We start from the raw sequence: 143,265 nt of genomic DNA on the forward strand, positions 1-143,265 counted from the left end.
CCTGTTATCTGTTGGTTGCTCTTGGCTGTCCTCAATATTTGTCAGCCTCTCTTACACTCATTTGTCTTTCTTCATTTTTTTTAAATTTATAAAGATTTTCTCCTTTTCACTTTCCATTTCTCTTAAGGTGCTGTTTGTTAAGTTCCTTTCATTCCTTTAGTTCAGTCTTTATTTCTTAATTTTTTCTTTTATTTCTAATTTCTCCTGATTCTGATTTACATTGTCTCTCATTCTCTGAATGTCTTTAGTTTGTTCTGAAATAGTAGGTGACAGTTTTGGTCTGTTTTGTGGGTATGTTTCTGTGGCATGCTTTCATCGTCTTCAGGAATGTTATACTATTTGTTGTTCTCTTTTTTCTGATGATAACTTTGCTAACTTTTGACCTCACTTCTTCCCTAATGCTCATTCCTGAATTTACTTCTGAACATCCAAAAGGAGCAGCGTTCAGAGAGCTTTCGCAACACCTTCTGTTGCTGTCATCGGCGGGCTAACGTGTGAGAGCTTGCCTTCTGCAATTCCCTCTTTCCCAGTTTTATCTGCACTTCTTTCCTCCATGTCTCTCGTCCATGTCCTGAAAATTCTCATCCCACCCTGGGAGTCCCCCTCCATGTGGGGTCTTCTTCCAGAAGAAGAATTTCTCCAGCCCCTCAGGCCCATCCGTGGGCCCCTTGCTGCTGGACGAAGAAAAATCCTTCCTGTTTTCAGCTGCTCTCCTCTCCATGCTTCCTGCGGAACCTGATGCTATTTGGGGTTCCCTGTCATCAGGTCCATTAGATTCTTTACTGTTCCTGTTTCTACCTGCATCTACACTGATGTCACCCGGTCTTGTAGTGATCTCTGGTTCATCCTCACTCCCCTGACATTTGGGGGGTTTGTGGGAATAACTCGTCAGATCGTTTTGCCCTAAGCATCGTCTATGGGTTTTGGATCTGGTACCTACTCACTCAGTTCACAGCACCTAATGGATAAATGGCCCTTTAACCTTCAACACATCTGTGAAGTCTCTTTTGCCACGTAAGGAAACCTGTTCACAGGTTGGGAGACGTGGAACGGACATCTTTGGGGGCCATTATTCTGCCAAACACTGTGCCATACACCCATCTCCTTGCTTCAGCATTAGCAACATTTTGCCAATAGCGGTTATTCTCCTATTTCCCTACCGTAAAATTTTTTTCTGGAGTATTAAAGAAAATTCCAGAAATCATATAATTTACCTATAAGTATTTTAGTATGATTCTCTAATCTTAAAAAACTATAGGGGAATTCCCTGGTGGTCCAGTAGTTAGGACTCCAAGCTTCCACTGCAGGGGGCATGGGTTTGATCCCTGGTTGGGGAATTAAGATCCCACATGCCACGTGGGGCAGCCAAACAAAACAAAAAACCCAAAACCAACCAACCCACCAACCAAACAAAAAACCCCAAGAGCATTATCATAGCAAAATTACCAATAACTCTTTAGTAACACCTAACATTCATTCCATGTCCAAGTTTCCCAATCTTTTAAAAAGTGTTTTTGGTGTTTTTTTTGAAGTTAGTTTGTCCCAATCATGACCCAACCCAGGCCAGGAACTGCATTTGGCTGCCTTGTTTCCCGTCTGATTTGCAACAACAGATCCTCCTCCTGCCCTCCTCCCTTTTGTCGTGATGCTACTTGTTGAATAAATAAATTGGGTCATTTGGTCTGTAGACTCCCCACATTCTGGGTTCGGCTGACCGCCTCCTGCTGGTGTAGCATAACATGTTCCTTTGGTCCCTGTATTTCCTTAAGCTTGTAGTTCTAGGCGTAACCGGATTTCATTTTTTTTCCTTTACTTTTCCGGTTAGTGAGAATACTTTGGAGGTGATGCTTACCTCCTGTTGCATCATATCACTGTTCATACAGAGTCCAGTTGTGCCGGTTTTGGTGATGTTAAAATTGTTTATCTGGGCATATTTGAAAATATTCAAATATTTTAATTAATAATAATAATTACCACTTACTGCTTACTTACATATACCAGGAATTTTGCTAATTGTTTTCTATGCGACTTCTTATATTACATCTCAGTACATTCACTGTACTCATAGATTTGAAAAACGGACCGGACTTGGTTGTTTGGAAGACTCTGAACCACTGCTCCGAGCTTCAGTTTGTTTTTTTGACATAGTGATTCTTGCTTTTGATATACGTGGTTATTTTGAGGATTATTTGAAGCAATGATATGAAAGCATATTGAAAAGTAGAACACGCCCTGCTATAGTGTTATAAAAAATTTTTTTAAAGAAAATCCAAAATAAACAGTTACTGTGATGTCTGTCTCACTTATTCCGCACCCGTTTCTTGAAGGCGCTAAGCCAGGCCCCGCAGAAGAGGATGAAAGCGGCCCGGTGCCGGCGCGCAGCAGCCGGAGAGGCGGGGACGCAGGTGAGCGGCCGCACAGCCACCCTCCGCGGGAGCCCGGGGAAGGGCCCAGAGCCGGCCCGGCGCCGTGCGCCTCGCCGTGCGCGCCCCTGCCCAGCGCCCCTACCGTCTCCAGCCACAGGCGCCCCCGCCCAGCACCCCGTGTGCGTCCCCTCCCCGCGCCCCACCCAGGCCCGCGCCCTGCCCCAGTACCCCGGCCCCCGCCTCCAGTGCGCCGGCCCCCGCCTCCAGTGCACCCCGCCCCTCCGCCTGCGCGCCCCGCCCCTCCGCCTGCGCGCCCCGCCCCTCCGCCTGCGCGCCCCGCCCCCAGCCCCTGCACCTCTACGCCCCACTCCCCGCCCCCAGTGCGCCCCGCCCCTGCGCTTCCACTCCGGAGCCTCTACGCCCCGCCCCCCGCGCCCCAACGGCGCTCGGGCCCCGACCCACGCGCTCGTCGCCCGCAGCCCGCTGGGTCCGCTGCGGAGCAAGCGTCGCGCCGCTGGCAGGTTCGGGACGTCCGGCGCACTGAGACTGGTGCGGGAACGCACGGGGCGCGCCTTGCGGACCGGCGGTGGGAGTCCGCGGCCAGAGGCCGGCGCGGGTCTGGGCCTCCGGGACAGGAGCAGGCGGCTGCGCAGGCAGGTGGGGGCCAGGCAGCTGGGCTCCGTGTCACCTTCGCGCTGAGGCGTCGGTGCTTCCGTTCGTTGCTGTTACCGGCCCTGCGAGCTGCAGCCCCCTTGCCCTTTTAGGAACGCAGGTTTACCTCTTGAGAAAACCGTATACTGGAAATTATTTATTTGCTGGAAAATTACCATTACCTAAGGCCCATGTATTAAATCGTAGGGGCTGCTCCCTTCCTAGTTTGCTGCTGTAGATTTTTAAAAACCCGTCTTAATTTAAAATGTAATTTAAGATGGAAAATTTAACATGCAAACAGCCACTGATGACATTGTGGTAATAATGAATTTAACATTAGTGGACAAGTATTAAACATGTTTTAATGCTAATTTTTGGGGGGAGGGAAGTTAGCTATTCAGTGATAGCTTTGAAGTTAAAAATCAGTCAATGGATGAAATATTTTGCTCCCAGTGATGGACTGCAGCTGCTATTGTTGTGTGTTGGGCCATACAGAGCGATCTTGTATACGTGTTTTATGTGTAAGTATTTATACTACAACTTAAAAGAACTGTTCTTGGCCAGTAACTAATGTCGGTCGTTAGGTCGTTAGCTCTGTGGTGCTCGCTGTCTTTTACTTTCAGCGTGGCTCGGGTTCCTTGTGGGCAGGAGGCAGCAGCCACTGTGCCGTCTAGGAGGTGATGCATTTTCCGCTTTAACGATAGTTAATGAATGAAAGATTATTCTGCCGCAAAGCACACAGTTTGTCTTTTATTTCAGGTAGAGGCGCTCTGATTTTGGGGAGCACAAGCCAACCTTCATACCGGTCTCTGTCATTAAAAGGTGAGAAGATGACCCAGTGATATTCCCCTGAATCCAAGCTCCCAACACTTTTTCTTCTTTTTTTAAATATAAAAGTAGTGAATTTAAATCTAAAAGGAAGCCCTTGTTATAGGACATTGTTAACTTATAGGGTCTTCTGTGTGCGTGTCTTCTTTTTTAAAAAAATTGTGGCAAAACCTACATAACATAAATTTTACCGTTTTTAAATGCACAGTGCAGTGGCATTAAGTACATTGACATTGTTCTGCAACCATCACCACCATCCATTTTCAGAGCTGTTTCCTCTTCCCAAATGGAAACTCAACATCCATTAAATAATAACTCTCCATTACCCCCACCCCAGGCCTTGGCACCCACCATCCCACTTCTGTCTCTATGGAATTGACTTCTGTAGGGCCCTCATATATAAATTTATTTATTTTTGGCTGCGTTGGGTCTTTGTTGCTGCGCACAGGCTTTCTCTAATTGCGTTGAGCGGGGGCTACTCTTCGCTGCGGTGGGTGGGCTTCTTATTGCAGTGGCTTCTTTTTTGCGGAGCCTGGGCTCTAGGCACGTGGGCTTCAGTAGTTGTGGCATGTGAGCTCAGTAGTTGTGCCTCGTGGGCTCCAGAGCCCAGGCTCAGTAGTTGTGGTACACGGGCTTAGTTGCTCCATGGCATGTGGGATCTTCCCGGACCAGGGCTCAAACCCATGTCCCTTGCACTGGCAGGCAGATTCTTAACCACTGAGCCAGCCACCAGGGAAGTCCAAGGGCCCTCATATAAGTGAGATCGTACAGTATTTGTTGTTGTGTGTCTGGCTTATTTCACTCAGCATACTGTCCTCAGGGTTCATCCATGTTGTGGCCTGTATCAGAATTTCTTTCCTTTTTTAAGGGTTGAATAATATTCCATTGTAATTAGATGTTCATGCAACATTTTGTTTATTCATGATTCATCCATCAGTGGACACTTGGGTTGCTTCCACCTTTTGGCCGTTGTGAAACGTACTGCAGTGAAATTAGTGTACAAATATCTGAGTCTGTTCTTTCAATACGTTTGGGTATGTACCCAGAAGTGGGATTGCTGGATCATATAGTTCTATGTGTAATTTGGGGGGGGAACCACTGTACTGTTTTCCACATTGGCTGCACCATTTTACATTCCCACCAATAGTGCACAAGGATTCCAATTGCTCCACATCCTTGTCAGCACTTGTTATTTTCTGTTTGTTTTGTTTTTGATAATAACCATCCTGTTCCTTTTTTATTTGTTTTGTTTTGAGTGACTTGCGTGAGATCACTTGCTGGGAAATAACACACTGGGGTGTGGGCTTCCCCGGCTGTTGGGATCACCCGGGCCCCAGACTTTAGGGGAGACCCCAGGAGCTCCAAGCACTTCTGTGTCCTTCCCTTTTAGAAGAAAGTGTTTACTCCAAAGAGGCTGGGGAAGACTGTCATCACTTCCTACCAACCAGAGAGCTGCCCGGGCTCTTCCTCTGTTTGAGTCCCACACTGGGGCTGGTGAGAGGATGGTTCTGGGCACGCATTTGCCAGTCTTTACGTTCCTGCCTGGCTCCCACTCAGAGGAGCAGGAACAGCCTCTGTCCTTTTCCCTCTTGTGTCTGTGATGAGGGTAGACTGTTGTGCATTTAAAGAGAGATGATGGACTGAAACAGCCATGCTGTGTGTTTGTAATTCTAAAATGCCCGGGAAAATAAATAAAACTAAATGTAAGCCATTAAGTCCACACACATTAATTGAGCACCTACTGTTTGCAGGCACCAAGTGGGCGTGAGAGGGGGGGACATGAAGATAAATGGGCTGGGTTCCTGTGCAGGGAGCCGAGAGCCTAGTGCAGTAGGAAGTATTGTTGATGTCATGGCCAGTGCACACAGGCACGTGTACAGAAAAACGGAGCTCAAAGCTTTACTCTGCCTTTCCTCCACAGTGTGCCCTACAGGCTTGTCTTTTCTGTGTTGTTTTATTCTATTTTATTTTTAAAAATTTGGGTCAGAAACCACCAAACTGATTTTATAAACCAGTGATGAGTCTCTTCTAGCTTTTTGAAAAATTCTGGGATAGTAGTGTTATCGAACCAAACTTGGGTCTAATCTACTGACACCAGATTGTGGTGAAGGAAAATGGGGTATTTATTGGAAAGGCGCCAGTACAAGGAGGACAAGTGGCTCCTGCTCTACAACCCCAAACTCCCCATGGTTCTTCAGAGAAAAGTTTTTATAGGCAACATTTGGGGGGAGGGTGCAGGGTGTGTGGCTTTCTTCTGTTTGGTGGGTGGGGAGGTAGCAGGGTGGGGCTCCAGGGATCTTGTGCTCAGCCTGAAGTTGCCTTCCTCCACCTGTGTGGGAGCCTTAGTTCTGCAAAAGAGCTCAAAGTCATTATTGCGTCTTGAGGACCCTGCCCCAAGGCTGCACTATTGTTTCTAGACTGTTACTTCCTTGTCTCTGCATTCCTTCCCTTTCCTGATTAGTAACTGTTTGAATCTGCCCTTTGGGACTCAGGAAAGGTCAAGGAGGTTGAGTGAAGCCTGTTTCCTACAAACGAGAAACGGGGCACACAGAAAGGCCTTGTACCGGAGTGGGCCCCATAGGGTCCTGCTCCATTTCAGTAGATGTTACTGAGCTGTTTTTATACTGTTGTCGTCTGTGTTGTCAGGAATAAGAAGTGTGTGTGTAGTAGAAATCAAAATACCAAGATTCAGCCCTGTAGGGGTCAGCAGGGCCTCTTACATGTAGATAAGCCAGGAGGGGTCCTAGACCTGTGAGTCTGCCCCTTCATCCGAGGCCACACTGAGCTGTGTCGGGAGCCTGTATGGCTTTCCTGCTGGGTTAAATTTTTTTTTTTTTTTTTTTGCGGTACGCAGGCCTCTCACTGCTGTGGCCTCTCCCTTTGCGGAGCACAGGCTCTGGACGCGCAGGCTCAGCGGCCATGGCTCACGCGCCCAGCCGCTCCGCGGCACGTGGGATCTTCCCGGACCGGGGCACAAACCCGTGTCCCAAACCCGTGTCCCCTGCATCGGCAGGCGGACTCTCAACCACTGCACCACCAGGGAAGCCCTGATGGGTTAAATTTGTTGAGCTTAATAAAACTGACAAATTGAACTTGGGGAGTGAAAACAATAACATTTTATTAATTTTGCCTTTTGAGCCCAAACCGCTAACGCAGAGGAAAGCTTCTAATATGGACAGAATTATTCATCATTAATCCCAAGAAGACAACACACAGAATATAGTCTTTATCATAACCTCCCACTTCCTCCTCTTACAGGCTGGTGATACAGATGGATAAACACATCTTTTTCGTGTGTTTATTGATCAGGCAGGAGGGGACAGTGGCATCTGCGCCTGGGAGGGACCAGACCCCCTGTCGCTTAGTCTAGGAAAGGACACGTTTTCTCTCCATTCACTTGTGAGAGCCTGGACATGAAAGGGACAGTAGCATTTGGTGGTTCAAGCTGTGGCTGTGTTACCGGAAGGGGAACCCCTTCCAGGGCCCAAGGGTGGGGTCTTTAATACTCAGAAATGAATTGTCCAAGGAGACACATGTACTGATGAAGCAGAAGACTTGACTTTAGTGGGAAGGGGCACCCAGGTGGAGAGCAGCAGGGTAAGGGAACCCAGGAGACCTGCTCTGCCACATGCTTGTAGTCTCAGGGTTTATGGTAATGGGTTTAGCTCCCCAGGTCCTCTATGGCCAGTCATTTTGCTTGTGCTTGTATTTGGTCCAATTCCTGGCAGTGCAGGCATCTCAGTCAAGATGGTTTCCAGCGTGAGGGTTTCTGAGAGGTTGGCAGGACATATTGTACACTGGCGTCTCCTGCCTTCTTTTGGGCTCTCCCTAATTCTTCTGGCTGTTGGTAGCTTGTTTGTCAGTCTGTGTTCCTTATCAGGACCTCCTGTTGTAAGATAAATCATGCAAGCGGTCATTATCCTCCCTGGGCAAGGTGGGCGGTTTCAGTCAGTGGTTCCCTAACAGCTGTGGGGATCTTAAGTCACTGGTTTTTATTATGGTTGAGATAAAACATAAGGTTTACTTTTAGTGAGGCAAGGGTCTGGGGGCTTCAGGTGTGAAGCGTTAGAAGCACCACGTAGTGAATGAATGGAGAAGCAGGGTCAGCCTGGCGGCCATGGCTCCCAGACCCTCCGGTCACTGGCCCTCCTTCCCTGGACCTGCTGGGTTCCACTGACCGAGCCTGCGGGAATCCCTCAGGGTGTGAGCTTGACGCTAATCTTGTCCTGAGTAGCCTGCCTCATAGGGATGAAATATAATTCATATTTTATGGTAAGGCGAGAAAACCTTAGATACAAAATTTTTCTCTGCCCATTTGGGCCTCATCCCCCATTTAGTGTGTGCTGTGCACCTGCACTGACCAGCCCTCCTAACTTAGAGAGGGCCTTCCTTCTTCATCTCATCAAGGGTCACAGCTCCTTATGGGGTGACCTTCCTTCTTCAACTTGTAAGGGACCGTGACGGCCCACCACTCACTGCTTGTACATGCAGGTCTGGATTGTGTAAACTGTCAGTGATACATTTGATGTGTGACTCTTTGTCTCAGAAACAAAAGAGCATCTCCCAGGTTGGCTTGAATAAAATTTTCCATTTTTTCCTTAGATCGACTGTTGGTTAATTTTACTGTCAACAATAGAAAGACTTACTTTAAAAAAAAAAAAAAGCACTTTTGTGAACATTTCTGTTAATCTCCACGGGTGCAGTGGGGGCAGGTGCTGTGACCCCGTGAGGCCCAGGGAGGGTCGGGGACTTGCTGAGGTCCCCCAGCAGAGCTGCGGTCGATTCTCACAGATCTGACGGAGGATGCAACACCGGAAGAAGAGCCAGGGCTGCTCCGTCTCGCTCTTCCCTGCCCCGCCGGCCGCAGGGTAGTGATTGGTTGCCCATGGCTGCAGGTTCCCTCGAGCCGGGCCCGGAAGTGAGCAGCAGCCAGGTCCCTGAGGCCGGCCGCAGGCTAGGAGCCAGCAGAGGGCCGTAGAAAGCAGCCGTGGTGGAAGTGACGTCTGGGCCCCTGGCGTGGGGCTCAGAGCCACGCCTGGCCTGGTTCCCCCACCGTGTCAGCCCTAAACACTGCCTTCACTTCAGAAGGTCAAGGGGGTGGGCTGTGGCCATGACGTTGCAGACAGCGTTAGGAACACGACTTTGATGGATGGTACAGTGAGTTTTGGAAAGAGGAAGAAAAGCAGTTTCCAAGCTTTGAGAAAAAGGAACTCTGTTTGAAAGATTTGGTGTAAGAAGCTGTCAAATATGGTTTTCACTCTGATGGTGAGTTCTATTTTTTTTAATGATCACATTATACCAGGTTCACGTGGTATTGGGGTTTTCTCCAGAAAATGTGTCTCAACAGCCTCTGGCTGGCCTGCTGCCCCCCTTCTTTCCTTTCTTCCCCTTCCCCCCCCTTCCTTCTAAGTCCTGTGGTTTGTTTGTTTATGGCAGAAAGAACACGGAAGCCTGAGGAAGGGCCAGGGCTCGGCTTGTGCCCTCTGACCCGTTTGCCTGGGCCCTTATCTAAGCTGACAGCTGTGGGGCATAGGGCGGGCTGGGAGGGGTCCCCCGTGCCCACGGTGCAAACCCACCGTGTCTCTTCTTGTCCTCGTGCTCTTGTGTCCTCCCCCCGGGGTGTGACCTCCCTGTGCTCCCAGGTCTCTGTCACCATGCCGTGGGGAACAAGGTTCTCTGACGGAGCAGTGGGTGTGGAGGAGCCATTTAACTTTGTCCTTAGGGTTTTCTCTTGGGAAACTGGGACCCACAGAGCAAAGGCTGCTGACGGAAGGCTCCAGACCAGCCCCAGGGCTGGGGCTCCCTCCCTCTCATCCTCGTGGTTGGGGACATTAGGGTCTAGCAAGTTTCAGCTGCTGTTTTGGCCTTGGCTTTTAGGATTTTAGGAGATTCTAGGACTTTGAAAGGAAATGGGACAGTGAGAGCAAGTGGTTTTGGTCCATTTGAATGAGTCCAGGCTGAGGCTGATGGTGTTGAGAGGGTTCGTTACTCCTTCGAGTCCCTTCGCTTTTCCCTCTTTTATCAGCGAGCAGAGAGTCCGTGCCCCGAGTCACACTGACGGTTGTCCACACCCGAGGTGTGACCGTGACGAGTGCATGGCAGCAAAAAGGACTTGCTCCTCCTCCTCGTGCCATCCGAGGAAGCGCTGGCCATGTGGGCAGAGGTTCACGTCGGGTGACCACACGTCACGAGGCGGCGCTACCACCCTCAGAGCCACTCTGCACTCTCCTTAGAGAAAACAGGTGGGGAGGACAGTCCAGGTCAGAGGGGAAGGGCTGGCTCCCATCACTGACGGCCCAGACCTGGGGGTAAAGCTGTCGTGTGTCGTGCGTTGTGCATCTTCCGTGATCCCAGGTCACATGCGCGGCTGCCTGTGACCTCTGTGTCCCAAGGGACGTGTTTAAAATCTAGCCTTTGAGCCCTGCTCCCTCTCCCATCGGGTACTTACTATAAACAATGCGGTTCGCGGGCAGACACGGGACAGGATGGGGAGGTGGGAAGCACCTGCCCGTCATTTCCTCGTTTCTAAAAAGCCGCCTGTGGAGGTGAGTCCTGAGCAGTGCAGCCCCACAGCCGTCAGCATGATTTCAGTCGTCGCAAGCCGGCTTCCTCATTGATTTGTTTCTGGTATTTTCAACACTGGGTTGTGTTTTAAGCTTTTGTTTAATGGCTCAGCATACACGTTTGCCCGTGTTTGTTTTTAGGTGAGGTTTTGCTGTTTTTCCACGTCTTAGGAGTTGCGTGTTATAAACCCCACTGTGGAGTAGGCTGGGCTTGTACAGGTGCAGGTGCGAACATTCTGGAAGCCGGACTTTGCGGCGATTGTTTTAAGCTCTAAAAGAATGAGTGTCCTTGTCCCTTTGGTTGTCAACCATATGAAGGTTCCTAGATCCATCCTAGAAAATCACCCCCCTGGAAAGGACTCTGTATTTATTGGCTCAGTTAAGATCCATGGTGGGTGTCTCCACAGCTCCCCCTGCCTTCTGGGGCTTCTCCCGAGTCTGAGCTCTCTGTGGCCTCCAGGTCACCGCCTGTTGTAGAATCCTGGTCTTGAGCACTAGTGGAGGAACCTAAAGTGGAAGGCCACCTCTCAAAACCCACCTCAGGCCACTCTTTCATCAACATTCTCGTCAGATGTGTCAAAAATGGATGCAAAGTTCATCTATGATTCAGATGAACCCGTGAACATTTGAAAGGTTCCCGAAGAGAGACAACCGCACATAAATGTCTTATAAAGGAAGGCCATCTAGAGTTTAAGGCTGATGTGCAGGTGAAAACCCATGTTTGTGGGAATGTGTGTAACCCAACGCGGTGTTCATGGCTGTGGCTGCATCAGACCCCAACCCTGAGCCAGCGAGGAAACACCTTGTCTGTGAATGTCTACTTCTTCTGTGGAAGAGCCGTGTAGAAAAGTGGAGAATTCACACCAAAGGCAACACTGTTACATGGGGCTACGGCCTGTTGATTTTTGAGGAGGTAGGTGGGCATCCTTTTGGGAACCAACTGGCACCTGTTTGCTAATTGTTGACTTTTCCTGTTATGTCTTGCACCTTAAACATCCTTCCCTAGACTCCCTCCATCTCATGATTTCTAAAGTAGTAAAAAAACTTTGTCATCTTGGTGGGAAGATCATTCTAGTAGCGCTATCCTGTCATGTGGAGGTGTAGAGACCGCCTAGGAAGCCACTGTTTTCCCTTATCTGTAAGTCCTGTGGTGGGTCGTCCTGGTGAAAGTACAGGACAGTCCTGTTTATCTGGGAAGGTGATAGGGTTCTGGAACTTGCTAGTTCTTAATGGAGGGCTAGTGACAGTGGCTTGTTAAGGGACACACATCACCCGGTCCTCTTCCTTTCCCTGCAGGTACTCGGCTAAGACACCAGCGCCAGCTGCCCCTGGCCAGGAGTCTAGTTTCCTTGGGGGAAGTCTCGTGGATTTGACATGGCTGCAGAGGACATGGCCTCGACCCGGCTGGGGGCCGGGAGGCAGCACCTCCGTCCACTGAAGAGGAGGGGCTTGGTGCTGCTGAGACTCACGGCCATCGTCTTTGCTGTGCTTGTCTTTTGTGAATTTCTAATCTATTACCTAGTGATCTTCCGGTGCAGTTGGCCTGCGGTGAAAACTCCCGCGGATGCCGGTGGACTCGGGACCCCTGAGCCTGTGCTCAGGGCCATGTTCTTGGCTGACACCCACCTGCTCGGGGCTGTGAGAGGCCACTGGCTGGACAAATTACGGAGGTAGGGGCTGGACAAATTACGGAGGGTTTTCTGTGGGTCCGTAGGCTGGAGGCTTGTCGGCCTCTCCCCACGGGTTGGGCCTCACGGCTTCACGGACGCGTTCGTTATTTTCTCCTCAAAGAAGGACGTTTGGGGCATTTGGCTTTTCCTTTAACTTACTATTCACTGAGTGTCTGTTACGTACAAGGACCCAGGATTGTGAGTCGGGTGTGGGTCTGGGTCCTGTGGCTCTGAAATAGTTATCAGGCCTCTGAGCTCCTTTGTCTCCCTGTCTGCAAGTGGATTCATACGGGAAACCTCACAGGCCATGTGGACGAGGTCCGCGGAGGGGTCTTCCTCTCCCCCTCACCTCTCTGGTGTGAAATTTTGAGCCCTTGGGTTTGCCCCTCTGGGAGACTGGAGGAGGAGCAGATTGTGGTTGTTTCCCTGGGGACAGCTTAGACCTGCTTGGCTTAGTTTGTTTTCTCATTGGAAGGCTTTTTAAAATGTTATTTAAAAAATTTTTTAAAAAATTAATTATTTTTGGTTGCGCTGGGTCTTAGTTGTGGCAGGTGGGTTCCTTAGTTGCAGCTCGTGGGCTCCTTTAGTTGCAACATGTGTGCTCCTTAGTTGCGGCTCGTGGCCTCCTTAGTTGTGGCTCACCAGCTCCTTAGTTGCAGCTCACAGGCTCCTTAGTTGTGGCATGTGAACTCTTAGTTGCGGCATGCATGTGGGATCTAGTTCCCTGACCAGGGATCAAACCCGCGTCCCCTGCATTGGGAGGCAGATTCTTAACCATTGCGCCACCAGAGAAGTTCCTAAAAATGTTATTTTTAACTGTGGTAAAATGCAAATAATGTAAAACTTACCATCTTAACCATTTTTAAGTGCACAGCTTGGTGGCATTAAGCACATTCACAGCACTGTCCACCTGTCACCCCATCCATGCCCAGAACCTCATCATCTTCCCCAGCTGAGACACTGTCCCCACTGAACACTGACTTCCCCTTCCCTCCCCCAGGCCCTGATCCCCCACCATCTACTTCTGTCTCCAGCAACTTGACTGCTCTGTGTCCCTCAGTAAGTGGGTCCCACAGTGAGTGTTTGTCCTTTTGTGTCTGACTTGATTCACTGAGTGGAACGTCCTCCAGGTCCATCTGTGTGGTGGCAGGTAGCAGGATCTCCTTCCTTTTTGAGGCTGAGTTTTACTCTGCTGTCTAGACGGACCACATTCTGTTTATTTGTCATCTGTTCCTGGACACTGGGTTGCTTCCACCCTTTGGCCTTTGTGCTTGATGGCATGAAGGCAATTCCTGGCTTGGTGGCCCTGTCCCTGGCACCTTTTCGTCACCATGGCTTCATTTGTGCCTCCTTGGACAGGCCTTTACTCCTGTAGGTGGGAATGTCCTCCAGTGCTTGGGATGTCCCCAGGGTGGGCGAAGGAGGCGGGATGGACGGCGGGGCTGCTGTACCTTCTTCCTCAGAGTTTTAAACCCCAGGAGGCATGAGCTAGACCAGGGCTAGGGTGAGGCCCAGGTTCTCTGTTTGGGCCTCACCTAGGGAGGCTTGTTTATGAGCAGTCCCACGAGCAGCCTGCCGTGTCCTCCTTCTGCTGCTTCTACACGCTTTCCTCGCCAGGGTGAATAACAGTAAATCAGGGCAAACCAAGGTGTGTATTTGTGAGGCGTTCTGGATGAAGCAGTGGCCACGCAGAGAGGTTTCTTGGCCTCAGTCTCCCCTGACGGACAGTTACCGTCCCCTCTATTGTGCACCAGACGTAACGCCCGCTTTGGGAGGGGAGAGGAGCTGGGATCACAGGACAGTGGTGGAGTCGGAGTTGGCCAGGGAGCTGGAGGCGGGGCAGGCGCTGCCGATTTGAAGCCCCACCAGTGTGGGCACCGTGCCCGCTCGCTTCATCCAGTGACTATCCGTGAAAGCAGGTTTCACTGTCTCGTTGACCACAGAGAAACCAGGAATCAAAGGCAGTACGCAGCGTTGGCGAGGCGACCACGGGTTGCTGGGGGGCGCTGTGTTGGGCTGTGGCCTGATGGGCTGCAGACCCGAGGCTCTGAGCGATCATCTTCCTCCGGGAGTTCTGATGCTGGGCTGTGTCTCTCGTCTCCCCCAATAAGCCCTGTGCTGCATCTCCTCTGTGTGTCCGTTGGCATTGGCATCTTTGGAAGCTGCATCCAGGCCTCCCAGGCCCCTGGGCTCTGGTGAAGGAGGGACAGCTTCACGTGCAGGGTGGGGCTGGTCTGAGGGTCCCATCCAGGGAGGCAGTCCCTGCGGTGGTGGGAGGGGCAGCCTGATGGTCCCCTGGTGCCTTTGCCCCCTCAGTGAAGCAGGTGGGGACCCTGGCTCTTCCAAGCAAGGGGGGCCATGGAAGAAGGAGCGGGGACCTTTTAGTTCACATTTTAAATGGCCTGTCAGACCGTCCGCTGGATGTAGCTCTGCCCGAGAAGTGGATTGACCCTTCTTTTTCTCTTGGCCTCCAGGGAGTGGCAGATGGAGCGAGCCTTCCAGACGGCACTGTGGCTGCTGCAGCCTGAAGTCGTCTTCATCCTGGGAGACGTCTTTGACGAAGGGAAGTGGAGCTCCTCCCAGGTGGGACCCTGCAACCCTGGCACCCTGGTCCTGTGCTGAGGTCCAGCATAGGAAGCCCAGGGAGTCGTGGAGCCCTGGCCGTGGGTCGGAGGTTCCAGCATGAACAGTGTGTGGCCTGTCCTGAGGTCTTTGGGCTCTGTGTCAATGACAGTTGTGAGTTAGGTCGGCTTATCTTAGGTTTGCCTGTGTAGGAGACACCTGGGTTAGCCAGACGCTTCCCACGAAGCTCTCGGAAGGGGAAAAGTAAGCAAGAGGGAAGCGTTTCAGTTGTCCCCGGAGTTACAGAGTACATGCTGAAACGTAGCTTGACTTTAGGCTCTTAAAATAGAATGGCTACATCATGAGATTGTGCTATGTACAGGTTACTTGCTTTCCTCTCATTTTCCTTCCTCTGAGGAAGGTGGGGAGAGCCAGGCCCTGGTGGGAGTTTCCTTTGCCCTCGGGCCCGAGACCGGGTGATGTGAACCTTTCCACAAACCAGAGAGAAAGGCCCTTCTCACCTTGGCTGTCAGAATGCTTTGCCTACTACATTCCTGGGATTAATGGGGAAAAAAAAAAAAAGCTGTTCTCGCTGCTTAGTTAAAAATGTTCTGTCACTAATGGTTTTGGAAGATTTTTTTTTTTTGGCTGCGCCGTGCAGCATGTGGGATCTTAGTTCCCCAACCAGAGATCGAACCCGTGCCCCCTGCATTGGGAGTGCAGTCTTAACCAACTGGACCACCAGGGAAGTCCCCTGGAAGGTATTTTAAAAAATTCATTGAAATTTCGCAGGACGGTCCTAAGCTGTACAAAGAAAGTCTTGATCCAGGTATGACAGAAACCTAGTGTTCATAGGGTTGCAGTGTTTGTTGTGATCTAGTGCAGAACTAATTATGAAACAATGGAAATGCTGTATGTAAAAAGCAGCTAGTTATAAAATGAGGTTGGATATAGATGTTGGTTTTGCAAGTCAAAGGGAACATTTTATCTTTTTCTAATTTTATGTTATTCTAACCTTAAGTATTATTTGTTAAAGTCTTTGTAAATGTATTGAAGGAATCTCTATCCAGCTTATTTCCCTTGGTTGGGCCAAATTTAAAACTTTTAGGATAAAGTTGACTACTATTCAACTAGGTATTGTCCAGCCTGGAGTGTTTGTCCAGTTTATGTTTTTAGGCTTAATAAAAATAAGAACTAAACAAGCATCATTCTCAAGCTTTAACAGTTAAAGTCAGAGAAGTCTCGAGAGAGAGGTCCTCATCCTGGGGGGACACACAGTGTACTTGACGTTTCTGCAGAGCCCGTTCTTAGGACATGCTCAGATCTGCGGGCATCCTCACTCAGCCTGGGGTCTGTGCGTGGCCGTCAGGTGACCTTGAAGTGGTGTATGAAGCAGGTGGTTTGGGGAGATAACACCATTTCATTAAAATTTGGCATCAAATTAAATAGTTAAAATATTAAGTTAGTTTTGGGAAAAGAATGTTAGAAATTCCACACGATGGCTTTATGAACGTCTGATCTGGGCGGGAGTGACCTCCTCACCCTCAAAACAGGGCAGGGAAGGCTCCCGGGCCACAGCGGTGGTGCTTCTCCCCACAGGCCTGGGCGGACGACGTGGGGCGCTTCTGGAAGATCTTCCGACACCCGCCCCATGTGCAGTTGAGGGCCGTGGCCGGTAACCATGACATCGGCTTCCACTACCAGTGAGTGGTCAGAGGAGGCCCCTGCGCACGGCTGTGCCTTCCTGCCTGCCCAGCCTGGGGGGCCTTACCTGTGCGGTCAGGTGGCAGGGCTCCACATGGGCGGGACTGCTGTCCTGCACATCATACGCTTGCCCCACGGCTGATCTGTATGTGCCTTGGAGTGATTCTAACTTGAAACTTACATTTCGTGGCCAGTTTTCTTCCGGGACTCAGAAAACGACGATTTGGGCTTTACTAGCTAATGTTCACACGGTGCTTCTGATGCGCCAGCCTGTTAGAAGCACTGTACTTCTGTACATTTAATCTCTTACTTTACCTAGTATTTTTTATTACTGTACCCACTGTACCAGTGAGGAAGCTGGGGCCCTGGGGACGAAGCCGCTAGCCCCAGGCTCCAGGCCCTGGGCTGGTCAGTGGTGGGGCAGTGGGGGTGGCACCTCGCCCACCTGGGGCCCATGGGAGCTCAGAACGAAGGGTGCTGGTCAGGCCCTCAGGTCCCGGAAGTTACTTTCTGTGTTCATGATCTTCTTAAGATGTCTTAAAATGGCTCGTTCTGAAAACTGTTTCTTTTTACAATTGAACATAGGATGAACACATACAAAATAAAACGATTTGAGAAAGTTTTCAACCCTGAAAGGCTGTTTTCTTGGAAAGGAATTAAGTGAGTATCATCTGGGAATTCTTATGAAGACCCCTAGAACTTGAATTTCCTTAAGAAAGTTTAAACACGATGGTCATGTCCCAGATCATTGGATTAATCGGCTTCTTATCTCTAAATTCTTTAAGTGTCAGGCATCTTCTTCGTGCCCGGTGGACGTGCATGTGGGAGAGGAAGGCATATGTAGTGGGCGTCTCTGACAGTGCACTAGAGGGAAGGGGGCCCAGGGAACCACAGCTGGCCTTGTTGTCAATCCCAGTTTGGGCTCCTCTGGCCCAGCTAGCTCTGCAGCACCCCTACCCGCGCCGGATTTTAGGCTTTGCTCTGTTGTCTTATTTCACGTCATCTCCAAAGGGAGCCAGGGTGTGTGGGTGGGTCTTCGTCTCCCCATTTTACAGCCGAGATCCAGGCATACAAGGTCAGACGCTCAGCATGGCGGTCACCTGGGACCTTTCACACGTTCAGGGTGGAAAAGCCTTTACCGCGTCTTGGACTCGCCCAGAGATGCTGTTTTGTCCTCTTAGCATCGTCTGCACCTGCAGACACAGCACAGCCAGGCTGAGACTTACAGCTGTGCTGGGGTTTCTTCCCCGTGGGTGTGTAGCTTCTGTGTCCCAGGGACACAGTCGCCAGTGGACAGCACAGGTGGCCCATGGCTGATCTCCTGCCCTTGCCTCAGTTTCGTGATGGTTAACAGCGTTGCACTGGAAGGGGACAGCTGTGATATCTGCTCTGGAGCAGAGGCTGAGCTCCTGGAAATCTCTCACCGGCTGAACTGCTCCCGGGAGGTAGGACCCCACACCCTCCCACCCCCAGGGCATGGCCTCCCTGCCTTCCCTCCCCACTGTCCACCGTCCAGTGAAGGCGGGGGTGTGAGTTAAGGGCCTGACCTCTGACCAGCAGGAGCATCGCCCCCAAGAGTGTGGAGACAGGCAGCGGCTGCCGACCTCGGCCCCCATCCTCCTGCAGGTGAGGGGGTCCCCGCCCGTGTTTGGAGGAAGCGTCCAGGGTCTTATGGTCCCCTGACTCCTCTCTGACCCTGAACAGCACTTCCCGCTTTACCGGAGAAATGACGCCAACTGCTCCGGGGAGGACGCGGCATCCCCCGACGAGAAGTACACCCCCTTCAAGGAGCGCTATGACGCGCTCTCCCAGGAGGCCTCGAGGAAGGTTTGCTGCCTCTGGGACGCAGGGACGTTGGGGACACAGGGACGCGGGGTGGGACAGGCAGTGCCTGCACAGCTGTTTCATCCTCCCGCCCCCCCGCCCCCTCCCCAGGAAACCCACTTCTGTTCCCTAAGATCTAGTTAATAACGTTCTCAGCTATTCTTTATTCTGTTTTCCTATCACCACGTATTTGGGAAGGTGAATGACACTTAGAGTTAAGTTTTTAGGGACTTAATTAGAATGTGCTTTCTTAAGTGTGTGTATCTGTATGTATATATTCACACGAATATTGATATACTATATGGTGTATGTAATATGCAAAGCAAGTACATTTATGAAGTAGATTTATAAAAATATTTATAAAGAGAAAATATAATTGAAAATATGAAATCTGGGATGAGAAGAATAGATTCTCCCTAAGAGCCTGAGCTCAACTTTTGGTGGAGTCTAAACAGCCCAAAGGGTTTTCAGGGCCGAGGGAAGCGGGCCCGCCCACCTGCGGGGGCTTCATGGTAGCCACGGGGCAGTGGCCGCGGGGTGGTGTCTGTGGCGGTGGCCCTGGGCCCTGGCTGCACTCTCCCCACCTCTGCTGTCACTGCAGCTGCTGTGGTGGCTCCGGCCGCGCCTGGTCCTCAGTGGCCACACGCACAGCGCCTGCGAGGTCCTGCACGGGGCCGACGTCCTGGAGGTCAGCGTGCCATCTTTCAGTTGGAGGAACAGAAACAACCCCAGTTTCATCATGGTACGTGAACCTTTATTTTCGTCTCAAAGCTTTCATACGTATTTAAATCAACACAGTGATCAACTACTGAATTGCTGCAATCTGTGAAAATACACAGAAGCTGTAAACACCACCCCCCAGGCGTACCAGCAGGAACACCTCTCAGGGGACAGTTGCGGCTGCGCAGGGACACCTCGAGGCGTCTCATCCTGCGTCCCTGCAGTGCCCTTGGGTACCAGCTCTGCCTATTCCGTTTTCTAAGGAAGCAGGGTCATCTTGTGTTATTTTCCAAACACGCCCATTTGTTCTGACAGAAAAATGCTACAGCTCTTGCACGTTTATTAAAGATGTTAATTAGTGATGACCTGAAGCTTCAGCTCCTCTCTTTGACCCATGAGTCCAGCATCCAGGTCACAGTGCTTTCATGTCAGGGGCTTTTACTTCATAACAAGATGGGGAAAACCTCCTGTTTTCAAATTCAAAGTAAATGAACGTTCCCCACTGTCATTCCACATAGCAAAAACATCTACCAAAAAAAAAAAAAGAAAACAAAAGCCCACTGAGATGCCCCCAGCACACGTATTTCTGGTAACAGTTGCTTATTTCAGCATCAAGTGGCGTGAACAACAGCCGTGTCCTGCTTGTTCCTGGATGACCACTGATGCTAAGTCTCCAGGCCTCTCTGAACCCCTCTGCCATGTGCCCCCCCGGGTTTTAGAGGAACCCCCCGTGCCAGGGGCTAGATTCAGTGGAGGTCAGCTCCAGGTCGTGTGCACTCGGCACACTGGGACCCAGTGCTTGGGGGCGGGGGGTGGCTAAAGGCTGTGCCCTCGGTCTCAGGTGCCTCACGCCCAGCGGCTGCCTTTCCTCGGTTGGGTCTGTGGGTTGGCGCTGTCACGGCAGCTAACGGTCTCGCTTACTCTCCAGGGCAGCGTCACGGCCACAGAGTACGCCCTTGCCAAGTGCTACCTGCCCTGCGAGGACATGGTTCTGACCACGTACTGCACGGCGGCCGGGGGCCTTGTGCTCCTCACGTTAGTCCACGCTGGGCTTGTAGCCTCACCTTTTCATTTCGGTTGGAACATGCTCAGAAAATTTAAGACCACGTGAGTAGCAGGAGACGTTCTGCACTTAGTAGTAAGTCCCGAAGCCAACGAAACTGAACTTCGGGCAGTGCTTACGGAGGGCGAGACCAAAGTGGGCCATGGGCACAGCTCGTAGGATCTGGGTTGCTGGTGCAGAGTACTGCAGAATCAATAGTTGATTGTGCTGTTCTCACGCTGTGAAAATGGGACTTGTCTCTACAGCTGGTCTGTCTTCTCGTTTTATCAAATATATGTGTAATCAAAGATTGTGTCTGTACAGTGTGTAAAAGCTATGAATGTCATCACTTGCATGCACTAGACAGCCTTCCTTCCCCAAGACGGAGGGTTAGCTGTTCACAAATGCTGGGTTTGCTTCTGTCCTCCTATGAGTAGTTCTCAAGTTCTTATATTTTATAAAGCTGTATACTTAAAATAAAATACAGATGCTACAAGCAGGAATACATTGTTCTCAAGGCTTTTGTATTTCTGTGCTAAATTAATGGAGTCAGATTTTTATTAATTAATTAATTTTTTTTGGCTGCACCACGCGGCATGCAGGATCTTAGTTCCCTGACCAGGGATCAAACCTGTGCCCCCTGCAGTGGAAGCACAGTCTTGACCACTGTACCGCCAGGGAAGTCCCTGGAATCAGATTTTTAGATGAGTGTAATTTTCTCTCCAGCAGACCAAGTTGTTAAATTTGAATTGAATGCCTGTCAGTGATCAAAAGAAACTTGAAAAATGGACCAGGAAGAGGCTTTTTGTATTTAAAAATAAATATGCCGTGGTAATTTTAAACCGGATAAAATGTATTCTTTTTGTGTTTTTTTCCCTAAGAGTCTGGCTCTTCAATCAGACTTTTAAATAGGAAGTTTAGTTACAGCGGAATTGTTGAATAATAATGCATGTAAAAATATACAATTTCATTTTTTGGGGTGTATGTGTGGGGCTGTAGCTCTTCAGGTTTTCATGTTTTACTTTGAAAATGCAATGGAAACTGAAAATCATTTCCACTTTATATGTCTCAGTTCAACTGACAGTTTTATGAAATAATCAAGGATGACAGGAACAGGAATTTGATGATAATGAAATAAAAAAAAGTGATGGTGCATTGTCTGTAAAGTTGTCATCCTTTATTTCATGGAAGAGCAGTATTTAAATGTGGATGAGTTTACAAAGGATTATAAGATGCTGCTTTATAGAGTAAACTTAAAAATATTAAAGACTAAAAGACGAAATGGAAGTTAATGCAGTAACGCAGGCTAGGCTGCCCCATCTCTGCATTTGTGTCGCTGAAATATAAGCTTGGACAATTTAAAAGATTGTCTTTGAAAACCGCCCTCAAGGCCGTGGATAGACGAGAATGGCTTTCTAGGTCTTGAGCTGGATGTAACTCATGAGGCTGCATTTGCAAGTCTTTCAAGGTTGAGAAACAGCCATGTATTTTGACTTTGTATTTCAAATAAAGGCTTTGTAATGTTCCTTCTTCAAAAGGCAAATCACATTCTATCCTTTGATTCTCCAAGGCCAGACACAAGCCTGGAACCCTTGTCTTTTTCTCACTCTTCGTTTACGATGAGACCTGTGGTCAAGTTAAGTGGTTCAAAAACTTTGACTAAGGGAATGGGTGACCTTGGAAAAGTCTTTAAATTGCCAGATAATTGAGAAACATGTTTTCTGGAGAGAAAAAAACATCCTTGGTTCCCCGAAAGAAGCTTGTGATGTGGGTGTGGCATTTTGTGAAATGTGGATGATTAACGTGTATCATTTATATTTATATAAATTTATATATATATATATATTTATCAAGGAGTATTGTTAAAAAGTACCAACCTGATAAAATACCCTAAACTCTATACACCATTCACTCCCTTTCTCAGAGCAAGCGGCAGTATGATGACAGCTGTTCAGCACAACAGAAACACGTTTCTTTTACAGGGACAGCCATAGTCAAGGCACGGAGATCTACAGGGATTCTCCTTGAGTAGTTATACAAAATAATATTACATTTCGTGGTCTGTACAGTGTAATAAACCAGCAGTAAAACAACAAAAAGAACCTATGAAAGGAGGCCGTTGCCTGAGCAGCGTGAGTCTGGGGACCATCGTGGATGGGACACGTGTGGCCAGAGCGAGGGGGGGGTTTCTGCTGATGTGTGGATGGTCAGAGGGGCTCTGACACAGAGGCTGAGGCCAGCCGCCCCTGGAGACAGGACTGAAGGGGGTTCTGTCCCCACTGCGGCTTGGGGCTCCTCTGAGTCGTGGGCCCATGGGGTCAGAAGGGCGACGCCCCATCACGCTTGGGCCAGTGCGTCTCCCCATCCGCCAAGTTCTCCACGAGTCGGGGCCCCCTCACCCCCACACAGACCGGGGCGGGGTGGTGGGGGCAGAGGTGGCCGGGGGCCCGGAGGTCACGCGAGCCCGCACAATGGACGGGGACTCGCTGCTCTGTGCCGGTGGCCCTGGGGCGCGGGGCGGGGCTGGGGGGCTCACAGGAGCTCGTACTGCTTGAGGTGCATCCGCTGGATGATGTCCCTGCAGTCGTTGAAGACGCGGCGGATGTTCTCTGTGTCCACGGCACACGTGAAGTGCGGGTAGCAGTAGTGCTTGCCGTCGCCCGTGGCCGTGCTGATGCGCTGCGGAGATGCAGCCCGTCAGCTCCGGGGGACCGAGGGCCGGGGGTGGGGGCGTCTGTGTCAGGGCTGAGCCCCCCATTTCTCACTTTTTATGTAAGCTTGAAATCATCTCAAAATACAGAGTTTTTTCAAAAAGGGAACATCTGAACCTGAGCAGGTCCGTTTCCATGTGACCCTTGAGCTGAGGAGAGGCCACACCCCACATCCCACTGAAAGGCAACATGCCAGCGGGGTCGGTCATCTCAGTGCTGCCCCGGGGCCTGTACCCTGCCCGTTCCTGCTGGGAAGTTGTGTGACCTGAGGCCGGAAGTCCGACCTCTCTGAGCCTCTGTGTGCTCAGCTATGAGATGAGGAACGACACCTTCCCATCCCTCATTGTTTGGGGGAGATTAAATAAGCTCGTGAGAGACTAAGTGCAAAGAGCGGGGTCACCCTAAGGTGGCAGGACAGCAAAGGGCAAGGAAAATGCTCACCAAGAACAGATCCCGGATGAAGAACTTAGCTCTTGTGACTTTGGGATCTTCTCCCGCATCTGGTGTCGCTGTAGAAAATCAAAGGGAATTTTATTTAAATGACATGACACACAGATACAGCTGGATGGAGGCTGTGCACACAGAGCACGGAAGCACACGGGCCATGCAGCCAAAGACTGAAACGTGACCTTCGTCCCTTTCCTCCTCCCAGGTCACTTTGACTTCAACAGTGGTTTTTGTTTGGTGCCGGGTGAACAGCTTCTACTCAAGTCAGATGAAGCGTCTCACTGACTGGTGAGCCGGCCCCCAGTCGCCTGCACCTGGTGAACCGTCCTGCAGGGAGGGCTGCCAGCTCATCCTGAGACTTCCCAGGAAAAATGCTGACCAGACAGGGTAAGGGGAGCGAGGGGCTGGTTCCCAGGAAAGGTCAGAGCAGGCCCGGCTGCTGCGGGGTGGGTGGCATGGGGGCTGGGGTGCTCCCAGACGGCGGCTACTACCCGGGCCCAGGAAGCACCCCGCCAGCTGGCTGAAGTTGGTGCAAAGACCGCGATAGGTTTCTTAACTTCTAACTGAAGTTTCTGGGAGAGCCCCCTTCATCCTGCTTTATCCAGTTTGGGATTAAACCTTGAGGAGTGGGGTTATTTTGCCATAAGCAAATCCCTCCTTGGAGACTCTGGTGGCCCAGGAAACTCAAAACCCAAGAGCAGCCACTGGAAATGGGTCCCGACTCCTCCAGGTTTGCCAGACGGGACCTTCCCGGCTTCAGCACTGAAATTCCCACGTCCCAGGAGCCTCACAGCCTCCCGGGACGGCTGGTCACCCGATGAAGTCACCATGCTGTGGCCAAAGTCATCGCTGGGGACAGAGGCCTCAACACGGTGGTCGGCAGCGGGCAGCTCGGGACAGAAGTCACTGCTGCCCCGTCCCTGCGGGCCTGGCCGGAGTGACTCAGACAGCGACTTCCCGGTCAGTCACTGTGCGGGGTCAGCAGGCAGGTCCAGGCGGACCGACCGACACGGGGCCCCGGGAGGCAGAGCTTCCCTGCAAACCCCGCATTCACGTCAAGCTGCCCTTCCTCCTCCTGCTCAGCGTGGACCAAGCTGAACTCTGAAAATTTTACAAATGGGACCCTAAGGACATTTTAATACTCTAGAAGCTAAGGGTGGGGCAGGAGTCAAGAAGATTGATCTAAATTAACTGAGTTTCCTAGATTCATCAGAACCGTCGGAATTACAGTTACAGGGCTATGGAAAGAACAATTCTTTCCCTTAATCACAAGATACTTATTTTGGAATCTTACCGTCTTCAGGAACAGTATAATTTGCGTACTCTGGGAAATAGTCTTCAATCTTTGATTTCCCTGCCAACACTTTTTCTGCCAGCATATCCTGTTTGTTCAAGAACAAGATGATGGAAATGGTCCGTAACCACCTGGAAAGGAGCAGGAAACACACACAGGTGTGGGTCCACTGCCTGAGCAGGCACCTCTGTCGCAGGCATTATCCATGGAGAGGACAACGTGCTGCCCTCCGGACGAGGCGCCGGGCTTGGGATTATTTGGTGCCCCAGAACCTCAGCCCCCACTCCATCTGCACACAAGACTCCCTCATGAGGATAAACTCTCAGGAGGAGGATTCAGCTCCACAGGGCTGTACTGGCGCCAAAGCCAAGGTTCACGTCAGGAATAAATACGCTCGGATTTGTGTGGTGTAATTTACTAGTAAAGGGTCAGAAAAGCGGGAGAAGTTAAAGCTCTCACAACAACAGACACAGAAGAGATGGTCACGCAGGGCATCTGCGGCTCTTGGGCGAGGAGCTGGGTGTTGAGGGTCTGGGTGGGGACCTGTCACTTCGCTGACAAGTCGAGGGAGGGGCTCAGGGGTCATCAAGTCATGAGCGGATGTTTTAAATGGGCGCTTTTTGCATTTTAAAAACCAAACGAAACCAATTTTGAACCGTATATAACCTTAGGCTTCCAAATCAGAGTTCTGGATTTTCGTGACAAAGTCCCATCAGCTTCACACCCCCATCTTAAGTAAGTCTCTACATTAAATGGACTGAAAGAAGCGTCTTAAGGTTTTAGAAGATTTATCACAAGGAAGGACTCCATCAGAGAACAAAGATGAAAGCAAGCCGAGAGGCATTTTAAACGCAGCGGGAGACCGAGTTTACTGTCTTGTCACCTGTTGTTCCAGATGCTCTCGAAAAGGTCCAGGGACTCCCGCAGGCGGTTGGTATTGTTATCTTCCCGGATCACCATGTTGTAGCTGCTGCAGGCGGCCACGTAGATGATGGCGGTGACGTCTGGGTGGGAGGAGTGGGGGAGGCACCTTGGTTATTTAGAGCAGTTACAGCCACCCATGTCCGGGGAGAGCTCCCTTGTGATCGCAGAATTGACCCGGGGCCCCCAAACTAGCAGAGACAGTGTGACCCCAGGATGCTTAACTTCCATATTCATGGGACTAAGACACTTGATAGGTGAGTGGATTGAAAGCTACTGAAACACAGCAGCAGGAGGGAATGTGGGTTTGTCCCCATTTTCTTGAGAGAGGGAGAAATCACCGTTGAAGCACTGGATCCATTTTCTTCTCTCGTCCCTCTGGCCTCCGACGTCAAACATGCTGGGGGAGAACATGGGTTGGGGGGTGCCGTTAGCCGGGGGCGGGAGGACATCTGTCCTTTGCTCTCTCCCTCCCCCTGGCCCGTGGCTCTGCTCCCCAGGTGACCTTGCAGACGGGCCCAGCGGGGCCTCCCCAGTCGGGCCCAGATGGGTGTCCACACCCCGGTATTTCTCTGATCCCGGCCCTTAGCCCTGTGATCAGTGGCTGCTTGGCTCTCTTTCCCCCTGGGCAGCCCCTTGCCTGAGTCCTCCTCCTCTGCACCTGACTGAGGCCACCGGGCTCGAGTGCCTCCCTTCCCTGCACCGACACCTGGGCTTGCGGGCGCGCACACGGGTTTGCAGCACTGCAGGCCCGGGGTCGCCCGGTATCCAGGCCGCTTCCCCGACCCCAGGCCTGGGGGCCCCGCGGGAGGGTCCTGTCCACACACTTACTGGAAGTTGACCTTGTCCACTTGGAATCGTGTCTCGAAAATCCCTGACGTCAGAACTCTGCACCTGAGGAGGTCCTGGGGGCAGAGAAGAGAGAAGCAAACAAGTGACCCCTGTCCTCAGGAGGACAGCCCGGGGCAGCCACAGGCTGCGAGTGTCCCAAACAGCAATTCTCTCCATCGGAAAAGAAACAGGACTTAAGAGACCAAGAGACAAATGCTCTTTCTTGGTCTCGCTCCCCGGAGAAAGTCACAGTTAATGTACTGGTTTGGTCTTGGAGACTTGATGGCTCTGCTTTTATTTGCTTCAGAAGCTTCTTTTAATCACTCCTGAGTTTTCCCGACTGACACCATGTCCCCAACAGCCCGCCAGTGTCTGGGGAGAGGCGCCCGTCCCGCCAGCTGCCGCTCCGGATCAGACTCACTCTCTCTCTTCTCACAGTTCTAGTCTCTAAGGTAAAAGATGATGAGAAAGCCGTACAGTTTCACAAGGCTGACACCTCTGCTGGCCTGTCAGGTGTCAGGGTTTCTTTCCTGGTCACCAGATCCATTAGGATGTAAACTGGCCACCGCAGTGACTCTGGAAGTGGAGGGCGGTGGCCCCTGTGAGCCCGATGAGAAGTGTGAGGACAGACTCGAGGGGCAGGCTCAAGGCCAGGGTAACTGAGCTCCCAGGGTCGGCCTCGTAGAGGGATGGACTCCAGGGGACGACCAGGAGCTCAGACCTCAGGGGTAGGGGGCGCAGGGAGCCTCCTGGAGGGGCATGGCTGGGCCCCGAGGGTACAGTGTCCCCCGGTTCGGGCGGTGGTCGCGGCCCAACCCCACCTACCTGGTCTGTGGGCGTGTAGTCCACCAGGCTGACGCTGTCAATTCTCTCCAGGAAGCTGAAAAGAAAGCCAGACGTGCTTGGGACTGCTCTGGGGACGCCTCTGGGCTGGGGGGCAGGTGTGCAGGGCCTGCACGAGCCCAGGGGGACGGGGCAGCCACGGGCCAGCAGCTTCCTGCGTTCTTCCTGGACACATGTCTCCCCAGCAGGTCAGAGTCCTGAGGGTCCTGATCCGTCACGGTGGGGGAGTGGGGGTCCAGGCCTCTGCCCTCCCTTGACAGGTTTGACATGTATTTGTCTTTCTGTTTATTGTCTGTCTCTCCCTCCAAATGTGGGACCCACAGGGCAGATCTGGCTTGTTGGCCGGGTTTCCCCAGCGCCTGTGGGGCAGCCCAGCCCCTGCATATTTGTGGGATGAAGTGAGCAGGGGGCTGTGAGGCCCAGCCTGCAACCGACACAGGAAGACACAGCGCTGGTTAACCAGTGAGCAAAGGACCACTTCTCGAGGTGTGGGGGCAGCAGAGTGTGTGATGAGCGGGCGGGGCTCTGAGTGCCCCAGTGGGGCTCTCCTGGTGGGGGGTCCCTGTGGCTGAGGTGGGGCTCCAGCCCTGGGGAGAGTGGATGTGACCTGGATCAGGGAGACTCGGCCGGAGTCCCTGCCTGGACAGCTCGGGGTCCACTGTTCCGTATCTGGAGTAAAGTCATGGTGGGCCTTTCTCCCAGCCTGTGTGCCTGTGAGCTTCTGCACAGAGCGGGGAGCACCTCCCCACCTCCACGCAGTCCCCCTCCCCAGCCAGCACTGCAGGCCCTTGAGCTGCTCACAGGAGGAGGTGGGAGTGCAGAAGACCCCGGAGGAGCCACAGGAGGGGACCCCTGAGAGCTGAGTCTGGTTTGAAAACCACAGTGCACTCTGGCCCAGTCCTTGCCGGCCTTGCATTTGGTGGAGTGGAGGGCACCTCAAAGTCCATCCCGACCATCTAGCAGGACAGGAAAGGGGCAAGAAGACTTGAGTCTGTGATGAAGGGGGAGGGGTGTCTGCCGAGGTGGGGAGGGACTCTAGACTATAGCCCAGAAACCTGGGGGCTTCGGTGGGGAGATGAGCCACCCCCCTTCCCTGTGTATGGATGTAATAAGTTGAAGCAGAAGTGGTCTGTCCTCTCGGCAGGGACATCTAATATGAGAAGGTGATACAGATCATCTCCGATCGAAAGGGCTGGAAGGAACTGAAAATCAAACCAAATACGAAGCCTTCAGCCCTGGTTAGAGGGTAGGAGGCGCCCGATTTCAAACACGATGCAGACAGGGTGGAGGGGGTGGGTGAATCTATTCAGATGGTAATAACGGGTTAAGTAGAAACAATGACGTGTGGTTAACAAAAAAGACATCAGAAGTTGTTGAAAGATCAGAGACCGCCTTCCCGAGGACACGTGGGAGTACCTTCCTGACCACTTCCTAACCGCGACTAAGGAAAGATATACCATCTGTCCCCACCCCTGAGCCCGGGGTGAGTGTCCAGGGTTCCTTCCAGCTCTGGTACTTAACCACCTGAGACCTGACCGGCATCAGTGAACATTTCCCAGAGCATCTTCTGAATTGTTACTGATGGTGAATAGTCCTCTGAATTCATGGATTTCAAGTTTGTGCAATGGAAGTAAAATGTGAAAATTCCCCGGATGTGAATGTTTCCCTGGACATTTGAGAGCCTCTCTAAGGAGTAAAGGCTAGCAGTTGATTTCTGCCAGACTTTTGACTTAATCTTTGGTTCAGTTGGTGTATTTCCCACACGTTGTAGTAGGACTTCTTCAAACTGGGGCTCTTAAGATAATAAATAGAGAGAGGAGTTGTAAAAGGATCTTCCAAATCATGCACAGAATTTTGTATGACTAAAATTTAAAAGGTTTTGTCCCTAAATATACCACTGCCTGTTATGCCATAAAATTAACAAGATCTAAGAATTCCACTTGTAGACCATTCACTCCCACTAGATAAAGAGTCGCAGGACAATAACAAAATACAATTACAGAAAGTCACCCCCCGGACTTCGCCGGTGGTCCAGTGGTTAAGACTCCGTGCTCCCAATGCAGGGGCCTGGGTTCGATCCCTGGTTGGGGAACTAGAGCCCACATGCCGCAAGTAAGACCCGGTGCAGCCAAATAAGTAAGTAAATAAGTAAATATTAAAAAGAAATGTCACCCCACCCCCACCCTTATGGTCACTTTAAGAAAAGCAGTTAAAAGGCAATTTACTTTGATTTCTCTTCACTGTTTCCTGCTACAGCTGAGGATATTTGTGTTTACAGAAGTGTTTTTATTTTGGCCACTGGGATCCCCTTCTGCTCGACATGGGCACGAAACAGCAATTCACTCTTCATTTCTCATCTGTCTGCCACCCCAGTAACTTGGGTTCTTGTGGGCCGGGGGCGGGGGTTGAGGGGGGGATGGTGAAAAGATGAAGCTATCCTGTTAAGTGCCTTTGAACAACTGGATCTCAGGAAAGGCACCAACGACGTTTAATTAAAATGTACTTAAAATGATTTCTTTTATGAAAAATGCAGCAAGTCGGAGCTGTGTCAAGCCAAGTGTCAACTACAAACTGGCATTTTCCATTGGCCCTTGCCATCTACCTCTACAAGGATTAACTCTTGTGCTGCTGCAGCTGCTGACTGTCAACACCCCCTGAAAGGAGTTCAAGTGGACAGCAAAAACAAGGCACTCTGTGCTCCAGGAAAAACTGGCAGAACAGGTCTTCAGAGAGTTGGATGTTTTCAGAAGCTGATTTTATGAGCCCAATTCTTCTATCTGTTCATATCTAGAAAAGCACTAAAATCCTTCATGGTGACGACTGCTCCTCGTGACTAGCAGAAACCTTCTGCAAAATAGTATGTGCTCAGTTGCATGTACTCTCCCTTCACCAAAATCACATATATACTGACCTTCCCCTGCTGCCTCTTTGGAGCAGTTTCTCAGAGCTATCTGGGATGCTGTCTCCCGGGCTGTAGTCCTCATTTTGCCCCAAATAAAACAACTCGCAACTCTCACGTGCATTTTTAAAATCGACACAAGTAAAAACCCTTTTCTCAGTGTCTTACTGAAATTCACTTCATGATGATGTAAAAAATTTGATGTAAAAAATACTGGAGGAAAACGTTAGCAGTAGTGACAGAGCATCAGCCTGATCTAAGGTGCAGCAGGGCTGAGATCCAGGCCACGTCAGAGGTGGTCCTCGGACCAGAGCCTGGGCATCGGGATTGCGGCTGAGCCAGAGCCGGGGTGGATGAGTGACCCACGTGCCCTTGGATGTCTCAGAAGCATCATGCCTTTTCCTCCCCTGCCCTGGCCTGTCCTCTCCCGTCACCTGGATGGCACACCTGATGACTCACATCCTGTTCCCGCCCTCAGTCAACCCTGAATCTGGCCTCCGAGCCCTTTGCAATGCGTCCCATCTCTTCCTTGTTCTTCTTGATGTCAAACCCTCCACTCCAGTCAAATCCCCACGTAGTTTTCGCTTTTCAGACCTTTGTGTAATCCCCACTTTTTTTTCTTTGAAGCCTCAGATTGAACCCAACCTCTTCTAAGAAGCCAATTCCACGGAACAGAATTGAGAGCCCAGAAACAAACCCACACACATACGGACAACTGATGTATGACAAAGGAGCAAAGAACATACGGTGGAGAAAGGATAGCCTCTTCCATAACTGGTGTTGGGGAAGCTGGACAGCTACATGGAAAATAATCACACTGGACCATTACCTCACACCCTACATAAAAATCAAACTCAAAATGGATTAAAGACTTGAACGCAAGACCTGAAACCACAGAATTCCTAGAAGAAAACGTAGGCAGTATGCTCCTTGACATTCGTCCTAGCAGTATCTTTCTAGATATGTCTCCTCGGGCAAGGGAAACAAAAGCAAAAATAAACAAGTGGGACTGCATCAAGCTAAAAAGATTCTGCACAGCAAAGGAAACCAGCAACAAAACAAGAAGACAACATGCCAAATGGGAGAAGGTAATTGTAAATCATATATCTGATAAGGGGTTAATATCCACACTATATAAAGAACTCACATGACTCAATAACAAAAAAACAAACAACATGATTTAAAAATGGGCAGAAGTGCCAAAGAGACATTTTTCCAAAGAAGACATACAGGTGGCCAACAGGCACATGAAAAGATGCTCACCACTGCTAACCATCAGAGAAATGCAAACAAAAACCACAATGAGATACCACCTCACACCTGTTAGGATGGCTGTTATCAAAGGCAAGAAATAACAAGTGTTGGTGAGGATGTGGAGAAAAGGGAGCCCTTGTACACTGTTGATGGGAATGTAAATTGGTGCAGCCACTGTGGAAAACAGTATGGATACTCCTCAAAAAATTAAAAACAGAACAACTACTTATGGACCGGCAATTCCACTCCTGGGTATTTATCCAAAGAAAATAAAAACACTAATTCCAGAAAATATCTGCACCCTAATGTTCATAGCAGTATTACTTACAATAGCTGAGATATGGAAACCACCTTAAGTGTCCATCGACAGATGAATGGATAAAGAAGATTATATATACACACACACACAAAGGAATATTACTCAACCACACAAAGAAGGAAATCTTGCCATTTGTGACAACACAGATGGACCTTGAGGGTATTATGCTAAGTGAAGTAAGGCAGATGGTGAAAGAAAATACAGTATGATTTCATTCATGCGTGGACTATAAAAAAACAAACAAAACCCCCAAATAAATGAACAAGCCAAACCAAATAAAAACAAACACACAGATACAGAGAACTGAGTAGTGGTTACCAGAGGGGGAGAGGCAGGGGGAGGGGGAAATGGGTGAAGGGGATCGACTGTGAGGTGATGGCTGGAAACGAAATTTTTGGTGGCAAGCTTGCTGTAGTGTGTACAGAAGTAGAATGTTGTAAACATGAAACTTATGTGTCATAAGGCAGTGCTACTTCAAAAAAAAAAAGGAAGAAAAGAAAAAAGAAACCAGTTTTAGGACACTATAATCCCATCCTCCGTGTAGTTTGTTTCATGATTTGATTAGCTCGGAGCACACCTTACATCGTGATTTCCCCCCTTGTATAAGCTGAGGTATAAAACGGTGTGCAAAGAGCACTGACATTACTCATCTTGATGACTCTATCACACCTGTGTACACTTGTGTATTTTCCTCTTTTTGCTTGTGCCTTATCTACCTAACTCCACTGAAGACTGTTTAAGGCAGAAGCATGTCTTTATTTCTAGAAAGAAGCCCCAGACAGCCAGCATCTGACACACCTCAGTCCAAATCTTTTACTGTATTCAGTTGTTCTCAACAAACACTGCTGAATTGTTTGTCCTGACACCGTTCAGGAGGGATGGAGGATGTACAAACCCTAAAGAGCAGGAGCAAATACCTCAATTTGGAGAAACACGATGAAGGAAGAGGACAGGGTGGTCCTGAGGGTACATCTGGGCTCTGCTGAGGGCCCCTGCACCCACTGTGATGCTGTCACCGGGGAGCTCTGGGCGTGGTCACGAGTGACAGCACCCAAGGGAGATCTGCATTCACACCTACTGAGCTGGGTATACCACCTGATGCCCAGGAACCATGACTGAGATGCACTGGTCCTGCCCCACATGGAACCTACTATCTGGTTGTAGGAAAACAAACCCCGGTACACCAGGCAGGCACTGTCTCATTCCAACCAGTTGATTAAAAGAAAAAAAAGAGATGGGGGCCTGCGCATCAGTTTGTTCAATGACCACAGGCTCACAGCTTTTTGCCAACAGCACCTGAGGTCCTGAGCTTTGGATTTTGGCTATGGAAACGCTTCCAAGAGGGTGTCATGCCTGTTGCAGAGGAGGAATCTAGAACATGAGGTGCCTCACTTCTGCTCAATGAGGTGAGGTTGTCTGGCTGACCCTGAGATCACGTTCAGTGAATAAGGTTGTCAGATGGGTGCTTACTTTAGGCGGCACCCTTTCAAATCGAAGACAGCAGGGTGGGCACACGGCACCCTCATCTGAAAGGCACACACACATTAAGTCTCCTTCAGGAAGAAGCATCTGTAGTAAGAAACGTCTCCAACAGTGCAGTTATCATCTGAACTGAAATAAACTAAATAGTTCCTAAAGTAAACTTAAAAGTTTATTCTAAATCCATTTGGAAACTGTGAATTTGAAGGCAGAAAAATACAAAGGAGAAATAAGAGCAAAAATTATACTAGTAGTTGCATGGAAGATGAACCATTTCCTCGGTATGTTTGAGCTGGATCCTTTTGGAAATTCTCCTTTGAGCCTAGGCAAGTTTCAGTATGAGGAAGAACCTTGTTGCCACGAAGAAACTATTACAGTAAAGAAATAACAACTTGGGCTTCTAGAAATATTCATGCAAACAGAAATTCAGGTGCTAAAGGTGAGTCTGGAAAAATACTATGCTTTCTGAACCAAATCAACCTCTGAATTCTTTTTCCTTAAATAGCTTTGTAAACAGGATGTACAGTAAGTATGCAATAACATGAAGTTTAAAATGATTTATTTGACAAACTTCTGTGGTTCATATTCCAGCATTTCATCAACTGCAAAACTGAGGAAATAATTCATGGGCCTGGTATGCTTTTGAAAATATTTATGTTTCATAAAAATGTACATTCATATAGTTTGAAATGAACATATTTTAAGAAAGTTCAAGCATATATAAGCATTGTTTAATCTCACAAAATATATTAGTTTTGTTGGGAATTATCTGCACTATAAAAGGGTCCTCAATTTACCAAAGGATCAACACCAAGCTATTATTTAAGTTGTAATGATGTTTTCAGTCTAAAGAGGGGTTAGGACTCATGCTGTGCTCACCAACAGCTGCCTCTGGGCAACCTTGTGGATGAAAGGTGACACCAAAAGGGACAAGTTCTAGAAAGAGGATTTGGGGCAGACGACTGGCAGATGTCCCTTACAGAAGACTTTGGAACAACATCCAGTCAGACATAATGACACTTATATACGAGGGCCAGTCCTCATCTGCACACAACTCTTCATTTTTTTTCCCCCCTTAATACACACACATTCATACAGTAGGACATATTGTAACAGTGAATACTTGGTTCTCAATCTTTCAAAGGGCTTGGAAGAGTCCGTTTAATTATTTTCTGAAATACTGGAATTCTCTCCAGTGAAGGGAAGAGGGAATTTAAAACATCCTTAAGTGTTTAACTTAGATTAATATGCTCGCCAAGGCAAAAGCAAGTTGCTGTTCTCCATGTTTTGCGGCTCTGAGAAAGTGGTAGCTACAGGCTCTGCTTTTTCACTTTCACTTTACACACCACCATTCCAGAAAGATGGAAGGCAGCACATCTGGGCTCTGGCCTGAGAGGGTCGAGCCTACTGTCTGACCCTGCATCTGTCCTTCCCAGACTTCCATGTGGCTGCATGTATGTGTAAGGGATTTGCATGGCTAAGCCAAACACTCCAACTTGTATTTTCGAGGTTTTAAAAGAGCTGTTGCTTTTAAGACAAGATAATAAATGCAAATAATTAGAACCTAAAATGCAGTTCTAATTTTATTTCTATTTCTGATTAAAATCAAAACAAAACCTACACACACACAGTCCCAGGGCTTTCTCAAACCAATCAACGGTTCTTTGGCAACGTCAGAGTAATGTGACTGTCATGCTAATTGCCATACTTTAAAAAAAGTCTAATTAAATAGGAAAATAACTAGAAACATAAGAGAGAAGTTCACTTGGAAAAAACTGTCATACTAACGTTAAACCTTGTAAATCTTAAACCCATAAATGAACACTTTTCTCTTATGATAAATGGAAGTTACGTGGCATTTCCAGTTATAAAGACAACTACCATAAGAAAAATTTATAGGACGTAAACAGTAACTGAACATTATGCAGGAAAATCGTAAAGTAATTTTAGTGTAAGTTATGAGAACAGATGAATAGTCACCTTTAGTCTGGATCTGATTACAATAAACAAAGGATACACAGAATAGCACTGCCCATGAAATAAATCTCTTAATGAGGTGTTGATAGCGCTGTAATCAACCTAAGTAATCACCTCCCGTCAACTCTAGATATTATCGATTACACAAAATTAAAAAGAAAACCTTCAATTCTGGTAATTCGGGCAGAATACTGAATACACAGGAACTAGAGTTTTGACCAAATTTTTAAGAAAGATTCATATACGCCAAATTAACCAGATCTGTTAAAAGGCAGCTATAAAAATACACATGATAACAAGCTATACAGAACTTTCAAATCCATTTAAGAGTGGAGAAGGCCTGGGACGTCTTCGTGTATCTGGAGAGCACTGTAAAACCCAAAGGTAGAAGCATCTTGAGGAAGAGCAGTTCAGCATTCCGGCCGGTTGCGAGTTTCTAGCGTAGAGTATCCGTCTTCGAAGGTGGCTGCGGCCGGGACGCCCGAGAGCGGGTTCCGCGGTCACACTTGGTCCCGCAGGCGGGCCAGCCTCTGGGACAGTTCGTCCTGCTCGGCCGAGGCCACGCTCGTGCCCACGGAGCCGGTCTGGCCCTGCGGCAGCTCCATGTTGAGGTCGAGGCCGGCCTCGTCTGCCATTTCCTGCAGCAGCATATCCACCTGGCCCTGGGGAGTGGTCAGCGTCGTCGTGCTGCTCATCGTGTCCTCCATCTGCTGCGTCTGCACGTCCAGCGTCTCGAACTGGTGCTCGAACTTGTCCATCAGGGCGGAGATCTTCTCGAGATTCATGGTCTTCAACGTCGCGTCCATCGACTTAACCACACCGGCCATCGACTTGGTCACCTTGCCCATCGTCACGGCCGTCTGGACCCTGGCGGCCACCGCGTCCACCCGCGCGCTCATCCTCAGGAAATTCACCGCCTGGTTCTTCTGGCGAATCGCGTTCTCGGCGTGAATCCTCGCAACTTCCATGTTGCCCTTCTGAATGGCCTTTTTAATCTTGGCCTTTTCGGCCTTTTCCTCCTTGTCGCATTTTTTGGCACTCCTGCCCAGTTCTTTGGCCGCGAACTTTAGGTTGAACAGGTGTTTCTCCATGTTGGACATGATCGGACGGCTCCCGGGGGTCGGCGGCCGGGGCCGAGGCGGAAGCCGGAGGAGGTAGGAAAAGAAAGACCGCTCCCGGCCGCCGCTCCTTTGTTTTGGTCCCACTTCCCGTTTCTGCAGCACGCGGCGCAGACCGTGACGTCATCGCTCGGCGCCGGGAGCGGGGCAGGCGGGGCGCACGGCGTAGGGGGCGGGGCTCCCGGACCTGGACGAGGCGCACCTGGCCCCAGGCGGCCAGATGTTGCAGCGCTTACCGCGGCCCCTCTGACCCCCGCGCTCGCCGTCTGCACCGAGTCCCCCCCGCCCCCCGCACCAGTTGTTAAAGAACTGAAGCATTAGTAAATTAACGGAGATGCGTGTCCACACACTTTCGTAGGCACGGACAGGATTGTCTGGAGCTGCACGTAAAAACTGTCCAAACTTGGTGGCCTGAGGTGTCCGGCCAGAGGCTGGAAACCAGGAAGCTGTCCTGAGGTTAGCAGACCACAGCCTTCTCCATCTGCTCTGGCAAATTCCACTTTCTCAGGGGAACGTGGACCGTTAATAATTAAAAGTACGAAACAGAAAAAGTTGTATCACTGACCTGCGCCTCGGTCTTTGAGGACAATCTGGTTGCAGACTGTGACATCCTTTTACTGCAGCGGGTGAAAATACCTTCTGGTCCGCGGACCACCTCGTCTATGCTGTGGCTGAAGGTCAGCTTGTAGATGAGTTGCCAGCAACTCCAAACATACAAAAATCCTTGTGTGGTTTAGTAATAAAAGACCCATCTTTTGCTGACATGATTCTGTTTGATATTTTATAAATATCCAAGGAACTTCACTCACATTTCATTTTGACACGAAACTGTCATTTTAAATTATGCAGGCAGAGGATGGTGAAGTACTGGGACCCACACCCACTGGCGTAGATCAAAACTGTCACTATGTATTATACCCTTTAGAAGTGCAGGCTTTCAGATGGCAGCAGACTGTGCTGTGGCTTTTTTCTTTTAGGAAGATTCCTCCCGTACAGCAATAACAACATAGCAGGGCCCAACCTGCCCTAAGGAGCTAGGCTGAAAATGAACTCTGAGAGTAATTCTGTTTGAGAAAGTTTTAATCCAAAGTCTCACCATCCCTTTGGGCCTCGTGTGATAGTTTGCCAGTGGTGCTGTTGCACATGCATTTTCCTAAAACGCAGCTCTGGTTATATCACTCTCTTGCTCCAAAACCTGAGCAGAAAGGCACGCGGCGAACACGGTCCCCACCCTCCCTTTTCTTTCCCTCCTCACCCAGTCAAGCCAGACTGAGCTTGGAGGCCGAACACCATTTGTGTCACTTGGTCAGTGTGGATGAGGAGGGATGGTCCTCCGGACACTGTCCCCACTGCCTGGGCTTCTAGCTGTCGCATCTCTGCCTATTGTGATCCTGCCCCTGCTCAAAGCTGCTTCTCCAGGACCCCCGCTCTGTGCTGTCCCCTTACCCCGCACAGCACACATGTCAGACTGCCTGGCATGGGGTCCGGGTACCTATTATATTACGAACTGCGTGGAGGCAGAGAACAGTCTTATTCCTTTCCCCCCCCGTGGAACCCAGCACACGCTCTGCAAACAGCAGGCACTGAACCCAGTAAGGTTTTGCTGAGTTGAACTGTGGCTGAGAGGGGCTAGGACGTTACCCTCGTCAGCAGCTTAGCCAAGATTACTTTTTTTCCCTAAAGCAGAACTCTTTCTTCACGTGAGACATTCCTAGAAACAGAATATAAAAGACCAATAAAGGGAAGAAATCTGTTTAAAGTGGGGCTTAGAGGGCCCCACCCCCTTCACTGCTCACCCACTGTCCCCCCCCCCGCCCTTTCTTTTGGGTCCCTTGCAGTCAGCAAGCCAGTTCCTTGACCGTTACCCATGGCCTGTTCCATTACGTGACAGGGTTTGGAATATAAGCATGAGAAACCTTGACAGATTATGAGGATAATGACAACTAACATATTAAGTCCTGATGTGCTGGGTTGTTCTGGCCACTTTGCATGAACTGACCCATGTCATCCTCACAAACCCTAGGAGGTAGACGCTGTTAACACCTCCATCCTACGGGCCAGGGAACTGGAGCACAGCACGCTAAGCCACTGGCTGGGTCCACAGCTGCTAAGCGTGAGGAATGGGATTCCAGGGCTGCGGTGGGACAAGTAAGAAACAATGGGGGATGCAGTAAGTTAACATGGGATCCAGTGGAGTTATCATTTCTACTTAAAGGAAGAGGTTGATGCAGCAGGAGTTGTTTTGAGACAGCTGAGGACTGGATTGACTGCGAGGTTAACAGGAGCTAAGGAAGGCTGCTCAGAGAAGGTGACAGCCCCCGAGGCTACGCTTGCTGACCGAGGCGGGTCTCCTCTGGCTGCTGGACAGCCTGGACTCCAGACTCCAGCTGAGGACTCCAGAGGCCCGGGCAGACTGGACGCCGAGGGGAGGCTGACCTTGCCGTGGGCCTGCTTCCCAGGCCTGGCCCTCTGCTTTCTTCTCTGACACCTCAGCCACCCCACCGTGCTCAGTATGACCCAGGCTGAAGCTCTCATGGTCACTTTCCGAGAGTCAGCTTCCTTCTGAGCCCAATGTCCCAACGACCTGCTGACCCTGGAGAGCTGGGGGTGCAAGGCCGTTGCCAAGTCCTCCCACTGACTGCTCGGTCCTTCCCCCCAAACCTGCTCCTTCTGCTAAAGGGCATTCCATGCACCCAGCTATTCAGGTCAGATTCTTAGGAATCATCTGGAACCACCCGCTTTTGAAAGTTCACTGCTTGGCACCAGGTACCAGTCACCCTCGGGGACACACGGAAGCTCAGTGTGTTTCTGCTGAACATATGACTGCAGGCGAAGGACCCGGCACTGGGCACATACCCCCTTGGTGACCATTTCCAGGAGTGCATGACATACACCACTGCACCTATTATATATATAATTTTCCTCTCTATTCATTTAGGAACACAGCCATAATGTGAGACTCCGAGACTCCTCAAACCTTGGGAAATCGCAAAGCCATTATCCTTCAAATTATATTAACATGATGTCCAGGTTGAAAAATGAAAACAAGAAAGCGTTAGAAGGAAACAGAAAAGTCGCCCCTGAGTGGACTGCCACGATGCTCCGCACAGGGGCAGCTGGGAAACGCCCGGTCAGTGGTTCTCACGGTGGCAGCACAGCCCGAGTCCCCCTGTCCTGATGGTCTAATCACACGGACACAGGGATTCTCCTGCTCTATGCTGAACACCTTACTGATCTGACGACAGGCTGAAAATGAAACCTCAACACTCTGGGCTCTAAAGACTTCCGGGATTTCCCTTGGTGCAGAGGAAAGCAATCCCTACTGCACCCAGCCGTTCACAGAAGGAGCCTCCCCACCCCTTCCCGATCCTCTTTGCAATAAAGAACAATTTGATTCAGAAAACAGCAATAGCAGTAATTCCTTTTTTTTTTTAAGACTCTAAATATTAATTTCCCCCCTTGAGTTTTGTTGAAACATAACTCCAGATTCTCTTCAGTTTGGTCTTATTTTAGGACGATTTTGGACTTTCCCAACAAAAGAAGCAATGTGAAAGCAGGAGGGGGAGGCCTGGGTGTGACCTTGACTGGGAGTCAGGGCACCGGGCGCTGGTCCCTTCTGGTAAAGCTGGGTGATTCCTCGTGTGATCTGGTGTAGACCAGCTCACTTCTACGGGCCTCAGTTTCCTCAATTGTAAAACTGGAAAAGGAGGACCTAGGATCTAACAGTCATGTCTTCATCAGGTCCTGGAACCGGGGGAGGCTGCTTAAAACTATTAAATTAAAAAAAAAATCCCTGAATTCAAATAATTCAGGCAAAGTCTCAAAATAGTGTGCTTTGGCCAAGATGTGAAACAGTGAAGACTCTCATACACTACTGGTGGGAGTGTCAGTAGATATAACCTCTCTTTTTTTTATCTAATAAAGTTAAAAAGTGCACCCCCATGAGCACCAGTTCTGCTTGCAATGACCCACCCCAGAGAAACGCTTGCATGTGTGCCCCAGGTACAAAACAAGACGTCATGACCTAAACCTAGAAACAACGTAACTGTGAACAGAACAGAGATATGAATTGTGGCAGATTTTTACAATCGAATACTGCATAGCAATGAAAATAAATAGCTATACCCATACTCAAAGCATGAATACATCCTAAAAACTTAACTGGAGCAAAAGGAACAGACCAAAATGGTATACATGGCATAATTCCATTAAAAAAGTCCCTAAAACAATCTGTAGAGATTCGTTTTAAGATTTACTTAGAGAAAAAAATGTGCTGTTTAAATTGCTTTTCTCCCGGCAATTGTGATGGTGTTGCCAGATCTCGTGTGGAACGCACAGAGAAGATTCAGCAAAAAGGAGAAGGCGGACTGTGTCTATCTTTATGTTACTCCTCCACATACAAAAGTTTGTAGGAAGAAAATCTCCTCCTTTGGTGAGAAAATCTCCTCCTCCTGCCTCAAAGGGACAGATGAACATAAGCAGAGAGTAAGGAACTGTGGTCGGAAAACAAAGACCTGAAATATTTCACGGTCTGCGACATGTGCCTGCACGCCTCTTCCCATCACTCTTTCCATTCGTCACTGGGAATCTTTATTCTGCTACTTTTTCTTTAATTTTAAGAAAAGCTTATTTCCTGCATAGAAAGATGTTGCAGTACCTAACAGCTGCCTGGCTGCCTGATGGGAAGTAGGTCATCTTGCGGCCACTGCTCTGGGTCAGAAGGGATTTCAGGACCACAGCTCCGGGGCAGGTGGACAGGACTGCTCGCCGGTCCAGCCGGGCTGCAGAGGGGACCGCTCTCCAGGAACCTGGAGGCTGACGGTTCTCACACAAGTTTTTTTTCCCTTAAACTTGAACATTCAGCTTACAAGCCGTACGTTAAAAACAGCTACTGTGCACCCTGGGCAGTAAATCTGCTACACATCACAGCCCTGTCTAGGCCTGCTCTGGCAGCTCCTTCTGGGAATAATGGAAACATTAGAAGCAGAGCGTCCTCAGGGCTTGGTGGGGTTGAGTGTCAGGACCCAACCCTGGGCCCCTCATTGCTGCTCCCGGTACCGGTGTGTGCAGCTGATACACCCACATCCTTTATCGGTGCTGTATCTGACCCATCCCGAGACACAGCTTTTAAGTAGCATCCTGTCACAGTTAAATTAAGCTTAAGTGGGTCATGTGATTTAAAATACCCATGGCCACAGAACAGAGGACAGTGCTGACAGCCATGTACTCTGAGAACCACTTAAAGTCCCTTCAGGTCTAGTCTAACCCACACCGTCCACATAAAAGAAGGAGTCCCGGGCCATTAGTGCCCAAGCTCGCAATTTCTTTTGTTCAAGGAGGAGCTGCAATCAAGCTTTTGAGCCAAAATGTAAAGCTTTTGTTAATTTAAGCTGATGTCTTCAGTTAGGAAGCAAAACAGGACGAGAACTCCACTATAACGTAACTCAATGAATCCTACTAGAGATAACTTAAAACTTCTATTTAAAACGTGAAAAATCCTGTTAAAAAAGCCAGATACTTGTTAACACTTCTACATTGCTATAATTACTACGATAGCCTTCAGTTTCTCTGAAGCAGTGAACACCTGTGGTCTGAAGGAGGCCAAAGGTAGGTATTTTTAAAAGCAGTGTCAGCTTTAAAATGGTTTTGAACTGAGTCATCAGATACAAGGTATCTGAACTCAAATATACTGGCTACGCTTTCTTATTCTACTGTTTGGTGGACTTGGGCCAGACTCTTCCAGCTCACAGCTGTTTCCACAAGTACTGCCTGGCTCGAGGCTCGGGATGTACGGCGGGGGTGGGAGGTGGGGACAGGTAAGTAATCCACACACGTGATGCATTTATACTGTTCCACAAAGCAGAGGGGTGCATTTCCCCCACATTTCTTTTTTTGGAAGGGTCGCCACAATTGGGGCACAGAGGTGCTGGCGGAGCTTCCCTGATAAATCTGCCCAGTGAGGCTAGGTTCTAGCAGATACTTCTATTCCAGGAACCACTAGGCTGCCTTGAGGCATGTTTAACTGTGTCCTAAATATAATAAATCCCAGCCAGGGTTAACATCTGGAAAACAATACTTAACAGTAAACTCTAGCATACTGCGGGAGAGAGAAAATGTATTTTCAGAGCAGTTTAGGGGTTAAAAGAGAGTTCAGAGCTCCCTGAATTTCAGCTTACACAAATAGGGGAAATGCTGCAAATTCTTCAATGTCTTTCACATGAAATAAAGCAAGGAAATAGCACAGGTGGTGTCCACCGTGTCGTGTGTCTGTCACAGCCCCGGGACGCAGGTCCCACCACCTCCCAGGTCCTGGAGAGGCAGCTGACCGAGGGCAGGCCAGCCTGAGAAGCAGGGGGTCAACTGAAGGCTTCCCAATGCAGACAGCCTTCTCGAGGCCCAGGGCCGCCCTGTCGTCAGAGACCAGATACACCACTGTGTCACACCAGCACACCATGTATTAGAGGAAGAACCACAGTGAGAAACGGGCCCTCCAATCTGTGCTCACTTCACGCCAAATTTCTTATTTTAGAAGGGATCTGAGATGTCGTTAAACATGGTCAATTGAGGATAATAAAATGTATCCTTTCTTGGAAAAATGATGTAAGTTTTGTCAGTTTTAGAAGAGGATATATTGGGACTTCCCTGGTGGTGCAGTGGTTAAGAATCAGCCTGCCAATGCAGGGGCATGGCTTCGATCCCTGGTCCGGGAAGATCCCACATGCCGTGGAGCAACTAAGCCCATGCATGAGCTACAACTACTGAGCCTGTGTGCCACAACTACTGAAGCCCGCGTGCCTAGAGCCCGTGCTCCGCACTAAGGAAAAGCCACCGCAATGAGAAGCCCGCGCACCACAACGAAGAGTAGCCCCTGCTCGCTGCAACTAGAGAAAGCCTGCGCGCAACAACGATGACCCAACGCAGACAAAAATAAAATAAATAAATAAATTTATATATAAAAAAAGAAGAGGATATATTTAGTTACTGCATACATCTTAGCAGAGAGTCACGGCAAAGTGACTTCCTTCTGAGCCCCCGTAGCTGGTATGAGGAATCCTTCATTCCTTCTCCTCAGAAACAATGCCCGGCCCTCGAGGTTCACATCGATGGAGAACAGGATGGGAAACACTGAGTACCAAGCACTTAATTGTGATCACGTGGATAAAACGGTTAGCGAGCACATGGGAATTCCATCTGTGCTTAGTAAGTTAATATAAGAACAGAATGAAGCTTGTATTTGAAAGGTAGCTTTCTGTTGGTATCATGGAGTCTAATTATTATGTGATCAATGGAATTTGGTGTAAGGAAGAAGGACGGTTTTACTTTCTTCCTTTTTTGAAAGCTTTCTTTGATGTGAAATTACCAAAGGGCAGCTCCTCCACTCCCTGAATCATACTTGAAAGGCTGTAATTACATTTCTTGACAGTGTGAACACATGCTCACTGTTTACTGGAAGGAGGGAAGTCCTTATGTAATGTACTATTTACTAGAGCAGCCCGTTTTCTCTGAGCAGAAGTGAATGCTTCTGCTCGAAAGGAGGCCATGTGAAAACAGGAACCAGCCTTTCGTCCTGTCAAGGCTGAACAACAGTCATTGTCTGATTAGACCACATTTGTTTCTCCTTTCATCGTACGATGGACATTTGCGTTATTTCCACTTTCTGGCTATTCTGAATAATAAGATATTGTGCCTTTATCTGAGTTTTAGAGAAAGATGAATTCTGTACAAATGAGAATGAACAGTTAAAATGTAAAAGTCCATTCATGTAACAGTTGCTTTCTGAACACCTACTATGTGCTGGGCTTTGTTCCAGGCATGGTGGGGAACAGCCAACAGTGGCCCACTGACCCATTCATAACGGAGAGTTTAAAATACCTGATTAGATTTACTTATTCATTCAACAAATATTTAATGAGATGTTACTGTGTTGGGCACTGTGTGGAGAAGAACAGCTCAAAATCCTATGGAAATAACTTCTTATAAAATTACCTGCCAGTTTCCATAAAGATATTTTTTAGAGATATCAAGACATCTTTTCAGTATGGGAATTGTATTTTGAATCAGTATTTTTGTTTTTCCATTTCTCCTCTTCCCTTTTCTTTCAGCAGCATACCTGTACTGCCAGTTCAAGCACACAGGTGAGACAGAGATCCTTTTATAGGGTCAGGAGCATTCACTTCTGTGGAGCAATCGTTCACCGCTTTTGAATGGAGTCTCTCTTTTTGCTTTTTCCTTGGTATTAAATAGAATCGCCCTGAAATTAGGCAGATTCAAATGATCAGCAGTCTCCATATTAATTTTACTGTGGTGTCCAAATTAATCTAACAAGTCAGTTGCAACAGGGGGTCTCAAAGTGCATTTAAAGCACACAATTCAGTGGTTTTCTTCGTACTTCCAGACTTGTGCAACCAGCTCCACGATCACTTTTAGAATTTGCATTGTTCCAAAAGGGCACCCGGTACCCATCAAGCAGGTTCTCTCCTAATCCGCCCCCTCAACTCCCCTCAGCCCTATGCAACCCTAACCTACTTCCTGTCTCTACAGAAATACTTATTCTAGGTATTTCATATAAATGGAATCACACAGTACGTGGCCTTTTGTGTTTGGCTTCTTTGACTTATCACATCTTCAGGGCTCATCCATGTTGTTCTGTGTGTGTCAGTGCTTCATTCCTTTTTACAGCTAAATAATATTCCATTGCATAGACAGACCACAATTTGTTTATCCATTCATCAGTTGATTTGGATTGTTTCTTTTTTTTGGCTGTGCTGCGTGACATGCGGGATCTTAGTTCCCGCAACAGGGATCAAACCCGTGGCCCCTGCATTGGGAGCACAGAGTCTTAACCACTGGACCACCAGGGAAGTCCCTGTCTTAAAGTTTTGGTATAGATGTATGTTTTCAATTCTCTTGGATGTATACCTAGGAATTGCTGGGTCATACGGTAACTCTGTGTTTAACTTTTTGTGGAACTGCCAGACTGTTTTCCAAAGCGGCTGCACTATTTTACGTCTCTACCAGCAAAAATATGAAGGTTCCAATTTCCCCACATCCTCGCCACATTAGTTTTCATCTGACTCTTTGATTCTAGCCATCCTAGTGGGTGTACAGTGGTGTCTCATTATGGTTTCAATTTGCATTTCCCTGAGAGCCAATGATGTTGACCACATTTTCACAGCTTACCGGCCACTTATATATCTTATTGGGGAAATGTTTCTTCTGATCCTTTGCTCATTTTAATATTGGGTTATTTATCTTTATTTTAAAATAAATTTATTTTATTTATTTATTTTTGGCTGCATTGGGTCTTCGTTGCTGCGCGTGGGCTTTCTCTAGTTGTGGTGAGCAGGGGCTACTCGTCATTGTGGTATGCGGGCTTCTCATTAAGGTGGCTTCTCTTGTTGCAGAGCATGGGCTCTAGGAGCACGGGCTTCAGTAGTTGTGGCATGTGGGCTCAGTAGTTGTGGCTCGTGGGCTCTAGAGCACAGGCTCAGTAGTTGTGGCGCATGGGCTTAGTTGTTCCGCGGCATGTGGGATCTTTCAGGACCAGGGCTCGAACCCGTGTCCCCTACATTGGCAGGTGGATTCTTAACCGCTGTGCCAGCAGGGAAGCCCCATTTATCTTTCTGTTATTGAGTTGTAAGAGTTCTTTATATATTCTGGATACAAATAACTTATCAGATACATAGTTTACAAATATTTTCTCTTTTCGGTGAATTATCCTTTAAATTTCTTGAACTATGAGGACCTCTATAAAAAAACCCCAACTATCCTGGTTTTCATTTGCAAACTATGTTTGATACACGAATGTGATAAAAATGAACAGTTAAGGAGAGTGACTTCAGAATCTGAGAAAATGGGTGTCCTTGTGAAAATCCACTTATTTATAAGCTAGGATCCACCCTCATCATCTTTAAAATTTATTCTGTGGCAGCACCTGGCATGCATTTCATGCTCACATAATGTTTGTTAAACTTTTAAACCATAATAGTCTCTCACAATCTTTAGGTTTAAAATGTGAAATCCTGGCTAAATCAAGTAACAGCCTGGTAGTTCTATGTAGTCGTGGGCAGTTTTGTTTCCTCCTCTGTAGAATGGAGATAATAAACTCTTTGGGTTTGTGTGAGGATGGATATGTTAACTCATATGATGTGCATGGTAAGTTTCTATAACAATGGGCTATTCTGCAGCTACACTTGGAAGCTGAGAATTACAGGACACGTCTCTTAACATTACTCTGCAGCTGCACATCTTATTAATAGTTAGTAGTATGAGTGGTTTTCAGCCTGAGTTCCCTGGGCTCTTTGCAAGTGTTTCACATAATTCAACAAACACTTAAAAGAATGGTAGTAAAACCCTTCCACATCAAATGTCTTATGTGCCATATTATATACTTCATGGGGTACTACCAATGCATTACTCTGTGCTGCTATGTTATTTTTCTGTAGACTTCTGATCACATCTATACTTATGTATATTTTTCTTCCCCCTACATTTTATTATGAAAAATTTCAAACACACAGCAAACTTGAAATAATTTTACAGTGAATACTTGAATACCCACCACCTAGATTCTGCCATTACCATTTTTACTGTACTTTATTTTTAATTTATTTATTTTATTTATTTTTGGCTGCGTTGGGTCTTTGTTGCTGTGCCCGGGCTCCGGACGCGCAGGCTCAGAGGCCATGGCTCACGGGCCCAGCCACTCCGCGGCATGTGGGATCTTCCCAGACCGGGGCATGAACCCGTGTCCCCTGCATTGGCAGGTGGACTCTCAACCACTGCGCCACCAGGGAAGCCCAGGGGCTACTCTTCGTTGCGGTGTGCGGGCTTCTCTTTGCGGTGGCTTCTCTTGTTGCGCAGCACGGGCTCTAGGCTCATGGGCTCTAGAGCACAGGCTCAGTAGTTGTGGCACAGGGGCTTAGTTGCTCCGCGGCATGTGGGATCTTCCTGGACCAGGGCTTGAACCCGTGTCCCCTGCATTGGTAGGCAGATTCTTAACCACTTCCCTGCCACCAGGGAAGTCCTTTACTGTACTTTAAAAAGTCACACATCTACCCCATTTATCCATCTTATTTCTGATAATTTCAACAAAATTGCAAACACCAGAATGCCTCCTCCTACATGATTCAGCACCCAGGTCATTAGCTAAAATCAATGTTTGTTCACAGTTCACTCTTTTGATGTAAATTTTGATCCACAGAAACCCAAATTGTGAGTGTACGTTTGCTGAGTTTTGACAAATGCATACACCTGTGTAACGCTAACTCTTATCAAGACGTTATGCGCATGTTTTTAGATGTGCAGTTTTGGGGAGAAAGGACATCTACTGCTTAGACGACCAGCCCCATCCAGCTGCAGGACCTCGAGGTGAGGACAGGGCACCCACTTCTTCAGATGCCACTGAAGCTCGGGCTCATGTGAGGGTCAGAGTCCCGTCACCACAGTTGGAAATGTGACACATTAAAACATTTAAGCATCTATCTGACTTTACCTTAAGGAATGGGAGGAGTGGTTAGGGCCTGCTAGGAATTCCAGTTGGTGGGAAATTTCTTGCATTTCTCCTTTCCACATTCCTGCATAATTAACTTAAATGTTTCCTGTGATTGATTATAAGGCCAACTCGAAAAAACCCATTTCTGCTACCGTTTGCAGCTACTCAACCACATAAACGAGAGTATTTCCACACACCCCTCCCCCAGCAGGAGACCCTGGACTCTGAGCCCAGAGGAGACCAGCCGCCATCCATACCCACACTACACAGGTCATATAGTAAGTTAAGTGTTACCAGTGTGAATACTGAAAATTTCACTCTACTCAAGTACCACTTTGGTTTGGTATTTGATGCATTTCATTCTGCTGCTACAAATTCTGGACACTAGCCCTAATTTTTAACCTGGGCCCCGTGGAGACTGGGGTTTCCTGGCATCAACTGAGTGGCCACAAAGGCTCTGGGGGGGGGCTCTAAGGGCGACACATCCTGCACCTCAGCCCTGCGGAGCCCTCGGCACGCTGGCACCCCACGTGGGATACTGTTTGACAAAGGGTCTAGCTCTAAGGAACATGAGGAAGAATAGTTGTAAGGCAGCAAAAACGTGTGTGCGTGTGTGTGTGTGTGTGTGTGTGTGTGTGTGTGTGTGTGCACGCACTTAACACTATCTGGTTCAATGGCCCTATGTCCACAGCCTTCAGAATGAATCTGACAATACATAGTGAACAGGAAACTCATTCCACCTGCTGGAAGGGGCGAGGACGTGGAGTCCTGCCGCCTTTACAGGAAGTCTGAGGACCCATGAGACAAGGAACGGGAATCCCCCAGGATTCTCCGCTCAGGGGAGTAGTTTTTCTGAGAGGTTTAAAAAGATCCATGTATACAGTGTGAAATCACGGAAAAAAAAGGTAGTCTTTGTTCCTGGTTCCTGACACGGGGCTCCTGAAACCCGTGAAATTTCCTAAGTGAGAGGAGCATCTTTTGTTCTAATGGGGTGACTCTGGGTGGGCTCCTGGTTGAGGGCTGGTCACCAGAAAGACCAACCTGTGATTAGAAGCTGGGAATTTTCAGCCCCACCTGCATCCTCCAGGAAGGGAGGAGGGGCTGCAGACTGAGTTAATGATGTATCATGCCCCCATGGGGAAGCCTCCACAGCAAACCCAGCAGCATGGGGCCTGGAGAGCTCCCCTGCTGTGGACACACCCACATGCTGGGAGGGGGGACCCCCAACTCCACAGAACAGAAGCTCCTACCCTCAGGACCCTCCCAGGCCTTGCCCTGGGGACCTCTTCATCTGGATGTTCACCTGTGTCCTTTATCATATCCTTTAATAAACCGGTAAACGTTAAGTAGGCATTTCCCTGAATTCTGTGAGCTGTTCTAGCAGAAAACTGAATCCGAGGTGGAGGAGGACACGGGCACCTCCGATCTGCAGTCAAGTGGGACAGACGTGGGGGGTCCCCTGGGGACCTCGTCGTGATTGGCACCTTAAGTGGGGTGTCTCGTGGCCTGAGCCCTTACCCTGTGGGGCCTGAGGATCTCCTGGGAAGGGAGTGTCAGAACTGAGTTAAATGGTGGGACACCCGGCTGGTGTAACACATCTGGTGTCAGAGTGTGGTGAGTGTGGTCACAGTGGGAGCAAAGAGGACCCACGAGGAAAGTGCAGGTTCCCACCCTCAGGACCCTCTCAGAAGCTGCTTCTCGGGGTGAAGTTTCCGAAGACGGCAGAGGAGAACCAGGCTGACCCACTTATACTGAGATATTTGCATGTAATTTATTCTTCATACTTAAAAACATTACTGCCCATAAACAGGAGCACTTCCAATGCTACAGATCTAGAAAATGAATCTGAAAATAAACTTGGCTGAAATGAAGGTCAAATCGAGGGTTCAGAAGCACTCAGATAATTGACTGGATATTTAGTGAGTTAACACTATATAGTAAGATGCATATTTAAAATTATAGTTTATTTTACAATGACCTAAAAATCCACTTTGAAGTTGAAACTTCATTTTTGTGAATAATTTCCAGATTGTCCTGAAAGCTCACATTCAAGGACTTGCAAGCCCTGAGATCCAGGCTGGTGTGGAGGGAACAAACGGGCCCCCATGGGCTCCTGCCGGGCGGCAAAGGGCACACGTGGGAAATCACTACACCTTTCTCACTGCTCTTTTCTTTTGAGGGGGATATTCTCTCCTTTCCAGAGTGTTCTAAAACCAATTATGTAAATGGATGTATACGAAAGGTGAGTATCACGTAAACACATGTGTGCAAAGCGTGAGAACCTACATACCCTCCAAGTTGTAGAGTTTCAAGTTAGATTAAGCAGAGTATGATTTTATAAACCTGTTGTAAAGATCCAATTTTCCAGGGACTTCCCTGGTGGCTCAGTGGTTAAGAATCCCCACCTGCTAATGCAGGGGACACGGGTTCGAGTCCTGGTCCGGGTATATCACATGCTGCAGAGCAACTAAGCCCACGAGCCACAACTACTGAGCCCGTGAGCCACAACTACTGAGACCATGTGCCATAGCTACTGAAGCCCACGCGCCCTAGAGCCTGTGCTCCACAACAAAGAGAAGCCACCGCAATGAGAAGTCCGTGCACTGCAACAAAGAGTAGCCCTTACTCTCCCCAACAAGAGAAAGCCTGCGTGCAGCAACCCAGAACCCAACGCAGCCAAAAATAAATAAATAAATAAAAATCAGATTTTCCCTGATTTCCTTTCTCTCAAAATAGCTGTTTCCATGGCTACATAATCACTTATTATTAGCACTTAAAGGAAACGCATTTTGGGGGATAATGTAGTAGAGATTGTTTTTAATTTTCACAGTGGGAATTGGGGACCTCTGTATGAAATATAATCTCTGCTAATTTGCTCAGCTTGCTTCATGTTGCAAAGACACTCATTTTTACCAAATGTATAACCCTTGAAGTTCATAATAATGATTGTTGCCATGCTCCTCCAGCCAGGCTGGTCCTGGTGTTTGATGGTGTAGTGCCCACCCCGCCTGCCGCAGCCCTGCTTGGGGACGCAGAGGTGGCCGCTGGCCGGGGTGACAGGGACAAGGCTGCCCGGTTGGAGCAAACCCGTCTGCCCTGTTTCCTCTGGGCCCTGGTCTGAGGGTTATGGGATGGCCCCACGGGTCAACAGACAGGGACAGAGAGGTTGTGATGCCTTGGGCTTCAGTGGCTCTGAGAGACTCAGAACAAATCCCCCCTTTCCTGAAGGAGCCTTAGCAAGTGTCCGCGCCTTGCGTGCCAGGTAGCACGCACAGATCCGAGCAGACTTTCTCATTTTTATATGAAGGGTGATCTATAACTTGGGAGCTCCACGTGCGCCCGTGTGTCGCGGCCTGGAGAGGGGGCGACGGGTACAAAGAAGCAGCCCTTAAAATGCTTGCTTAGACTTGAATCTGTTGTTGGGAAGAGGACCGAGAGGAGGCAGGATTTCTGCTCTCACGAGTCCTCACCAAGACTGACTGGTGGTGCCACTGCTTGTCCTGCCCTGGACCCTTCCCTCCCCTGTAATATTTCCTTTTTTAAATTGAGATATAATTCACATAACATAAACCTCACCATTTTGAAGTACACGATTCAGCGGGTTTTAGTATATTTATAACCATCACTACGATTCAGTTCCGGAACATTTTCATTATCCCCAAAAGAAATCCCGTACCCTTTAACAGTCACTCGCAATTTCCCCCTCCCCCAGCCCCTGGCAACCACTAATCTACTTTCTGTCTCTATGAATTTGCCTGTTCTGGGCATTTCATACAACTGGACTCATTCAATATGTGTTATGTCTGGCTTCTCTCACTGAGCCTCACGTTTTCAAGGTTCATCCATGTTGTACCACGTGTTGGTGCTTTGTTCTCTTTTATGGCTAAATAAGATCCCATTGTGTGGCCAGACCACGGCTGTTCATCCAGTTATCCTTTCATGGACATTTGCATTGTTTGTACTTTTTGGCTGTTGTGGATAATGCTGCTGTGAACATTCATGTACACATTATTATGTGGATGTATGTTTTTAATTCTCTTGGGTGTATACCCAGGGGAGAAACTGCCAGGTTCCTCTGTGTTTAAGCTTTTGAGTTACCATGGCGAGACCATCCTTGGATTCTTCACTGGCAGCTCAGCCCCCCTGGGAAGCGCCTCTTCCCCCAAATAGTCCCGTGGTTTCTGCCATGGAAGAAATTACTTCAACAGGGCTTAGAATGAATCCCTTCTTAATTAGCACTTGGGCTCAAAACACAAGACTGCTGAGCAGGTAACATAGTGACTTAGAGTCACACTGAGATGTCGGCAGATATTTTCTCAGAGGATTCAGAAGAGAGAGGAACAGACCTGTCAGAACCCTGGACTCTGCCAGGGCAAAGCTCAGTGCCCCATCGGCCCCGCGCCGAGCCCCGGGCTCCCGATCTGCCCATTCGCTTACTTCCGATAGCCCTGATTTCATGCAAGAACTCCCACTAAGGAACCAGGTCTTTGAGGAGGAAGAACATGCATTCGCCAAGGAATTGGAACTCCGGGGCGCTGGGCAAGCCGGCATGAGCGTCCTGGTCCCAGGACATCCCCGGCTGGACGTTGAAATGTCCTTTCTGTCCTTTATTTCATGAGCAAAGGTGATGGGAGGTGGAAGCAGCTATGTTCCTTCAATATCTTATTTGACAACAAAAAAAATCTGTCTCCATGTGTCGGTCTAACAAGAGTTACTGAAATATTACTTGTTTTTGAAATGTCTCACCCCCAACCTCAACATCTGAGTGCAGAGGAAAAACAAGATTGTTATTAAGAGACAAAGGTTGCTGACCTAACCTGATTCCCATGCATATTAAAATGGATTAAAAAAGCAAAGCTGGGACCTTATGATTGACCCAGATAGCGAGGTTTAGGGGGGAACAGCTTTCTGTGATTCTGCCGAGCCCAGAGTGAAGACCGCAGGAACCCTGGTGTTTTATTTTTGACGAACCTGGGGTCTTGACCTCGTGCCTCAGAGTCTCACTCCCTGTAATTTGAAAGTACGGAACTGAAAGAAATAGCAGAGCTTGGCGGGGGCTCCCCGCCCCGCCACCCCCCGGGTGGGAACCCTGATCTCAGTGGCCTCAGGTTACCCCCTGGACCTCGGTTCCCAGGTTGGAGACACAGCAGCAAGAGCTCAGGAGGGCTCACGTGTGCCAGGTGCCACTCTGGGGTTTCGGGTCTCTACTTAACCCTACAACGACTGTACAGGAATACAGCCCAGAATTTTATCCCCATGGAAGTAACCTGCCCAAACTCTCTGCTCTCGGCAGCAGAGCAAAGATCTGGATCCTCGCTGCCTGTTGTCAAAGCTCATGTGGCTTCTTTTTGTCAAATTTACTTTGCATATTCTATTTTAAAGTAAACCATTAATTCCATTGCTATGGTGATGCGTTGTCTCTTTTTATAAGAAAGAGAAACTCCTAATGTGACATTGAAGGGCGCTCTGGTCCAGAGGCGACTTCGCTCAAGAAATACTGGGAACCACGGTCAGACACATTCCCCCAGAACCTCAAACGCAAACCTATATGAATGTTAATGTTATCTCCAGCTGTGCTAGAAATTCCCTCTGGCATCACAGCTAGACTTCCCCAAACCAGAGCTTGATGGCATCCTGTCCTCCATAAACGACATCTCCTGGGTCCCTGTCCCAATAACGGCCCCGTGGTCATCCTCATTGACCCCCCCCTTTCCTCCACCTCCCTTGTTTGATCCAGTGCCTGGCTCTGTCCCTGAGGCCCCAGGCTCACCTCCACGGCCACCACCTGCCTGTGTGCACCCACGGGTCTCTGCCGCCTCCGTTTCACCCTCCACGCAGCACCAGAGTGACCTGACAGCCTCACTCTTCCAGCCGATGGCCGCTCGCTGCGTCCGGAGGAAAATCCACATTCCCTGGCCTGGGAGGGTGTGGCCCCTCGACCCCTCTCGCCTGTCCATGGCCACCTCCATCACCGCTGGGCACCCACAATGCTTCCTGTCAGTGCTGGGGACATGCCTGCGTCCCCTCCTGGGCCCTGCCCACCCCGCTCAGCACCCCTCGCCCGTGACAGGTGATGGAGCCTGAGCTCCGAGGGGTGGGGAGGGCCCGGGGGTGGCCGCACCTCCCTGTCCTTAAAGTCAGTATTCACAGTGTAGTTCTCAATAGTGTAGATTTGGTCCCAAATACTGTGAATTCCATTTTACGCTTCTGGAACCTTTCCCACAAGTATGGATTTTTAGAGTTTACAGACTTAAAATGTATAAAAGCCTATTTCTTGCTGCCCAAAGGGTTATTTAAGACAAACTTTAAATACAGTTTTTGTTATCAAATGAGCAAACACAGCTAAAACTCATTGATTAACCTTCTTCTGGGGACCATTATGCTGTAATAGTTATAGACTGAATCTAAAATAGCAAAAGATAGGAAATAGGAAAATGAGAATTTCAGGGAAAAACAATGAGCCAGCCTTGGCACCAGAGTCCTTTGCTTATTTCTCCTCATACATTTTTTTCATCATATATTTACTTATTATTTTAATTACCATCTACTCTTGAGGTTCTAGTCTACTTCAAATGTGTGTAGGATGATCTCATTACTTTAAGTAAGAGCTTCGGCCTGACGGCAGATGTGGATTATTTAAATTTTAATTTGGGGGCCCTGGCTCCAAAATTAAAATATAGTAATGAATACCTAAGTATGTTATAATTTATAAACATGCCTATAACTCTATAGAAGGCAAAAAATGACTAGAACTGAATACAAAGATCGAGGTAAAATGAATATAACTGCTTCTGGTTCTTCCCCGAAACACTGCCTCCTGCTGGATTTTCAGTTTTGCATCTACTAAACTCATCTTATGTTAAAAGCTGGTTTCTGCAATGAGTTGTTAATTATTTGTTCCTTGTACTTAAGGAAGTTCAGAGATTCTGGGAGGGCAGCACGGATTGGTCCTCGCGGACAGACTCACTATTGGGCGCAGTCGATGAGCTGGTACTCGTTGGACCTCTCGAAGCAGGCCTTCACACCTTCGTCATCCCAGAGCTTCTTCACGTGATCAAAGAATTCCTGAAGTTTGAAAAAGTTACAGATAAGAAAACCCATGTGTTACCTTCTTCCGAAAGTTAAAAGTAAAAAGAAAATGCCAAAAACATTTGCAGGGAGTGCATAAATTGTTTTCTTCGTGGAGGCTGACTCCACACATGGGGTGGAAGGCCCAGATCTCACCACTCAATCTACTGCTCAAACATTCTTATTGTTCATTTCAAAGTGGAAATGACAAGTCAAAAATTAATGACATTCACCAACTATCAATACAACTAAGAATTTAAAGTTCTTAGGACACAACGACCTGACTAGCAGAATGGCCATTTCAGCCGTGAAAAAACATGCTTGTTACAATGGCAAGTTCTGTTTTAGCTGCTTCTTTTAAATTTTCTAGGTGAGCCACGATTATGAATAGACATGGTTGAGCAGACGGGTTAAATTCAGCCCCAAAGCATTAGGTACATAAGAAAGAAACTTTTAAAATTATACCCTTTGGGGATAGTGATTTACTCTTTTTGACCTTTTTAGAAACTCTGAGTTAAGCGTGAACTGGGATTTTTGGTTCACACACTGTGCGCAGGCCCATCCCTTATGGCACCAGCAGCCTCTGAAATAGCAGCCTGTCTACCTCAGTAAAGGTGGCTCTATGAATCCGTATTTCCAAAATTATCCAAATTAAATGAACAGTGCTATGGAAGCAGATGACTATACATTAGCAGCTAAGTATAAAATAAGTTACATAAATTTTCACAAAACTCTTTGTTAGAATATTTATATCCCTTCCCAAACCAAGGAAGCACCGATTTCCATCTCTGCTCTGCAGGAGACGGCCTGGGGTGACCCCGCCAGGAAGCAGTCGAGGCTGCTCTCCCTAAGAATCAGCGCAGATTCTTTGCAGGAAGAAACAAGACCTGAGTTGGTTCACGATTCCATACAAGGGTGTATCCAAGTATTGAGGGGCCTGATGCTTATACAACTTGTGGACCCTCTTTGAAAAAAAGGAACACAGAATTATGGGTACAAATCAGGTACAAGACCTGGAAGGGGGAGCAGGGGGCCCTGAGTGCAGCTTCACCAGGTTCTAGTCCATCCCAGCCTGACTCCCAGTGTCGGGAACAGCTTTTAAGCTTGTGCCGCACGTCTCTGTACCTATCGTGTCTGCCTGTCTGTCCTCATCAACAACAAACCCAAACTGCCCACAGGTGACAGGAAGGGACAGTCTCCACGCCAAGGAGAGGAGCTGGACCCTCAGCGTTTATCCTGTCTCCCTGGATTGATGCTTCCTTCTGGAATCTTCCAGGGCCGCTCTCATCACTCCATTGAAGGAGTCTGTGGGCTTCCTTGAAAAATTTCCTTCAGAGTCAAATGAGGAGACACACACACACACACACACACACACACACACGCACGCACACACACACACACACACACACGCACCCCAGGTCTAAAGAGAAATGCTCTATTGTGCTATTATCCGGACGGTCCAGGAGGGCAGTTATACCCCTGTCATAGTAATATTGGGATTTGAGCCCCACTTTCCCCCTACTGCAAACCCCTGTGCAGGGGTCCTGGAAGAAAGTTCCTTACTGTCTTTAACAAGTGTCAGAATCATTTTTTCTTCAATAGTCTGAGCAAAAGCCTTTGAGACAGAGTCACAGAGGGGTGCTTGACCCAAGAAACAAAATGCACGGTTCCTGGGGACATGCCGACAGCAGAGTGAGATGGGAACCGTGAGTGCCGGGATCTTACAGCAGGCGCTGTGGACAACACGGAGGAGACAGAACAGGCTCGATCTGCTGCTTTGTCTTCCTTGTTGGGAAACAAGAAGCGGGGTTAGACCAGGGCCAGGTCCCCAGGATTCCCTACGTTTACTCTTTAAGGAGTTCTCAGATCTTCGTGGAAAATTTCAGGGCTGCTGCTGCTGTGGCCCCTTCACCTTTTTATCAGGGAAAATGTCAAACTTACACAAGGAGAGAGAACGCCCCCTGGGCACTCACTACCCAAAGGCAGATTCCACACTCAAGTGGCTGTTCTCTTTTATCTGTATCTCAGCCCTTTTCTCCACCTTTTTTTTTTTTTTTGGAGTATAATTGCTTTACAATGATGTGTTAGTTTCTGCTTTATAACAAAGTGAATCAGTTATACATATATCCCCATATCTCTTCCCTCTTGCATCTCCCTCTCACCTTTATTATTTAATAGCAGTTCTCTCACACCATATTATTTTATTTCAACATTATTTCTAAAAGATAAATCTTTAGAAGTCATAGCCACAATACCACAATCTCAAATAAAAATACATAAACCAGTAAAGAAATGATTCTGTAAAATCATTAACCACTGCAGCTTCTTTAGCTGTGCTCAAACATTTGTCCAGAGCCTGGCTAGAATTCTTGTACATTTGTTAAAACAACTGGGAAATAAATATGAGGAATACTTTTAGTATGCCTCCGTTAGCAACTAAGATGAATAATACTAAATAAAAATAATTTCAGTGGGGTGTGTGTGTGTGTGTGTGTGTGTGACTGAAAAGGTGATTCACAGTGAAGTCTCACTTGTTTTTGACATCTGAGAGTTGAGAGACACTGAGAGCATAAAAAGAAAATTACTAAATGACATTTCTTAATTTTTTCTGTATTATTGAATTTGAGAATCACCTTGTGATCTTCATATATTTAGCAACTGAAATACATGGTCATTTATGTCATTCTAATTCAAAGGAGTTTGAGTTGTGTTATAGAAAATAAACATGATAATGATACCAAATTAAACCTACTTTTAAAAAGCAAGGCTTTACATTTTCATAGCATAATTTTGATGTTTAAATTAAAATTTAAACTAAAATTAAATACCCAACTCCTCCATTTCCTATTACAGCACTTTCCTTCTCGTTCTGCTGTTTACGCCTTCCTGTAGGTATAAAGTGTACTCAAAGCTAGCCTGGAATTCTCAGGTAGGTAACAATTTAAAAAAAAATCTTTAGGGCTTCCCTGGTGGCGCAGTGGTTGAGAGTGTGCCTGCCGATGCAGGGGACGCGGGTTAGTGCCCCGGTCTGGGAAGATCCCACATGCCGCGGAGAGGCTGGGCCTGTGAGCCATGGCCGCTGGGCCTGCGCGTCCGGAGCCTGTGCTCCGCAACGGGAGAGGCCACAACAGTGAGAGGCCCGCGTACCACAAAAAAAAAAAAAAAATTTTTTTTAATTCTTCGTAACTGCTTTAAAACAAATAAATGTCTGCCAATAAGAAATGTAAAAAATTATTGCATGATTTCTCTGCTAATGTAATACAATAAAACAACTTTTGGTTACACTGACACTTAAGATTCACTTTTTGTTTTGGACATAACCATCAAAAGCATAATATTTCTTATCTGGTGAAAGAGATGTCGTCCAGTGGCCTGGAGGGCACCCAGGTCTCAGGTGGAGCTGCTCCCACATGTGGTGCCCTGTCCTGAGGGTGGTGGAAACCCTTACTGGGTTGAGTGAAAATTGTTATTCCTAGGATGACTTATGGAAAATATTCCTCTTTAATTTTAGTGTCAGTAATACTTTTTTGCATCTCTCAAGAAAATGCTTTACCAATTTCATTATTAATTTTTAATCCTCTGGGATCCTGTGACTTTTCTGCTGCTTTCATTTATGTCACTGAATTGACCGCCAAGAAGCTCAGAAATCCCGTTTGGGGGTTGGTCCCAGCTTGTGTGTAGACCTTGCCTTTATGCTCTGGGTACCAACTTCACCTCTGCTACCACATCACTCACTCACCTGTTCCTAGCTTCCTTCTGCCATACTTTGTTTTTTTTTAAATTAACTTGTATTATAACTTTGTGAGTGGCACTAAATCCTTTCTGGAACACGCTGGAGCAAAGATAAATGATTACCGGAACTTTCCACGGTAATGCAGTGAACAACGGCCACCATGACCATCAAATGGGCCTCAGAAACAGTCAGGAGAGTAGCCATTTAAGTAGAATTTTCTAAAGCTCAAGTTTGGGTCTGATTCATTTAAAATACACCTACTCAGTTGTACCCCTCGGGGAGTAGACGATCTAATAGGTTTCTGTCATTTCTTTTTTCAGATATCTGGTGGATGTCAAGTTGAAGGTCTGTGTGGGATCCGTCACGCCTGGTTATTTATAATCTCTGTCCATCCTCAGGTCTAAGTTAATACAGGATGCTTCAAATTCTATTTAGAAACAGCTTTCAGAGACCAGGCTAAACAAACCAAATAAAGTGTCGACAGTAATCAGGGGTCCCCAAGCCCGAGTCTTTCCCAGCATGAAGCACGACCTCCGTGGGTGACAACCACAGCAAGTAACCAAACGTAAAGTGGTGTCACCCTGGCCTTTCCTGGGGCCTCGTGGGTCCCAGGCAAGCTTCTCAGGGTCTTCGGCCGAGGGCTCACTTGAGTCTCAAATACCCTGCCATGCAGGTGATGCAGCTCTCGTTTTACAGATGACGAAATGGGAATGATCTTGGATCCTTTGTACTTGCCTGAGCCCCTGACTAGGACGTGATCAGTCTGGATCTGGAAGCAGCCTCAGGGCCTGGCCAGCTTCCTCCTTCTCTTCTGTAGCAGCTCCTCATGGCTGGAGACCAGTGAGAGCAAACCCACATTTACAATATACATCACACTCGTCTTTCTCCCCCTGTGACAGCCAACTTTAACTATTCTTACAATCATTTCTAACAGCCTCTTGAGGTATACTTTATACGCCCTAAAATTCACCCAATTTACTTATCCGGTCACACACCCAACTAACACAGACAAGTCTTAGAACCCCTCCACCATCTGCCCCCTTCCCTGGTCTCAGACAACTGCCAATCTACTTTGGTCTCTATAGTTTTGCCTTTTCTAGAAATTTTGTATAAATGAAATCATAGAGTCTTTTGTGTCTGGCTTCTTTCACTTAGCCTGATTTCTCTGAGATTCACCCATTTTGTTATGTATTTTAGCAGCTTAAAAAAAAACTGCTGAGTCCTATTCCATTGTATGGATAAGACCACATTTTGCTTGTTTACTCACTCACCAGTGGATGGACATTGGGGTTATTTATGGTTTTTGACTGTTATGAGGAATGCTGCTAGGAATATCTGTGTACCAGGCTTTGTATGGACTTCTATTATCATCCCTTTTGGGTTAATACCCAGGAGTGGAATTGCTGGGTTATAGGACAGGTGCATGTTTAACTTTAAAAAATGGCTAAATTGTTTTCCAAAGTGACCATTCCATTTGCACTGTCAAGAGCGATGGGTAGGGGTTCGAGTTCCTCCAAACCTCACCAATACTTGGTTTTGTTAGTCTTTTTGATTTTAATTATGCTAACTGGTGTGTAATGGCATCTGGCTGTGGTTTAAGTTTGCATCTCCCTTATGGTCAATGACGATGGACATAGTTTCACGTTGGCTGCTCGCATATCTTCATTTTGAGGTGTCTGTTCAAATATTTTTCCCATTAAAAAATTGGGTTGTATGTCTTCTTATTATTGTTTTATTTTTCATAAGAGTAAAATATTCTAAAAAATTGCCTGGATTCAAATCTTTTCTTAGCTACAGGTTTCGCCAACATTTTCTCACCCAATGTGGCTCGCATTTTAATTTTCCTAAGCATCTTTTTTTTTTTTTTTTTGCGGTACGCGGGCCTCTCACTGTTGCGGCCTCTCTCATTGCGGAGCACAGGCTCCAGAGGCGCAGGCTCAGCGTCCATGGCTCACAGGCCCAGTCGCTCTGCGGCATATGGGATCTTCCCAGACCAGGGCACGAACCCGTGTCCTCTGCATCGGCAGGTGGCCTCTCAACTACTGCGCCACCAGGGAAGCCCATTCCTAAGCATCTTTTGATGAGCAAAGCTTTTAATTTTGATGATGTCTAATTAATCTTTTTTTTAAGTTTATTTATTTATTTGGCTGTGCCAGTTCTTAGTTGCGGCATGCGGGATCTTTAGTTGCAGTGTGAGAACTCTCAGTTGCAGCATGCATGTGGGATCTAGTTACCTGACCAGGGATCGAACCCGGGCCCCCTGCATTGGGAGTGTGGAGTCTTAGCCACTGGACCACCAGGGAAGTGCCTAATTAATCAGTTTTTGCTTTTCACTTTTTGTGTTCTAAGAAATCTTTGCCTAACCCAAAGTAAAGTTTTTTTCTCCAAGATCTCTTCTAGAAGTTTAATATTTTTAGCTCTTAGATTTAGGTCTACAATCTGAGTTAATTTGGGGATATGGTGGGAGGAAAGGGTCAGGCTTCACCTTTTTCCATGCGGATATGCAGCTTCCCCCCCAGCATATTTACTGAAAAGACTACCCTTTCTCCATTGAATTTTTGAAACTGACCTTCGTACCTTTGCTGAAACTGACCATACACACGTGGGTCTGTTCCTGGACTTAATTCTGTTCCACCGACCCACATGTCCATCCTTGTGCCAACTCCATCCATCATGATTACCGTAGCTCTGTAGTCAGTCTTAAAATTAGGTGTTAAGTCCTGCAACTTTGTTCTTTTCCAACATCATTCTGACTATTCTTGGTCTTCTGAATTTCCACATATGTCTGAGAACTGGCCTGTAAGTTTCTATAGAAAAGCTGCTGGTATTTGGCTGGAATTGCACTGCCTCTCTAGGTTGCTTTGGGGAGAAGTGCCATCTTAACAACAATGAGCTTTTTAATCCATGAACATGGTAATATCTGTTTGTGTCTTATTTTCTCTCAATAATGTTTCCTAGTTTTCAGTGTATACATCTTTCATTTGTTAGGGTTTTTTTCCTAAGTAATTTTTTTGGATGTTGTTTTGAAGGTGCATTTTTTTTTTTAAATTTCATTTTTGGAATTTTTCATGGCTAGTACAAAGAAATACAGTTGACATCTGTATTCGATCCTATATCCAGCAGCCTTGTTAATTTCATGTATTAGTTCCAGAGGCTTTCACTTCCTTCCTGTGTAGCTGAGCAGAGAGTTACCCACAAAGCTCTGGCCTGTCTCTTTTCTCCCTGAAGCATGACCCACAAGGGCTGGGGCAGAATCAGAATTCCCTGTGGTTCCAAGGTTCAGGGGGACTGAGCCAAAGGGGCCTTTGCTGCCCACCATGACCAGGTGGCATGTGTTTTGCTGCTCTTGCACTTGGTTTAAAAAAATTTTTTTTTAAGATATGGTAAGATTTGTCTAAGGACTCTATCTTTTATTTCCAAATTATAGTCTCACAAAACAACTGATAAGTATAAAGTTCTAGTAATTAGATCCATGACCCATAGTAGAGAGTTAAAGAAATCTACCCCATTGTGATGGGAACATATAATTTTCCTTAAGTATTTTTTCCCCACCAAATTAATTTTTTAGCTTTTGATTTTCTCCTTCACAATACTCCCACTCTTATACCTAAGATTCTCTCTCTAAAATCCTAATTCTCTGAGAAACTTGTGCACTTGAAGCATGCCAAAGAGACTCACAGGAGAAACTTATTTGTGTGGGAACAGAAATAAAATAATTATGTATTTTTATTAGGGATAAGAGACTCAAAGAATCACGACTTTGGTCTTTGCTTCCAGACAGGCTCTGTCAAGTCGTCTGACAAAAGTTCTCCGTGGCATCAAGCTTGATTATGTAACACCTGGAGGTATTATTCTTGGTCTTTTAGTCACTCTGAGTCCTGTTTTACGTGCTGAGAGGCAAAATGGAGGGAGAAGACCCTCTTTTTGGGAACAGGTTAGATTTAAAGCAAATGTTTGTAGAAGTGGGTTTGGTATATTCCTACTGACAATGGCTGTAGAATTAGATACATATTTCTTTGGGAAAATTTTAGTGTAAAACATAGTAGAGGTGCCTAATGAGGAATCCTAAGACAATATTTCTGGTTGAGCATGGATTTTGGGTTCAGGTCCCAGCCAGGGGAGCTTCTTCACTCTAACCACTATGTCCTATTCCCCGTGGACAGAACGGGTCCTTCTGGTCAGAGGCTGGAGCTTCAGCTGGAGTGATGAGCACACAGCCGACAGGTGGAGGAGGGGTGTGAGGATGTGCACGTGAGGGGCCAGGGCAGGAGAGAGGCAGTGAGAGGGTAGCAGGAAGACAAAATTAGAAGGGGGTGGGTAGACCAGGCCTCAGGACAGCCAAGAGGTGAGGACTGACCTGTGAAGTGCTGCTGGGGGGAGGGTCAGGGAGTTCTTGGCTTTGGGCACAAGGACAGGGCCAGAACACGGGCTGCAGATCTGGTAGCATCATGACAAGGCCGCCAGGTGCCAACAGGCTCACAGAGAAGCACGTGGCAGGGAAGAGAAGGCCGTGCAGGCTTGAGGACTGAATTCCAGAAACAGCTTCAGGACACCCAAGGGCACGAGGCATCACACCAGGCGCTGGGGAGGGGGCACGGGTTCTGAACACAAGAAGGGAACGTCCAGATCACCAGCAAGAGGTAGGTTATGGTGGCCAAGAGTGGGCCTCGGGGACAGGAGCCCCGAGGGCACTGCTGTCGCACTGAGCTGCACCCTGAGCTTCTGGTGCCTGGGCTCCCAGACCCCGTGCTCCCCGCCACAAGGCCCCCAGATTCCTGCACTTACAGCTGGAGAGGGAGTGGGGCTGGCTGAACAGGACTGCAGCTGCTTTCTAGAAACAAGGGCCAAGCCCTTGTAGGAGAACGTGTGCAGTCCCATGGAAGGGCGCCTGGAAGCTGAGCCTCCAAGTCCCCACACGAGAGGGGGTCCCCGGGGCCCTGGAGAGCCCCACCTCAGCCCGTAGGCAGCTGGGGGGCGGGGAGGAGGAAGGGGAGTGGGCTGGGCCAGGGTGCAGGCCCACGGTCCCCAGTTACTAAGGGGGATCTTAGTACTTAACTAAGCTGCATGTGTACCCGACACCCTACAACAGGCTGAGGGTGTCCTCAGTGGGAATGTGCAGCCTCCCTGAGAGGAAACAATGGTTAAATGGAAACGCGACACCCGCGGTGCATTCCTGGAGGGATTAGGGGATTCACGTTTCCACGGAAAAAAGATTTCAAAGGCGCAGCAGATCTCCTGTGCAAACCTGCAGCAGCTGCGAATCTGGCACCAGACACAAAAGGGAAGGAAAACTGTCCAAAGAACCCAAAGACCTTGATATTCTAAACTCATGTGTTTGTATGAGATCACCTTTAAGATTTCTTCCAGTTCTGGGACTCTCTGATTTTAAGTTTTATATTTTCCCTCTGTCTATTTTTAATGGAACAGTTTTATTGACCTATAATGCATATGCCATACAGTTTACCCATTTAAAGTGTACAAGTCAGTAGTTTTTAGTTTATTCACGAAGTTGTGCACCCATCACCACGATCACCTTTAGAACGTGTCCATCACCCCAGAGAAACCCTGCACCCACGAGCAGTCACTCCTTATTCTCACCTCCCTCTGCCCCTGGCAAACACCAGTCCACTTTCTGTCTCTACGGATCTGCCTGTTCTGATGTTTCATTAAAAAGGGACTCATACGATACGTAGCCTTTTGTGCCAGGCTTTCATTTAGCATAATGTTTCCAAGGGTGTAACATGGGTCAGTGCTTCGTTCTTTTTATGGCCAAATAAGATCCCACTGTGTCGATGGACCACGTGGGTTCATCCATTCATCCTTCGATGGACATTTGGGTTGTTGCACTTTTTGGCTGTTGTGAATAGTGCTGCTGTGAACATTCGTGTACAGGTATTCGAGTAAATGTAGGTTTTTAATTATCTTGGGTATATACCTAGGAGAGGGCCTCCTTTCCCAAGAGAAACATCTGGAACCATTTTACAAGAGTTACTAGTTGGAATTTCTGATTCATCATGCTTAATTCATCTCAGCATTTAGCAGCTTTATTAAATGTTTTTTTACCCGAACGGAGGCAGGCAGTGCAGCCAGTGTTACAAGATGTCACTCTCGTCCAGCTCTTGAACGTGTTTCTTTTTTTTTTTTTTTGTGGTACGCGGTCCTCTCACTGTTGTGGCCTCTCCCGTTGCGGAGCACAGGCTCCGGGCACGCAGGCTCAGCGGCCATGGCTCACTGGCCCAGCCACTCCGCGGCATGTGGGATCTTCCCGGACCGGGGCACGAACCCGTGTCCCCTGCATCGGCAGGTGGACTCTCAACCACTGCGCCACCAGGGAAGCCCCTTGAACGTGTTTCTGATTTAAACTTGAACACAGATGGACCTGACATTCCTGGAGCTCCCGACAATTCCCGACAACAAGGAAGCCTCCTCCTGGGCCCACTCTTTGCCTCCTGAGCTGACTTTGGCCACGATGGTCTGGAAGAGGAGAGATCAGCGCAGCCCAAGGGGCTGTCTGTGACACAAGAAACCCTGCAAATGGATGGCTTCTGCTCTTACTCACTCAATCTTTTAGGCCAGTTACCTCAGTGGTGATGACAGGATCTTGGGGGAAAACCCATAAGAAGCATGGTCTTTATTAGTTTTTTGCTAACTTGACTCTAAATATCACGAAAATGATATTTGTTTGGCAAGTGCACTGTCCAGAGGGAATCAAAGAAGGCATCTGACAATTGTAGGAAGAAGAAACATTTTTCTTGTAATCTCTACCCGAAACCCACTTTCTTGCTAGACAAGAAAAATGTTCCTAACCTTCCAGGGAATTGGGTAACCAGGTCCACGCTGGAAAAAGCTTTGATGTCATGAGTGGTCCATGTGATGATTCTGCACCGCTCGGCTCACCGCGGTGACTGTTCCGAGGACCTGCCCGGGAGCACGTATCTGAGCGCCATCTCCTCACTATGCGACCATGAGCAACTTCCTCAGAAGAACCTGTTACCTGAAGGTGAAGAGCAGTTCTCGCCTCTCCCCGGGTGTCCAGTGCACACTGGACACTCGACACGGCCGGAGCCGAGCTCCTGACCCCCCATACCTGCCCTGCAACTTGGCGGATGGAGGCTGTGTCTCTCTGGTGGCTCAGACTGAGCCCTGAAGTAACCTGGATGCTCCTGTGTCTCTCAGGCACGTGAAATCCATCACCACGGCTCCACCTCCACCGCTTGCCGGGTTCCGACCAGTGGCCTCTCTCACCTGATTACTGCAAGTGCCTCTCACCCGCCACATCTTCGGGGCTGCACAGAGCAGTCAGCTGGGGTCACCGCCGTGCTCACCGCCTACAGCCTGTCCGCTCAGGGTCCCTGCGTGACACCAGCCCTGTTTCTCTGGCGCCCCCTTTCTGTCGCCTATCCAGCATCTTGTCCCCATTCTGCCCTCCCTCTCGGTCACTGTTCCAGCCATACTGGCCTCCCTCTCGCACCCGGGCAGCGCCTTAGCCCTGCTGTGCGGCTGCCTCTTCTCCTTCGGGGCCTCCCCAATCCCCTTCCCAATGAGACCCTCTCTAACCATCCTCAGTCTTCCACGCCCAGGCCCCCCCGCTGCACTGCCTGTTCCTGTGTCCACAGCGCTAAGCACTTCCTAAAGCCTGCAATTAACTCATTCACTATGTCCTACTTAGTCTCTGTATCCCCTGCTACACTGTCAGCCCCACGAGGCAGGGATCTTCATGTTTTTTGTCCTTGACACTTAGTAAGAGCTCAATAAATATTTGTGTCATGAGTGCTTGGGTGAATAAGCTTTTCTGGAAAGTCCCCTTCTCTTGGCCTGAGCAGGACTTTCCTCATAACAAAACTGATTTCACTTTCAGTACAAGGCTTTTCATTACATCTGCCTCTTGGTCACTATCCTCAAATCTGTAGCTTAGCATGAATAATACACGGTCAAAATGCTATATTTATAAGTTAATTTAATCTATTTTTCACTCAACAGAAATTTAAGAAAGGTAATTATTCCTGACGGTAGGCACAGACGTTGTTAGATGCCTGCCTATACATGTCTTTTTAAAAGATTAAGAAAATTGAGGTGAAATTCACAGAATAGAAAGTGAACTATTTTAAAGTGTGCATTAGTAGAACCACGATGTTGTGTAACCATCACCTCTATTTGTAGGTCCCAAAACTTCCATCGTCCGAAAGAAAATCCCTTGCCCACAGAGCAGTAACTCTCCATCCTCTCTTCCACGCAATACGAGGCAACCACTCTTCTGCCTTCTGTCTCTGTGGATGCTACCCAGTGTGGAGAATTCATACAGCTGGAATCACACAGCACGTGGCCCTCTGTGTCTGGCTTCCTTCACTGAGCATGTTTTCGAGGCCCATCCACACTGCAGCATGTGTCACAGCTTCGTTCCTTTGTAGCTGAGTAATATTCCATCGTACGGATCCACCACATTGTGTTCATCAGTTCATCTGTGGATGAACTTTTGGTTTGTTTCCACTTTTTGGCTATTCTGAATAACGCTGCTATCGACACTAGTTTACACATCTCCTCAATTCCCTGCTTTCAATTATTTTGGAATTGCTGGGTCATATGATGATAGCTCTACGTTTAGCCTTTTAAGAAACTGCTGAACTGTCTTCCGTCACTTTACATCCCCACCCACAGCATATGAGGGTTCTAGTTTCTCCACATGCTCACCATCACCTGTTATTTTCAAGTTTTTCAAAAACCTTATAGCAATTCTAGCAGGTCTGGAATGGTATCTCATTGTGGCTTTGATTTGCTAATGATGTTGAGCACCTTTTCTTGTGCTTATTGGCCATTTGTGCATCTTCTTTGGAGAAATGTCTATTCAAGTCCTTTGCTCATATTTAAATTGAGCTGTTTGTCTTTTTGTTGTTGGGTTGTGAGAGTTCTTTATATATTCTGGATACTGGGCCCTTATCAGATATATGATCTGCAAATATTTCTCCCATTCTATGGGTTTCTTTTCACTTTCTTGATTATGTCCTTTGATGCACAAACGTTTTAATTTTGATCAAGTCCAATGTATTTATTTCGTCTTTCATTGCTTGAGCTTTTGGTGTCATATCCAAGAAATCACTGTCAAATCCAAGGTCAGGAAGACTTAGCCCTATATTTTCTTCTAAGCAGTTTATGCTTTTGACTCTTAGATTTAGGCCATTGATCCATTTGGGGTTAACTTTTGTGTATGGTGTAAGGTTATGTATGTTGTTATAGGGTTAGTTCAATCTAGATTATTTCTCAAATTCACGTGAATTTTTGCTGGAAAATGACATATATCAATACTATAACAAGTCCATACTACATAAACAGGCCTAATCTTATTAAAAATTTTTGTAGTGCTCTCTCTCCCACAAATGGACTACGAAGAATCTCATACGGAAGTTTCATCGTCATGTCACCGTGATGGTAGTTTGTCAAAGACATTTTAAAACAAGGACGACCTCCTCCCTCAAAACTTGTCATCAAAGCCCAAGTATCGCCTAAGTGCCAACCATCAATCATTCACCAAATGTTTACTGAGTTTCAGCTCTGTGGCAGGTGTTGTGTTAGGGGCTGGGGAGAGTGAGGTGAGTGAGTGAGGAGGTGGTCCCTGTTCTCAAGGAGCTTGAAATTTTGCAGATTATGTGCCCAGAATGAGGCGAGGAACTGGGGAGAGGGACCCCCAGAATAAGCCACGACTCCTGGTCTCAAGAAGTTAACACTTTCAGTAAGGAGATTGCAGCTCTGATATACCAAATAATTAGGCAACTCTAAAGGGCAATAAGTACTGGATATAATATAATGACCAAAGCTGGAGTGCCAACTAGGAGAGCCACAGGAAGTGAAAGCTGCGGGAATTCGGGAAAGGGCGAGATCGCCCCATTTCAGAACAGACTGGAAAGGTCTCCAAAGGAGGTAGAGTTAAACTCAAAGAGTCAGCGGGGGGACTTCCCTGGTGGCGCAGTGGTTAAGAATCCGCCTGCCAATGCAGGAGACATGGGTTCGATCCCTGGTTGGGGAAGATCCCACATGCCGCGGAGCAACTAAGCTCGTGCGCCACGACTACTGAGCCTGCGCTCTAGAGCCCACAAGCCACAACTACTGAGCCCGCGAGCCTAGAGCCCGTGCTCTGCAACAAGAGAAGCCACCGCAATGAGAAGCCTGCTCACCGCAACGAAGAGTAGCCCCCGCTCGCCACAACTAGAGAAAGCCCACGCGCAGCAACGTAGACCCAACACAGCCAAAAATAAAGTATTAAAAAAAAAAAAAAAGAATCAGCAGGACATGAGTGATGAAGGTGGTAACAGCCAGGAGCCTTGAAGAGACTGGCTTAACTTACTGGGTGGGAGATGTGATACCAGGGGGCCACCCAAGTCTGGGTGACATACCTACAAGCTGACCTGGTTATGCTCTACTGACCATGTCTTACCTAAATGGGTAAGACATGCTCTAGTTGCTGATTTTCTTGTGGGGGGAGGGGATATGATACAGGCGTAGCATCTTATTTAGATCGTGTGGAGTTGGTTATAGGTTTGTGTTTTCTTTTTCCTTTTTGAAAGCCTTTAAAATGTTTTACCAAGAAAAGCACCCAGGAGAGAAATCAGCTCATGTATTTCAAACAAACAAGTGTGATCTCTTGATAATGAGCCTTTTGTTGAGAAGGCAAATAGGCTCCCTTATGGCTCTTCTGGTCTCTCCTCCTACCTGGGTGTCTATTGCTCTGCTGTGGCTACAGAAAAACACCTCACTGGCTCCGCTTGGGTGGCTGGCAATGGGGACACTGTGGACAGGGAATCTGAAGATAACCGTGGCCAGCAAACCTCTTAGAGTTTCCTTGCTTTCCTGGAAACCTTCGTTAGGATCCCAGGCACGTCTCACGAATCCAACAAGCTTCTCAACACTCAGCTTCCCTTCCCAACACTAAAGGGACACAGCATCATTCCTAAGTCAAGGTATCTTGCTCTGTACATTCTAAGCAGTCCTTTTCTTTCTTTTATTAAGTGCTGAAATAGCTCTGATAGAAAAAGCAACAGGCTACAGACCACAGAATTTGACATGATGTTAAATGCCCAGGGGTCTCAGAGATCAAGGTCAAACATGTTAACAGGCTGCCCCTCCCTTTGAACCCCGACCTGCTGTGGTGCTGAGAATTCACAACAGTGTCAGAAACTCCTGGAACATCTGCGCTCACAGTGAGGTGGATCCAGCTTGTAAACAGCCCCCTCCGAGGACTCAGTGATGTCAGCGCGGGAATCAGAGGCTGTGACAGCCATCGCCTGGGTGAGCGGGGTGAGGTCCCAACCCCACTCCACCCCACCCCACAGAGACCCCACACTCAGCTCAGCGATTCTATTCACACCATTAAAAGCCATTCACCACTTTAATCTTTACTTTGAATACATCTGGCATCTCATTATTCTTTGAAAAGAGCACCTTTCCCGGACCCTTGGGGATCTCCAGAAAACTGAAGCCTTGAACTTGGTTCCTAGAATTTTCTTCTCATGTTCGCATCAGTGACCTGAGTCTTTCCTTCCTTATATATTTACTTATTTACTATTCATGTTATTGAGGTGTAATCCACATAGGACATTACACTAGTTTCAGGTGTACACATACCGACTCGCTATTTGAATAATCGCAAATGAGTCTTCTCTTCTTCAAGCGTGTATCTAAGATACATGTAATCAGGTTTGTGATGTGTTCCCAATAAAATATTTACTTTAACTTCAAACAAAACATTTTTGTGGATACTTTTACTCTGAAACACAGAAGCACAGACGGTGGCAGACTGAATCTTGTTACAACGCATGAACAACAAGGTGTTTTTATAGCTTCTGGGTCTAAACTCTTCCTATACCTCCTCAAAATCATACGAGCATTATTTGTGTAAATGACATGTAAAACTCTGTCAGTTTAAGATTGTTTCCAAATTACGGTAGCTAATGACAAGAAAAAAGTGGGCACAAAATGTAAGTAGAATACAAGGAGAAACACGGAGAACTTTATTTTAAAAATCCACGTTACAAAGGAGATGTGGGCTGTGTTTGTCATCCGTAAGATGCATAACTGCCTGATTTGATCCGAGGGAATCTGGCTGTCTCTGTGTGGTCTCCCCCCAGACACGCTCCTGGGTGCACAGCCCTGCCCTCCCTGTACATGGGGGTGAGGCGAGGGGAGAAAATGCTGAGCCGACAAGGAGCAACCCCATCCTGCAGTCCCCAACTCTGGAGGACCTCGCATACAAGGCGGAGTGGGGAGCGCTGGCGCGGGGGGCACAGCTCCTAACGCCATCAAAGCCTCTTTAATCCCTCAGCGTTTCCCGCTGAAACACGACGTGCCCATAATTCTCAGGACTCCGGCTCCACCTGGGCTGTCCCACCACCTTCTCGGCTTCCAAAGCGACCCCCCAGCACTTGTGCTGTGCAGAGAGCTTCCCAGCAAGCCCGCCCCAGCCGCCCCGGTTTCCCCGCAGGCCTGGTGGGGGTGGGAGCAGAAGGACAGGCCAAAGGAGGCTCAGGCCACCCTGCCTGGGGCTGGACGACCCTCTGGAGGGGGCGCAGGTGTCAAGCCCTCCTTACGATCGATCCTTGACATTTAATGTATCACACATTCTGTTTTTAAGCAAAAATACTGTTGATGACTTTGAATGAATCAAGACTTACCCTGAATTGTAAATACAAAAATGGCTACAGTAAGGTGCAATTATCACTGTGATTCTGAACTGAAGCTACATATACGTCCGGCAACCCACACCCCATAACCAGAAGTCACTGCAAGTCCACGGCCGCAACCCGGCCCCACCAGGCGCTGAGAACCACACCAGGAGTCTGGTCATTACTGCCCAACCTGGGGGTGCAGTGGAAGCCTCAGGGAGCTTTTCAAATGCACAGATTCCTCTAACCTTCCCCAAGAATTCCTACTCGAAGTCTCCGAGGGCAGGCGTTGGGATCTTGCTTTAAAAGCTCCCCAGACGATTCTGAGGTGCGGCCTGATCTGGGAATAATGCACTGACCCCGTGGCTGCCAAGTTCTCAGGCTGCTTCAGATCTCGAAGGCCTGATTATGGGATCGGCTCCGGGTTTGATCAGGATTATTTATTGGGGCAGCAGGAAGTAAAAAGAAAAGTCTGCAGAAGGCAGTGGGAAACTGGCAACGGCAATAGAACAGGTGCCTAAGTCCACCCTGTGCCTTTATTGTGGAGCCCGCCCAGCGCAGCTGGCTCCCTAAATATGCATGAAAACTTCATGACGTAGAACTGACCAAGGCAGGTGATCTCAAATATAGGAAAACCCAACTGGGTTTAACGTTTATTAGTTAATGATGCTACCTAATGATGCCAAGGTATGAAATGCTCTATATTCATCCTTTACGTCATTGTTGCAAAAAGTCACTAATGACAAAGTTAGGTGATGCTGCAAAGGTCGAGAATGGCTTCCACCCATCTCACTGAATAGCGTGTTGTCACTTCCAGGCACCAGAGCTGTCGCCAGAAAAGTGATGTGTTATCGGCAGAGATTTCAGTTCTAATACTTCTACATCTGAAGGGGGATGGGGAAGGCATTGTTCTGAAATTTGTATGGAATAGACTTTCGCCATTGTCAGGTTCTTATTTCCTTTTGTATTTGTGGAAAGTAGAGATAGTTTTAGACTAGGGTTTAGTGGAATCCTAGGATCTCTTTTTTTTTTTTTAAAAACTAATTAATTAATTTATTTTTGGCTGTGTTGGGTCTTCGTTTCTGTGTGAGGGCTTTCTCTAGTTGTGGCGAGCGGGGGCCACTCTCTTCATCGCGGTGCACGGGCCTCTCACTATCGCAGCCTCTTTTGTTGCGGAGCACAGGCTCCAGACGCGCAGGCTCAGTAGTTGTGGCTCACGGGCCTAGTTCCTCCGTGGCATGTGGGATCTTCCCAGACCAGGGCTCGAACCCATGTCCCCTGCATTGGCAGGCAGATTCTCAACCACTGCACCACCAGGGAAGCCCTCTAGGATCTCTTGATCTGCAGCTTTTCACGTGTGTTGGTCTTATCTTCCTACTTAGACCACGAGCACTAGAACAGGGATTATTTAAAAAATCTTTACCCCACCCCCTCACCCCTGTCTGAGCCCCTAACCTGATGCTTCCAGCATGGCTGGGGCTCTGTGAACATAACTTGAACAGTTTCATTAGCTTGGGCTGTAGAAAGGTGAGCTGAACTAACAAATTATGAAATGATGTTCATAAAATACAAAAAGATTTAAATGGAGACGTGTGAGGATCCATCCCCCTACAGTCTTTAGTCAAGTGTAAAAGAATCATTACTTCTCATCCAGATCTGACCCTCAAGTGGACTCATTTTCAGTGGCAGTTCTAGGGCTCCAGGGGTAGGAGACATAAACCGAGTTTCCTTTCCTTCCCCTTTGACATTCTTCTCTGTATTCAGTTACTTGGGGTCTTCCAGTCATGGCATCTCCTGCTCCGTATTTCAGGACCCTGGGTTCTAAGCTGAAATAGGCACACAAGGCAGCTGGGATCAGCTTCCTTCTCCTGATTTCTGGGAGCCGGCATGACAGCATCCTCACAGGTACAGAATAGCAAAGGAGGGCCACAACCCACTTTTCTCCTCTCTCCTTTTCAGAACAGGGAACAGTCATTTTCTTTCACTTTAATAATTTTCTCCCTTGAGAGAGGAATTCAAACGTCTTTCACTTGCCAGGAGAGTGGGCGGGAGGTGGGTGGAAATCTTTCAAGACTTCAATAACAGCTCGACACAGGGCTGAGCCGGAGGAGGTGCGGGTGCTGTAACCCGTTGGGAGTCAAGACTCCGAATATTTGATATTCTGCTGGAGGGGGACTTACCCCAGGTCTCTGGTCAGAATGACCCTTTATGGCCTCTCATACAACGACTTGAGCCCAATTTAGGAAAGACACATTGCCAGAAAACCAAAACCAAACCAGAAACAATGCAATTCGGTTGTAAATTCACCAGCAGTGACTTCTTTTACCTAATGGGATGAATTGTACGCTAGAGAGAGAGAGAGAAAGAAAACCCTTGGAAAGGCTGCATGGGAGCTCACTGGGACCAGGGTTCTCAGCGGGTCCTTGCTGGCGTTGCTGGGCTGGGCTGGGCGGAAGCCCCCAGCACCTGGGCACGAGCGCTGGCACCTCCAAGTGCGGCCCAGCACCCTTGTTTCCTCTAATTGTCAGAGCTCTAAAATTTACCTTGTCCATTTGTTCTACTTGTTGGGAGGCTCAAGGCACACAGCTTGCTCTGGAGCGTCCCAACTGCCCATCTGCCCTACAGACGCCCACCACACCTTTGCAGAGCCTCCGCAGGGGTGATGCCGGGGAGTGGGCAGAATCCAGGTCCACCTACCCAAGCCTCGTCCCAACCTTCAGCTCCCCTCTCCCCTCTCACCTGTCTACACTCGATTTTCAAATGCCACTGGGGCAAAATCTTGCAAAAAGAAATATCTAGAAGTCTTCAGGGGACTGAAGCTGGGGAAGAAAGGTGCTCCTTTCAAATGGCTGACAGGGGACAAAAACTAAGCATGGGACAGACAAAACGTATGAATCACAGCAATTCCAGACTTCGGAGAGACTAAAAATGTTACAATATCTGGAACTTTTTCTCTTCAAACACCGTTGTGCGCCTTGTCCTCTGGTCCCCAGTTTTAAATAGCGGCAACTGAGTAATGCTTCTTGCTCATTCCCTGTTTCCAAACTCGGATTCTCTGCTCACCATGAATCACACATTTCCTCCCACTTTTCTGACTCCCTCAAAGACGGACACCCAGGCCCGCCCAGCTCTCAGAATCCGACAGAACACGCACAGCGAGTTCCTTTAAGGCTCAGAAATCGGGTTCTGGCTTTTTCCTCCGCACTGAGCTGAAAAGGAATCTTTTCTCCCCCTATGTATCCTATTTAGATTCGTAACACAGTCTTTTTAAACACACATAGACCAGAGCCAATTGCTGGGCTCAGAAGTAAATGCTAATTTGTATGTTTTCAGTGAATTACTCAATGCCCTAAAAAAGTGCACGCATAAAAGAAAACGAAAAGAACAAAATCGCACAATCTGTCTCTGTTCAAGCAATCCAGAGCCACAGGGCCCTTTTTGGGCAAAAGCACCCAGAAGGGTACGTGTCACACACACGGCGCTAGGCTCATGGCAGCTTTCGATCATGACAGGGGCGTCATTGGGGAGTGTGGTGAAGCAGGTCTCGGAGGTACACCTGCTGTACACACAGAGGCCCGGCCGCTGGCAACACCACCTACAGATACGGACGAGGGCCACGTGGCTGACTGTCCCAGAGTCAGGACATGGCGAATGACACGGGAGGCTGAGAGGCAGGGAGCTGGACTGGAGTCATGCTAAATGGTGGGCACCTCACCCACTGACCTGCACACAGAGAAGCCTTGCAGAGAAGGTTCTATAGGAGGAGGAGGTTTTCATCACCATCGGGAGGGCAGACGAGTGTGCCTGCCCCGTGAGGAGGACACACGCTGCCCGGCCCAGGCCGGGCCCCTCCTCAAGGTGTCCCTGCCCACCAGCCGGGGCTCGGATGGCCACGTGGACGTCAGGGTCCCAGTGGGGGCTCAGAGAGGCCCAACAAACAGCCACTGGCCTGCACCTGTCACTAGCACCAACGCTCAGCCTGGTTAAGAAGAAATCACTATGTCCTCTGCCCCATCCTCGGGTCCAGCCCTGTCTGTCTGATGTGGCAGCCGCCACTGACAGGTGGCTTCTTCATCTTGAGGTGTGCTGACGTGCGCAATACACAGTGGATTCCAAAGATTGATTAAGAAAAAAGATGACAAACTATCTCATGAATAACTTCTAGAAACTGCACATTGAAGTCATATGTAGAATATATCACGTTAAGTAAAATATATTATTAAATTTCACTTGTTTCTTTGCATTTTTCAAAATATGTGCCACTAGAAAATGTACATTTACACATGTGGTTTGCAACTGCGGCTCTCACTATACCCCTATTTTCCGTATCTGGTCCATGCTGGCGTGGAGGACGCGCTCACTGAGAAGGGCCGGCCACGGTCTCATGTAGTGATGCAGTTGCTTTGAGATCAGCAGAGTGTCTTGGCTTTGCAAACAGGCAACATAAACATTTGATTTAAAAATGGTTTTCTTCTGAATAGCTAATCGGGAATACCGAGATCAGCAAAGGTGGAGGCCAACCTTTTCCGTATATTAACTCAATCAATTCAATCCTCATGGGCTTGGGGCAGAGGTTCTGCTGTCACGTCCATTCAACAGAGGGACACACTGAGGCTCAGGGTGGTGGGGTCGCCAGGAAGGGCAGAGCCGGACTCAGGCTCAGGCAGCAGCCTCTCCCCACACCTATTTCTTTTGAATGTTGAAAGTTTAGAATACTTTCAAAATAACCTGGCTTACATTCATAATAAAAAAGAAATGGGACAGCACCCATCTCTGGAATTACTGTAAGAATTACTGCCAGGATGTGATATGAAGTTTCCAGAATGACAGTTACTTCAACAAACACCGATCTTCCCGTGCCTTCTGCACAATAGGAATCTGTTTAAATTTTATTTATTTATTTATTTGGCTGCATTGGGTCTTCATTGCTGCACATGGGCTTTCTCTAGTTGCAGCGAGCGGGGGCTACTCTTTGTTGTGGTGCGCGGGCTTCTCATTGTGGTGGCTTCTCTTGTTGTGGAGCCCAGGCTCTAGGTGCACGGCTCAGTAGTTGTGGCACGTGGGCTCAGTAGTTGTGGCTCTTGGGCTCTAGAGCGCAGGCTTCAGTAGTTGTGGCGCACGGGCTTAGTTGCTCCTCGGCATGTGGGATCTTCCCGGACCAGGGCTCAAACCCGTGTCCCCTGCATTGGCAGGCGGGGATTCTTAACCCCTGCTCCCCAGGGAAGTCCCTGGAATCTGTCCTTACGGAGGAAATACCCTCAGCAGCGTCGTGCCAGCGAATCTTAAAGCACCATCTTCTATCACAAGAAATGCAAACCTCAGTAAAACGCTTGAGATTTAGGATTGTCTTTACTGGATGTTGTGCTCACACAGCCCCTTCGAGTTCATCTATGTAAACTTCCCTCTAAGCGGGAACAGGGCACAAAGAAGAATCTATGCTAATAAATTAGAAAACTCCAATTTCTTTTTAATGGGGACTGCAGGTGAGCAGAATTGGGGAATGACACAGGGCCCTCTTTGCCTTTGTTTTGTTACGTATTTGTTTATAATACAGAGAACACTCTGAGCCCCTCCCATCCCCCGCACCCAGCGTGATGGATAACTGATGTTCACCTTCTGCAGCCCTCTCCTGCTTCCTTGCGCCCACCCCGAGTACTGTGATGCTCATTCTCTTCTCTCTTACAAAAATTATCACAAATATATGTGCGTTGAAACAATACGGTACTTAGTTTTGCTTGTTTTTTTTTTTTTTTTTTTGCGGTACGCGGGCCTCTCACTGTTGTGGCCTCTCCCGTTGCGGAGCACAGGCTCCGGACGCGCAGGCTCAGCAGCAACGGCTCACGAGCCTAGCCGCTCCGCAGCATGTGGGATCTTCCCGGACCGGGGCACGAACCCGTATCCCCTGCATCGGCAGGCAGACTCTCAACCACTGCGCCACCAGGGAAGCCCAGTTTTGCTTGTTTTTGAACTTCATAGGAGACTACTGTATTCTCTATAACCTTTCATCACTTCAGTTCTTCATTCACCATAAAGACACGGAGACCCACCCATGTCGTGATGCGGGTGGGATCCACTGCTGCTGCACCCGCCCCCCTTGGTCCCCGCAGGGTCTGTGTCCACTATCCTATGGATGGGATGGGCTGTTCCAGCCTTTGGTTCTAAGAACAGTGCCACTACGTTTCCTGTTATACATTCCTCACGATAACACTTATTAATTAAAACAAACTTAATTCTGAAATCCACTGTAATCCCTGCAGTAGCCAGAAATCTCCTAGGTTTTCCTCAAAAATGGCAGAATAAAGAAACATCCAGTACCTTGGGAATTCTATCATGTGCAACTCAGAATTTCCTTTCCATATTGCTTATCAAATAGAGACTTTCAGTCACTTTAATTATATATACATATATATATACATATATACCACAAAGGACAAGGTTTATCTTCAAAGAACTCAGTAATTTGTTCATTATGTAAAATGATATATTTTTTAAGAATTATGTAATTAGCCAAGGAAATGTTTACAACTGTTCTTTTCCTTTTTTCGAAGCAATATGATATTTAATTTCCCACAAAATGCTGTATTTTCTCCATTCTGGATGTACTACAGTTATAATAATAGATTTTGGGGGATGAGGGGGTGTATGGGAGGAGAATGCTGTCACAGTAAATGTGCATAGCTATTATAAGACACATGGCAATTTCAGAGATTCCACATTTTTAAAGGTGTATGGTAATAAGGCTCCCTCAATCCTGGGTTAGGCTCCCTCAACTCTGGCTTGGGCTCCCTGGCTTGGGTGACACAAAGGAAACTTCAGAGTTGTTCAGAGCTGTACATCAATGCTTAGGCATTTCTGAGTCCACTTTCTTATGTATAGGTCAGGGGATGCTTAATTTGCAGCGACCATGGATGTGGCATGTTGAAAAGATGCCTATAAGAGGAAACGTCTATAACGAAAAAGAAAACATATTTTCCCTACACTTAAACCCTAATTTGAAACAGCCATAAAAAGCACTGAGAAGTTTTAGTCATTCACTGGTTGATATTTAAAATTGAACTTGTAGAATATCCATCCTGCGGTCCCAGGCTCTGAGTCGGTTAAAATGACAGACACCTGGAGGATAACACCTGTCATCAGTCCCTTAGGCCTTGGGGTGACCCAGGTCTTACGGGCGAGGAGTGGGGTTGGCAGCAGTGTGTACATCAAATTGGATTTCCTGCTAATTTTTATTGTAATTCCAAGTCCCTTTCTGGTTCTCGTATTTCAACTTGGCCAACGGTAGTAACCATGATGATCCACGGCTATTCTGTTCTTTAAATTACCGAGCCTTCTCATGAGATCTAATTCATTCTCAGACATGAAGCACGTATTACCGTCCCCATTTTACACACGGGAAAATTCAAAGGCAAGTTGGCTAAGAGACTGTGTCTGGCCAAGAACTGACTCAAGTCCTTTAGATCTTGGGCTCGCCGTGCTGCACCTGACTTCACTGGGGCTGGTTGGAATAATTCTGAAAACTGTTTGGGGAGAGGCCCCATCCTTCCACTTACAGCTGGAATATTTTATTTTAAAGAGCCAAAGAGGCTCCCATAAGCATTGACTTTTTTGAAGACCTGAAAATACTTAAAGTTCCACAGTTAGCACATCTTAAATGTGACAAAACCTTATCCTTTCTAAAATATCAGGCACATTATAAAAATTTTTAGATATTTTCTCTAAAAGATGGGCTTACATAATAGAATTCAAATATGTACCAACAGCACACAAGGATAAATACCTGGCCAGGAGGGCATGGACGTGACTATGCAAAAATCCCTCTACTTTAGGGACTGGACTCAAGTTCCTATAGAATAATTTCGGGTGTCAGAGTATGAAAAGAAGTTTAAAAAGTTAAAAATAGAAACTTACCACAGAGATTTTAGATTTTTTTGATGTGGACCATTTTAAAAGTCTTTACTGAATTTGTTACAATACTGCTTCTGTTCTATGTTTTGGTTTTTTGGTTGCAAGGCATGTGGGATCTTAGCTCCCTGACCAGGGATGGAACCTGCACCCCCTGCATTGGAAGCGAAGTCTTAACCACTTGACTGCCAGGGAGGTCCCTATCACAGAGATATTTTTATACTATGCCCGAGCAATGTAACACGAGCCATCTGAGACCCCAAGGAAGAGTATAAACCAAAAGCCGGGAAGAGGCCCTAATGGGGTGATGATCCACGTTCTAATGGCCTATTTAGTTCATAAACAACAACAACAAATTATTAGAGGCGTCTTTCACCAGCTCAGGAAGCTGCACGACGCTTCTTCAAGGGAGTAGAAAAATAATCCCTGGTTGATACTTTCCACCTTGATTAATTAATTGACCGCACAGCTAAATGTTTGCAGTATGATGCAAGGGAATGAACAGAGCTGCAAGAGTGTGCCCGTGGAAATGGCCAACTTGCAGTGAAAGTCGGGTGAATGACGTGCCCTTCGGGGCAGGACCGTGTCTTGGTCACTGGGATGTTCCATTTTCCAGGTCACCCTAGCCTTCACCCAGGAGGCCTTCAGGAAATTCTACTTGAATGAGTGAATGATCCAATAATTTCCAACTTTCATTTTCATTCACTTGCATTTTTGCTCCTAAGAGAACTGAGTGGCCACCAAAGCTGACTGTTTACAGCACCACTAGAGGTGGACCAGAGTGACTCCAGAGAACACCCTGTTCTTCCAGGAAACTTCCCCTTTCCAGGCTGCTCCGAGGGGCTGCACGTGGCCTGACCAAGCCCCCACCCCTACACCCTCAGTTGGAATGAGGCTGACCCAGCGATCAGGATGGACCAGCAGTTCCCGAGCCCAGGAAGGCCACACAGCAGGCTCCAGAGTCAGACCACCGGGCTCCAGCCCCGACCACCTGCTCCCAGATCCCAGCTCTGACCCTGGACCAGTCAACCGCCTTCTCCGAGCTCCTGTCTCCTGAGGTATGCAGGGAGGATGACAGAGATGCTGTGACCACTGGATTCAGGACAGGATGTGGCCTGAGGGCTTTGGGAGCTGAGGCCTTATTTTCACTTGTATCAAGCTGATTGACCAACATCGCCAAAAAAGGATGAAAACCGAGGGGGAGAAAAAATTTTTTGATAGGCTTTTATGTATTTTAAAATCCCAATTTTGTTTTTCTTTACATTTTTATTCTAAACTATGAATTTATCCCAGATCAAAACGTTTTCTGCAGAGTACAGTATTTTTGACTCTGCCCATGCAACCCAATCCTGGAAAAGCTACAGAAGAGAGGCCCCTGCAAACACCACAGCCAGACCCGTTAGTCAGAGGCAGGCTTGTTCTGGGACCACTCCCAGAGGTGCCGTCAGACGGGGCAGCCTGTGTGCAGCTCGGACATCCAACAGCGGGGACGGTCGGGCTCCATCCCAGCCTCGTGGAGGCTCCCGTCTCCCTGCTCCCCAGGGCCCTGCTGGTCTCAGGAATCCAGCAGGGACACTGAGAGCTCACTGCCATCCTCAGGAGAGATGTAAGGTCTCAACTCTCCTTTCATCAGCAACAGGGTTCTCTGCGTGATTTGATGACAAAATCCCTGAGTGAAGTTTCCAAAGCTTAGCCCGTGGCAACATCTCAGAAGGCAGTGTACATACATTTACAAATATCACATGAAAGGGCAACCAGGATGACGGCTGACGTCTGTTGGATGTTTGCAGCATCCAGACACAATCTCGAGCACTTAGATGCATTCAGACTGTACTGAATTCCCGTCACAGTTTCATGAGACAGGCATCATTATTACTGACCCCATTTTACAGATGAGAAAACTGAGCCCAGAGATGCTCCTCAACTTTCCCAAGATTGCAGGAGGAGGCAGAGACGGGACAGGAACCACAGAGACTGCATCCTCAGACACAAGGTTGAGGAACTTTTACTGTATCCACCAGAATGATTCAGATACAACGGTTTTTATATAATTATATACGTCAAGCTCTTATGATTAGAGTTTTGGTACGACTCTGCTTCCTTTCTTTTCAAAAAAGGGCCTCAAGAAAGGACACCGAGCTGACTAAGGGAATTATTTCAGAGACTTGTTATGCAGAGAGCATCCTGTTTCTCTCCCACCCCAACATACACTGAGGCTCTTTTGGGGTGATTTCACACAAAATCCTTTAAACAGACTGAGTGAACCTGTAGTTGTTACAACTGTAGATAAGCAAACACATTACATGTTTAGTTACCCAAAATTTGTGGCTTTGGCTAAGCCAGCACTGAAGGCGCAGGAATGAGAGGCACCAGGTGGGGAGTGGGCGTGGGACACATGAGCGCATGGCTTCGGGGGGGGACACTGGCTTCAGGGGGGACACTGGGGCTGCCTCTCATCTCACGGTGGGGGGTCTCCCAGGAGACGGGGCTGGTTGGAAGGTTTCTGCCCAAACACAGGAAGAGACCTGGGATGGGAGGGAAGCACCTCGGGGTTGGCGGTGGGGGTGACGGAAGTGACCAGAGTGAAAGGCAGCCCTGAGGAGGGAGCCCAGGACTGAGAGGACAGAGCTGGGCCCCTCGGGGGCACCCGCCACACAGATGCAGGGCAAGGGACCAGGCGACCGAAGGGACCGAGGCTGGCAGGTGGCACGAAATCCACAAGGTTGAACCTTATGAAACGGCCATGTTGTAGGTCAAAAATGGCCACACGTGGGCAATTTCTTATGTTTCTGTTGAACAGATCATAAAGCTCCTCTGTACAAATGTGGGTCCGACCCACACACGGATAACGATGGTGAGCAGACCGCCTTTGGGGGTCCGAAGACTGTCGCTGTCCTGACCCAACCTCCAGGGCAGCACGCCTGGGTGACACCGCCCACAAGACTCTGTGCCGGTCTACAAAGTGAGACCTGGACCAGACACCCTGAAGTCACGACCAGCTGAAAGGCCGAGATTCAAGGAGCAGCCGCCAGAGTGTAGACAAGGGGCACGGTCGACACCAGGTGGACTGCCAGGTGTGCCCGACCCAGGACCCGCTGACGCCGCTGGGGGCTCCAGGGGGCACAGAACAAGGCTAGAGGCAGAAGCCTCACACGCTCACTCTCCCAGACTTCTTGGTAAAGAGAACCAAAGAGAAGCATGGCTAGTAATCTAGCTTGAATACTAAGTAGTTTCAAATGTACTCTCCATGCAATCAACCAGAACAATGTAAGACAATCTTTCTATTGAGGCACAACCATTTAAATGCCTCCGAATTCTTTTCTACTACCGGCACTGGTGCTTTTATTTCTACCATAATAGTCATACTATGAAATGTTACACTGCAGTTAGTGTAAAAGTCTCCAGCTGAATTACCTAAATATTAGCTTCATGAGGGCTGGGACTCCAAGACCATCTGGCCATGGTACTTCTGCAGGGCTAGACTCTCTAATTCTTCATATGATGTAGGGATTTGGGAGACGGACCCCTTGGATGCATCCCCCACTGTACACTCTGGCCACACTGCCCTCTGTCCCCGGTCGACCTGTGGACCTGTCCACAAGTCAGTCCAGGCTCCCCTGGGACCGAGCCACCCAAACCTCACCAGCAATCCCTCCTCCCCTGCACCCATGTGCGAACCTTGCCTAATTATTTATTGAACGCTGCATGCACCCTGTTATTCCTCACAGACACGCAGACGGGTATGCATTCACACTGGTACTTCCAACGCCTAACACGGTTCCTGACACATATCAGGCCATCACTGAAAAAAAATCAAATAGGATGCCTCTTTAGATAAAACGGATGCAGGCGGATTTGAAAGATTTTAACTTCTAGCGAATTAGAGGAATTTATGTGATGATATGGATATGATGTACTACTTACTTATAATTTTTTAACCGTAGAAATGAGAAACATGGATGATAGTCTTTATCACCTAAATTCTTTCAAGCAGCTAAAGATGCCAGTTGGTGCCGTTTGAGTTTCTTTGGGAGGTGATGACACAGTTTAACAAAGAAACAAATCAAAATACAATGGTTTAAGAACTATTAAAAATACCCTTAAAAATTTAATACTGAATACTTTGAAATGATATGCCATTATTTACTATGTAAAGCAATGGGACATTTAGACAATGTCTAAAATTCAGGAGAGGGTTTGGGAAACTAAGGAGCAGAGGCTTGGGAAAGTGGTGTAGGAACCCCCTAGTAATTTCTCAAATCAGCCAACTTGTAGTAAAAGGTGTTCTTCTGGGTAATGAACACACTACTGTGGATGAGAATAAATGATGATAACTCCATAAATCCTTTAACATTGTAGCTGATAAAAATGAAAGCTCAAATGCCAATTGTCATTCTTCTACCAACACTCATCTGATTGAGTGTGCCAGGTAGTTTGGGGGTCGATGTCCCACCTCTGTAATGCTCCATCTCCCTTCAATACACACCTCTGACTTGTGCTGGGTCCTCCCCACCACGACCCTCAGTTCTTACTGCTCTGCTGGTGACACTATTACTAGCCCAGGAAGCCCCTCTCCCCCAGGGCATGGTCACCAAGCCTGTGGTCTGAGCACCTGTGGTTCTTACGGGTCTTCTTCCCTGAATGGGTACAGAGTTTCCAGTCTACCCCACAGAAGGTAGCCTGACATTACAGGATACTTTATTGTTCATTAATTCTATGTTACGTATTATATGTTACAGATGTTACACATTACGAACATGTTGTTTCTTCATTAAGTCGTAAGTTTCTGGAGGTGAGAAGTCATAACTCAGAGTTTCTTAGTGTAACTCACGGTCCTAAGTGTAGCACTGAGCACATGGCAAACACGTGATTTTCGAGCACGTTTTCAGAGTATAACTATATGCCACATGCCGTGCCAAGCAAGGGGAAGAGACTCCCACACCCCGTAAATGCATGTTTACTGGCAAAACTCAACATGACTAGTCATGATGTGAGCTTCAGATAAAAGGACAGGCGTAAACGTTAAGCATTTGGAATCATGACACATAATCTGCTTTCTAAGTAACTCTAGCCTTGTTAGTTGGAGGGATTTAAAAGCGGCCAATAACTTGTTTCTTTAGTTATTCTGATCACTCAGCATTAACTGGGTGCTTACTGAGTGCTCAGGACAGACCCTGGCAAATCACTATTTAAATAAGGGCAAATATACAGCGTGAACACTGTGCTCTCGGGAATCTGAGCTTTTCAAATAGAGGAAGAAAAATCAGCAGGTGGGTTTTCAAGGTGGAAAGAGCCAGAGCTGGGGAATGACCTGCAGATGGAGGAAAGCACGTCGCACCTGGGGACACTTGCCCTTTTCAGAAGAATAGGACATGGAAAATACCTTTACGTATTTTTAGGGCTTTCTCTTGGGCAGAAACTTCCAATGAGGTCTGTGAAAGGAAGCTGGGTGTCGGGGGAGACGGTGTATCCTAAAGCCAAGGTGGGATGGGGTCAGACCGAAGAGGTCACCCACCACACAGAACCCAGAGGTAAAGTGGCCTCCCGTGTCCTGCTCTGCTTAACTGTGTCATTTGTGGTTTCCCTCCAAGGATGACACCTGCAGCTTCTGCACTTTAAAATCTCAGTATTTTATGGATGCCTAATAAACCTCTCTTATTTTCGTCACCATCCACTCGGGCATTTTGTCTCGGCATCAAAACAGTTTCAATACAATTTACTTTAATGTTAAATGTTATTTGAAAAAATGCTTACTTGGCAATTCAGGCTAGATATTTTCTCCATACTGATAAGATTAACTGCAATGACATTTTATAACTGACTATTTGCTATGAGATCAAAATATGTTTAAAAGATTGCTCTTCGAGGACCCTAAGTCGATTTTACGTCACCTTGGCTGTCTCTGGGGACGACACGTGGGTGCCTGGGGGCAGGAGTGAGGAAGGACTTGCCATTCTTTCCTATCTTTTGGATTTTGTGCCACACACAGACACTTCCTATTCAAACAAATACAAATACAACTTAAAACATGAAATTGCTATGTGCAGTGAGAACGTTACATGTGAAGTTGATTTAATTCAATCTATATGCCGTAATAAAGGACAGGATAAAAACTGTGTGGGATTATTTTAAGAGGTGAAGAAAAACCCCACATATTCATGGATGACATTCTCATGAAAAACTAAAAACTTGAAAAGTCAGTGTTTCAAAGGAATCTTCTCAGGAGCAACTTCATTTTTCTGCTTCTGAAAACCTCATGTACCTGTGTCATAAGCCACGTGTGTTGACTCACTCAAGCCTTAATTTGACACAAGAAGATCAACTCATTCTGCTCCTTCCTCCGTTTCCGGAGAGATAGATGAAAAGGTAAAAACGTTTTCTCTCAGAGTTACATAAAACTGCAAAGGTAAGGAATATTACGCAGGCTTAAAAGGAATGAAATAATGCCATTTGCAGCAACATGGATAGACCTAGAGATTATTATATTAAGTAAGTCAGACAGAGAAAGACAAATACCATATGATATCACTTATATGTGGAATCTAAAATACGACATGAACTTATCTACGGGACAGAAACAGACTCACAGACACAGAGAACAGACTTGTGGTTGTCAAGGGGAAGGTGGGGTGGGGGAGAGAAGGACTGGGGGTTTGAGATGAGCAGACGCAAACTATTATATATACAATGGATAAACAACAAGGTCCTACTGTATAGCACAGGGAGCTATATTCAATATCCTGGGATAAACCATAATGGAAAAGAATATGAAAAAGAGTATATATATATATATACACATACACATAACTGCGTCACTTTGCTGTACAGCAGAAATTAATACAACATTGTAAGTCAACTATACTTCAATAAAATTAAAAAAAACTGCAATGGTAAGGACAAAATGCCCCATTACTATGGTATTTTTAATGTCAAATGCTTCTGAAAAGTGTAAGTGTCCTCAGAAGTGAACTTGGCTTTGGTAAACCTGATGACAAACTTCCAATACATCCAAATTTGAGGGGAACCCTGACAACAAAAATCTCACACTTTCAAAGGATCTAAAGTTTCAGTGACATCTTCTCCAAGGAATTTCAAAAAAATGTTGCCTTACTTTGTAACCCTTAGAGTGTATTTTCTATAACGAAAAATACTTTAGGGAAAATGTGTCTCGTGGTTTCAGCCCAGATTTCTCGCCGTGAGGGTATAGAGGAGAGGATGCTGCTCCGAGTGACCCTCACAAACTCTGATTGTTAACAGCATGAATGACAAGCTTTTTATCATACGCAAGGCAGCACCAGGCTCCACACTCTATTTACTTCTCTTTATGGGAGTTAGAAATAATTGAAAGAATTGTCAACAGCTTTCCCTCTTAAATATTTATTGTGGATGAAATTTATTAGTGCGCTAAAATGAGAGTGTGGAAGTTTTGAAAAGAACAGGGTGTCTACACAGTCTCAAAGGATATTCCCCAAACGTACTCATGAGTTACAAGAGGGGGAGGTAACTTTACAGAGGAGAAAGAGGCAGACCCCACCTTCACTAAGTGACCAGAGTTAATGTCCCCAACCACTGGGAAGGCCACCAGACCCTGCATTGGATTATTGGCCAGGTTTACCAACAGAATTATTATTATTACTATAATTTCACTATAATTATTGGGACAACTGGTGAAATCTGCATAGGCATTGTATTAATGCTGAATCCCCTAATTTTGATAACTGTGCTTTGGTTATACAAGCGGAGGGCCTTGTTTGTAGGAAATACACACTGAAGTATTTATGGGGAGCACGATGGCTGCAACCAGCTATCAAATGGCTCGTAAAGGTGTGTTTTAGTATAGACAGGGCCAGAGAGCAAATGTGGCCAGAGGTTACCTCTTGATGAACCTGGGTGCGGGGTATGGGAGTTCTTTGTCCTACTTTTGCATTTTGGGGGTAAGTTGAAAATTGCTTCAAAAAAAGTTATTATTTATTAGGAATATCCCTTATGATAATACTTCAAAGAAGAAGATGGAATTTTAAAAAAGTATCTTCTGTGAAGCCCTAGTGTGACTAATTATCTAACTGGGATATTTTACTAAAAGGACAGCCCTTCCTTTCCCCAGCACAAGGAACGTGCAGGACGGATCTAAGCGCTAACTGTCTGAGCCACCCTCCGCCTGGCAGCGTTTGGACAGAAGCCATGGGAGTCCTGGAGGCAGGTCTCTGATGGAGAAAGCGCCCCCTCCCAATTCAGACCAGCCCCTGAGCACATTCCAGGGGCACAGACAGAGGGTGGCCCCTGGATGAGGTTTTTTTTTTTTTTTTAAATAACTAGAGAACATACCCTAGGACATTTTAAATATTTTATTTACGAAAATTCAAAACGGGTAAGTGTCCTGAAAAGACACCGGCTCTGGAAATGGGACATTTTGGTGTGAGCTCCCTGTGGGTGGGGACCGGCTCAGCCCCCATCACCAGGCAGCACAAGGCAGAGGCGTGTGGGGGAGTGCTCGGTTGGAAGAACAGCCAGAAGCTTGTTGGAACTTGTGGCAAAACTGGGTGGGACCTGGAACCCCAGGGGCAAGGTGGAAGGTCTGACCGAGATCTGAGATCTCGCAAATACGGGTGCGTCCAGGGGCCTCAGAGAACCTGTGGCCGGTGAGGCCACCTGGAGGGCAGGACAGAGGCAGGCAGAGAAGGTGGCAAAGCAGGAGGACCAGGGCCGGTTTAGGAGAATCTGACTGAAACTAAGGTGCAGGGAGAGGAAGAGGGCAGGGTGGGACTTTGCAAACTATAAGGTATTGGCTATTCTGGTCGACTCTTTGGTCATACTTGTTGAGAAGATTAGACTCCTGGATGTGTTAATATCGATGCGCTAGTCCGGGTAGCTTGTACTTCTGACAAGGAAGCAGGGTACCTGAGTGCTTCCTTAGACAGTAAGTCCTCTTTCCTCTTTGTTTGCTGTGGCCTCACAGCACTACCCTGGCGTATTGGAATTTTCTGTTTATGATCTGTCTCTCACTATATGGCAAGACCTTCTGATTCATCGCTATTCTGTGCTCCTAACACTTAGCAAAGTGCCTGGCACATACAGTGTCTCAGTGTTTGGGGGCTGCTGGTGACGGAGACCAGGCAGGGGTTACCTGGGCGGGCTCTCACCTGGGCTTCTGTAATCTGAGAGGCAAGGATCGCCCCTTGGGGACAGCTGAGACACCCCCAGGCAGGCTGGGAGGCGTTGGGGACACTGCTCAGATCCAGCCACGGGTCTGATCTGGGCCCAGGTGGTCTGGCTCTGGCGCCACCTGCCACCCCACCCCCCTGTGGTTTCCGACGGTGCCTGGTGGGGTCCAGGGCAGATGCTGGGGGTCCCTGTGGGGCTGCGGCCTGGGCGCTCCTACCTGACTTGTACGGTGGGCTTCCAAGGCTTTTTGGGGTGGGGGAGCGAGAGGGTTCAGTTGCTTAAAATATCACAAGGAAAACCACTAGCCTGGATGGTGTGAATCAGGATTCTGCATATACTCCCCAAAGGAGGGGCAGCTGGGAGCCACCGGCGCTGGCACCTGGCAGGGCTCCCAGCCCATCGCCCTCCGCAGCGCTGCCCCAGGAAGCCCAGCTCCCACCCTGTTGTCCGCCGAGCGGGAGGCCTCTTGCTCCAGGTCACAACTTGCTCTGAAGTGGAGCCAAGGCCCACGGTGGGCGGGCAGGCTCCCGGGGAAGGCCAGGTCCACTCTGGCGAGCTGGCCTGCACCCCAAGCAAATGTTTGCTGGGAAGAGTAACGCCTGCTCTCCGGGTGTGTGACCACATGCGATTCTGATAAACGTTCACTTAGGAAATGGGTGGTGATAACAGAGTACTGACTGACCTGACCGCTTTCACATTTCTCACTAAGCCTCACTTATCCACTGACCCTTATAAATGCCAACAAAACACACTTTTAAGGGAGCTAATAAAATAACCACATTTTGGGAAGAAAATACCAAATGAACAAGTGAATACTCCAATTTAATCCGTCAGTGATTTTGTCCAGTATTGTGCGAAGAGTTTTGGGAAGTGCGGGGGCAACCACAATATTTTCCCACTTTGTAAATGATCAGGTGATGTGCGTTCTCTCAGGACCACCACCTGAGCCTGTGTATTTCCTACTGCTTCCCGTGTCGATGGGCTGGGTGCACAGACGGGGTGCCGTCCCAGGAAGGGGTCCCGGGTGGAGCCCTGTCCAGAGCGGAGGTGATCTGGCGTGCTCATGAGCAAAACGCTGTGAACAGGCAACGGCCAGTGAGCCATCCCAGGCCACCCAGGCTGCCCCGGTGTCTGCCATCCGGACTGTCACAGGAGTCACCTCTTCCTCCCCAGAGCCCGTCTCCGCCAAAGGCCAGAGCAACCTTGATAAAACACTCAGGTCACGAAAATCCCCTCTGAGAGGGCTCCAGAGCCCTTCCAGGTCGGGACAGATCAGGCCTAAGAGGCCAGTGAGATCTGTGGCCCTGATGCTGGCCCTGACTTCCCCCGGCACCATCCCCTAGGCAGGCCACCCGCCAGCCTCACTCTTCTTTCTATAATCCAACTGAAATTCAAGTAGGAGGCAATGTAAAGAGTAAACCCAAGTGTGACATTCTTAGAGGAAATTCTTAGGATTCTACTAGGATACTGTAGATTTTTCATTATAAAGAATAATCTCACGTAGAATCTCAAATTCTTAATAATAAAGAAGAATCTTAAACATTCTTCTAAGTTTTCCTTCTAAAATTAAATAACTCTGAAATTAACTTTTAATGATAGGACATATTTGGTTCAAAAATTGTTCTAGATCTACAGGAAAATAAACAAGATCCTCAAGGAATTGGATTGCGACACAGACTTTCTCAAGGATTTAATCCAAAATAAGTACTAGACTTAGTAAATTCGTGTTATGTTTACTACTGAAATACTTGAGTTAGCTCTACTTTTATGACTTTTACAATACACATTTTCTTTAAACAAAAGTTAATTGTCTTCAAATGTACCACGTGTTATTAGTATATAACAGAGATTTGTCTTAATGTCACTCTTAAGGGGATCATCAAAACATAAATTCAAGAACTATTTAATCTAATGATATAAGTGATGAATATTTCAGAGTACTATAGAATAAGTGTTACTGAAAACTGTGTGCATATTAAAACACAATTTTCAGGAAGAAAGTTATATATTAGATATTAATTTCCTCATTTATATAAGTGTAGGCTCAGTTGTAAACATAATCTCACTTGACATGGACAGAGACACATATGACAACAGAATGTAGGTTTAAAAACTACCAAAAAAAGTATTACCTCTGAAAAAGTATTATAATTGCATTTGCATCTGCTGGTTCCCAATTCTCTTTTATTTTATTAATAGTTAATTACGATTTCCAATAATCTTTTTTTTTTTTTTTTTTTTTTTTGCGGTACGCGGGCTTCTCACTATTGTGGCCTCTCATGCGCAGGCTCAGCGGCCATGGCTCACAGGCCCAGCCGCTCCGCGGCATGTGGGATCTTCCCAGACCGGGGCACGAACCCGTGTCCCCTGCATCAGCAGGCGGACTCTCATCCACTGCGCCACCAGGGAAGCCCCCGATAATCATTTTTAAGTTGCCTCAACATATCTATACGAAAATACATGCCTTCAATGCAAATGGTTTCTTCAGTTTTATTTTTTTAATTAAAAATCATGCTATACCTCAAAAACACATTTGCAAATTAGGCGCTTTGGATTCCTTAGTAACCCAAGTGGGAGTTACTGGATTTCAGATAGAATCTGGGAGCTCTTGTCACATGTGAGTTTGTCATGAACAGAAGAAAGAAGATGTGACAGATCGATACATCTCGATGCTAATTTCTCTTTATATGCTAAGAATAACTTTTCCCTTCATCAGAACCACATAGGAAATGTTTTATTATGACTTTTAGGCAAGCATGCAGGACAAAATTTAAAACTCAAATACATGTCTATAAATGTGTAAATCTGAAGCTGCGTAAGAACAGCCTGATTTCAGCTATAGGACCTTGCAGTCCTGGGTGACTTTTCCAATATGTAAATCATCACAGTGAGCTGGGAGGACCCAGAGCTTCAGTTGGCTGAAGCAAGGCTTTGGCCCCCCATCGTCTCCTTGAGCCCCCTCCACACCACTCAGTTAAAGACACAGTTAACTAAAAACCACTGTGCCTGCCACGCCAGCTGGCATGGCCCCCTTTTCTAGGTAGTTCACCACCGCTACCTCTGTTTTTTTAGAAATTCTAGGCTATATTTTTTAGAAATTCCCACTGGCTATATGGGAATGCTTATCAGAAACAAAAATCACATGAGAGGATGCAAAAAAAAGCTTTAAAATGTAATTCTTATCCGCCATCTGGATACAGAGCCTACAGGGCAGGTGTGTTCTACTGAAGGGGAGGGGAGGGGGCACATGGGCCCATCTGTCTTACACACTGGGTCCTGCATCAGCTTCCCTCAGAAAAGAGGATTCGGAGAATGAAAAATGTCTCAAGACCACCATGCCAGGCAGTGGAGACTTTGAAATACTGTTTTGGAGGGGTACACATGCACACACACACACATGCTCTCTGGGCACAATTGTTAACAAAAATGATTTTCTGAGAAATTGAAAAACTATTTTCTCCTTCAAGACATGTTTAATCAAATTACCAAATAACAATATTTTAAAGAAACGTACGTCCACCAAACAAGAGAAGACTAATATTCATAACACCCTTTCGCATAAGCAACATTGCCATCCAAGCGATTAGAAAAGCAGCCCTAAATCCTGCAGATCTGAAGTAAATCACATTTTCCCAGGATACAGTCAACATTCAGAAGTAATCCATGTATGACCTACAGCTGGCATGCGCCTCTCATTTGAGCTGAAAGATGCATGTCTTTTAAGAGTGAACTGAATTCTGTTCTATTACTCCCAAGGATGCAGTCACACACCATAAAGCCTTTCTCTCTGCTTGTGTAATTTCTACTTTTTTGTTATCTGGGAAACGGCTTAATTGTTGATTTAGGAATACATAGAGGAAAAAGTACTACCAGTATTTCTTAGAGGTATGCTGTCTCCCTGATCATCACCCCCACCGATATACTCATAAAAGCATTTCTTACAATCTTATTGTCTTTAATATTTTTAACATGTTAATATTTGGGTATGGAGGGAAGCACTTCTCCTAAGCAGAGAGCTAGATTTTGAAGAAAGTCAAAGATGAAATAATATTAACGTTGGTTCTCAGTAAGCCACCTCGTTAAAAAACTGTTCCACCGTGTACCATTTAAAATATTTCAGTAAGGATTTACTTACCTGGGAATATTCAAAGTCAGTGATGGGGGCTATGCTCTTGATATAGTCTGATCGAAACTGGTTTTCTGGGTTGGCCAGTGGAACTGGGGGAATTATAGTACTCATCGCCGAAACAATCGTCTAAAGTGGAGTGAAGGAAAAAGATACATGGATAAATAAACCATTTAGGCTCCATGTGTGGTAATCTAGCGCATAATTTCTGTCTACGCAGTTTGAGGGAGCAGAGGGTGCAACCTTACTACTGAACAAATATTAAAAGAAATTCCTGGGATTTCCCTGGCAGTCCAGTGGCTTCCACTGCAGGGCGCACGGGTTCAATCCCTGGTCGGGGAACTAAGATCCTGCATGCTGCACGGCAAGGCCGAAAAAAAAAAAAAAAATTCCTTACCACAATAGCATCCTTAACGTTTTTCCGGATGTCCAGAATTTTCTGTTTCTTCTCCCTGTATGAAAACAGAATGGTTATTAATTAACTTTACACATTGCCCCAAATCAGTTGAGTGGGATTTTAAATTCCCAGCTGCAGGGGGTCTACAATGGTACTACCTGAGGTCAACATTAGCCCCAGGACAACAGTGCAAAGTTTTTTATGTGGAAAAGGAAAACATCCACCTTTACTGGTTTGGACTCTAAACAAACGTGCACACACCACAATCTCTAGCTCTAGACAACAACACAGGTTTTACGTAACATGGCAAAATCATCATGACTGTTGCATATAAACACTACAGGGCTACACCTGTAAATATGTTTTATTTGAATCTATCCATATGTTGATTGAAATAGATGCAGACAAATGATATAGAGAGAAGTATACATAGACACATTGGTTAAGTGTGCTCAGCGCAATATCAATAATGCAGATCAATACCTCAAGAGTATTTAATAAATCATATATTGTTATTTTATTTTGATGTAGACACTGCCAGAAGAAAGATTTGCCTAAATATGCCAAATTCAACAACTTACTTCTATATCCGCCCCCCCTCCCCCAAAAGGTCGACTCAAAGATCAAATTAACTGTTTAGAGAAAACACTTTGGGGAGGCCGGGAAAGCAGTGACAAAATGTGCATGCAGTTGGGAAGCAAACCCGAAATCGGTCATTTCTTACTCGGGATTAAATCCATTGACGTGCAGGATCCTCATTTGTTTGACGATAGTGCTTTTCCCAGACTCACCAGCCCCTACAAACAAACAGAGAGAATGCTGTGATCTGTGGCCGAGGACCGTAGCCATCTCTCACGCCTACCGAGACTGAACTAGTGTCCTGCCCCCACGCGGGCGTTTCCAGGTGCGCTCTTGCTATCTGCGGGGGCGCGGGCCCTGCCCGCCCGGCCCTCTCCGCGCTCCAGGCCGTGCGCCCCGGGCCATGCGCTCCGCTCGGGCCGTGCGCCGCCGCGCACCCCCCGCCTTACCCAGTAGCAGCAGGCGGTGAGTCGCTTTGTAAGCCAGGCGCTCCTTCTGCAACTGCTTCTCGATCTTTTTGTTGGCCTCACGTCTTTCCTTTTCATCGACGCCCTGGTCTTCTGGCGTCTTGCTGTTGCCCAAACACCCCATGCCTGACCGCTTGCGTGGACGTCAGGCGCAGTTAGGAATTGCACAAAAGTAGAGTTGTAGGTGTGTGTGGATCCTGCGGCGGCCCCTCTTCCTCGCTGCTGAAAGAGATGCTCAGGTCTCTCGGTGTTTTCCGATCGGAACAGGCGTTTCTTCTCCCTCCCCCTCCCCGCCGCGAACTCTCGACTAAGAGGACACAAGGAAGACGCGCGGAGCCAACTACTTTTTAAAGACACTTGTTTAGAATTATCTGCTGGATAAACAGCAGTGAGCGGAGACGGGGCCAAGGGCGGCAGGACCGCCGGAGCCAGCTGGGTGGCGCTGGCCCTCCCCTCGCCCCGCGCCCGATGCGCTGCCCGGGGGTACCCCGAGCAGGCACGCTCGGCCCGGTGCCCGGGCCCCGCCGGTGGCGGCCGAACGCGGCGCGGAGGGACGGAGCGCACCGGGTCCCCGCCGATAACTGCGAACACCCGCTGGCCACCCGCGCCTCATCCCGGGTCCGAGCCCCTAGGGCCTCTCCGCGGCGGGGTGGGGAGCCGGCTCGGGGGTGGCCAGGCCGCGGGTCCCGGGGTCTGGAGGGGTGGCGGCCGCCCTCGAAGGGCCCCCGCGGAGGCTCACCCGCTTGCGGTCCGGACGCGGCGCGCGGCTCCCTCGCAGCCCGAGCGGCACTAGGTCTGGGCGTGCGCTCCCGGATCCCGCGCCGCCTCCGGCTCCCAGCGCGCGGGGCCTCGCGCATGATCATGCATATTCTATCAGGGGGAGGGTCCGTGCCGGGCTCGGGCACCCCGCCTTCCCCCGTTACCGTTCTAGACGGTTCCAGCGCACCCACGCCGCCTCCCGCAGCCTCCTGTGTGCCTCCCGCCCCCGGCTCTCTGCGCGCTCTGAGCAGCTTTGCTACTTCTCTGGAAGACGCCGTGGCCCCGAGCCTGGCACCGCTGCCAGAACCAGTGAGGGCGGCTGCTGGTTTCCACCTGTTGAGCGGGTGCCCGTCGCTCCCCATCCGCGCTGCTGGACGCGGGGGGCGCAGAGCCGTGACCGCGGAGGTCGCCTCCCGGTACGTCGCTGGTACCAGTTTCGGGTCTCCAGGCCAGGGGCCCTGACGCCGCCGTCAAGTCCCCACTCCCCTCCGGCTCCACCGTATTCCCTCACGGTCATCGCGCCTGGCCTCCTGCACGGACCGTGGTCTCCGCCGCCCCTGCCCCTGCGCCCTGGGCCCCGCGGGCCTCACCCGCCTCCCCGCTCTCTTCTCCTCCCTTCTCTACGGATTGTTCCGTCGGGCGGACAAACACGTTCAGTCCCATTTGACGGCCCATCCTACAGCCTCAGGCCCTGCGTCAGCCCCGCCGTGTCCTTCTGCCCACAGACCGGCTCCGAGTTAAAACCAGGATCTGACTCCCTTTGCCATTCCCCACCTCCCATTCACGCCTCAGGTCCCGGCACCTAGCTTCGGCCCACCTGCTTCACTGAAATACTCTCACGGGGTCATCAGTGGACCCCCGGGGTCAAACTTCATCCAGGAACTGTGGTCTTTACCATCTCTGACCCTCCTGGAGTCTCTCCGGTCCTTCGGCTTCCCCGACGTGGCCTTTGGATTTCCCGCCCACTCTCTACCTGGAGAGGAGGCTCAGACCCAGCACAGCCCTTGTCCCCTTAATGCCCTGCCCTCGGGGGCTGACTGCCTCCCCCATCCTCTGCACACGCGGCTCTGACGACGGCCACACAAGACCTCCAGCCCAGCCCACCCTCCTGACCACCAGTGCGGCAAGCACACCTCCACCACCGTGCCTCCAGGATCTCCTCCCCGTGCCCACCCACACCTCCAGCGCGCTCCTCTCTCTCTCTGTGAATAAGGCCCCTGATTTTCCCAACCAGAACATGGCAGTCATTCCTGACTCCTTTTCCTTCTTGCAAACCCAGTTACCGTATTCCTTTGGGTCCGTTTCCTAAACATCGTTCCTGTTCTTTCTACCCCATCTGCTGTTGCCATGGTCACTGTCCAGGCTGGATGTCACAAGTGGCCTCCTGCTCACACATTCCGGCCCACCTGCACAGTGCTGCCACAGTGACAATGCAAATCTCATCACATCACTGTCCCCACCACTGCCAAGCCCCCAGCCACGGTCCATCAGGACTGGGTCCGTGTAAACTCCTCAGCTTCAGCTCTCATGTCCCCCCTTCCTGGCGCTGCCCCAGCCCCCCTTTGACCCCTTGCACATGGACACCCGAGTGCCTGGCTTGGGTGCATGCGCTGCTTCACTCTCTGCGAGACGTGTGGCCCCTTCTTCACTTGACCAACTCTTAGTCACCCTTCCTGCCTCACCACTGCTTCCACAGTCAGGGCCAGGCCCCCTTCTCTGTCCTCCAGTATCTCACAGCACCTACACTGTAATGGTTTGTTTGCTGCTCTTTCAAATGTCCACTGGACTCGAGACCCAGTGAGGGCCGGGGCGGAGCCTGCACTTCACACCTGCTGGGCTGTGCCCAGTTCAGTGCCTGGCCCAGGGAGATGCCCCTTGAGTCTTTGTTTGATGGATGAACAAATTCACGAAGGCCAAGGATAACTCCCGCTCCAAGTGTGGGTTCTCATGAAAGGAATTTGACGACCAGATTTTAAATTCATAAAATACTTGTCCAGTTTAGTACTGTATCCAAGTAAGAATACTCTTTAAAAAACAAAAGCAGTAGTGTCTCTTCTTGACACAGCAGAAGCAAACACGCAGTGCCATGCCATATTCTGAGCTGGATAAGAGTTTTAGCTTGTGGAGGGACACTGTTTAGCACTGTTGTGAGGCCTCACTCCTTGTGTTAACACAAGCATTCACCTACGGCAACATCCACGTGGCCTGTTCGGTGGCTGACGGGGCAGTCGGAGGCGAGAACAGGTGTACAAAAATAGAGTGCGGTGGGATGTTTTAAAAGATTTGTCTCTTTTTTTAATGCCAAGGTTTCTATAAATTGTTAGCTGGAAGAAAAGGGGACAAAACAAATCCCACCAAACTTATAAAGGGAGAAAAAAGTTAGAACCTGGAACCCTGAAAACATAGCAAAAGGTTTTCACTTGTTCTTATCTAGGAATTAGGGTTAAAATAACTCGTTTCTACGACTTATCCAGTGATTACTGGCCCTGGGCTAAATCCTTTCCATGGAGCAATTTATTTAGCATTTGCAATAACCCTAAAAGGAACTACTGTGACCGTTATTTTACAGAATGTTAGAGGGTGCATAAGAGGTGTGTCTGTGATCTAAACCCTTGCAGCCTGGCTGCAGCGTCTGCACTGTAAGTGCACAGAACACTGCTAACCACTCCAAAACATAAAAGCTATGTGCCTACAAAGCGATGCAACCTTTCTGATGAGAAATGCCAAGCCCATCTTTACATAGTCTATTATCAGGTAGGAGCTCAAGACACTTTAAAAAAAAAAAAACCCCAGTCACCTGGCCTTTTCCTAGTCTGGTCTGGGAAACCGATCCTCATTTGAGTTTTGAACCCTGGGATCAGAATCCAGAATCCCTGCTGGCTCACCTGGAGCGCGGGAGCGGCGCTGTTGGGGAGCAGCCTGGAGCTGGCAGTGCCGGCATCTGTCGCTAGGCAACGGCAGCGCAGCATCAGCACCACTCGCACAGCGCACACCCACCTGCGGAGGCGAAGGGCCGCCGGCAGCGCGCTGCCAGCAGAGGGGGCGGCCGGGCGGGGGACGCCCTGGGCAGCAAGAAGGGTTGGGAAGGCACAAAGTTTGGGGCGAAAGGGCAAACGTAAAACAAAGTGGTGTTTTCCTGCTCTTGTTGATGTTTAAGACAAGGTGTCTCAGAAGTCTTAGTGCATTTGACTAAGTGCATTTGAATTATTTGAATTTCTTTTGTACTTAGTTTTGTGAATTTTGAATAACAATTTTGAAATCTGTTTTTGTTTGAGCCCCTCCGATTGAAGTTGGCAAATGCCGAAAAGATCACAGCTGTTCTCTGGTTAGCTGGACCCAAGTCCTCGTTGATAACAATGAGAACAAAATTTGTCTCCCGTTATAAGGAGGACCTCCGCAGAAATTTAATTAACAAAATGAAAAATTCAAAGGAACTGTTTCACATCACTACAGGCCTGGATCCAGGAGATGCTGAGCCAGTTTGAAAAGTGACTAGAATGCTGTCTGGCATGAGATAGCGGACATATTGAATTTAATTTTTAAAAATCAATGTTTTAAAACGTTAATAACTGGTCTAGCATTTTATACTGTAAAGGTTAAAACTGCACTCTAAGGCATTTGGAGCAGGTACATTGAAAGATTTTAAAGAAGAGGAACAAAGCAGAGTGGGAGAGCCGAACCCTCACTCAATGCAGTGACCAGGCCGAAGAAACGAAAAGCTGCGTCCAGTTTTGTAAACAAACTTGGTGGAGCTGGAGCCGAGGCGGTGGAGTGGCCTGTGTGCACACGGCCCTCGTGCTGCTTCCTGTCATTTAACACCTTGCAGTTCGTTGTTTTCTCTCTTTCCTTTCTTAGTGTCTCGGTGGAAATGGTCTGTGTGGATTATTTTCATTCTCAGCAGCATTCTCACCCCACGACCTAATCACAACACACTTTAAAAATCTTGTGAATTTTTTTTTACATTTTTAAATAGAAAAGTAGGGAAACGTTTTCAACATTCCCTTTCTGTACATAGCACTCTGCAATCAAATATTTTAGAATTTACTGAATTAATTCCTTTTTTCCCTACTCCTACAGCAAAGTAGTATTAAGGAGCTTTCAGAAGTACCATCCACAAAGGGTAGGGATGCAGTCTTTTTAACTGATGGCTTAAAAAACCCAAACAGCGAATGAGTAGGAAAGGTAGGTTAGCTGTCTTTGACTTCACCCTGTGTCCAAAAACCCAGGACTGAAATATCCTCATTGGAAGATGCAACTCAGTGCCGAAGACAGGGGTTTAGTTTTGGTGTGAAAACGCGAGGTGGTCACTGAATACATTAGAAAGTAGGATGGTGGTTACCAGGGAGTGGTGGACGGGGAGGGGGAGCCAATGTTTGATGGGGGTTGGAGTTTTAGTTTGGGAAGATGAAAAATTCTGGAGATGATGGAGGTGATGGTTACACAACGAGAATGTACTTAACCGCCACTGAGCTGTGTGCTTAAAAATGGTTAAGATGGTCAATTATACGTTATGTATATTTAACCACAAAAAGACAAGAAAAAAATTTACATTTAGGGTCTTCATCATGACCGTGGTTGAAGACAGAAATTCTTCTCGCCCGTGATTTCCCGCTATTCGTTTTGAGGCTTCCGATTACAGCCACGTGACTTCAATTCCTCCTTTACAAACATCTACTGCAGTTATAGTTCTGACCAGCAGGTGGCGATGCACACCCTGGAGTCAGAAGGAGGCTCCAGGGGAGCCTGTAAAGCGGTGAGTTTCCATCATTCACTCACCGTAGAGCATTTTTTGAATCCTACACACACGTAGCCTTGAGATTACAAGGACGAACTCGACCTTGTCCCTGATCGCAAGCAGTTTAATCGGCTAGGAGAGAGGGGCAGACGTGCAATCAAGTCCTCGGGATTCTGTAGAGATTACAGTGGGAGCACATAGGGGTGTGTAGTCAATTATACAAGTGAAGAAAAATGTCACTTCCTTCCTTAGAGCGATGTGTGTTAACCTTTGTAAGTCACCCTTCGTCTTATTTTTAAAAAGACACTGAAAGGTGCTCTGTTTCTAGTGGCTCATCTGATCAGATCATCGCAACAGCTACAAGATTATCCACACTTTGCAGAGAAGGCTGCTGGTCCGAAGGTTCCACAGGGGCCTGATGGGGGTGGAGCTCTGTCTGATCCCAAAGCCTGAGCCCTTTCCAGAAGGAACTTTGACTGGTGGGAAAAAAATCGCACCGTTCTCTCTTCCAAAACGAGAAATCAAACAAGCCCACCTCCTTGCTAACACAGGCAGATTAATCTGCATATAATGACTGATGAATTAATTAACTCTTCACTCAGTTGCCTTAGCAACTGGTTTCTTTTAGAATTTGGCTCACAGAGTGTAAAGCAACAGTTTCCCTTGTAATAGAACGTCAACCTGTATATGAAATTAAACAGAACATGAACTTGCTCCATCATAGGTGGGAACTACGGGCCTTTCCCAGGAAGGTTGCACGGGCTCTTTCTGAAGCTCGCGGGCTGTGAACAAGGGAGACAAAGCCTAGGAATCGTCTGTATTTCCCGTTCGTGGTTTATTTGCTCATTAAGTAGGAACGGTTTGATGAATTTAGACGACAGATAAATTCAAGACTGAGGTTCAAAAGGGAGACTCTGAGTGCAAATCCCAAACCCTTAGGTGCGTGAATGACAGGACGGGGCAGGTGGACAGGTGCATTGAGGTGGTTACTGAGAATCAGGATTTTCAGAGAGAAAGAGGAAGGACAAACACGGAATGGCGAAACGCAAGGCACGCCCATGGGATGGACTGGAATTGTAGCGACCGGAATGAGCTCGTGATGTCTAGAGTATGTACGTATGTGTCTGTGATTATGTGCACATACGTGTGTGTGTACACTGTACACCTGTGCATGTGCCACATGCATCTATTCCCTCATTCTGTCTGCTGAAAAGACCCAGGCATTAGACACGCCAGTGGTGGTGAGCGCACCTAGTGCCCAGGCCTTGGTCTTCAGTATCACACAACCCAGAGGAGCCAGGCCTCCTCAGAGAAACGGCAGATTCCGGGGTGGGGGCAGGGGAGCCACAGATAAATCTGGAACATTGTTATGCCAGAAAGTAGGAAAGTGCTTTCAAACGCTGGGGGCACCTCCCGAGAACACAAGACCAGACAGAAGGGGCTCCTATTTGGCCAAATCTGGGATGATTTCAGCACCAAGGTATTTAAGTACAGGAGTGACTTCTAAGCCACTGAACAATATAGAAATACCATGTGTCCATGCCAACAACAAAGAGATAAATAAAGGGGGGGGAGAAGGGAACATAACATCAGTCATGGAGAAGTGAGAACCCCTCTCACTCATTTCTTGGTTCCTTTCCTTCCTACCTGCTGGCGAGCTGGATTTTGTTTGTGTGGAGTTTATCATCAGTCTCCCCGAGTATTTATGCAGTGCTGATGGCATGGCCGGTGTTGCCCCAAGGAGTCACAACTCACGCTCTCCGGCTGTGGGTTCTGTTAGGGATGCTTCTTTATCCCCAGGATGGCCGGAAGTCAAAGTTGTCAGCAGGGCAGGGATGGGGCAAGTTTTACGTGGAGAATTGATTACAGGCCGGACAAAACTAGAACCGGTGGTCGTCAGGAGGTGGGGTGCCCTCCTTGGGACAGAGATGGCGGGAACAGTCATGCAGAATGGACAGGTGCATGACCTGTCCGGGGATGTACAGCATCACACAGGCACACAGAACAATTATTCCCAGGAGAGAAAAGGGACCACACAAAGGAGGCGCCGCTTTAACCGCCACTGGGGGATGCTGCCGCGTGCAGGTGTGTGCAGGTGTGCGCAGGTAAGGGCCCTGTCGGTGGGGTCCCCCCCTCCAGGGCCCGCTGTGCCACTGGCAGGGCATCCTTCGCTTTCAACTCTCGCCCAGCACCACCACTCACACCTGGGAGCTCAGTACAAGCCGGTTTCCCCGCTACCCGCCCGGCGGCCAGTGCGGACCGCGGTCCAGGAGCAGCTGCTGCCCATCCATCGGACTTCCCGCGCCGCAGCGCCACCTGGCGACCGCCACAGGAACGACCGGCCGCGCGCACCTGCCTCGCCTCGAGAGGCCCTGGGTCCCCACAGCCCGGTCCCAACTTCGCTTCCTTCCCGGCTTCTTTTCTCCTTTTCTGTTTGCAGTATCTCACGTGTCAGTTAGTCAAAACTCACAACGCGCCTATTTCAAAATACACAACCTCCCCTACCCATCCCTTCCCTCCCTCCCCTCTTCCTAAGGCCGCTGTTTTCCACCCCCACCATGTCCCTGTATTTCTGTGTTACTGCTGTTAAATTGTCCTGTTCATCATAAACTATCGGGTTCTGTTGATTTCACATTCACGTTGATAAAACAGGGTTTCAAAGTATATTGACATCTTAGAAAATTCCACATACCCACCCTCCATAAATATGTAAATGTTGGTAAGGTCCATATCTAGAAACTTGGAATTAGACCATGGATAGTGCAAGGCAATTGTACACGGCAATTAAAATTATAAAAATAGAGGCAAAACTTGACATTATTCGCTATTGAACAGATATTCTGCAGGTTAGGGTATAAGGTGCAGAGTTACACGTGGTTAAGAACAAAAGGCTCCAGCAGACAGAATATTTAAGAAACCACTGCAACGCAACAACAGAAAGACAAATAACCCAATTACAAAAGGAACAAAGTATTTGAACAGACATTTCTCAAAGGAATATGTACAAATGGCCAATCGGCGCACCCAAAGATGTGCAACATTAGTCATCAGAGAAATGCCAAGCCAGAGCACAGTGTATACCATCCCACGCCCACTAAGATGGCTGTAATAAAAAAAAGATGGACAATAACAGGTGTCGATGAGAACGTGGAAAAATTGGAACCCTCACATGTTGCCAGTGAAAATGTAAAGTGATTCAGCTGCTTTGGAAAACAGTCTGGTAGTTCATCAAAAAGTTAAACAGAGAGTTACCATATGACCAAGCCATTCCACTCCCAGATATGCACCCAAGAGAAATGAGAACATATGGTCAGACAATAACCTGTACACGAACATTCACGGCAGCATTAGTCATAATAGCTAAAAAGTGGAAACACACATTTTAGCTATTATATCTACCAACTGAAAGAACAGATAATAAGTAACAGGTGGCAGATCCATACGGTGGACTTTATTTGGCCATAAAAAGGAATGACGTGCTGGTCCATGTTATATGGGTGAAAACATCCTGTTAAGTGAAAGAAGCCAGACACAGAAGACTACATATTGTGTGACTTTTTACACAAAACGTCCAGAACAGACAATTCCATAAAGAGATAAAGTGGATCAGTGGTGGTCAGGGGTGGCAGGGGGAGGGGTGAGTGCTAAGCGGCAGGGGGCTTCTTTTTGGAAAGATGAAAATGTTCTGGAATGAGGTAATGGTGATGGTTCCACAACCTTGTGAATACGCTAAAGATCTGCTGAGTTGTACAGTTTTTAAAAGGGTGAATTTCATGGTATGTGAATTATATTTCAATTAAGAAAAGAACAGATGGCAATCTTTCTGGGTTGGAATTAAAATGCACGGCAGGATTTCCGCGTTCTCATTTCTGTTTTGTCAACGATAGTTTCCCATTTATTTTATGCCAGGTTCTGCCAGGTGGCATGGAGGTTTAATAGATAAACCAAAGTGGACATGACTCCCATAGGATACAGTCTGATCATGGATTCCAGGTAAACTTATGAATGTCCATAGCAGAAGGAAAGGTATTCTAAGGGAGTTACATATAAAATGAGCAGACACTTCCAACAGAGGGGATCAGGAAAGGCTTGGAAGAGGAGGTAACACCCGAGATGACCTTTGAAAATGGGGGAGGGGATTCCAGGGGCAGAGGACCAAGGGAAGCCAAGGAGCCAGCGAGCAGGTGGCATAGATGCTTTGGTGTGGTGGGTCCACCTGTGTGTAGAGGGGAGTGAGCCACGAGAAACGGGGGAAGGGGGACAAAGGGTACAAACTCCCAGCTGTAAAATAAATACGTCCTGGGGATGGAGTGTACAGCATGGTGACTACAGTTAACAATACTGTATCGTGTACTTGAAGGTTGCTAAGAAAGTAGATCTTGAAAGTCCTCATCACACACAATTTTTTGGGTGACTATGTGTGGTGACAGATGTTAACTAGATTTATTGTGATCATTTCACAATATAGACAAATACTGAAACATTTCGTTGTACTGAAACTAATATAATGTTTTCTGTCAACAGTATCTCGATTAAGAAATACTAAAACAAAGTAACCTCCTAAAAAAAAAGAAAGAAAAGTTTGCCACTTGACCCTGTGGTCTTGGTCTAGAGCCTCGGTCAACCCTACAGTCCCCACCTGCTGGGGTGCAGCGGGGGTGGGAACGAGGGGACAGGGCGCCTGCCGGGCCAGCGCTTACACTTGCTTGTCACCATCTGACCTAAGCCTGACATTCGTGCCTTTACTGAAAGACATGCCTTCAGGCACGTGCAGGACACTGGAGACGCAGCAGGAAACGTGAAGGATGAGGTCTCTGGCCCCAAGAGCTCACTGGCGTCAACGCTAAGCAAACACGTGAATGAAAATGTAATTCAAAATGGGTTAAGTTCTGTGAAGGAAAGAGCTGCTCAGGGAAAGAAAAAATGGGCATCAAATAAGGCTTCTCAACAGAGAAACAACAAAGGCAAGATGTGAAGCTAAGATGCGTTCATGCAGGTGCAAGAAAGGGGACCCGTTCTCCAGGCAGAGGGAGCAGTGGGGGGGGCAGAAATGGCAGGGACAGAGGGACAGAGACAGATGGTGTAACGTGCCCTGAAGGGGCGGTGCTCGGTGATATTTCACACACACGGATACACACACACGTACACACAGAGACCCACAGACACGCACACACATAGACATGCACACACACACAGTCACACACACACACAAACACGCACAAACTACACACAGACACACACACAGAGACGCACACACAGACACATGCACACACAGAGACATGCACACTCAGACACACCCACAGACACACAGACACACACACACAGACACACAGAGACATACACACACATGCACGCGCAATGGCAGACACGTGGTCGGGTCCTGAAGGGCCTCAGAACAGCCTGACATTAGGTGGGGAATCTCGTTCTCTCTCCCGTCTCAGGAGAAAACGCTCCATCTCTCCGCATTAGAGGACGTGAACCTTCCAGCCGACAAACGTCACATCCTGGGTGTCATTTCCAGGATTTTAGAAATATGGCTTAGATATTGTATTTGCTGCCAAACACCAAACTATCAGCACAAAGACCAAAGAGCAAATCAGAACTGATGCCTGCTATCTCTTCCCGACTAGTGGTTCTGACATTTCTTGTTGAGATTTCATCTGCTCCCTGGTCCACCCCTACCAGTGTTTAAACCTCAGGACTTTATGTGATGCCTTATGGTTTCTCCCAAGAGAGGAGAAAGCCCTGTCCCTTACCCGTGGGCTCCCAAGGAAACAACTTGCCTTCGAAATGCCTAAGAGTCTTTAGCTTGCAATAGTGCTTGGGATTATACATCATAAAATGCACTAAGACAGGAATCCAGGAGTATTTTCATTTTCTTACAATGATATAGCAAAAGCCTACGCTTCTGTCCATTTCATCACTGTAAGGAAACAGAAGAAATTATGAAGAAATCAATGTCTTTTTTCAAAGATTAATGGTGAAATTAAGTTTAGAAATAATTTTAGAAAATATTAAATGCATTTATCTTAAAATGCACCTTTGAGGTTTGGGACAAGAACAGATACCAGTTGGAAACAATGTTAAGCTCTCACTTGAGCTGTCCACCCAGAACTGTTACCAGAGCCTCTTTCCTCTGGGCTCCTGAGACTTTGTGAAGTTGGAGCTGCTGGTGAACACACAGAACCAAGACCCGGGACAGACAGAGCCTGGCTGACGCCTCCTCTGCCTCTAACTTAGGCTGTTTGAGCTGGAATTCTATCACAGTAGAGTCTGGATGATAACAAGTGACTATGATTTCCCTACACAGTTGGCCCAGTGAATGGCTTCCTATCAGCCTTCTGCCTTTGCGTTTCAGCTTTACAACTTCAGTTTGGGGTCCTGTTTTAGAGAGAAGATGGGGAGAACAGAACAGAAAAGTAGCAAGGCAGCAGGGGACCCGGTAACAAAACAGTTTATAATTTAATGATTTCCAGTGGATGTTCCCGTGACGCCTGGCATCACCCGGGAGCTCAGTAAATGGCTAGAGAAGCAGTTAATCTGACCACAACCCCCCTTTCACTCTGACCACATGGCAGAGAGATTAGCTACACCACCCTTGCCCTCACTCACATACCACGGTCCCATTTCAGCATCTGGTGTTTAATCTTTGGGATCATTAGAACACAGATCCTACAAATGGTAAGTAAGGATCTTTGTATTAAACATATTAAATTTAGGTATGGTGTAGCACAGCGGTCCCCAACCCTTTTGGGACCAGGGACCGGTTTCATAAAAGACAATTTTTCCGCGGATGGTGTGTGGCGGGGTATGGTTCAGGCTATAGTGAGAGCGATGGGAGCGGCAGATGAAGCTTCGCTTGCTAGCCCACCACTCACCTCCTGCTGGGCAGCTCGGTTTGTAACAGGCTGGGACGGGTATGGGTCCACAGGCCTGGGGTTGGCGACCCCTGGTGTAGCAAGCCATAATTTATTATCTCATTCTATAATTAGAATTGTCCCTCTTTTGAGTTTTGATCTATCCTTTTAAAAAATCCTTTTAAAAACAGCAAACATTTATTAAGCCTCTACTATATGCTAGGCACTATTTTTAAGGGCTTTATCTTAAAAAAAAGTAAAATTTAAATGCATTGAAATGCATAGATCTTAAGCATACAGTTTGATAAGTTCTCACATGTTTACACCTGTGTAATCACTGTCCCACTCAAGATACAGAACATTTCCATGACCCCAGAAAGGTGCTTCACGACCTTTTCCAGAAATCTGACCCCTGAAACTACTGTTCTGATTTCTATCACCATCGACTGGCTTGACCTCTTCTAGAATTCAGTATAAACAGAATCATAAGTAGATACTCTTTTGCACGTATACATAACACTCAAAAATCTCATCCATGTTGCTATGTTATCGATCAGTACTTTTTTTATTGTTGAGTATTTCATTGTATGAATATACACAGTATGCTTATTCACTCTCTGGATAGTGACACTTTGAGTTGTTCCCAGTTTTCCGCTATCTTGAATAAAGCAGATAGAAGCATTTTGTATACCTTCTTACAATAAATGCATATTTTCATTTTTCTGCTGTAAATTCCTAGGAGTGGTATTGCTGGGTCATAGGATGTATGTTTAACTTCATAGAAAACTACCCAGTAATTCTGGGAAGTGACTGTACAATTGTCCTTGTGCCACCAACAGAGAGTGAGGCTTTGGCATCTAGATCAGGGCTCAGCAAACTTTGGTTTGCAGCCTGTTTTTGCATAGTCTGTGAGCTAAGACTCCATAAGTGGTTGGGAAAAAAAAATCAAAGGAATAGTATTTCATGATTTAAAAATTACATGAAATTCAGATGTAAGCATTTATAAACACAGTCTTATTGGAGCACAGCCCCACTCGTGTGCTTATGTGTGGTCTACGGCTGCCTGCATGGCGCAGCAGAGCTGACTAAGTCCCACGGCCTGCCCCTCATAAAGAGAGTCTGCTGACCCTGTTTTATATCCTGGTCAGCACTGGAACTGTGGGTCTGTAGGCCACCCTGGTAGGAAGGCCACCGTGGTAGGAGTGAACTGCTGTCTGTGGTTTTAATCTGCATTTCCTTGATGACCAATCATGCTGGCAGTGTACTGGTTTTTCACGTATCTTCTTTTGTGTACTGTCAGCTCCAAGTCATTTCCCCCCCCCCCTTTTTTTGGGCCGCATCTTGTAGATTGTGGTATCTTATTTCCCTGACCAGGGATCGAACCCGGGCCCCTGGCAGTGAGAGCTCGGAGTCCTAACCACTGGACCACTGGGGAATTCCCTGTTTTAATCGGCATCTTTTTATGTCAGTCTGTAGGATTCCTTTCTTTGTTCTGGAAACAAGTGCTCTGCAGGTGCATGCTCTGGGGATGTTTTCTCCCAGTATGGGTGGGGCCCCGCTGGGCCAAGAAATCCTACGAGGTGATTTATGATCCCATTTCACAGATGAGGAAAGCAAGTAACTAGATTTTTTGTTTTTTTTCTGAAGAGGAATATGAATACTTTCCTTTCCCGGCTGAGCTGGAATGTTTTTGTCTAAACCCTGGTTATTACGCTCCGGGCCTTCCCTGCCCATCCAAGCTCATTATTGTGCCCAAGCCCAAATGGGAGCAGTTTCTTCTAAGAAAACACCACCCGTCAGAGGGGGAAGTGGGTCTGAGTATTAAATAAACATCCTCCACTAGGGCGCAGGGAAGTGCATCAGACCAGCTGCGTCTCTGCCCGCCTTTCAGGCCAGACAGCACCGATCTATGGATAGCTGGTGTGCAGGACGCTGTTACGTTAAATTAAGAAATGATTCTAAAGTAAAGTACCAGGTACTTTAGAGCTTTTGAGAGAGAGAATTACATAACCATCCTTCCTGGCCCAGGAGGGAAGGACGGACAGAAAACGGCCATCTCCCCCTGGGTTTTGCTGCTTCTTTCCAGCGCATGGAATTTCCTTATACATGAAAAGCTCTAATAGCCAAATGAGAGGGCCCAACCTCACCTTCCAGAGGGACACCATGAAGGCTGATGGGGCGTTGTGACTAGACTGTGGATGCAGCTGGCGTGGGGCAGGTGCCGGGTTTCGATGGTGGAAAATATGCTGGGCGTTTTGCTGTGCATTTGCTCCAAGTGCAACCTTAATACACCGTTTTCCGACAAACCCCTCAAAATGGAAAAAAAGAATCCCTGGTCCCCTTTAAAAACAAATCTATTCTATGAGTGTACTTTGATCTTTCGGTGACCTCCATGTGGCCTCCCTTCCTCCAGGCCCTGCTCCATCCGCCAGCAGACTCGGCGTGATGGCGCTGGAGCCCTTGTCTCTGCACTAGGCCACAGGGATGCCTCTCTGCTGACCCTCCTGGGCAGGAGCTGAACTCACAGGTGGGTGGCCCAAAACACGGCCCAACATCCTTCTGAACACAGGCCATTCCCACATCAAATGACGATTAACTCCAACTTACACCTTCCTGGGCTGTGCTTCCTTCTAAGGAGAGGTGTGGGTTCAGGGTCCGTCCAGACTGGCCTTGGAGGTCCACGGCCCCACCTGCTCGTTCTCACTGCACCATCCCTTGGGCCACATCTGCTTCCTGAGTCTTGCTCCACTGATTTGAAACGGGGAGCTTTGTGTCTGCAGGATGCCGGTGACAGTTTATACAATAGAGTGATATAGAAGCTGTGGCTGCATCTTCTCCCCGGGCTGTAAGGACGTGTTGTGCATGTGAGTTTGGAAAAGCCAAGGCACAGCCAGAGCATCTGGAATTTCTCCTGACTTTAAAAGCCATGGGACTACAGGAGGCTGGGGCAGGACAAGGCAGCAAACTGAAAGGGAGGCGTCCTGGGGGTCCATGCAGCTCAAGTCCACAGCACGACTCAAGAAAAGAGACATTTATCTGAAAAAAAGTGATCAAAACCTCCCAGTGGAGAACATTCTGTTTTTCTGTGACTGTACCAAGTACTTCCTCTTAGAGACACGGACAGAGGTTAAGCCAGCGTTCTGGTTTCTACCAACAGCCAAGTACAAGAGAAAGGCAGCAAGTGTCCCACAGAGACTGCTTCCATCTCGAGAGATGTATTCCTGGCAGAGAAAGACCAAACACACAGGAAAACAACAGGAAATAATAGAAGGAAACAAAAAACATGAATCTTAACCACAGTTGGCCATTTTCAACTTGCATAATTATCTGGAAAAAATGATAATATCAAATGAATACTTTTCCAATCAGAATGTAGTGAACAAGAATTTACGTCATAGTCAACAAAAGAGGCGGAAGAACAATCAATGGCATCTACTGTCATGACTGTGTCATGACCCTATGAGCTCAGCTGCAGAAAGATTCACTTGAAGGATGGGGAACCTGGCTTCGCTTGCTGTGTGTTCAGACAGATTACATATTTTGATCCCACACCCAGTCTCATCAACTGCGTTTTGCTGGTGTTGACCTGGGGTGGCTGTCCCTACAGCCCAGTGCTCGGCCTGTGGAAATGTCCCTTTAGCTTGGGAGACATCCGACTGAGGTGAGACTTGGTGGCCTGTGGGCCACAGCAGGCACACAGATTGTGTTTTATTAATTTGAGCCAATGGTTAAAAATAAGGAGGTTTCAGATGAAAATGAGCATTTCCCTCTTATTCTGGAAATTCAAGACCCGGCAACACTGGGTCTGAATTCTCACAAGGCGACAGTGAGATGAAGCTAGGATGCACTGTCTCTGTTAGACTGACACCTGGTCTGGACTAAATGTCACCTTGACAGGACAGTTTGTGCTGCACTCTTGCTGCCACTGGTGGGAAGATCCACGACATTTTCCCCCCAAAGTGTGAGTCACCTGACTATGCATCACGTCATATATGATACTGACACACAAGGCTGAGGCAGTGTCTTTAAAGGGACAGTCTCTCAACATGTTATAAGAAACTGCTCACTGTTCAAGTCTTTAGATCTCACCTCCCAGGACCCTTTCACAGAATCGTTAACTTTAAAATTTTTTCTATATATTGAGCATCTTCTGCTCAATATATTGAGCATCTTCTGCTTCACATATCCTTTTAGACACTTCTGTCCGGCTGCACAATCACATTAAAACAACGTTACATTGCCAGAACTGTAGACCTTATTTGTTTTTCTCTTATTTTTTGAGACCACAATTCTCTCCTTTTTGAGTTATTTTAATTTGGTGCATTAAAAGAAATTTGACTGGAGTAATTTCTGATTTCTTTCCAGAAGAATATGTGGTTGGGGATGTACTTTGAGCAATTGTATGTCTGGAAATCTATTTTCCTCACACACACACACACACACACACACACACACACACACACAGAGTGGTTTAACGAGGTACCAGGTTCTAGGATCACCATTCTGTATTTTCAGACCCCTGGAAACATTGTTCTGCCCTGTTCCAGAAGTTAGCACTGTAGATAACTCTGCTTCTGATGTGTCCTCTTCCCTTTTCAGATAACCTGATCACTTCTATATTTTTTGTTCTTTGTTACTTCAAAAAAAGTCCCTTTATGTTAGAATTCAGATATTTCACCGGATACAGCAGCTAGGTTTGTGCTGTTTTAGTCATTTATTCTTGCAATGGTGAGCCCTTTCAAAACCGAAGACTTAGTTGTTCCCGAGATCTTAAAGAAAAGTCTCACTCATTTATAAGCAGGGATCTTCCTCCATCGTGGGCCGGGTTCTTTCTTTGTGCCCAGGAGGGAACAGAACTCAACAATTATTCTTCCTTATAGGCCACAAAATTGGGGTCAGAAGCCCACGTCTTGCTTTTTATTCCCCCCTAAACTTTATTTTTTTTAAATTTATTTTTAAATATATTTATTTATTTATGGCTGTGTTGGGTCTTTGTTTCTGTGCTAGGGCTTTCTCTAGTTGTGGCAAGCGGGGGCCACTCTTCATCGCGGTGCGCGGGCCTCTCACTATCGCTGCCTCTCTTTTTTTTTTTTTTTTTTTTTTTTTGCGGTACGCGTACCTCTCACTGTTGTGGCCATTCCCGCTGCGGAGCACAGGCTCATGGACGCGCAGGCTCAGCGGCCATGGCCCACGGGCCCAGCTGCTCCGCGGCATATGGGATCTTCCCGGACCGGGGCACGAACCTGTGTTCCCTGCATCGGCCGGCTGACTCTCAACCACTGCGTCACCAGGGAAGCCCTCGCTGCCTCTCTTGTTCTCGCGCGCAGGCTCACGGGCGCGCAGGCTCACGGGCGCGCAGGCTCACGGGCGCGCAGGCTCACGGGCGCGCAGGCTCACGGGCGCGCAGGCTCACGGGCGCGCAGGCTCACGGGCGCGCAGGCTCACGGGCGCGCAGGCTCACGGGCGCGCAGGCTCACGGGCCCAGTTGCTCCGCGGCATGTGGGATCTTCCCGGACCAGGGTTCGAACCCGTGTCCCCTGCATTGGCAGCCAGATTCTCAACCACCGCGCCACCAGGGAAGCCCTCCCCCCTAAACTTTAAAAGCCACAAGTAGCATGAGGAACCCAGGCTTTGCGAGCACAGAGAATGTCTCCGAGTTGTTCACAGGAAAGACTGTCCTACTCGCTGAGAAATGCCAGCAAACGACGCGGTCTGTACCTTCAAGCACCGGTGGTGGTGTGCCCATTTTCTTGTGTGCAGGTGGCACAGCGAATGTTTCTGAAGGAGGAGCAAACATTACGACGGCACCAGGCTCGAACCTACTCAGTGAGACAGAAGGCCCGTACCCTGGGCTGTGGAAGTTATTTCTCCAAAGGGGACAAGCCACACCCACCAATGTAAAGGCCTCGTGCACTTGCTTTCACTCGCGCCCTCAGAACAAAGGCCGCCGCTGAGGAGGTGAGATGCACGAGGCCCCTCCGCGGCTGCACGCCCTGGGGATGAACCGAGTGAGGACGAAATTCCCGGGCAGGCTCCTTAACCGGTAACAAGTGAGCCACGGGCCCGGATAACACGGTGTGGAAAAGAGCAGAGTCACCAAGCAGCGCGTTCGCGGCCCAGTCACTCAAGTGGACGCTGTCGGGTAAGAACCACTCTAGACTCGAGACAGAACCCGCGGGGCCCGCGGACGCCCTGAGCCCAGTTCCCAGCCCAGCGTGCGCCGGGCTCCGCGCCCCGCCCCACGCCCCCCGCGCCTCCCGTCCCGCGCGCCCCGCCCCGCGCCCGGTTCCCCGCGCCCCCCGTACCCACCGAGCAGCAGCAGCCGGTGAGTCCGCCGCAGGTCGCGCTTCTGCTCGCGGAGCCGGCGGTCGATGCTCCTGCTGACCCGCCTGGCCTCGCGTTCCTCCGCGCGCTGCTGGTCCGCGCGCCGCCGCCTCTCTTTCTGCGCCGGGGTCCGCGCCGCGCCTGCCCCCGCCGGGGTCCGGACCGGGGTCGGGACCGGGGTCAGGTTCTGGTCCGGGGTATGGTCTGGGCCGGACCGCGCCCCCTCCAAGGGCGGCTCCGGGTCCCCGAAGAGCAGCGGCCGGAGGCTGTGGCACAGCCCCATGTGGGCGCGGGGCGCGGGGCTCACGCCGGGGCCCCAGCCGAGGGACTGGAGGGGGCTGCACGCGGACCCGGCGCGGCGCTACAGCCTGCAGGCTGGGGGGCACGGATGAGGCAGGTCCCCTGCCCCTCGCTGCCCCCGAGGGCCATTCCGCGTTTTCCACTGGTGTAGGGGGCGGCGACCGCCTCGGCAATAGATCACCTGACAACGCGGACTTCGGGCTGGACGGGCAGCCCCGAGCCCCGCCCGGCCCCCTTACCGTAAATACCGCCGCCTGGCCACTCCCCCCCCGTTACCGTAAGTACCGCCCCTCGTCTCAGTTCCCATTACCGTAAAGACTGCTGCCCGAGCCCGGTGCGCAGCTGCGGACAGTGCCGCTGAGGCCGTGGCGGTGCCGCCGCTGCCCGGAGCTGCCATTGCAGCTCTTAAAACACCTCCGTGGCTGTGATCTTGGACAGTGGTCAATAGGGACGGAGAGCCAGGTAAAGGGGTGGGATGCTAGCTTTGAGATCTTGAATTCCCGGAGCAGCTGCAGCGCTCTCTTCACCTTGAGGCGCTGTTTCCTGCTCATCTTACACACGTGCACACACTTCGGCACACTCTTGACCCCTACCTTAAACTATTACACCTTCCATCTCGACAAAGTTTCCAAATCAGGAGGTCCAAGACATAATTTTCAACAATTTCTACACCTAGTAAAAAATTGAAAACAAGTGCCAATTGTCACATACCGTTTATATTTGCTAAAAGGAGAATACGGAATATAGCCCAGGGAGGAGCAGGCCGCTTCCAGACCCTGTGCCCTCTATCCACACCTCCAATCCACCAGAGATCCCTTGGTTTTCTCCTTAATTCTCACATAATGTCCATCATCTTATAGGGCTTTTGCAACACATGAAAATTTCAACATACCTTTTAAGAAACCTGCTATAACACGTGTTCCTTGATTTCGAGCAAAATGACATGGGATGTTATAACTGATAGGTAAATATATCTAATAAAAATCCCGTTAATAGAGCAAATTGGGCCGTTTAATGCAACACAGCAGTGGGCATTTGGAGTAAACTTTATATTTGATTAATTTTTTAAATAAAAAAATAGAGATCCACAATTCACATTTATTTTAGGGCCCTGTTAATAACAATGCCATGTAATGCTTTTCACCTAATATTATGCCAAATTTTTTGCCAAAATTATACTATACTTTTAGATCTTTGAGTAGAACAAAGGAAATTATACTATACTTTTAGATCTTTTAGATCTTTGAGTAGAACAAAGGAAAATCTAGTTAGAATCAAGTTAGAAATCAAGTTAGAAAATCTAACTTGAGAAGACAGAAGAAGGTTCTAAATATCACTGTCATGTGCATTCACTGACCTCCATGTATCCACTTGTTTATTAATATGTATCAAGCGCACACAATTTGCTTGGCTTCCTGGTTGGTATTGGGTGAAACAGAAGACATGGGTCATTTGTAGAGAGGTGGATGGACCTAGAGTCTGTCACTCAGAGTGAAGTTAAGTCATAAAGACAAAAACAAATATCGTGTATTAACACATATATGTGGAATCTAGAAAAATGGTACAGATGAACCTATTTTCAGGGCAGGAATAGAGACGCAGATGGAGAGAATGGATGTGTGGACACAGTGGGGAAGGGGTGGTAGGATGAATTGGGAAATTAGGTTTGACATATATGCACTACCATGTATAAAATAGGTAGTTAGTGGTAACCTGCTGTATAGCACAGGGAACTCAGCTCTGTGCTCTGTGGTGACCTAGATGGGTGGGATGGGGGGGCAGTGGGAGGGAGGTCCAAGAGGGAGGGGATATATGTATACATATGGCTGGTTCACTTAGTTGTACAGCAGAAACTAACACAACGTTGTAAAGCAACTGTACTCCAAAAAAAAAAACAAAAACAAAAGACGTGGGTCCTCATGGAGTTTGTACACTAGGAGGTGGAAGTATGTTCAGTCATATAAACACAAGCCAATGTGTTTATTATATAATGCAAATTATACAAGTGAGGAGAAATAGGGAAGGTCCAATTTAAATTGGGGAGGGAAGGGGGTTTGTGTATGATCAAGAGAAGGCCTTTCAGAGGAAGGGATATTTGAACCGAGATCTGAGAAGTGCATATTAATTCCTTTTCTGTTATAACTTAGTTTACTATACACACTTTATCAAGTCGTATCACATGAGATGGATAACAATGTTTGTAAATTAAAGTCAGCTGAAAATAGAAGCAAACATAGTACAATTTTTTAAAAGTTTAAGCACATAAAATAAAATGCACCTAAATGAGAATTCACTCAAATTTAATAGTTTACTTAGAAAAAGAAAGAGAAGACAATATTCCCTCTTGGTACCTTACATAATAAACTGAAAAAAACCCTTACTATCCTATTAAAAGAACTCTAAGGAAAAAATGCTCTGCCCCTTGTGCCCACATTTCAGTTTCTTTCAAACACCTCTAATTACATCCTATTGATGGAAATAATCGATAACAGTCTATAATAGGAACAGAAAAGAGTTTTATCTGAGGCAAACTGAAGACTATACCCCAGGAGACACAGATTCAAGCAGCACTTGGGTTGTGTTCCTCCAGACTGCAAAGTGAGGGTGCCTAATAAAGGAAAAAACCGCACAATTAGGTGAGTTGTTTGTCAGGAATGATAATTGGATCTGGTAAGAAGTGAGGCGCTTGTTAAGCCAGGATTGGTTGGGGTCTGAAGTCATGGCATAGTTACAAGGGGAGACGTTGAGACCAGAAGGTTGCAGCTGGCAGCTGTTACCAGATTCTGTTTTGAGAAAGGCTGCTGGTGTCCTTGAGTTTGATACAGTTCAGAAAATTCAAGTTCTCAGTGATGCAAGAATGTGTCTGAAACCATGTCCACAATGGACACCTGGCTCCATTTTGGATGCCTGAACCACAGTTACTCCATTTTGATTTTTAAATGCATTCTTGTCTTTAGTGGTTCAAGCAGATGCAGATGGACAATGTGTGGTTGACAGGCCAGGAGGCAGGCTATTCTAGTGAGCATAAAGTTCAAGCCAAATCAGGTGTAAGCCAGAATGACTTCCCCACACCTCAATATGCGAAAAGTTTTTCCATCAATACTAATTATTAGATGATTGAATTATGTGGTCTATGCGTAGGATAAATTAGAATAAAATATTTAATATTTGTATATAACTGTTAGTAAAATTTAATGTTTTTTCTTTAATCTGGATAATTTTTTTAAATTTAAGAATCATTGGGTCATAGATGTAGGCAATTTCTAATGTCAAAGAATGATTATGAATCTGAAAATAGAAATCATGAGGGGAGTCTAAGTAAATGTAACATTACAGCATGTTGGTATAATATGTAATCTTATGTATAATCTTCACTGCTGCAGGTAGAAATTTTCCGTTCTTAATCCATCTTTCTCTGAACTTCCTTTTTTTTTTTTTTTTTTTTTCGTGGTACGTGGACCTCTCACGGTTGGGGCCTCTCACCGTTGTGGCCTCTCCCATTGCGGAGCACAGGCTCCGGATGCGCAGGCCCAGCGGCCATGGCTCATGGGCGCAGCTGCTCCGCAGCATGTGGGATCTTCCCGGACCGGGGCACGAACCCGTGTCCCCTGCATCGGCAGGCGGATTCTCAACCACTGCGCCACCAGGGAAGCCCTGAACTTCCTTTTGAAGAGCAAATAGTTATGATGTAGTGAAAGGTTATGTCTAAGGTCTTTGTATGGATATCGTGCTTAATTGATGAAAGTGGCACTTTATTATTGCCATTTTTGCACATTTTGACACTGTTCCATTGGAAACATAAGTAAAACTATAGGAAAGAGTTAAGGCCAATTTGGCTTCCTCTTCCCCTAAATTGGGGCTATGTTTGATTAGTATGCTATATAGTCCTAGAGGAGTCATTAAATAATGCGACGATAATGTATATAATAATGTAGCCATTAAAAATGAAAGTGGAGGGCTTCCCTGGTGGCGCAGTGGTTGACAGTCCGCCTGCCGATGCAGGGGACACGGGTTCGTGCCCCTGTCCGGGAAGATCCCACATACCGCGGAGCGGCTGGGCCCGTGGGCCATGGCCGCTGAGCCTGCGTGTCCGGAGCCTGTGCTCCGCAACGGGAGAGGCCACAGCAGTGAGAGGCCCGCGTACTGCCAAAAAAAAAAAAAAAAAAAAAGGTCTGTTCAAATTTTTGCCCATTTTTTATATTTCTTTTCTTTTTTTTTTTTTTTAACACCATGACCAAGTGAGATTTATTTCAGGGGTCCAAGGCAGGTTCAATATTTGAAAAATATTAATTGCAATTCACCAAATTAACAGACTGAAGAAGAAAGATCACATAACCATATCAACTGATACAGATATAGTATTCGACAAAACTCAACACTGATTCACAATTTTAAAAAACTCTCAAAAAGGTAGAATAGGGACTTCCCTAGTAGTCCAGTGGTTAAGACTTTGCCTTCTAATGCAGGGGGTGCAGGTTCAGTCCCCTTAGAATTTTTAAGGTATTCAGTTGACTTTTAGTTTTTAATATTGCTTTTGAAAATCTCACTGCCTTTCTTATTCCTGATCCTTTGTATGGAGCCTTTTCCCTCTGGAAGTTTATGGACTCTTTTCTTGTTTTCAGGGTTCTGATCGTCACAGTGTGAGTCTAATTGCATACGTTTTGCTAGGTACTTTCTGTTTTCTCATTTTTTAAGGCTTCCTTCCATCTAGAAACTTGGTGTTTCAGTTTTGAGAAAATTTGATTCCTTGATGATTTTCTTGTTCTTTCTTTCCTCTGTTATTTCTAAGACATCTGTTCATTCAGATGTTAGACTTCCTGATGCTAATTCTCTTATTTTCCCTTTCTAATTTTCCAGTTATTTGTCTTCTTGCTTTACTTTTGTGGGTGATTTTTCTCAACTTTAAATTCTAAACATTCATTGATCTCTTAAAATAACACACATTTATTGAGATGTAACTCACATGTCATAAAAAGTCACCCTTTTAAATTAAGTGTTTTTACAATTAAGTGTACAATTAGTGTTTTTTTTAAAAAAATTTTTAGTATAATCACAAAAGTGTACTACCACCACCACTTTCTAATCCTGGGACATTTTCATCATCCCCAAAAAGACCACTGGTATCCGTTACAAGTAACTCCCTGCCTTCTCTCCTCCCAGCCTCTGTGTCTCTGTGGATTTGCCTGTTCTGGACATTTCTTATGAGTAGAATCACACAATACGTGGCCTTTTGTGTGTGGCTTTGTTCAATCAGATAGCGTTTTCAAGGCTCATCCATGTCGTAGCTGTGTCAGTGCTTTATTCTTGGGTTGTTATCAAATAGTATCCTCTTGTAGACCGCGCTTAATCTGTCCATTCATCAGTTGATGGGCGTTTGGCTACTTTCCTTTTTGGCTACTATGAATAACACCGTGATGAACATTTGTGTACAAAATCTTGTGTGGACATACATTTTCATTTTTCTTGGGAAGTGCTGGGTGTGTTTCACTCTTTGAGGAGTTGCCATGCTGCTTTCCATTTTACATTCTTACTAGTAATGTATGAAAGTCCCCTTCTGCACATCCTCACCCATACCTGCTGTTTGTCTTTTGGACTATAGCCACCCTAGTCGGTGTGCCATGCAATCTCATTGTGGTTTTGATTTGCATTTCCTTGGTGACTAATGATATTGAGTCATTGATTTTAAAAATCTGCTCTCAAACTCTTAATTTCCCATCGCTTTTTCCCTTTGGTTGTTCAGATATCTGTATCTTTTTTTTTTTTTTGGTGGTACGCGGGCCTCTCACTGTTGTGGCCTCTCCCGTTGCGGAGCACAGGCTCCGGACATGCAGGCTCAGCGGCCATGGCTCACGGGCCCAGCCGCTCTGCGGCATGTGGGATCTTCCCGGACCGGGGCGCAAACCCGTGTCCCCTGTGTTGGCAGGCGACTTCTCAACCACTGCGCCACCAGGGAAGCCCAGATATCTGTATCTTTATCTATCTAAATATATAAAATCATCCTGCCCTTGTTTAATGGGGACATAGATTTCCTTGCCTCTGTGAGGATATTAATGAGAATATTGTGAAGTTTTCTTATTCTTGAATTTATATGTTTGTTTTAGTGTCTTTCACTCTGTATCTTTCCCTTCATATTATCCAGCCATCTTTTGAACTTAGAAGCGTGTTGAAAGCCCCGTGCCCGCGGGCATTACTGCTTTGCGCTATCTTCCCTGCAGGGTGATGTGGCCGGAGGGTTCCACCAGTGGAGCATCTGTGGTCAGATTCTCCAGAGACGTTTCCTTCATGCTTTTGCCCAGAGGGTCTAAGCTGGAGCTTGGGTCCCCATATTCTAACAGCTTAGTGGGGGGCTCATCATTCAATCTGTAAACTTTCAGTTAGTCCCTCTATTTTCAGTACCGTCATCCCTCCTTCAGCTGTCCAGCCCAGTCCAGACATCCTGATTTATCTTCTCCAAAGAACAAGGCTCGGGGCCCCTGCTGGTCCAGCTGCGGGGCAGTTGTTCAGTGAGTTGAGTGGGGGAGGGGAGGGAAGGGGTCTGACTGCTTTGTAAAAACTTTGTAGCCCCGAGATTACCCTCATTTCTGGATCTTTCTATCATATCTGTTATGTCCCTGCATCGTTAGTAGTCAGGTGCTCTGGGACTACCCCCCCGCCCCACTCTCTTCTGACATAGCTTTCCTGGACCTGCGATGCCAATTACAAATAGATGGCAGTAGATCCATCCGCCTTCTGGCTTCCAAAATTTTGTTTGCTTCTCTGCTACGCTCTTTCTCTTTTTAGGTTTCTTTCAAGGTAGTGGGGTTTGTTGAAAACCCTTGATCAGTTTTGAAATAGACACCAAAATGAAGAAGTATCAACAGATTCTCTGTGCCTCTTGGATCACAAAATCCAATAATACTTTGATATAAAAGAAGCCCTATTGTGGTCCCCTTGTAAAAAAAGGACTTTGTCATCTGCAATGTCTGTCAAACCAGGCCAACTCCTTTTGGCACCAAGACCTGTGAAATGGAGAACCTAGTCGAGGTTGGTTTCTGTCTTGACACCAAAATGATGGCTAGAGAGCTAGTTTGGTTCATGCAGAAATCGTACAACAGCCTGCGTGTGAATCAGACTTATGAAGCAAAGGTCTTAGGCCCAAAAGCAGCTGTACGTGCTCTAGGTTAACACGGATGCAGCCTTCAGTAAACATTTACTGTCGGCTGGTCCATGTAGGTTCTTCAATTAGGTGCCAGTGGTGGTGGGGATGCAGGGAGGGGAGGGATGGTTTTCTACTCTCCAGATCGTCCTTATGGATCCTTCTTTGAGGAAGAACCTGTTCAGCTAAGATCTTGCTCCACACCTAACCAAGAAACTAGAAGAAAGTGAACAGGAGCTTCATCTTCTCTTGGCCAGATATGCAAACCTATGTTCATCCATAGCTCTGTTTCCCGTCTTTTATCCAGGGGCCATCTCTGCTCCCATTAGAGGCTGCCCACCTGCCTCTGCCCCGGTGTCAGACCCTCCCACTGTCTCAAGCATTTGTTTTCCTGCAGTTCTCTCTTCTCTTTCTGTCGAAATATTCCCAGCAGGAACTCAGGCCTGAGTCCCTCTTCCAGCCCCTTCCTTCTGCCGCTGGCTGCCAGCACGGCCCTGGTCCAGGTCAGCGGAGGCTCTGTGCTGCATGCCGGCTGGGCACTTCTGTATCCCCATTGAACTCAGCTATGTTCGACACAGTTCTTAGAATTTGGCTTGTTTTTTGTGACCACACTCTTCCGATGTCCCTTCTTTTTTAGCTGCTTCTCCTCGGCCTCCTTTGCATCCCCACTCCTTTTGCTTCCTCTCTAAGTGGTGGTGGGTCCGCAGGCTCAGCCTTTCCCAGGTCGGTCCTGGTTAAAATCCAGCCCACAGCTTAAATCCTGCCTGCGTGTGGATGATCCCAACTTCTACCTCTTCCCCTGAGTTCCAGATTCCTGTATTTCATGAATGACTTGGCCTCTCTGTTTAGAAGTCGGACGGTCACCCCATGTTAACCTGTGCAAATGGAACGCACACTCCTCCCCCCCAAACTGATTCCTTGTTCTCTCTTCCCCAACTCAGGTAAGGAGATCGGGCCTCATCCACTGCTCACAACAGACACTTGGAGTCTCCTCTGTCCCTCTGTCTCTACCACCTCCACCTTGGTCCAAATGATGACTTTCTTTCACTTGTTATGTTTTTTTTGTTTGTTTGTTTTTTGTTTTTTGCAGGAGCCTAATCTAAATGTCTGCTTCTACCGCAAAGTGGCTGCAGGGATCTTTTTTTTCCTTTTTAATTAATTAATTAATCTTTGGCTGCGTTGGGTCTTTGTTGCTGTGCACGGGCTTTCTCTAGTTTCGGCGAGCTGGGGCTACTCTGTTGTGGTGCACGGGCTTCTCATTGCGGTGGCTTCTCTTGTTGTGGAGCACGGGCTCTAGGCGCACGGGCTTCAGTAGCTGTGGTACTCGGGCTCAGTAGTTGTGGCTCGTGGGCTCTAGAGTGCAGGCTCAGTAGTAGCGGTGCATACGCTTTGTTGCTCTGCGGCATGTGGGATCTTCCCGGCCCAGGGATCGAACCCGTGTCCCCTGCATTGGCAGGCGGATTCTTAACCACTGCACCACCAGGGAAGCCCCAGGGATCTTTTAACAACATAAATCCACTGACATCACTCTGTTCCTCATAAGCCTTCCGTGGTTTCCCTTTGCATTTGGAGTAACCCCACCCCCTTGCCCTGTCTTGTGCTCCTGCCTGAGCTGGTCTCTGCTGGCCTGGTGCTCATCCTGCTGCTCCCTCCACAGCAGGCCTTGGTCCATCCCCACCCACTGTCCTTCTGTGCCTTAAACACCAAGGGCAAATCAAGGTCATTCCTGCCTCAGGGCCTTTGCAACTGCCCTTTCCTTGCCTTGAGAGCTTTCCCAGGAGGCTAGCAGCTCAGCTGCTGAGTGGCTGGGAGTCAGGAACAGGAGCCTGATGTGGGCTCCATGGGAGGGGGAAGCTAGTTTTTCTAGGTCACTGTGTCCCTGTGTTGAGCTCGGTGAATGATTTTAATCATCGTGTCCCAAAGGCAGAAGAGAGGGGGCAGAGTGCCAAGAAGCATTCGGAAAGCAAGTGAGGTGTCCTGGCCCCCACCCCATCTCACCTCCCATCCCCAGGCAGGGCTCTCCAAGCCCGGGAAGGAGAGACAGGAGGAAGGAGTTGTGTCCCGTCTCCTGGGTGTCTCACGTGGGGTTTCGGCACAACCCAGAGGGAGAGAATTCCGAGTTCAGGCTGCAGTTTGAAAACAGGGCCCCAGAAAACACAGCCTGTGTGCCAGGAAAGCAGGGGTCAAGTCAGGCGGGGGCTATGTGGCCGTCCTCGAGGAGAGGCTGTGACCCCACCAGTGTCACCGAGTCACAGGTGTTCACAGTAATGGAGAAAACCCCCCAGAGTGAGGCTGGGAAGGAAGGTGGCAGGAGCTGGCTCCCCCGGCACCTCTTTCCAGCCCCTGGTCAGTGACATTGTGTAGGGGGTTTGAGACTGGCTGTGGTGGGATTGTTTATATTATGGAAATTAGCAAATGCTAGAAATCAGGACTTTTTTCTTTTCCCTGGAGATCCTGGTTTACCAGTACACCCCTGGGAACAAACCTATAATTGACTGAGGGATTCATTCAATCTGGGGGAAACAAGGTCTCTCAATAGAAGTTTGGTTGGGTTATAGGAAAATACATGTTGTTCTTTGCAGGCACAAGGTTGGGATAGCAATTTCTTTTTTCTATTTTGGCCATGCGGGATCTTAGTGCCCCGAAGAGGGACTGAACCCATGGCCCCTTGCGGTGGGAGCACAGTCTTAACCACTGGACTGCCAGGGAAGTCCCTATTTTTCTTTTTTTTTTTTTCCATGCTGGAAATGGTCTTGGGTGGGGTTCCCCAGAACCAGACCCTGAGACAGAGATTTGGATGCAAGTGATTTGTTAAGGAAGTTCTCCTAGAAGAGACTGGTGAGAGAATGGGGGAGTTGGGTGGGACGGAGCCAGGCCCAGTGGGCTTTCAAGGTACGTCTCAGCCTCGTCTGATACCGGACCCCTGGATGCAAGTCACAGAGCAGTCTGGTCCTGCCTGACCCCGGGGCCTGAAACTCCCAGGTAGTTCCAGCTCTCAGCGGGCAGCCCAAAGGTGGTCGTCTGAGGAAGCTGGGGACAGACTTAAGTCCCGAGAACCTGATCAGAGTGGTGCCGGTGGCGCCGGAGGGTGAGACGGATTTACTCCTTGGTTCTTGGCCCACTACCCTCACTGGTCTGTGCAAGGCCCCTGCCTCGCTTTACTGTCCCTGCCTTATTCCCGACCCCCCACTTCCGTGTGCGCACAGGCACCCAGGCTCACGTGCGGGATGGAGGTGTACACCAGTGACAGCACCTGGGCAGGTGGGCACCTTGGAAGATTACAGGTTTACCTGTGTGAGTGTGTGTGAGTTTGCAGTGATTCAGGTAGGCTGAGTTTTCCGAGGGCACCCACCCAGGCCCAGAGGTGGGGAGGAGCAGGGCCAGGCCCCCTCCCTAGGACTCAGGAGCTGCATCCTGCACATGGGCCCCGGGGCTCAGGTGGCGGCCGGGCATGTGCATCGCCCTGGGGGCTGCGGGGACGGCGGTGGAGGGCGGCACACACTGGCAGTTCCCACGAGCTGTGCACCCACGGCGCTGGGAAGGGTGAGGGATCTGTGGGGCGCTTTCCGGGGAAGCCAGGCATGGCTCGTCAGCATTAGAATCGCTGCTGGAGCGGCAGCACCCTTCGCTGGGGGGGTGACCCTGGTACCGTGCACCACAGCACTCCCCGCCCCAAGTGACGGAGGGTCCCAGGACTCGAGTCAGGCTCCCAGAGGAGGCTGGGAGGTGCGAGACCCTGGAGCCGCACTCGAGTTCAGCTCACTCCTGGCAGAGGTTCCCATGAGTGCCTGGTGGCAAAGAAGACTCAAGAGCGAGAGGGGGCTCTGGGCGGGGGGAGCTCAAGTTTATTAGGCGATGGAATTTGTCATGTGAGCGACAGGCTCACTTCAGCACCTGCTCCGGGGAAGCCCGACCCCCCCCCCAACCTCTGACGGGGGCTCGGCTCCCTGTCTCCTGGCCCTGGTACCCCCACGGACCCCCATGAGGGGTGGGCTCCAGGGGATGCCCTCCCCTGCCATGCCTGACTGGGTCGGGGTGGAGCCCTGACCTTGGGTGACCAATGTCAAAGTCAAGACTTAGTATCAAGAAAGTCTCCAGTCTCTGTTTGATATGATATGTTTTGATATGTGTAGGCTCAGGAGCTGCGGGGCAGCCGAGGGGCCTGGGGGTCGGAGGAAGCCCGTCTGCGAGAGAAAAGAACATGATAGAGGCTGGGAGGGGAGCCCAGGTCAGGCCCAGGGGCACCAGAGGCCTTTCCGAGGCCCAGCTGTGACCATGGCTCTGGGGCCTGTGAGACAGGCCTGTGGGCAGTGCAGCCCTTGTGTTTGCTTCTCCCATTTTCCTTCTTTCGGGACTTCCTCCTCAGCCTTTCAGAAAACCTCCTGGCCCTTCCTGAGTTGGGCTGGGCGTTCCCCTGTGCGTTCCCACAAAACAGCCCTCGTCCCCCACCAGGCTGGGGGCTTCCTGGAGGGGCCACATCTTGATTCATCTCTGTCCCCGTATTGTGTGTCGTCGAGCCTGGCACACGGAGAGCTCAAACAGAGTGCCCGACAGAACGTGTGGTCCCGGGGATGTCCCAAGATGAGGACGGGACAGCTTCATAGCTCTGGGCGATGACAAGTTCCTTGGTGTCTTGAGCCGAAGATGGTGTTGGCCACATTGTGGGTGTGGAGCCCGATCGCGTGGATTAGACGCTGGTCGGGAGGGATGTGTGGAACCGGAGAACAAACTGAGCAGAATTTCCACGTAGTTTGCTTGTGAGGGGAAGAGAGTGTAGCTAGCGTCCGGGTGAGCATGGAGGGTGAGTGAGCAGAGAAGGGCAGGGGTCCTCGGCCCAGGCTGGCCCGGCCGGGCAGAGCTTGGCTGTGTCGCCGCCCCTGTCCTGAGACTGTGCAGAATCTGAAATGACAGGTCACAGCTGGTGGTGTTTAGGCACAAGGGCCGGTGGGTCTCGGACTAGACCCCAGACCAGCCATAGGGCGGGGGAGGGTCCCCCAGCCAGAACAATGTTCTGTAGCATTATGCTCTTTCTAACAAATAGTTTTGTGTGATCCTGAGCTTTTGACAAAGTAGTTAAGTGTGTTCAAAGTGCCCAAGCCACTGATGGAGACCATCACCAGCGCTGGACACTGCCGAGAAACTCCCGGAAAGTGGGCAGGTTCTGGGGTGGAGCCCAGGAGGCAAACCCAAGATGCTGGAGGAGGTGAGGGTCTGGTCCAGCCTGGGGCCAGGATGGGAGGCAGTCCTGAATCAGTGGCAGTTGCTTGGAAGCCGTTGATGGGGGTGGGGGAAGGTAGGAGAGGGGGGTTGGAACCCGAGGCAGTTAGAGGGAGAGGTTCTAGCAGCCCAAGTGGGCAGGTGCAGCCGGCCACGTGCTGGGCTTGGGCGGAGGGGACGTCAGGCCGAGGGCGACCTGTGCCCCTTCCCTTTTTGGGCTTTGAAATTTCCTGAGTTTGGTGCTGCCAAGTCCTGAGACAGGGGCTGAGGGGGCAGGGAGGGGAAGGCCTGGGAGGAGGGGTGCTCTCTGCCCTCGCCTCTCCCTTCAGGCCGCCCTGCCCTGAGGGCACCTCTGAACCTTTCTCTCCTCCTTCCCGGAGAGATTCTGGGCCCAGACAGCAGCATCTGTCAAGAGTGTGGGCTTGACACCGATGTCGTCTTCTGTCCCCCACGCGTCCGGCTGGACCAATGGAAGAGCAGGGGAGGGTCCACACGCACTGATTGCCCCGGGCTCCCTGCGCTGCTCTGCCGCGCTGGGGCCCCTGTGTTTAATCTACGCTGCACAGAGCAGTTAGAGTGAAACAGCAGGAAGCAGCCCTGGCAGCCCCATCACAGCTCTGACCTGGCTGGTGCCCTGTCGCCTGGCCCTGCCCCGGCCCCCCGCCCAGCCTCAGACCTCACAGCTCCTCTGCCCATCCTCCTCACCCTCACCCTCCATCTTGGAGGTTTTCCTGCCCGATGGTGCCTCCCTGGGGAGCTCTGTCCCCACCTCCTGTAATTTGCTCAGGGTCTCCCCACGGGAGGGGGCTTCTCAGCCGGCACTCAACACCTGGCCTCTGGTCTCTCTGTTACAACCACCCTGTGTGTTGGGCCGGCAGGAAGCCCCATTGCCTTTAGTCCCTGCTTAGAAGCTGTGGAAGCTTGATTTTATGGACTGAATGATCAGGGTCTCAGTCTGGCTCTGGAGCGTGCAGGTGTTTCTCACACTCTGGCTGGGGGTGAGGGCCCCGGCACCGTCTCCCCAACAAGCCAGCTCTTTCTGGGTCGTGTTCTCTGCTGTGCTTCCCCCACCCCGGACGCCCCTCTCTCTCCCCTCGGCAAGCCTGTTTTTCCACACTTGATTTCTCTTCCTCTGGATAATTTCCAGGATTCATTTTGAGATGGTTAACTTTTGTCACTTGATTGGACATCTCTCACGGATAGTTCTTTTTGTTTGTGCATGTCTGTTTTCCCCCAACCACTTTAAGTTCGAAAAGGATAAAGATTGGATTTTGTACTTTTCACAGTGCCTTGCAAGCACATGAAAAAAACTTCAATAAACTCTTAACTTGAATTGGTTTATGAAAAACAAAAAAAATGAGAATACATGATTCCTGCTAGAACGTGTGAGCACGTGATTGCTTGAGGCCAGAGATTTTTTAAATTGTTTTGATCATTCTTGTATCTTTGGAGCCTGGCATATTAATAAATATTAGCTGAGTGAATTCATCTTTGAAAATGTGGTGGGGAAAATATCCTTATTCCACGAAACTTTAATATTTTCTGATAATAAAAAAAAGCAACATGGAACTAATGCTCCTGACTTGTCCCTGTCAGTAGTTTTGTGGGTTTTTTTTTTTTAATATTTATTTATTTATTTGGGTGCGCTGGGTCTTAGCTGTGGCATGCAGGATCTTTAGTTGTGCATGCGGGATCTAGTTCCCTGACCGGGGATCGAACCCAGGCCCCTTGCATTGGGAGCGCGGAGTCTTAACCACTGGACCTCCAGGGAAGTCCCAGCATGATTTTGGATGTTGCTATAATTTATCAGCTGATTCTTACTATGTTGCATTCAACTAAATCATCTGCTAACAAGATTGATTTGACATTTCTTTGAAGAAGTCAATGAAAAAGGAGTATATGGATTATGGAAATTCAGTTTACAGTCAGACATCTCCGGGACACAATCCCTGGGCAGAGCAGCGTGTAGTTAATGCAGTCAGGGCGGGGCAGGCAGTGGGACCTGCAAGGAGGTGCTGAGGCTGTGAGTCAGGGATGGGTCCCAGGCTTTTTGTGATTAACCAGCTGTGTGACTTTGGATCAGAACTTGTCTGGCACTTGCTTGTCTCATAAACACAATGTTCCTTTAGTTTTACCATTGGGGGGTTATTTCCTGACCATGTCAGCTGCCTCTGAAGGTCACCCTGACAGAGCAGAAAAAGATCTGGACTGGGGTCCAGGAGCCTTGAGACCTTGGGGTGACAGGAAGGTGTACCAGGACCTCAAGTTTAATATCAGGGACTTAGAAGTGCCTAATGCACAGATAAGAGGGGAGGTTGGCCCAGGCTAACCTCAAAATTGAGTTTATCGCCCTTTCAAACTGATGAAGCTGAGGCCTGAGGTCCAACCTAAGTAAAGATCTGGCCCCCAAAGATTTTGGGGAGATGTGATCCACATGCAGAATGGCAGATAGTGCAGACAGTCTACAAAGCAAGGGCAGCAGGAAATCTGAGGAAGATGGTATTTGAGATTCGATCCTTTACCCTGTGACAGGCTGCACCTGCATTTCATCATTCACTGTGTGGTGGTGCAGTGGTTACTTGCCCAAGGCACTCGGACACAGCATTCCCGGACCTCGTTTTCTCTAGAATAAGGGATTGGAATAGGCACTCCTCCGCCTCCCTTTCAGGTCTACCGACCTGTGATTTAATTTTGCATCCTGAAATCACAGGTGGCAGGTGCATTTTGACCTCATCCTCCCTCTTCGGTGCAGTCAGTTGGGAACTCTGTTGGGGGAAGGGCCACGATCGTTGCAAATCCCAAGGGCTGCAGGATGCCCACTGTGCAGAAGGCTTCTCAGCCTGGGGCTTCCTTTATCAGCACTGACGGGTTCAAAGAGAAACACGGTGCCTCCAGAGAACTTGCTGGATTGTTCCTGGTGGGACAGACTTGCAGGTGTGATGCCCAAGAAGTGCCCCAGCTTGCTTGGCCCCCGAGTCCCCCATGCATCCTCGACTGAGCCTTTCCCTCGTGTGACATGTGTTGTTTCCACGGAGTGAATGGCTCCACATCCTGCTTAGTTCCCTCCTTCCTCTGCTGCCATGACGCACTCTCACCATGGGCCTCCTCTCTGCCTGGTCAGCACAGCCAAGCTGGGGAGTGATTGCGTTAACCACGCTCCCCCAACTTCCCAACACCTCGTGTCTAGTAGGAATTCTGTTAATAAAAATGGTTAGTGCCGTTCATAATAACCATAGCAAAGTATTTTCAAAATGCTATGATCGCATAATTATTCATTTTTCCACTACAAAATGTCTAACAATAAATTGAAAATGCTGGATAATAATGTGCAGGCATTTACCTGTGATTACTACTGGCTTTAAAAGTGAAGACTCTTGGTTGCAAGTGACAGAAACCCAACTCAAACTTGTGAAAGCAAAACAAAGGGATTTTTAAGATCAGATAATTCAGGAGTGTTGGGGCATAATGGTTTCAAGCTGGACTCTGTCCAGGAGCTCAGATGTCATCAAGACACTTGCTGTGTCTCTCAGCCTCACGTTCTCTCTGTGTTCGCCTCATTTCAAGTGGGTTCTCCCTAGCTGGTGACAGCTAAGGCTTACCTCCTCCTTCCAGCTAGTTTTCTGTGCTCAGAAGAGCTGTTCCTTTCCTGATAATTTCAGCGAGGTCCTGGGAAAAGGTCACACGCTCACTCCTGAATCAGTCACTGTGACCCCGTCTGGAAGGCACCTTGGCAGGCTGGGCAGGGTCTGCGTCCACTATGTCCAGAGCTGGGGACAGGGGTCACCCCTCAGAAGCACAAGGACACGGTTGGGAAGGGGTGGGTTCCCAAGTGGGTGTTGGACAGAGTGGGGACGTGCGTGGTTATGGGATGAGCGAAGCCGATGCCACCACGTTCCTGGGACGTGTGGTGCTCTCGGAGGAGCTGTGTTGATGTAGGTTGTCGTTTCTTTGGCTTTTGCTGAGGAAGGCACATCCCGGGACCCCTCACATAGCTTCTAACTAGTCCCCTCAAGGTCTGAATTTGTCTTCTCAGCTCCCAGGTGTCTGCTGATCCCAAAGTTGATTCATTGTGTTAGAAATGTTTAAGAGCAGGTTTGAGGTGAAGTGGGAAAAGCCCCGGTTCTCTGGTGGGCCCCTGGCTTCACCTCGAGGTCTCCATTTTCATTGCTTGGTAACCTGGACCCAGTCATCTCTCTTGGGTGACACAGGGTGATCCACTTAGTTTATTCTACCTTAGAGAGCTTGTGGGGATCAAATGAGATTATGCATGGGATGGTGCTTTCATAAGATGCAAATAGCCCCATCAGTAAAGGCCTGTGTTAAATAATTTAAACTAATACATGAATGGTATGCTTGTAAATATTTGTTTGAGTGAATGGACTGTATTTTAAATACTTTGTCCACTTTATAAAGCTTATGTTTATGTTCAGTCAGGATATCACCATGTATTTTTTTTTTTAATTTTACCTGGCTTAGTACTTCAGTCATTAGGTTATTTCCAATCCTGAGTTTCATTTTTCAAAGAACCTACTTGACAGATGCCAAGTCGTTTATCACCAGAGGGTTCTTTTTCAGCTTTACTGAAGTATAATTGAGCAATTAGAGATATTTAAATTCAACATTTCTCCCCCCACCCCACATGAAATATATACATATGTATTTTATAGAATAAATTACATATATATATGTTTATAGAAAAAGGAACTGAGGTATGAAGAATTTGGGCCCACAAGGATTGCAAACTATAGTCAGAAGGTCAAGCCACATATAGGTTTTGTTGGACGTGCAGAGTTTTAAAAAATACGTGAATGCTTTCAGGAGAAACTTGCATTCTCCAGTTTGCATCACCACCTGTTCTTGCTGCCTTGGGCAGGACGCGTGTGTGTCTAAACACCCATGGAAACCCCAGGAGACGCTCGGTGCCTCCTCGTCCAGTCCAACCAGCTGGGATGGATATTCGGTTCACACAGGGGTTCTAAGAAAGTGGGAATTGGTTACAGACATTTAAACATTGCAGCATTCCATACAAAAACGTGTTTCTGACTTTTCTTGAAAAAGGCAGAAGTCCAGGCAGCCTTAGGCAGGCGTGTCCACCCGGAGGGAAGTGGCCTGGGCTGGGTGAGGGCTGCCACCTTGATGTCTCCTGACGGTCCTGTGGGTCCTGGAGCTTGTGGCCTGAGCCCCTCAGAGTCGCCCCGGGAGAGAGGACAGGAGAGGGGGCCGCGGGTGACGAGGAACAAATCCAGACACAGCACGGCTGCCGTTAGGGGGCCCGGCACCTGAGCCCCATAAACTGGTCGATTTCCTGCGTCACTCATATTGTTAGAAACATCAGCTTTTGCAGATGGGCTGAGGTCAAACATCAAAGCCACGGAACGGGCTGTCGGAGGGCAGGGACTACAGCCTTCGCTGTGGACGTCTGGGCTTGGATGAGAGCCAGGGGCAGCCAGGTGGCCCTACCTGGAGACACGAGGGCCCTCTGCTTCTCTTTTGGTCAAGACTGGCTTTCTTCACGTTTGTCAGAGAGAAGAGGTTGGCCGGGGAGGCTGGGGCTGAGTGAGGGACTGGAAACTCGGAAGGACGGAGACAAGGAGTCTTTGTCCTGACTCTCGGGAAGATCCTGAGTGTTTTGGGTTTGGGGGGCGGTGTTCCCAGCGGCTAAAATCCTTGGAGGAGGAGAGGGAGCCACCTCGGCGGGGGTCACGTCTCACCCTTGCGGAGGGTAACGATTTGGTTGCTGCCGAGGAGCAACCTGAGCTAGTTTGATAGGTGACGGTGTGGCTTAGCCCTGGGGGGGCACTTAGGGGGTCCTGTGAGCCAGGTGATGGACACCCGCCCCGTGAGCCGCCGGGTGCTCTCACCCCCTTCCCACCACCCTCGCCAGACGGCAGGTCCTGCTTCTGAAAAACAAACACTGCACTGAGCCCTGCATACGGCTCTCACTGAGGTTCTGAGGAGAAATGAAGGGGTTCCACGGCTTTCCTGGTCCCTCCCCACTCTTGCTGTTCCTCTGTCCCTGTCACATCCCTTTCATCTAGGTCTTCTTATTTTCTCTGATGTGCCTTCAAACTCGGACAGGTTGCTGCACCGTGGTGACCTGTTCTCTCCAGCAGGCCCACGGGTTATGGGGTTGGAAGGGTTAATTGCTGCTAGTTAGAAGCCCCCAGTTAACTAGTTAACTAGTACTTTCTGGGTGATGATTTGACTGCTGGCTTTCAAGGGTCCTCCTTGAGACACGGACCCCAGGGGAGAGACTTGCTTTTTGAACAAAAACAAAGCCAAACCCAGTATTTCTGTGTAGAGCCAGAAGTAAAAATCAAACACTGAAACGTAGAGTTAGAAAGTCTTGCCTGTAATGTCTGACTACAGGTGCTGTCTGTGGAGGGGTGCGGGTGGGGTGTGCGGGCGCGGCCCTGGTGACACCGGGGCCCGCGGCTGTGCCTCGGGTGCTGGGGTGGCTGTGGAGACACTGGGCTGGATGCTGCCCCCCTCCCCCAAGCGCCAAGATCACGTCCCAGGCGGACATCCAGGCCTCTGGGCAGGCTGGGGCAGACATGGGGACTGTATTCCCTGTTCCCCGTGGAATAATTTGTAAATTCCACATTGCTCACTAATGCTTTTGTGTGAGTTGGTTCTTCTAGGGAAACTTGGAGGAAATGTTAAATTTCATGACACGCGTTGTTGGGGGTCCAAGGGGCCCGGGGGTGACCCTGGGTGTGGGGGGAACAGGGACAGAGGGCAGAGGCCCCATGAAGAAGGACGTGTCTGGGGCCTGCAGAAGGATTGGGGCGGGGACTTCAGGGGCCAGGGAGGTCTCTGCAGACCTGAGAAGGCACCTCTCACTAAGTTCTCTCTCAGCCGCCCTTGACCTTCAGGGCTTGAGGAAGCTGGACCAGATGGGACTTAAACGGGGTCCTAGGGTCCATGCTGCTGATGTCTGGAATCTGGTGGCAACACGAGCATTTTAAGGCTTCTCCCCCGCCCACCCTGGGTTTAGAAGGGCAGCTCCCTGACAGTGCTCTGAGCTGTCACTGCCCCAGGCCGCCTTCCAGGTCTGCAGACAGACAGGCCAGGGCCTGTCCACCCCACAGGACGGTTGCGAACAGTGCATGGGACAAGGGGTGCAGGCTGCCCAAGTGGATGTGCCGACCCAGCCAGGTGGCTGGGTGAGAGCTCTGGGGGTGCTCCCAGCACCGAGATCCATCTCGGCTCTGGCCTACCGATGGACACAGCAGTTCCACCTGTTCTCCCCGACACGGCGGGGCTGACATTTGAATGTGCCCCTCCAACCCCGCACACCCAGGCAGGTGTTTCGCTGGAACCCGCTGCCTCCCCAGGATGAAGTGAGAACCTGCCCCATCTTGGGGGCCCGCCCAGGCCTCTTCCTCCTCTTCCTGAATCAGCAGCCTCTTCCAGGAACCTTAAAAAAATTCTTCTGCTTAACCATTTCGTCCTAGGTAAAGACAGAGTTAAGGGGGGCACCCCAGAAGCTGCCTCCCCCACCCCTAGACCCAAGTTGACCCCTCCCAGCCAGCCCGTATCCCCCAGGCACACCCCCCCCCAAACCCCCACGGCACACGCATCCGTCACACACACATGCGTTTCTGGGCCACCAGCTTTGTGGCCACGCTCAGGGATGCCCTCCCGCTGCGTGAAAGGCTGGTTCCCCGTCAGAGCTCCCCCTGTTCTGGGTGGTCCTGACTCTGAGCTCAGTGCAGACTCTTATTCTCCTGGGTCACCTGCTCCTTTGGCCTTTGTCCTGTATGAGGGACATGCAAGCCTGGACCTCCTCCCCTCTGCCCCAGAAGCTGGTTGCAGGCCCATCCCCTTCTTGTGATGGGACTGCATCCACCCCCACATGGCACCCAGGAAGGTGTGGTGTCCGGCTGCTCCATCTTGGAGGGTGGTCCAGATACCCCCCATTGCATCACGGCTGTGCCGGGCCCCAGGCGCTCGGTTAGCCCACCAGAGGGGCGTCTTGTTTCTCTGGCTAGATTGTAAGTTCTTGATCACTAGCTTGGACTCCTGGCAGCAGGAAGTGCCGGGGATGCTCATCCAATCCATAGGTGTTGCGTGTGGTTGGCGAGCATTCAGTGATGCTGGTTGGAGAGCAAGGAGCACAGGCTTCCCATGCTGCTGGGAAATGTCGGCCTTCGTGCTGCCTGGAAGCTGGGAGCACGTGAGGCCAGGAAGTGTGATTTGGATTCTAGTTCCTTTGCTGTGGGTGATGGGAGTGAGCAGGGCGATGGATGGGTGGAATTGAATTCTGAATTCTGCAAGGGCTCCCGTCCATATGACAAGTTCAACATAAACTCCATAGAGAAAGAGAAAAAGCTGCTTCCTGAGCTTGCTTCGATGAGGGCTCCTGCTGACGTCCCCGAAGTGCAAACTCTGTGCCTCAGAAGGGCTCAGGGGCGGGGCTCTCCGGGCAGATTTAGGACGTCACCCTCGTGGACAGCAAGAGTGCACACAGATAAGAAGTAAGGTTCAGGCACTTGTTCTGGAGGAGAAGCACCCCCGCATCTTTCGGCCGCTTCCTATGGCGTCTCTGTTGGTTCCTCCCTGCTCGGTCCTCTTTCCTGTGTTTCTGGGCTGGTCCTGACCCAGGCCCAGTTCTGGGGATCCTTCTATCCAGTGTGATGGGTACCCTGTGCTCACCGAAAGCACCGAGGGGCCGTGTTTTTGTTTTCTGTTTTCCTGCCGAGTCCTTGCAGTTGGTCTCAGTGGGTCTCTGCCTGGTTTTCTCTGTGTAGCCCCGCCGGCCTCCAGCTTGTGTGTGGAGGACACTGAGCCCCGGCCTGACTTCTCGGTCGCCTTGGCAGGAACGTGCTGGCCCTCCCTCCAGAGCCTGGCATGAGTGGATGGTTGCTGTAAACGTCACACTACCCACCCAGCCCTGCAAGGCTGCTCTTAACCCGACCACGGCAGCTAGACTGACGTGCCAGGACCTCGGCCTCTCTGTGGACCTGGGCTGACGCATCTGCTCGCCCGGCTGGCAGGTCGGCTTCTTCCTTTCCCTCCCCAGAGGCTCGAGTTACTGAAGGGACGTGACATTTTGGGTCCACGCTGTGGTGAACAGTGAAACTGCCCCCAGGAAGGAGGCCCCTCAAGCAGGAAAGGCTTCCCAAACTCTGCCCTGCTGTTGTGGGAGGCTGGCGTGAGCTTTATCTCTAAGGGTTCAGAGCTTTAAAAAAAAATAAGTGAAAAATAAAAGTAGCTGACGACTTCAGAAACAATCCAATGAAAAAGAAAGGGAAGAAGATCACCTGATTTCAGAGAAACTTACTACCCACCAGCCAGTGGGGTCTGGAGACATAAATACTGTTGTAGCCAGAGGGGGCGTGTTTACGTCGGCCGGGAACATGTGGGGGTTGGGGTGGGTCTTTCATCATTTTTACATCTGGATCCTCTGGCCATTGCACCTTTATTTGGGGCCAGAGTGAGCCAGAATATTCATGGAAAACAGCTCGTTGGGTAGGATTTGCAAACTAAGCGAGTTTAGTTCATCCTCCTTTTAGTTGCTTTCTCTAACCAGACAGACATGAAATAACTGTCTACCTAACGCAGACCTGTGGGATCCTCGGTAGGAAGGCGGCCAGGAGTTGCCCAGCCCTGTTTGGGGCCAAGCTTGTCCTCACAGCGTCCCCGCCTCTGCTGATGGGGGCTCGTTCCACGTTTGCTGGCTCTTAGGCCTGTCTTTGAGCCCAACGTGGGTCTCCCCACCCCCCCCAGCTGGCCCTCTCCTACTTGTTAGTTTTCATTGCCCCCCGCAAGGCCACATGGAATTAAATCCTGGTTTCAGTTGTGGTTCTCTGGAAATCAAAGCCGGAGGCAGAAGGAAGACAGGGGCGGGATACCAAGGAGTGAGGGAGCAGTCCACGGCAGGGAGCTCCGTGCTCAGAGCCGCTGACTTCCCAACCTACGGGACCGTGCCAGCCAGACCCCACCCGCTGTGGCCATGTGGACACTGTGGTGTCGGTGGTGGCCTCTCCAGGGCCTGGACCACTGTCCTGCTGTGCCTGCACCGGGTTGGTTGGGTCACAGGGGACCATAGTTCTTTGGAGCTGGAAAGTGGACACAATAATGATGCCAGAACAACAGGGGCGAGCTGGGGCAGGCGGCCACCCTCCTCGGGGCCCACGAAGAGCCGGCTCAAGGATTCAGGCCTCGAGCTCTGCAGAGGTGCCCGAGAGAGTCTGACACAGCTTTGTCCACACGATGGGCTGGGCTGAGGGTTCGTCCACTGTCCCAGAAGATAGTTATCAAGTCCCTGGGCGGCCATGGGGAGCCCAGCCGGCCCGGGTCTCTGCTCCCCTGGAGATCGTAGTTTAGGACAGCAGACACCCACTTAGCAGATAATTCAAGAACAACCCAATTTCAGTTGCGGTGCTATGGAGAAACCCGGTGAATGGTGGCAATCAGGGAAATGTCCCCACTGGGTTACGCTGAAAGTGAGACTAAAGTACGGGCAGAACTGGTCAGGCCTGGCTGCGTGGAGGAGGGGCACGAGGGGGAGGGGAACAGGCAGGGCAGGCCTCGGGACGGAGGGCGCCCAAGGTGATAAGAAATGCGGCCACGTGTCGGGGGCACGGGGTCCAAGGGGAGGACTGGGTGGAGGCTGGGGCCAGGTGGCCAGGGGTCCCAGGCTTCAGTGATTTCAGCATTTGGAGCAGTGTCCCCACTGCCCGCTGCTGCGTGTAGTAGCTCAGATGCGGCAGGGCGGGCAGGGCAGCCTTAAGGATGCTCCCGGGAGTGCCGTGCAGTGGGGGGTCTAGGTGCTTTGGTTTGGATGGAGGGAGTCGAGATGGGGAAAGTGGTGGGTTGGGAATGTATTTAGGAGGCGGGATGGGCAGAGTTCAGCAGCATCGGTGGGGGGCGGGGCGGGGAGAGTCCAGGTGAGCTCCAGCTGAGGGCATGAACAGGCTTCTCTGCAGAGGTGTGACCTTCTGTGGGGTGAGCAGGCTGGAGGGGAGGAGCTGTTTGTGTGCTGGGAAGAGACAGATGCTGCGTGGCTGGCTTGGGATCTGCAGAGCCTGGGGTGATGTGAGGGCAGCAGGTGGGTGACCTGCAGAACTGGAACTTGGAGCAGAGATCTGGCCCTAAGATAGAACCTGCTTGAGGCGGTGGGTGTGGACGAGACCTCAGAGGGAGACTCGGAGACAAGAGGAGGGGGTGCAGGTTGGAATCTCGGTCCAGCACGTGCAGGAGGAGGAACTGTCGAAGGAAAGGAGGCCGGAGGCTCAGAAGGTGAAAAAGGGAGGGGTCTCTTGGGAAGCCCGAGGGGAGAGTGTTTCAAGAAGGAACAAAATGGTTCCCTGTGCCCACGGCTTCTGAGAGGCCAAAGGGGGCAAGACGGACGGGCCGCAGCTTCATCCACCAGCAAGTGTTTGCAGGCCCGCAGGACAGAGAAGAGCAGGGGGTCAGGGAGGTGCTGAGGAAACACAGCTGCGAGCCTGGGTGCCTCCGGGAGAGGCTGAGAGGAGATTGGGGAGCTCCTGCCCCTGCCCCAGGGAGGCTGTCCCTGTGGATGGGGTGGGAGCTCGTATTTGGAGGCGCCTGGTAAGTTTCGTGATTTGGAGACGCACCAGGAACGTAACCAGCTCCCAAATATTCACAGTGAACGCCCCCCTCAGAAGTTGACCCTCTGAGCCGGCCGCTGGGGGCAAGTGCTCGCTTTCTCGGGTCTGTCTCCGAAGGAAATCAAAGCAAGAATAAACCGATGGGACCTAATTAAACTTAAAAGCTTCTGCACAGCAAAGGAAACGATCAACAAGACGAAAAGACAACCTAGGGACCAGGAGAAAATATTTGCAAATGATGCGACCGATGGTGGGTGAATTCTTCTAGGAGGGTGTAGACTGTCCTCTGCTGGCCTCGTCCAGAAGCCCCGCAAGCCCTGGCCGACCCCCCGCCCCCTTGCCACCTTCAGGGAAGAAGACAGAGCTCTGGCAAGTCTAGGAACTTAGCCTCTTGGCAATGGGAAGGTGTAGCGTGCTAAGTCCCCGCAGCGGTGCCATCTGTGGTCGTTAAGTGCTCAGTACTGTCCCTCGGGTCGTTCCTGCTCTAGGGTTTTACTACGTCTGCTCCAGGGGTTTGGCGACGCTGGGGACTCGGGCTCACGCTGGGGGTACAGCGGGCCCCGGGTGCTGCCCTGCAGGACATCGGCTTGGCTCCTGGCTCTTTCTCCAAGCTGGGTTTTTCCTTGTGAAAAACAGGGTAGCTTGACTAGATGATTTCTGAGGACCCTTCCAGCTCTGTGTCTGTTGTAGCCCGGGGGCACATTTCCCTGAGCCCTGCGGGCAGTGGGGGGAGCGGGTGACCCTGCCTGGCCAGAGCGGGAGCTGGAGGTGAGTCTGCTGGGAGACACACACGCACGCACCTACTTCCAGGCCCCCAAGTTCCTGCTTCGGGCCACCTGGGGCCCCTCCCTCCTCAGCTCCCCTCCCACCCAGCGGGAGCCCATTTCCAAACGTTCCCCTGATGCCCTCAGCTCAGATAACACCCTCTGCCCCCCTTGTGCTTCACGGGAAAGGCAGGAGACTTGGGAGCCTCTCGCTCACTCGGCTGGTTCCTGCCAGTCACGGCTGCCCCGTCCCTGAAAAAGCCTGTCTCTGGTGCCCCCTCTCATCTGCATCTTCTCTCCCCTTTCACAGCCAAATTTCTTGAAAGCAGTCTGTACATTCACTGTCTCCCATCGCCCCACCCCACTCAGACCCCTCCCCCAAGGTCCCATCCACGTCCTTGGGAGCCAAGGCCAGCGAACACCAGTGTTTCTGGCCCTCCTCGCCCAGCTGGCCGGTCCTCACTCCGTCCCTGGCTTGGTTCCACTCCAGGCTCCTGGGTTCTCGCTGCGGCTGGGTGCTGGTTCCCAGCCTTGACCTTGGGTCCTGCTGCCTCTGCTTGTCCTTGGGCTCTGTCCATCCTCTGCAATTTTCTGTGTTGCTCCCGCACTTCCCCTGTTCTAAAGGGAACGGGGACAGAGGCAGGAGGCAAGGGCAGAGCAGGGAGGTGTCTTAGGTGGGTTGGCTGAAAAGCCCAAACTGGAGGGGCTTTGGCCCCCTCTTCTTGTTGGGAGCTGTGGGAGGGGTGGGCGCGGGGCGCGGGGTGGGCGCGGGGTGGAGGCTTTGTGAGATCTTGGATGGGGATGCAGGGCACAGGCACAGAGCGTCTGTCAGCTCCTGGGGGGCGTGGGACCGACCCAGATGCGCAGGGAGAACCTGAGAGCCTTGCTGGGGAGTTTGCTCTAGAGGCGGATTGGGGTGGGGGGGTTATACTGTAACTGTGACAAAGGGATCCCAGGAGGCCCACAGCACAAGCAGGGGCCGAGGTGGGCTGGATCAGCAAGGGGAAGTGTGTCCGCAAGCTCCTTCTGAAGGAAAGGTCTCATTTTCCAGCTGGATTCCAGGGGCAGGGCCAGACCACCTTGCGACATGAAGCAGCCAGTGCACACCCAGGACCCCATCCAAGGTGAAGACCAAGGCCTCAATGCCTTGAGGGCCCTGGCACCTGTTCAAGCCCAGAGGCCCTCCTGGAGGGGCGCGGGGGTGGGGAGAAAATGGAGAACCTTATCTACCCCCAAAAGTCATCCAAAAGAGCTCATTTAATTGGGTGGGGACGTGGTTACATAAATTGTCAAGTGGGAATATCCAAGTGGTTCCCCCGGCGGGTGGGGTGGGTAAAGAACCCACATTTTCTTTGCACACTTGAGTACAGTATAGAGGGAGAAATTTATAAATTTTGCAAGGAACTTGAAGGGACCTTTAAAATGCTTTAAAATATACATCTGTAATGATGGTAAAAGTAAAGTCTGTGGGTCGACATGAAAAGCCCCATAAGATGTAATATTAAGTGAGAAAAGAATAGAGCCTGTGTGTTTGATTTTGACCAGGGAAGATTTTAGGCATTTGAGTGAAATCCTGGGAGAAAGCCCAGGGAAAGGAAGGCACTGCTGGGGCAGGAATCTGTGTGGATTAAAAAAGGTTTCATTTTGTTTAGTATTAATAAAATGAAATTACTAATAACATTCATGTTATTAATTATGATAAGCTTTAGAATAAATAATGAATAAAAATCATATTTTCATTTTCTTCCCAGTGGAGTAGTCTGCCCCACACTTCTTTTTTCTCTCCCTGGAACTAGTGTTTCTGTTTAAAATCAGACTACGATTTTCAATAGCCATTGCTTTTAAAATGTCTTTCTTAAAAAGCATAAAACTGATTTCCTTTTACTCTGAAATGACATACGCATTTGGTGTGTAAAGCAGTCAGTAGAATAGAAAGTGTAGTGTGATCTCATTTACGTAGAACAATCGGTGGTCTCAAGCCCAGGCACCACCTCGCAGCCATGAACTCCTCAGTGCGTTGCCTGTCTCCCTGTGTTTCAGTAGACTTGCTTCTTTTGTAAAATTTTTATTATGAACGGTATTAGTTATCTTTTGCTGCGTGAAGATCACCCTGACCCTCGGGGGCTCTAAACAGCAGTGGGCATCTATTGTCTCGCACTGAGCCTGGGAGTGGCTTGGCCTGAAATCCTCGAGGTTGTGGTTAAGACCCCGGCCGGCATTGCAGGTGCCTGGGACCGGGGGTCCAGCTGTGCCCACCGCCAAGCCCACAGTTCCTCCTGAATTTTGTTACAGTCACGCCTGGTTCCACATTCCATCACTGGGTAACAAATGCCCCCCCCCCCCAACTTTAGACGCCGAAAGCGACAATTTCAGGACGTCTCACTCACGTGATGGATGTGAGTGACAGGGCTGCCACAGCGATGTCCCCCTGGCCTGGCCACTGGCTTCCCCAAGAAGACTGGTCCAGGAGAGCTCGGGGGAAGGCCAGAGCGGCTCTCATGACCTAGCCCTGGAGGCCACTCGATGTGATGTGTACGGCGTCTTGCTGGTTCCACGCAGGCCCTGCTCGCTGTGGAGCGGGTGTGCTCAGGGCACCAGCGTCAGGAGGACAGGGGCGCTGGGGCCCCGTGATGCACGTCCTCTCCACACGCAAGATGCGCCCATCTCTTCTCAAGGCCCTTAAAGGCGTTGCCCCATTAAAGCATCTCAGAAAACCCAGGATCTCGTTATCGAATTCAGGCCCGAGTGTAGTTGTGGCTACTCAGGTTGGCTCCCCCGAATCTGAAGATCTGTGATTTAAAGAGATGAGTCATGTGCCTCCCCCGCACGGAACACCCAATGCTGGGAGATAGTAGGAAAGACGCACAGTCGTTCCTGTCCAGAGAGCGGGGAGACGGGCCACACACGGCCATGTCGTCCACCGCAATCCCGAAATCCTCTGGGGCACGTTGAAAAGGTTACGTTAATGGGACTTGGCCCTGCTCCTGCCTGGGATGCGTCTCCTGGCCTCGCGGCTGTGGCCTCTGACTCCTGTTTCTCCTTTCCTGGGAAAGCAGACTGTGTTTGCAACCGAGTAGTTTCCATGTTCCTGTCTGTCAGTGACTGAGGTTCGAAGGCCACTTGTCATCTGGACGCCTCTGTCCCTTTCCGTCCAGCAGGTGGTGGTTCTGCCAGAGCAATTGTCTTCGCGTCTCTGTGGGTCTGGGCCTCAGCAGGTTTATCCCCTTGGACACAAGTCACACACCCCCGTCTTCAGGACAGGCCTTCTCCACCCCCGGCTGTGGCTGAGACCCCGGGGAGGCAACGCCTTTGAAGCCTGCAGTAGTCCCTGACAGACAGCTCAGGGCTGAGCAGTTCTGTGAGGCCAGAACAAAGGATTCTGAGTTAAACTCCAGGCCTCATCTTTACGCCATGTTTTCTAGACAGGGCCCTGGATCTGATCGTTGTCCAGAAGTGCTTTCTCAATTTTAGCCTCCTGTGCATCTGGAGAGCCTGGGGATTTTCAGACCCAACAATTCCTGGCTCTTCCTGTTGAGGAGTCCTTCCTTTAGCTTCTCTCTGCCAGTTGCATTTTAGTGTGAGCAGAAAGGAAAAAAAAACAGTGTCCCTTCAAAGTTCAGCCAGATGACCTAGTCCCTGAGGCCCATTCTATCCTCTGCACATTCTGTGGCTGACAGTGTTGACAGAGCATCTGCCACCAGGTAACCTGTGGTCTCCAGGAACGTCCTCCTCCTTTTCCTCCAGCCCCCCTGGGCCCTTCTCAGGTGTCTCCAAGCTTTGCCAGCAGTTCCTTCAAAGCCCTCTAGGCTCTCAGGAACTCCCCGGAGCCCTTGCAGCTTCCCCTACGTCTCGGGGTTCTGTCTAGGAGCCCCTTCCACGTGCCCAGGCCTGTGAGCTCTCATTCTCTGCCTAGCAGATTAACCAACACTGGGGCGCTTGACATGGCACCTGTTTGCTTTCTCACTCACTTTCTGTAGGTAGGGGCTGGGGGAGGGCTGAGCTGGTGGTCCTGCCCAGGGTCAGTGGGGGCTGCAGTCATGTGAAGGCTTTCCTGGGTCCACTGGGTCCAGTGGCGAGAAATCCCTCCCCCGCCGCACAGGCTGGCAAGTTGCTGCTGGCTGTTGGCAGGAGGCCTCAGTTCCCGGCCGCGTGGACCCCTCCACGGGGCTGCACGAGGGTCCTCCAGCATGACTGCTGGCTTCTCTCAGGCTGTCTTCTGGGACCTAGACTTGTCCCTTCTGCAGTGACGGGCTGCCCTGCGTACCGTGAGTGGAGCCGTGCAGTGGGACACGAGCGCCGGAAAGCAAGTCTTTTGGGGCCTCCTTGGAGGCTGCAACCACACAAAATGTGGGATCGGAGAATATATAGTCATGGAACTTCCCTGTCGGTCCAATGGTTAAGACTTCGCTTTCCAGTGCAGGGGGTGCGGGTTCAATCCCTGGTCGGGGAGCTAAGATCCCACATGCCTCGTGGCTAAAAAACCAAAACGTAAAACAGAAGCAATGTTGTAACAAATTCAATAAAGACTTTAAAAAATGGTCCACATCCAAAAAAAAAATCTTTAAAAGAAAAAAAGAAGAATATAGTCACACACACGTATTCATGCAAAACCCACCCCAAACAGAAGAGCACCTGTGCATGCACACGCCTGTGTAGAGTAAAAGAATAATACAATGAAAAATGTGTGCTCTCCGCCAAGCATGAGAAATAGAACATGATCAATAACTTTAATGCTGAAGCCTCTGTCCCCCTCTCTTGTTCCTTTCCTGAAATGGGAAGCAATTGAATCTTGTGGTTATATTACCTCGGCCTTCTTTATAGTTTCTTTGAGGGGTAATATTCAAAGTATTTAACAACCAGTATGATGTGTGGGCACTGACCCTTGGGATGGGGCCGTAGATGCCCAGCACGGCCACACGGGAGGTCCCGCCATTGTCACCCTGGGGGCTTGTGTCAGTAAACAAGATGTGTTCTAGTTTTGGATGTTTTTATTTGGCTTTTCTCATTTACTGTTACATTTCCGAGCTTTGTTCATGCGGAAGCACATGGGTGCAGTTCATTTTCACGTGAACCGCGTGGTGGATAGCGTTCCGTCGTGTGAAAATACCTGATTTTTTTGGCACTCTCCCCTCCTGTGGCCACTATGTTCTTTTCACTTTTTTCCCCTGCTGTTAAAATAATGCTGGTATGAACCTATCTGTGTGTGTCTCCTGGTATAATTGTGCAGGAATTGCCCTGGTACCTGCCTAGCAGGGAAATTCCTGGACCTCAGAATACGTGTGTTCAGCTGTCGAAGGTGATGCCGAACTCTCTCAAAGTGGACACAGGAATTGATGCCATCACTACCATTTAAGACAGTTTTCTTTGCTCAACATCTTGGTATTGTTAACTTTTTTTTTTTGGTCTGATGGACGTAAAATGGTAACTTAGGTTTTCTTTAATTTCCGTTTCTTGATTAATAATGAGAAAGATCATGTTTTTGTATTTGGGGTTTTGGTTATTGCTGTTTCTTCTTTTTTGGTGTCAGTTTATGGCTTTTGCTTGTTTTCCTATTGGGTTGCTTCTCTCTCCCTCTCCCCACCCCTAGGCCATACACATCATGTTCCTCAGATAATTGACATTCAAATTCAATGGCTCAGTGATGTCAACAAGTGACATCAGCGCCTGGTCTGTCTGTCCCATCCGCCTTTTGCGCAGTGTCTACTGCACTCAAAGGGGCCTCCTCAGGGTGCACAAGTAGTAGCTGCAGTTCCGAGCCTCACGTGCCCGCTCTGCACCTGCAGAAGCCGTGGAATGTGGTTTATGTGGCCGTGTCAGAGCGTGAGCTCTTGGAGGCCAAGGGTTACTGCCTGTCTGGTCAAGGGTATGTTTCCTGAACTTAACACCCGTGGTGCATTGTGAGTGCCCGGGGGCGTGTGTTGTAGGGATGAGAATTGCTTTCCCGGGAGATGCTGTCTCCCTGGCGGCAGGGCTGCTTCCCCAGTAGTCACGGCC

The 143,265-nt window shown here is 48.8% G+C and overlaps 3 protein-coding genes across 4 annotated transcripts; 1 reads left to right on the plus strand and 2 right to left on the minus strand.

Annotated features, from left to right (window-relative positions):
* Positions 1–2,853: 2,853 nt before the first annotated feature.
* MPPE1 (metallophosphoesterase 1) lies at positions 2,854–21,083 on the plus strand. 2 transcript variants are annotated; one of them, XM_082668315.1, is made up of 11 exons: positions 2,854–3,023; positions 3,781–3,839; positions 11,705–12,078; positions 14,553–14,661; positions 16,240–16,343; positions 16,930–17,004; positions 17,681–17,789; positions 17,902–17,970; positions 18,049–18,171; positions 18,770–18,910; positions 19,817–21,083. In XM_082668315.1, the coding sequence occupies exons 3-11, from the start codon at positions 11,783–11,785 to the stop codon at positions 19,997–19,999; spliced, it is 1,209 nt and encodes a 402-aa protein (XP_082524441.1). In that variant the 5' UTR covers positions 2,854–3,023; positions 3,781–3,839; positions 11,705–11,782; the 3' UTR covers positions 20,000–21,083. The 2 variants fall into 2 exon arrangements, with proteins under 2 accessions (XP_082524441.1, XP_082524442.1); XM_082668316.1 differs by having other exon boundaries at positions 17,905–17,970.
* A 1,379-nt stretch (positions 21,084–22,462) lies between these two features.
* GNAL (G protein subunit alpha L) lies at positions 22,463–93,725 on the minus strand (the record flags this gene model as incomplete). The annotated part of the gene is made up of 12 exons (XM_082668473.1): positions 22,463–22,609; positions 23,083–23,150; positions 24,383–24,513; positions 25,266–25,386; positions 25,645–25,703; positions 26,135–26,208; positions 26,960–27,014; positions 54,485–54,582; positions 92,168–92,287; positions 92,556–92,610; positions 93,280–93,352; positions 93,584–93,725. 12 exons carry the CDS (start codon positions 93,723–93,725, stop codon positions 22,463–22,465), a joined length of 1,143 nt encoding a protein of 380 aa, XP_082524599.1.
* Positions 33,202–36,110, minus strand: CHMP1B (charged multivesicular body protein 1B). The gene has a single exon (XM_082668431.1). It carries the CDS (start codon positions 36,003–36,005, stop codon positions 35,406–35,408), a length of 600 nt encoding a protein of 199 aa, XP_082524557.1. The 5' UTR covers positions 36,006–36,110; the 3' UTR covers positions 33,202–35,405.
* Positions 93,726–143,265: the final 49,540 nt, after the last annotated feature.

Source organism: Grampus griseus, assembly GCF_964374135.1.
Source record: "Grampus griseus genome assembly, chromosome: 12".
Lineage (NCBI taxonomy): Eukaryota > Metazoa > Chordata > Mammalia > Artiodactyla > Delphinidae > Grampus > Grampus griseus.

Bases quoted from the DNA above. Each gene is read 5' to 3' on its own strand.
- MPPE1 (XM_082668315.1), top strand. From the start codon at position 11,783: ATGGCTGCAGAGGACATGGCCTCGACCCGGCTGGGGGCCGGGAGGCAG. The intron at 12,079-14,552 runs GTAGGGGCTGGA...CTTGGCCTCCAG, and splicing joins TGGCTGGACAAATTACGGAG to GGAGTGGCAGATGGAGCGAG. The intron at 17,005-17,680 runs GTGAGTATCATC...CCCTTGCCTCAG, and splicing joins TTTTCTTGGAAAGGAATTAA to TTTCGTGATGGTTAACAGCG.
- CHMP1B (XM_082668431.1), bottom strand. From the start codon at position 36,005: ATGTCCAACATGGAGAAACACCTGTTCAACCTAAAGTTCGCGGCCAAA.